Source organism: Gavia stellata, chromosome 24 (assembly GCF_030936135.1).
Source record: "Gavia stellata isolate bGavSte3 chromosome 24, bGavSte3.hap2, whole genome shotgun sequence".
Classification (NCBI taxonomy): Eukaryota; Metazoa; Chordata; class Aves; order Gaviiformes; family Gaviidae; genus Gavia; species Gavia stellata.
This window is the reverse complement of record NC_082617.1, coordinates 7352174-7474069: the sequence shown is the minus strand read 5'-3', so window position 1 is coordinate 7474069 and position 121896 is coordinate 7352174. Positions and strand designations below refer to the sequence as shown.

Here is a 121896-nt window from a genome sequence, read left to right as displayed (position 1 = left end):
GATGCGAGCTTCCCTTGGGCCTTTGAAACAAGGCGTCGGTTGCTATATAGCACTGCTTCCTCTCTCAAAAAACACATCCAATACCATAGCAGTGCCCTTACTGTCCCCCAAATCCTTCCACTTAGCACTTCCATGCCTTCTACCCTTTTTGAAGACGAATGAGTAGTTTTTCCTTTGTTTTTCTTCTTCTAGCGCAAACATAAAAAACACCACCACAGCTGAAGAGGCCAAGGCCAAGGTGCTGGCAGAGGAGCAGAACAGAAAGAAAGACAGCAAAACTTCCTTTGCTATCACCAACACGGCTGTTAACTATGTCCAGCCCAACAGATGTAAGTCTCGCGGAGCTCTCCTCACCCAGGTGTGACCCTCTCCTCTGCTGAAGAAAAGCAGTCAGTTGGGACAGAGTCTGATGTGGGACAAATTAGTTCATCTATCAGCACAAGCAGCTGTCCGATTCCTTTTTCTGGCATCCTCATATAATATAGACCCTGTCTGACTTGGTCTTTTTCTTCCGTCCATCAGCAAGGAGAGGGACATAACGACTCACGGCTTGCCTGTCTACTCTTGAACTGCCAGCTGACACTGCCTCCTAGATTTCAAGACTTTTTCTTTTCAGTTGCGTCTTGAGCGTGGGCTGGAAAGGCCCGCCTCGTCTGCGATGGTAAATGATGGTTTATAATCAGGCGGATCCATTTTGTAGGCTGCCAAAGCAGACAGGTGGTCGAGCAAACATAGACCTTACTAGGCAGGAGATGGGAATGCATTTCCAGGAGAGCCTCTCCTACTGCAGTCATCGGGAGGAAAGGCAGCCTTCTGCTGTGTCTCACCATGCTTTCAGGGGTGATTTGGAGGCAGATTGGTGTGTCTTTAGAGATGCCCAAGGGCGGAGTAGCAACGGTCTCAACTGAAACGTGGTGCCAAAGCTGGCTGACCACGGTTTGATGAAAGCTGGAAGAGCAAGGGGTGCAAGGTTGGGAGCACTGACAGCTCAAGCAGTAACCTTTCACACAGCACGGGGCTGTAGAAGGGCAGTGGTGGAGATAAGGAAGTGTCTCCTGTGAAAGGACAGGGAAATAATAGTTCCTTCTCTTTTTTTGAAGGGTCTCCTCCAAATCGCAAGCGACCAGCCAATGAAAGAGCAGCAGATGATTATTATTATTATAAGAAAGTCAAGAAGATGAAGGGACAGGAAATAATGCTGCCTCCTCTTCCTTTAGAACGGTCACCAGCAAATCGCAAACGCCCGCTCAGCGAAAAAACAGCAGATGATTATGACAAACTGAAGAAGATTTGTAGACAATACTGATGAATGTGAACTGTAGTCTTAGTAATTGTTCTTATTTTTCACTAATAAAGCATTTTTTTGTTGTTGACCTGAAACCGAGTTGGGGAGTCACTGCCTTCACATGCTGGTGTTGCCTACAAAGCGTTTCTTGTGATCGTGGAGTGAATCAGTTTGCAGGTGATTGCGAACTCTTTGGTCGGTAAGATCTTGTATATAACTTATTTTGAGCGATAAAGGAAGTTTTATAAGGACATGAGCTTTCATGATTGGCATTTTTTAGTGATAAAACAAACTTGCTTTCACAGCTTCTTTCACCCTCCTAAAAAGACGGAAAAAAGAGCGCCTTTAACAGCAGCAGTGCTGTTTGCCTTGTCAATGTAAAGGGAAGGTTTAAAGCCGGTTTGCTTGCATGTAACTTTGTGAGAGACTTCTTGTTTGTTCCCAAGGGCCTTTGCTGTGCCGAGTGTGAAGGCTGAGATGCTGCAGCCGTGTGTTCAGTGCCGCTGCTCCTCAGCCTGGCTTGCAAGTGCTGCGGGAGAAATGACAGCGTTGGCTGTGCCTGGCGCTGCCTCGCTGGGTCTGTCGTTGGCACAAGAAACGAGGGCAGATACAGAGCGCCGGGGATTTTATATTTATGTAAGCTGTGGTTGTTGGTATGTTTTTCTCCCTGCAGGGTTATTTCTCTATAGCTCACACTGTGCATGAGGTACGCTGTGGTCAGCAAAGGACTCCCCACAACCAACGTAAGGACAACCAATGTAGTGAGAGAAAAGCGCAAAAGTACAACGGGCACCACAAATTAGGGCCTTCAGAAAATAGCCTGCAACTCCAGTCCCACCAGCAGCTGCAACTTCCAAATGCATCTTGCCAGTTTTCTAACCTGCTCTTTATTCAGGGCCCAGAATAAGATGGAAAATTGGAATTCCTTGACTTAACAAGGAAAACCTGGAACCAGGTTTGCACCCACGTCAAGGCTCCCTTCCAAGGCAATTGCTCCAATGGGCAGCTCACCTGAGCAGTCCACAACGCCTGGGCATTCCAGTGTAAAAATAAACTGGCCCTGCCCACCCGCATGCCCCTTGTCATTCCTTTCTGCCTCGCTGCCCTGAGCAACGTCTTCTGAGGTCTCATGCTTGCAGCCTCCCTTCCCAGTTGCCTCCCAGTTGCCGGCAGAGGCAGGACCCAGCCAACAGTCAGGGCTGGGCATTTTATTCATTCCTCTCGGGACTGCCAGGGGGCAATCGCCTATGAGGAGCAAACTGTTACATCTTGGCATATTCTGACAGCGTTAGCCTTCAATCTCGGGAGTCTTTTCCTTGGAACCCATCAAAAAATGGTGCATAGTTCTACTGTGAACCCCCTCTTTACTTCCCGCTCTTCTTGGGTTTTTTCAGTACAATCCTTCCTTTCTTTTTTCCAGAGGCTGTTAAGGAGAAGTCCCACCATATCATGCGCACAAATAGCAAGCCATTTTTACCTGAAGACAAGCCCAGAGATTTGGTCCCACAGCTCCACAAGACTGGCAAGTTCCCTGCATATTCATGACAAAAGAAGGTTGGTTTGCTTGGTTGGTTTTTAAGTAACCTAGTCCTTCAGGAGCGGCGAACTTCTCTGTAAGACAGGCCTCGCCAACCTGCAGCTCACAGTATTTCGTTTCTTAGTATCACACGCCCAATTAAATCTACGCTTTGCAGCATTTTAGCTAAGTGGCACATTTGAGCAGGATAAAATGACAGTGAGAAACAGATCAGATGGGGTCGACAAAGGCTTACTTTATGGGACCTGTGCAGGGTACGTCAGCGTTGGAATAAGAGTTGCTGCCGCTCCTCTACGGAGATAGGCAGCGTTTTCTCCAAAAAGCAAACATGCAAACCCCCGCACGATAGCTAAAAGGGAAAGGACTGACAATCTGAACACCCTGTACCTTGGATTTGAGCAGCACATCACCCCTGGTCACCTCTCCTATGGAATCCAGGTGAGGACAGATGTCTCTTGTATCCGTCATTTTCACCAACGCTCACCTGCGGGGCCGTGATTTCCTAAGACAAGAAAGGATAGTTCCTTTCAGCTACATGGCAGATTTGCTCTCACAGATTGTAAGAAGATAAATTAGCATGTCTTGCATCTTAGAGATTATGATACCCATCCTTGAGGTTCAGAGATCAAAGCAAATCTCAATCTGGAGTCAGCCATATTAGCTAGCACAGTTCTGACCCGTTGTTGAGTGGCTGCATTGTGGTCTTGTAGGGAAGTGAGCAAGGCAACGGGGAGGAGAAGGAAACACAGGACTAAATTCCACGGTAACTGCAACCTACTTTCTGTTGCTGAAATTTCTGCCAAACACAGGGTCTCTGCCTTCTACCCTAACACATTTCTTGCGATAGGTTGGGTTTTTTCTTAAAACAACTGTGCGGTTTTGTGCCAAAGCTACAGCCAGCTGCCGAGAATTTCAGATACATGCAGATTCACGGTCTGCGGAGTAACTGTTTGTACGAATCAAAGAAGTCCTAGCACTGTTCCTCCGCAAAACAAGTACCAGGTCCTCTCGCTCATCTTGCATAACCTCCCAAGAGAAAGGAGTATCTGCAGCTCTTCTTAGCGACATTTTATTCTTGCCATACTGAAGAAAGACATATTTACTGAACTGCCCTACTGACAAGGAAGAACCAGAAACCAGGCGCTTCTGACTCTTAGCTGGACGTTTGCACCGCGCGCCGTGTGGGAAAGACAGGGTTTTATGTAGAACAGGCACAGGAGACCAGGTTTTAACACAGATTTATTCCTGGAGGTTACGACACAATGGCGCACCTACAAATTTAGCTTTTAAGACAAAAACACCTTCAGGAACTCCCCCCTCACCCCATTACGTTGATCCTCAAGCGCAGCAGACCCCCAAAATACAAGTCCGGCCCTGCTGGAGCGCAGCAGCTGGCGCCATGCGGACAAGAAGTCCTTCCACCGGTAGAGGAAGGACTCCGAGGGAGGAGGAGGAGGACGAGCAGCTTGCTGAGGAGGTCAGGTGGGTCAGGAGATGGCAGAGAGCCCAGCTGGGCAAACTGCTCCCGGGGCGTAGGGGTGCACCCAGCCCTGCGGCCGTTGGGGATGGGGACAGGACCCCGGGTCTGCATTAGTCCAGTGACACTGTGTCCGGTCATGTCACGCCGTCGTGTCATGTCGTCGGACCATCACGTACCTCTGTTGTGATACAGCGTTGCGTTACGTCACAGCGTCGTGTTACATACACCGCTGTATAATGGCTTCGTTGTGTCACGCCATTATTTCATCACGTTGCTGCGCGACGTTCTCTCCCACTGCAACATTCCACTGCCAGAGCCTTCGCCGCCGTGCCACTGTCACGTCGTGCCGTCGTGTCCGGACGCAGGCTCACACAGGACTGTGGCACAGCTGCCTGAGCGGAGCCCTCTCCTGTGGCCATGGGTGGGACGCCACACGGGTAAGGGCTCGGGCAGGGGGCAGAGGGACGCTGGCTCGTCCCTGCGGGTGTAGCGGGGGTGTCTGAACCTGCCGGAGCTCCGGCCATTCTGGGACGTGGGTGGTCTACTCCACAGAGACTTCTCATCTGCCTCCCCCCTTCCTCCGGGCTGTGCCGGCCCGGGGAGGAGAGCATTTGTAGCGGGACAGCCCTGGAGCCGTCCTGGGACAGAGCGGGGGCCACCCAGAGCAGCCCTCGGTCACAGTGGGCCGACACAGACCCTCTCTTTCTGCTTGGCACCTGCCCTCTCGCTGGCACTGCGCGTGATTTCTAACAGTGACTTCTCTTCTGCTTCTGCCTTGTGGAAATTGGCACCCACAGGTGGTCCCTTTATTTTTCAGATCCTTGCAGTCCAAGCAAGGCCTTTCGTGTTGGTATTTTCTCTCTGAACAATATTTTATGATGCATAGTTCATGGCAGATACCGGAAGACATGCATAATTAGGAAAAGTCCAAGTATCTGAAGACGTTCAGAATGCCTGCCAGTCTATAGAGAGAGACTTGTGATTTAGATTTACCATAAACCACCTTCTGAGTCACTCATGCACTGCTGTATCTTGACAACCACTCAGCTGCATCATATTCACTTGAGAGCTGCTGCTAATTTTGCCACAAATTGAGTGCTTCCTTAGTGTTCCCCCTTCTCCTGAGAAGTGGCTCTCTTCTTTTGTTAGCTAGGGCCATTGTTGAAGAGGTAAAGGTGCCCCGCATTAATTCATCTCACTTAGTGGCCCTCCGTTTTACTGTGAGGCGAATATTGTCTGGAGATCTTAATGGACTAAGACCAGTGATCCTCAGCTTGGTCTTCCCATTTTGGTTCTTCTTAAAGCCTTTCCACCTCTGGGTGCTTCTTTCCTCAGCTGAGGGAAGACATCTGGAAGGGACACGTCCAGCAGTTGCCATGTGGTTTTTTTCTCATTGCTTAAAGAAATGGAATTGCTTAACTCAAGTAAAAGAGAACGTATCTCTCTAAGCTGTAACCAGAGAAGTGGACGCTGATAGGCAGAAGTTTAAGGCCAAGCCTGCCTAGAAGGTTCAGGGTTGACTGCAGAAAACCAGATTGAGTTAATTAATTAAAACCAAAGCATCAAGTGCTAAATCAAATGATTTTTCTTCAGGTTAAGTGTTGGGGAAGCCAACGAAGTTCAGAGCCTCACAATGGAACTGAGTGGGCTGAGGTAAGGGATGTGAAGTTGTGTTTTGTCTGACGGTGTAATGCAACAGTAAATTCCTCTCTTGTCGTGTGCCTCCTTTCGGTAGAAACCATTACATGTTGGATAGTGCCCAAACCATCTTCTTGAGAGAGGAGTTTCTACATTAAAGCCTGAGGATGGAAAAGAGGGGGACTTTGGGACAGGTGCACAGTGTCAGATTACACTCAGCAAAGGCTCTTCTGTATCCCAGCCATGAAGAAACAGATTAACCAGATGTTGTGTTGCTTTGAAGAGCTTAACATAATGCAGTTTAGCCAGTCACTGTTACCCTAACTCGTCAAATTAGTTAAAAAAACCCCACAAACAAATGCAAACCTGTAAACATTGTGGTTTCCACTTAGCATTAATGAAGAGGACAATCTAAACCTGGGACCTTCCATCTCAGCTGAAACCAACAGGCGGGATGAAGGTGCTAACATGTAAGTTGTGCTGCGTTGTGCCTGGGGTGTTGAATTCGGGGTTGGGTGTCCCCTCACAATTTCTTTTTTTCTCTCTTGGATCCTGAGTCGCCCCAGAACATCTTCCCAGTTCTCGCTGAAACTTCCACTTGCCCTTTCACCTTCTGGCTGCCAGACTTGAGAAGGCTTTTTCAGGGACAAAGATGGGCGGTGCCAACCAGCCAGCCTGGCATTCGATACCAGTGGGAGCCTTCCCTCCTGGTTGTGAAAGGGCTTGGAGGATCTGATCATTTCTTGGACAGTTGCTCTTGCAGTTGATCTTAGCAGAGCTGTTTTGGAGGGATTATTCTTTCCTCTCTCCTAGCTATCGGGACAGTGGTTCACAGATCTGGTGGTGATGTCCTGCACTGGCAGGACGGGCAACCGTTGATTGGCAGAGCAGCGGTAGGGCTGGATTACACAGCCCCAGTTTGGCTCTGTGATGGGCTTGAGCCTTGCTCTGGATTAGCGCGGTGTCTAGCACAGCATGTTCTGCACAGTGATAGGGCTCCAGTGCAGCTCCACCGCAGGACTTCTGGGAGAAGGCTCTTCATTTTTGTGACTTGAATCTAGCTGCTTTCTGGAGCATCAGTTTATGCCCTGCACTGAAAGAGGATGCACTAATGATGCGAGCTTCCCTTGGGCCTTTGAAACAAGGCGTCGGTTGCTATACAGCACTGCTTCCTCTCTCAAAAAACACATCCAATACCATAGCAGTGCCCTTACTGTCCCCCAAATCCTTCCACTTAGCACTTCCATGCCTTCTACCCTTTTTGAAGACGAATGAGTAGTTTTTCCTTTGTTTTTCTTCTTCTAGCGCAAACATAAAAAACACCACCACAGCTGAAGAGGCCAAGGCCAAGGTGCTGGCAGAGGAGCAGAACAGAAAGACAGACAGCAAAACTTCCTTTGCTATCACCAACACGGCTGTTAACTCTGTCCAGCCCAACAGATGTAAGTCTTGCGGAGCTCTCCTCACCCAGGTGTGACCCTCTCCTCTGCTGAAGAAAAGCAGTCAGTCGGGACAGAGTCTGATGTGGGACAAATTAGTTCATCTATCAGCACAAGCAGCTGTCCGATTCCTTTTTCTGGCGTGCTCATATAGACCCCATCTGGCTTGGTAGTATGTCCCTCTCCTTGCTGAGGGACATAACGACTCACGGCTTGCCTGTCTACTCTTGAACTGCCAGCTGACACTGCCTCCTAGATTTCAAGACTTTTTCTTTTCAGTTGCGTCTTGAGCGTGGGCCGGAAAGGCCCGCCTCGTCTGCGATGATAAATGATGGTTTATAATCAGGCGGATCCATTTTGTAGGCTGCCAAAGCAGACAGGTGGTCGAGCAAACATAGACCTTACTAGGCAGGAGATGGGAATGCATTTCCAGGAGAGCCTCTCCTACTGCAGTCATCGGGAGGAAAGGCAGCCTTCTGCTGTGTCTCACCATGCTTTCAGGGGTGATTTGGAGGCAGATTGGTGTGTCTTTAGAGATGCCCAAGGGCGGAGTAGCAACGGTCTCAACTGAAACGTGGTGCCAAAGCTGGCTGACCACGGTTTGATGAAAGCTGGAAGAGCAAGGGGTGCAAGGTTGGGAGCACTGACAGCTCAAGCAGTAACCTTTCACACAGCACGGGGCTGTAGAAGGGAAGTGGTGGAGATAAGGAAGTGTCTCCTGTGAAAGGACAGGGAAATAATAGTTCCTTCTCTTTCTTTTGAAGGGTCTCCTCCAAATCGCAAGCGACCAGCCAATGAAAGAGCAGGAGATGATTATTATTACAAGAAATTCAAGAAGATGAAGGCACTGGAAATAAGACGGCCTCCTCTTCCTTTAGAACGGTCTGCTGCAAATCGCAAACGCCCGCTCAGCGAAAAAACAGAAGATGATTATGACAAACTCAAGAAGATTTGTAGACAATACTGATGAATGTGAACTGTAGTCTTAGTAATTGTTCTTATTTTTCACTAATAAAGGATTTTTTTGTTGTTGACCTGAAACCGAGTTGGGGAGTCACTACCTTCACATGCTGGTGTTACCTACAAAGCATTTCTTGTGATCTTGGAGTGAATCAGTTTGCAGGTGATTGCGAACTCTTTGGTGGCTAAGATCTTGTATATAACTTATTTTCAGCGATAAAGGAAGTTTTATAAGGACATGAGCTTTCATGGTTGGCATTTTTTAGTGACAAAACAAACTTGCTTTCACAGCTTCTTTCACCCTCTTAAAAAGACGGAAAAAAGAGCGCCTTTAACAGCAGCAGTGCTGTTTGCCTTGTCAATGTAAAGGGAAGGTTTAAAGCCGGTTTGCTTGCATGTAACTTTGTGAGAGACTTCTTGTTTGTTCCCAAGGGCCTTTGCTGTGCCGAGTGTGAAGGCTGAGATGCTGTAGCCGTGTGTATTATGGCTTCGATGCATCACGCCATTATTTCATCACGTTGCTGCGCGACGTTCTCTCCCACTGTAACATTCCACTGCCAGAACCTTCGCCGCCGTGCCACTGTCACGTCGTGCCGTCGTGTCCGGACGCAGGCTCACACAGGACTGTGGCACAGCTGCCTGAGCGGAGCCCTCTCCTGTGGCCATGGGTGGGACGCCACACGGGTAAGGGCTCGGGCGGGGGGCAGAGGGACGCTGGCTCGTCCCTGCGGGTGTAGCGGGGGTGTCTGAACCTGCCGGAGCTCCGGCCATTCTGGGACGTGGGTGGTCTACTCCACAGAGACTTCTCTTCTGCCTCCCCCCTTCCTCCGGGCTGTGCCGGCCCGGGGTGGAGAGCATTTGTAGCGGGACAGCCCTGGAGCCGTCCTGGGACAGAGCGGGGGCCACCCAGAGCAGCCCTCGGTCACAGTGGGCCGACACAGACCCTCTCTTTCTGCTTGGCACCTGCCCTCTCGCTGGCGCTGCGCGTGATTTCTAACAGTGACTTCTCTTCTGCTTCTGCCTTGTGGAAATTGGCACCCACAGGTGGTCCCTTTATTTTTCAGATCCTTGCAGTCCAAGCAAGGCCTTTCGTGTTGGTATTTTCTCTCTGAACAATATTTTATGATGCATAGTTCATGGCAGATACCGAAAGACATGCATAATTAGGAAAAGTCCAAGTATCTGAAGACGTTCAGAATGCCTGTCAGTCTATAGAGAGAGACTTGTGATTTAGATTTACCATAAACCACCTTCTGACTCACTCATGCACTGCTGTATCTTGACAACCACTCAGCTGCATCATATTCACTTGAGAGCTGCTGCTAATTTTGCCACAAATTGAGTGCTTCCTTAGTGTTCCCCCTTCTCCTGAGAAGTGGCTCTCTTCTTTTGTTAGCTAGGGCCATTGTTGAAGGAGTAAAGGTGCCCCGCATTAATTCATCTCACTTAGTGGCCCTCCATTTTACTGTGAGGCGAATATTGTCTGGAGATCTTAATGGACTAAGACCAGTGATCCTCAGCTTGGTCTTCCCATATTGGTTCTTCTTAAAGCCTTTCCACCTCTGGGTGCTTCTTTCCTCAGCTGAGGGAAGACATCTGGACGGGACACGTCCAGCAGTTGCCATGTGGTTTTTTTCTCATTGCTTAAAGAAATGGAATTGCTTAACTCAAGTAAAAGAGAACGTATCTCTCTAAGCTGTAACCAGAGAAGTGGACGCTGATAGGCAGAAGTTTAAGGCCAAGCCTGCCTAGAAGGTTCGGGGTTGACTGCAGAAAACCTGATTGAGTTAATTAATTAAAACCAAAGCATCAAGTGCTAAATCAAATGATTCTTCTTCAGGTTAAGTGTTGGGGAAGCCAACGAAGTTCAGAGCCTCACAATGGAACTGAGTGGGCTGAGGTAAGGGATGTGAAGTTGTGTTTTGTCTGATGGTGTAATGCAACAGTAAATTCCTCTCTTGTCGTGTGCCTCCTTTCGGTAGAAACCATTACATGTTGGATAGTGCCCAAACCATCTTCTTGAGAGAGGAGTTTCTACATTAAAGCCTGAGGATGGAAAAGAGGGGGACTTTGGGACAGGTGCACAGTGTCACATTACACTCAGCAAAGGCTCTTCTGTATCCCAGCCATGAAGAAACAGATTAACCAGATGTTGTGTTGCTTTGAAGAGCTTAACATAATGCAGTTTAGCCAGTCACTGTTACCCTAACTCGTCAAATTAGTTAAAAAAAAAACCACAAACAAATGCAAACCTGTAAACATTGTGGTTTCCACTTAGCATTAATGAAGAGGACCATCTAAACCTGGGACCTTCCATCTCAGCTGAAACCAACAGGCGGGATGAAGGTGCTGACATGTAAGTTGTGCTGCGTTGTGCCTGGGGTGTTGAATTCGGGGTTGGGTGTCCCCTCACAATTTCTCTTTTTCTCACTTGGATCCTGAGTCGCCCCAGAACATCTTCCCAGTTCTCGCTGAAACTTCCACTTGCCCTTTCACCTTCTGGCTGCCAGACTTGAGAAGGCTTTTTCATGGACAAAGATGGGCGGTGCCAACCAGCCAGCCTGGCATTAGATACCAGTGGGAGCCTTCCCTCCTGGTTGTGAAAGGGCTTGGAGGATCTGATCATTTCTTGGACAGTTGCTCTTGCAGTTGATCTTAGCAGAGTTGTTTTGGAGGGATTATTCTTTCCTCTCTCCTAGCTATCGGGACAGTGGTTCACAGATCTGGTGGCGATGGCCTGCACTGGCAGGACGGGCAACCGTTGATTGGCAGAGCAGCGGTAGGGCTGGATTACACAGCCCCAGTTTGGCTCTGTGATGGGCTTGAGCCTTGCTCTGGATTAGCGCGGTATCTAGCACAGCATGTTCTGCACAGTGATAGGGCTCCAGTGCAGCTCCACCGCAGGACTTCTGGGAGAAGGCTCTTCATTTTTGTGACTTGAATCTAGCCGCTTTCTGGAGCATCAGTTTATGCCCTGCACTGAAAGAGGATGCACTAATGATGCGAGCTTCCCTTGGGCCTTTGAAACAAGGCGTCGGTTGCTATATAGCACTGCCTCCTCTCTCAAAAAACACATCCAATACCATAGCAGTGCTCTTACTATCCCCCAAATCCTTCCACTTAGCACTTCCATGCCTTCTACCCTTTTTGAAGATGAATGAGTAGTTTTTCCTTTGTTTTTTTTCTTCTAGCGCAAACATAAAAAACACCACCACAGCTGAAGAGGCCAAGGCCAAGGTGCTGGCAGAGGAGGAGAACAAAAAGAAAGACAGGAAAACTTCCTTTGTTATCACCAACACGGCTGTTAACTATGTCCAGCCCAACAGATGTAAGTCTCGCGGAGCTCTCCTCACCCAGGTGTGACCCTCTCCTCTGCTGAAGAAAAGCAGTCAGTTGGGACAGAGTCTGATGTGGGACAAATTAGTTCATCTATCAGCACAAGCAGCTGTCCGATTCCTTTTTCTGGCGTCCTCATATAATATAGACCCTGTCTGACTTGGTCTTTTTCTTCCGTCCATCAGCAAGGAGAGGGACATAACGACTCACGGCTTGCCTGTCTACTCTTGAACTGCCAGCTGACACTGCCTCCTAGATTTCAAGACTTTTTCTTTTCAGTTGCGTCTTGAGCGTGGGCTGGAAATGCCCGCCTCGTCTGCGATGATAAATGATGGTTTATAATCAGGCGGATCCATTTTGTAGGCTGCCAAAGCAGACAGGTGGTCGAGCAAACATAGACCTTACTAGGCAGGAGATGGGAATGCATTTCCAGGAGAGCCTCTCCTACTGCAGTCATCGGGAGGAAAGGCAGCCTTCTGCTGTGTCTCACCATGCTTTCAGGGGTGATTTGGAGGCAGATTGGTGTGTCTTTAGAGATGCCCAAGGGCGGAGTAGCAATGGTCACAACTGAAACGTGGTGCCAAAGCTGGCTGACCACGGTTTGATGAAAGCTGGAAGAGCAAGGGGTGCAAGGTTGGGAGCACTGACAGCTCAAGCAGTAACCTTTCACACAGCACGGGGCTGTAGAAGGGCAGTGGTGGATATAAGGAAGTGTCTCCTGTGAAAGGAAAGGGAAATAACAGTTCCTTCTCTTTCTTTTGAAGGGTCTCCTCCAAATCGCAAACGTCCAGCCAATGAAAGAGCAGCAGATGATTATTATTACAAGAAATTTAAGAACATGAACGGACAGGAAACAAGACGGCCTCCTCTTCCTTTAGAACAATCTGCTGCAAATCGCAAACGCCCGCTCAGCGAAAAAACAACAGATGATTATGACAAATTCAAGAAGATCTGTAGACGATAGTGATGAATGTGAACTGAGTTCTTAGTATGTGTTCTTATTTTCCACTAATAAAGGAGTTTTTTTGTTTTTGACCTGGAACCGAGTTGGGGAGAGTCACTGCCTTCACACGCTGGTGTTACCTACAAAGCGTTTCTTGTGATCTTGGAGTGAATCAGTTTGCAGGTGATTGCAAACTCTTTGGTCGGTAAATTCTTGTATATAACATTTTCAGCGATAAAAGAAGTTTTATAAGGACATGAGCTTTCATGATTGGCATTTTTTAGTGATAAAACAAACTTGCTTTCACAGCTTCTTTCACCCTCTTAAAAAGACGGAAAAAAGAGCGCCTTTAACAGCAGCAGTGCTGTTTGCCTTGTCAATGTAAAGGGAAGGTTTAAAGCCGGTTTGCTTGCATGTAACTTTGTGAGAGACTTCTTGTTTGTTCCCAAGGGCCTTTGCTGTGCCGAGTGTGAAGGCTGAGATGCTGCAGCCGTGTGTATTATGGCTTCGATGCGTCACGCCATTATTTCATCACGTTGCTGCGCGACGTTCTCTCCCACTGCAACATTCCACTGCCAGAGCCTGCGCCGCCGTGCCACTGTCACGTCGTGCTGTCGTGTCCGGACGCAGGCTCACACAGGACTGTGGCACAGCTGCCTGAGCGGAGCCCTCTCCTGTGGCCATGGGTGGGACGCCACACGGGTAAGGGCTCGGGCGGGGGGCAGAGGGACGCTGGCTCGTCCCTGCGGGTGTAGCGGGGGTGTCTGAACCTGCCGGAGCTCCGGCCGCTCTGGGACGTGGGTGGTCTACTCCACAGAGACTTCTCATCTGCCTCCCCCCTTCCTCCGGGCTGTGCCGGCCCGGGGAGGAGAGCATTTGGACAGCCCTGGAGCCGTCCTGGGACAGAGCGGGGGCCACCCAGAGCAGCCCTCGGTCATAGTGGGCCGACACAGACCCTCTCTTTCTGCTTGGCACCTGCCCTCTCGCTGGCGCTGCGCATGATTTCTAACAGTGACTTCTCTTCTGCTTCTGCCTTGTGGAAATTGGCACCCACAGGTGGTCCCTTTATTTTTCAGATCCTTGCAGTCCAAGCAAGGCCTTTCGTGTTGGTATTTTCTCTCTGAACAATATTTTATGATGCATAGTTCATGGCAGATACCGAAAGACATGCATAATTAGGAAAAGTCCAAGTATCTGAAGACGTTCAGAATGCCTGTCAGTCTATAGAGAGAGACTTGTGATTTAGATTTACCATAAACCACCTTCTGACTCACTCATGCACTGCTGTATCTTGACAACCACTCAGCTGCATCATATTCACTTGAGAGCTGCTGCTAATTTTGCCACAAATTGAGTGCTTCCTTAGTGTTCCCCCTTCTCCTGAGAAGTGGCTCTCTTCTTTTGTTAGCTAGGGCCATTGTTGAAGGAGTAAAGGTGCCCCGCATTAATTCATCTCACTTAGTGGCCCTCCGTTTTACTGTGAGGCGAATATTGTCTGGAGATCTTAATGGACTAAGACCAGTGATCCTCAGCTTGGTCTTCCCATTTTGGTTCTTCTTAAAGCCTTTCCACCTCTGGGTGCTTCTTTCCTCAGCTGAGGGAAGACATCTGGACGGGACACGTCCAGCAGTTGCCATGTGGTTTTTTTCTCATTGCTTAAAGAAATGGAATTGCTTAACTCAAGTAAAAGAGAACGTATCTCTCTAAGCTGTAACCAGAGAAGTGGACGCTGATAGGCAGAAGTTTAAGGCCAAGCCTGTCTAGAAGGTTCGGGGTTGACTGCAGAAAACCAGATTGAGTTAATTAATTAAAACCAAAGCATCAAGTGCTAAATCAAATGATTCTTCTTCAGGTTAAGTGTTCGGGAAGCCAACGTAGTTCAGAGCCTGACAATGGAACTGAGTGGGCTGAGGTAAGGGATGTGAAGTTGTGTTTTGTCTGACAGTGTAATGCAACAGTAAATTCCTCTCTTGTCGTGTGCCTCCTTTCGGTAGAAACCATTACATGTTGGATAGTGCCCAAACCATCTTCTTGAGAGAGGAGTTTCTACATTAAAGCCTGAGGATGGAAAAGAGGGGGACTTTGGGACAGGTGCACAGTGTCAGATTACACTCAGCAAAGGCTCTTCTGTATCCCAGCCATGAAGAAAAAGATTAACCAGATGTTGTGTTGCTTTGAAGAGCTTAACATAATGCAGTTTAGCCAGTCACTGTTACCCTAACTCGTCAAATTAGTTAAAAAAAAAACCACAAACAAATGCAAACCTGTAAACATTGTGGTTTCCACTTAGCATTAATGAAGAGGACCATCTAAACCTGGGACCTTCCATCTCAGCTGAAACCAACAGGCGGGATGAAGGTGCTGACATGTAAGTTGTGCTGCGTTGTGCCTGGGGTGTTGAATTCGGGGTTGGGTGTCCCCTCACAATTTCTCTTTTTCTCTCTTGGATCCTGAGTCGCCCCAGAACATCTTCCCAGTTCTTGCTGAAACTTCCACTTGCCCTTTCACCTTCTGGCTGCCAGACTTGAGAAGGCTTTTTCAGGGACAAAGATGGGCGGTGCCAACCAGCCAGCCTGGCATTCGATACCAGTGGGAGCCTTCCCTCCTGGTTGTGAAAGGGCTTGGAGGATCTGATCATTTCTTGGACAGTTGCTCTTGCAGTTGATCTTAGCAGAGCTGTTTTGGAGGGATTATTCTTTCCTCTCTCCTAGCTATCGGGACAGTGGTTCACAGATCTGGTGGCGATGGCCTGCACTGGCAGGACGGGCAACCGTTGATTGGCAGAGCAGCGGTAGGGCTGGATTACACAGCCCCAGTTTGGCTCTGTGATGGGCTTGAGCCTTGCTCTGGATTAGCGCGGTGTCTAGCACAGCATGTTCTGCACAGTGATAGGGCTCCAGTGCAGCTCCACCGCAGGACTTCTGGGAGAAGGCTCTTCATTTTTGTGACTTGAATCTAGCCGCTTTCTGGAGCATCAGTTTATGCCCTGCACTGAAAGAGGATGCACTAATGATGCGAGCTTCCCTTGGGCCTTTGAAACAAGGCGTCGGTTGCTATATAGCACTGCCTCCTCTCTCAAAAAACACATCCAATACCATAGCAGTGCTCTTACTATCCCCCAAATCCTTCCACTTAGCACTTCCATGCCTTCTACCCTTTTTGAAGATGAATGAGTAGTTTTTCCTTTGTTTTTTTTCTTCTAGCGCAAACATAAAAAACACCACCTCAACTGAAGAGGCCAAGGCCAAGGTGCTGGCAGAGGAGGAGAACAAAAAGAAAGACAGGAAAACTTCCTTTGTTCACACCAATATGGCTGTTAACTATGTCCAGCCCAACAGATGTAAGTCTCGCGGAGCTCTCCTCACCCAGGTGTGACCCTCTCCTCTGCTGAAGAAAAGCAGTCAGTTGGGACAGAGTCTGATGTGGGACAAATTAGTTCATCTATCAGCACAAGCAGCTGTCCGATTCCTTTTTCTGGCGTCCTCATATAAAATAGACCCTGTCTGACTTGGTCTTTTTCTTCCGTCCATCAGCAAGGAGAGGGACATAACGACTCACGGCTTGCCTGTCTACTCTTGAACTGCCAGCTGACACTGCCTCCTAGATTTCAACACTTTTTCTTTTCAGTTGCGTCTTGAGCGTGGGCTGGAAAGGCCCGCCTCGTCTGCGATGATAAATGATGGTTTATAATCAGGCGGATCCATTTTGTAGGCTGCCAAAGCAGACAGGTGGTCGAGCAAACATAGACCTTACTAGGCAGGAGATGGGAATGCATTTCCAGGAGAGCCTCTCCTACTGCAGTCATCGGGAGGAAAGGCAGCCTTCTGCTGTGTCTCACCATGCTTTCAGGGGTGATTTGGAGGCAGATTGGTGTGTCTTTAGAGATGCCCAAGGGCGGAGTAGCAACGGTCTCAACTGAAACGTGGTGCCAAAGCTGGCTGACCACGGTTTGATGAAAGCTGGAAGAGCAAGGGGTGCAAGGTTGGGAGCACTGACAGCTCAAGCAGTAACCTTTCACACAGCACGGGGCTGTAGAAGGGAAGTGGTGGAGATAAGGAAGTGTCTCCTGTGAAAGGACAGGGAAATAATAGTTCCTTCTCTTTCTTTTGAAGGGTCTCCTCCAAATCGCAAGCGACCAGCCAATGAAAGAGCAGGAGATGATTATTATTACAAGAAATTCAAGAAGATGAAGGCACTGGAAATAAGACGGCCTCCTCTTCCTTTAGAACGGTCTGCTGCAAATCGCAAACGCCCGCTCAGCGAAAAAACAGAAGATGATTATGACAAACTCAAGAAGATTTGTAGACAATACTGATGAATGTGAACTGTAGTCTTAGTAATTGTTCTTATTTTTCACTAATAAAGGATTTTTTTGTTGTTGACCTGAAACCGAGTTGGGGAGTCACTACCTTCACATGCTGGTGTTACCTACAAAGCATTTCTTGTGATCTTGGAGTGAATCAGTTTGCAGGTGATTGCGAACTCTTTGGTGGCTAAGATCTTGTATATAACTTATTTTCAGCGATAAAAGAAGTTTTATAAGAACATGAGCTTTCATGGTTGGCATTTTTTAGTGACAAAACAAACTTGCTTTCACAGCTTCTTTCACCCTCTTAAAAAGACGGAAAAAAGAGCGCCTTTAACAGCAGCAGTGCTGTTTGCCTTGTCAATGTAAAGGGAAGGTTTAAAGCCGGTTTGCTTGCATGTAACTTTGTGAGAGACTTCTTGTTTGTTCCCAAGGGCCTTTGCTGTGCCGAGTGTGAAGGCTGAGATGCTGTAGCCGTGTGTATTATGGCTTCGATGCATCACGCCATTATTTCATCACGTTGCTGCGCGACGTTCTCTCCCACTGTAACATTCCACTGCCAGAACCTTCGCCGCCGTGCCACTGTCACGTCGTGCCGTCGTGTCCGGACGCAGGCTCACACAGGACTGTGGCACAGCTGCCTGAGCGGAGCCCTCTCCTGTGGCCATGGGTGGGACGCCACACGGGTAAGGGCTCGGGCAGGGGGCAGAGGGACGCTGGCTCGTCCCTGCGGGTGTAGCGGGGGTGTCTGAACCTGCCGGAGCTCCGGCCGCTCTGGGACGTGGGTGGTCTACTCCACAGAGACTTCTCTTCTGCCTCCCCCCTTCCTCCGGGCTGTGCCGGCCCGGGGAGGAGAGCATTTGTAGCGGGACAGCCCTGGAGCCGTCCTGGGACAGAGCGGGGGCCACCCAGAGCAGCCCTCGGTCACAGTGGGCCGACACAGACCCTCTCTTTCTGCTTGGCACCTGCCCTCTCGCTGGCGCTGCGCGTGATTTCTAACAGTGACTTCTCTTCTGCTTCTGCCTTGTGGAAATTGGCACCCACAGGTGGTCCCTTTATTTTTCAGATCCTTGCAGTCCAAGCAAGGCCTTTCGTGTTGGTATTTTCTCTCTGAACAATATTTTATGATGCATAGTTCATGGCAGATACCGAAAGACATGCATAATTAGGAAAAGTCCAAGTATCTGAAGACGTTCAGAATGCCTGTCAGTCTATAGAGAGAGACTTGTGATTTAGATTTACCATAAACCACCTTCTGACTCACTCATGCACTGCTGTATCTTGACAACCACTCAGCTGCATCATATTCACTTGAGAGCTGCTGCTAATTTTGCCACAAATTGAGTGCTTCCTTAGTGTTCCCCCTTCTCCTGAGAAGTGGCTCTCTTCTTTTGTTAGCTAGGGCCATTGTTGAAGGAGTAAAGGTGCCCCGCATTAATTCATCTCACTTAGTGGCCCTCCGTTTTACTGTGAGGCGAATATTGTCTGGAGATCTTAATGGACTAAGACCAGTGATCCTCAGCTTGGTCTTCCCATTTTGGTTCTTCTTAAAGCCTTTCCACCTCTGGGTGCTTCTTTCCTCAGCTGAGGGAAGACATCTGGACGGGACACGTCCAGCAGTTGCCATGTGGTTTTTTTCTCATTGCTTAAAGAAATGGAATTGCTTAACTCAAGTAAAAGAGAACGTATCTCTCTAAGCTGTAACCAGAGAAGTGGACGCTGATAGGCAGAAGTTTAAGGCCAAGCCTGTCTAGAAGGTTCGGGGTTGACTGCAGAAAACCTGATTGAGTTAATTAATTAAAACCAAAGCATCAAGTGCTAAATCAAATGATTCTTCTTCAGGTTAAGTGTTCGGGAAGCCAACGTAGTTCAGAGCCTCACAATGGAACTGAGTGGGCTGAGGTAAGGGATGTGAAGTTGTGTTTTGTCTGACGGTGTAATGCAACAGTAAATTCCTCTCTTGTCGTGTGCCTCCTTTCGGTAGAAACCATTACATGTTGGATAGTGCCCAAACCATCTTCTTGAGAGAGGAGTTTCTACATTAAAGCCTGAGGATGGAAAAGAGGGGGACTTTGGGACAGGTGCACAGTGTCACATTACACTCAGCAAAGGCTCTTCTGTATCCCAGCCATGAAGAAAAAGATTAACCAGATGTTGTGTTGCTTTGAAGAGCTTAACATAATGCAGTTTAGCCAGTCACTGTTACCCTAACTCGTCAAATTAGTTAAAAAAAAAACCACAAACAAATGCAAACCTGTAAACATTGTGGTTTCCACTTAGCATTAATGAAGAGGACCATCTAAACCTGGGACCTTCCATCTCAGCTGAAACCAACAGGCGGGATGAAGGTGCTGACATGTAAGTTGTGCTGCGTTGTGCCTGGGGTGTTGAATTCGGGGTTGGGTGTCCCCTCACAATTTCTCTTTTTCTCTCTTGGATCCTGAGTCGCCCCAGAACATCTTCCCAGTTCTTGCTGAAACTTCCACTTGCCCTTTCACCTTCTGGCTGCCAGACTTGAGAAGGCTTTTTCAGGGACAAAGATGGGCGGTGCCAACCAGCCAGCCTGGCATTAGATACCAGTGGGAGCCTTCCCTCCTGGTTGTGAAAGGGCTTGGAGGATCTGATCATTTCTTGGACAGTTGCTCTTGCAGTTGATCTTAGCAGAGTTGTTTTGGAGGGATTATTCTTTCCTCTCTCCTAGCTATCGGGACAGTGGTTCACAGATCTGGTGGCGATGGCCTGCACTGGCAGGACGGGCAACCGTTGATTGGCAGAGCAGCGGTAGGGCTGGATTACACAGCCCCAGTTTGGCTCTGTGATGGGCTTGAGCCTTGCTCTGGATTAGTGCGGTGTCTAGCACAGCATGTTCTGCACAGTGATAGGGCTCCAGTGCAGCTCCACCGCAGGACTTCTGGGAGAAGGCTCTTCATTTTTGTGACTTGAATCTAGCCGCTTTCTGGAGCATCAGTTTATGCCCTGCACTGAAAGAGGATGCACTAATGATGCGAGCTTCCCTTGGGCCTTTGAAACAAGGCGTCGGTTGCTATATAGCACTGCCTCCTCTCTCAAAAAACACATCCAATACCATAGCAGTGCTCTTACTGTCCCCCAAATCCTTCCACTTAGCACTTCCATGCCTTCTACCCTTTTTGAAGATGAATGAGTAGTTTTTCCTTTGTTTTTTTTCTTCTAGCGCAAACATAAAAAACACCACCTCAACTGAAGAGGCCAAGGCCAAGGTGCTGGCAGAGGAGGAGAACAAAAAGAAAGACAGGAAAACTTCCTTTGTTCACACCAATATGGCTGTTAACTATGTCCAGCCCAACAGATGTAAGTCTCGCGGAGCTCTCCTCACCCAGGTGTGACCCTCTCCTCTGCTGAAGAAAAGCAGTCAGTTGGGACAGAGTCTGATGTGGGACAAATTAGTTCATCTATCAGCACAAGCAGCTGTCCGATTCCTTTTTCTGGCGTCCTCATATAAAATAGACCCTGTCTGACTTGGTCTTTTTCTTCCGTCCATCAGCAAGGAGAGGGACATAACGACTCACGGCTTGCCTGTCTACTCTTGAACTGCCAGCTGACACTGCCTCCTAGATTTCAACACTTTTTCTTTTCAGTTGCGTCTTGAGCGTGGGCTGGAAAGGCCCGCCTCGTCTGCGATGATAAATGATGGTTTATAATCAGGCGGATCCATTTTGTAGGCTGCCAAAGCAGACAGGTGGTCGAGCAAACATAGACCTTACTAGGCAGGAGATGGGAATGCATTTCCAGGAGAGCCTCTCCTACTGCAGTCATCGGGAGGAAAGGCAGCCTTCTGCTGTGTCTCACCATGCTTTCAGGGGTGATTTGGAGGCAGATTGGTGTGTCTTTAGAGATGCCCAAGGGCGGAGTAGCAACGGTCTCAACTGAAACGTGGTGCCAAAGCTGGCTGACCACGGTTTGATGAAAGCTGGAAGAGCAAGGGGTGCAAGGTTGGGAGCACTGACAGCTCAAGCAGTAACCTTTCACACAGCACGGGGCTGTAGAAGGGAAGTGGTGGAGATAAGGAAGTGTCTCCTGTGAAAGGACAGGGAAATAATAGTTCCTTCTCTTTCTTTTGAAGGGTCTCCTCCAAATCGCAAGCGACCAGCCAATGAAAGAGCAGGAGATGATTATTATTACAAGAAATTCAAGAAGATGAAGGCACTGGAAATAAGACGGCCTCCTCTTCCTTTAGAACGGTCTGCTGCAAATCGCAAACGCCCGCTCAGCGAAAAAACAGAAGATGATTATGACAAACTCAAGAAGATTTGTAGACAATACTGATGAATGTGAACTGTAGTCTTAGTAATTGTTCTTATTTTTCACTAATAAAGGATTTTTTTGTTGTTGACCTGAAACCGAGTTGGGGAGTCACTACCTTCACATGCTGGTGTTACCTACAAAGCATTTCTTGTGATCTTGGAGTGAATCAGTTTGCAGGTGATTGCGAACTCTTTGGTGGCTAAGATCTTGTATATAACTTATTTTCAGCGATAAAAGAAGTTTTATAAGAACATGAGCTTTCATGGTTGGCATTTTTTAGTGACAAAACAAACTTGCTTTCACAGCTTCTTTCACCCTCTTAAAAAGACGGAAAAAAGAGCGCCTTTAACAGCAGCAGTGCTGTTTGCCTTGTCAATGTAAAGGGAAGGTTTAAAGCCGGTTTGCTTGCATGTAACTTTGTGAGAGACTTCTTGTTTGTTCCCAAGGGCCTTTGCTGTGCCGAGTGTGAAGGCTGAGATGCTGTAGCCGTGTGTATTATGGCTTCGATGCATCACGCCATTATTTCATCACGTTGCTGCGCGACGTTCTCTCCCACTGTAACATTCCACTGCCAGAACCTTCGCCGCCGTGCCACTGTCACGTCGTGCCGTCGTGTCCGGACGCAGGCTCACACAGGACTGTGGCACAGCTGCCTGAGCGGAGCCCTCTCCTGTGGCCATGGGTGGGACGCCACACGGGTAAGGGCTCGGGCAGGGGGCAGAGGGACGCTGGCTCGTCCCTGCGGGTGTAGCGGGGGTGTCTGAACCTGCCGGAGCTCCGGCCGCTCTGGGACGTGGGTGGTCTACTCCACAGAGACTTCTCTTCTGCCTCCCCCCTTCCTCCGGGCTGTGCCGGCCCGGGGTGGAGAGCATTTGTAGCGGGACAGCCCTGGAGCCGTCCTGGGACAGAGCGGGGGCCACCCAGAGCAGCCCTCGGTCACAGTGGGCCGACACAGACCCTCTCTTTCTGCTTGGCACCTGCCCTCTCGCTGGCGCTGCGCGTGATTTCTAACAGTGACTTCTCTTCTGCTTCTGCCTTGTGGAAATTGGCACCCACAGGTGGTCCCTTTATTTTTCAGATCCTTGCAGTCCAAGCAAGGCCTTTCGTGTTGGTATTTTCTCTCTGAACAATATTTTATGATGCATAGTTCATGGCAGATACCGAAAGACATGCATAATTAGGAAAAGTCCAAGTATCTGAAGACGTTCAGAATGCCTGTCAGTCTATAGAGAGAGACTTGTGATTTAGATTTACCATAAACCACCTTCTGACTCACTCATGCACTGCTGTATCTTGACAACCACTCAGCTGCATCATATTCACTTGAGAGCTGCTGCTAATTTTGCCACAAATTGAGTGCTTCCTTAGTGTTCCCCCTTCTCCTGAGAAGTGGCTCTCTTCTTTTGTTAGCTAGGGCCATTGTTGAAGGAGTAAAGGTGCCCCGCATTAATTCATCTCACTTAGTGGCCCTCCATTTTACTGTGAGGCGAATATTGTCTGGAGATCTTAATGGACTAAGACCAGTGATCCTCAGCTTGGTCTTCCCATATTGGTTCTTCTTAAAGCCTTTCCACCTCTGGGTGCTTCTTTCCTCAGCTGAGGGAAGACATCTGGACGGGACACGTCCAGCAGTTGCCATGTGGTTTTTTTCTCATTGCTTAAAGAAATGGAATTGCTTAACTCAAGTAAAAGAGAACGTATCTCTCTAAGCTGTAACCAGAGAAGTGGACGCTGATAGGCAGAAGTTTAAGGCCAAGCCTGTCTAGAAGGTTCGGGGTTGACTGCAGAAAACCTGATTGAGTTAATTAATTAAAACCAAAGCATCAAGTGCTAAATCAAATGATTCTTCTTCAGGTTAAGTGTTGGGGAAGCCAACGAAGTTCAGAGCCTCACAATGGAACTGAGTGGGCTGAGGTAAGGGATGTGAAGTTGTGTTTTGTCTGACGGTGTAATGCAACAGTAAATTTCTCTCTTGTCGTGTGCCTCCTTTCGGTAGAAACCATTACATGTTGGATAGTGCCCAAACCATCTTCTTGAGAGAGGAGTTTCTACATTAAAGCCTGAGGATGGAAAAGAGGGGGACTTTGGGACAGGTGCACAGTGTCACATTACACTCAGCAAAGGCTCTTCTGTATCCCAGCCATGAAGAAAAAGATTAACCAGATGTTGTGTTGCTTTGAAGAGCTTAACATAATGCAGTTTAGCCAGTCACTGTTACCCTAACTCGTCAAATTAGTTAAAAAAAAAACCACAAACAAATGCAAACCTGTAAACATTGTGGTTTCCACTTAGCATTAATGAAGAGGACCATCTAAACCTGGGACCTTCCATCTCAGCTGAAACCAACAGGCGGGATGAAGGTGCTGACATGTAAGTTGTGCTGCGTTGTGCCTGGGGTGTTGAATTCGGGGTTGGGTGTCCCCTCACAATTTCTTTTTTTCTCTCTTGGATCCTGAGTCGCCCCAGTACATCTTCCCAGTTCTTGCTGAAACTTCCACTTGCCCTTTCACCTTCTGGCTGCCAGACTTGAGAAGGCTTTTTCAGGGACAAAGATGGGCGGTGCCAACCAGCCAGCCTGGCATTAGATACCAGTGGGAGCCTTCCCTCCTGGTTGTGAAAGGGCTTGGAGGATCTGATCATTTCTTGGACAGTTGCTCTTGCAGTTGATCTTAGCAGAGTTGTTTTGGAGGGATTATTCTTTCCTCTCTCCTAGCTATCGGGACAGTGATGCAGCTGTGCCCAGCAGTGCTGTGACAGAGTACACAAAACAGAATTAAATACTGTGTGTCTCTCGTGTGCTGCTGTTCAGGATGAAGAACATGGAGACTGACCCGAAGAAGAGAAAGGGAACTGTGGAGAGTGAGGAACAGCAGATGAAACTGGAGAATGACAAGGAGAGTCTGTATGAGTTGCCAGAGAGCGTCCGTGCCTCCTCTGCCAACAAGACCCAGGAGATGCTCTCCATCCAGATGCTGAGCGGCATTCCTGAAGCGGACCTCGGAACTGAGTATGTGGTTCACAGATCTGGTGGCGATGGCCTGCACTGGCAGGATGATCAACCGTTGATTGGCAGAGCAGCGGTAGGGCTGGATTACACAGCCCCAGTTTGGCTCTGTGATGGGCTTGAGCCTTGCTCTGGATTAGCGCGGTATCTAGCACAGCATGTTCTGCACAGTGATAGGGCTCCAGTGCAGCTCCACCGCAGGACTTCTGGGAGAAGGCTCTTCATTTTTGTGACTTGAATCTAGCCACTTTCTGGAGCATCAGTTTATGCCCTGCACTGAAAGAGGATGCACTAATGATGCGAGCTTCCCTTGGGCCTTTGAAACAAGGCGTCGGTTGCTATATAGCACTGCCTCCTCTCTCAAAAAACACATCCAATACCATAGCAGTGCTCTTACTATCCCCCAAATCCTTCCACTTAGCACTTCCATGCCTTCTACCCTTTTTGAAGATGAATGAGTAGTTTCTCCTTTGTTTTTTTTCTTCTAGCGCAAACATAAAAAACACCACCTCAACTGAAGAGGCCAAGGCCAAGGTGCTGGCAGAGGAGGAGAACAAAAAGAAAGACAGCGAAACTTCCTTTGTTCCCACCAACATGGCTGTTAACTATGTCCAGCCCAACAGATGTAAGTCTCGCGGAGCTCTCCTCACCCAGGTGTGACCCTCTCCTCTGCTGAAGAAAAGCAGTCAGTTGGGACAGAGTCTGATGTGGGACAAATTAGTTCATCTATCAGCACAAGCAGCTGTCCGATTCCTTTTTCTGGCGTGCTCATATAGACCCCATCTGGCTTGGTAGTATGTCCCTCTCCTTGCTGAGGGACATAACGACTCACGGCTTGCCTGTCTACTCTTGAACTGCCAGCTGACACTGCCTCCTAGATTTCAACACTTTTTCTTTTCAGTTGCGTCTTGAGCGTGGGCTGGAAAGGCCCGCCTCGTCTGCGATGGTAAATGATGGTTTATAATCAGGCGGATCCATTTTGTAGGCTGCCAAAGCAGACAGGTGGTCGAGCAAACATAGACCTTACTAGGCAGGAGATGGGAATGCATTTCCAGGAGAGCCTCTCCTACTGCAGTCATCGGGAGGAAAGGCAGCCTTCTGCTGTGTCTCACCATGCTTTCAGGGGTGATTTGGAGGCAGATTTGTGTGTCTTTAGAGATGCCCAAGGGCGGAGTAGCAACGGTCTCAACTGAAACGTGGTGCCAAAGCTGGCTGACCACGGTTTGATGAAAGCTGGAAGAGCAAGGGGTGCAAGGTTGGGAGCACTGACAGCTCAAGCAGTAACCTTTCACACAGCACGGGGCTGTAGAAGGGCAGTGGTGGAGATAAGGAAGTGTCTCCTGTGAAAGGACAGGGAAATAACAGTTCCTGCTCTTTCTTTTGAAGGGTCTCCTCCAAATCGCAAGCGACCAGCCAATGAAAGAGCAGGAGATGATTATTATTATGACAAGAAAGTCAAGAAGATGAAGGGACAGGAAATAATGCTGCCTCCTCTTCCTTTAGAACGGTCACCAGCAAATCACAAACGCCCACTCAATGAAGAAACAGCAGATGATTATAACAAACTCAAGAAGATATGTAGGCTATACTGATGAATGTGAACTGTAGTCTTAGTAATTGTTCTTATTTTTCACTAATAAAGGATTTTTTTATGGTTGACCTGAAACTGAGTTGGGGAGTCACTGCCTTCACACGCTGGTGTTGCCTACAAAGCGTTTCTTGTGATCTTGGAGTGAATCAGTTTGCAGGTGATTGCGAACTCTTTGGTCGCTAAGATCTTGTATATAACTTATTTTCAGCGATAAAGGAAGTTTTATAAGGACATGAGCTTTCATGGTTGGCATTTTTTAGTGACAAAACAAACTTGCTTTCACAGCTTCTTTCACCCTCTTAAAAAGACGGAAAAAAGAGCGCCTTTAACAGCAGCAGTGCTGTTTGCCTTGTCAATGTAAAGGGAAGGTTTAAAGCCGGTTTGCTTGCATGTAACTTTGTGAGAGACTTCTTGTTTGTTCCCAAGGGCCTTTGCTGTGCCGAGTGTGAAGGCTGAGATGCTGTAGCCGTGTGTATTATGGCTTCGATGCGTCACGCCATTATTTCATCACGTTGCTGCGCGACGTTCTCTCCCACTGCAACATTCCACTGCCAGAGCCTTCGCCGCCGTGCCACTGTCACGTCGTGCTGTCGTGTCCGGACGCAGGCTCACACAGGACTGTGGCACAGCTGCCTGAGCGGAGCCCTCTCCTGTGGCCATGGGTGGGACGCCACACGGGTAAGGGCTCGGGCAGGGGGCAGAGGGACGCTGGCTCGTCCCTGCGGGTGTAGCGGGGGTGTCTGAACCTGCCGGAGCTCCGGCCGCTCTGGGACGTGGGTGGTCTACTCCACAGAGACTTCTCATCTGCCTCCCCCCTTCCTCCGGGCTGTGCCGGCCCGGGGAGGAGAGCATTTGTAGCGGGACAGCCCTGGAGCCGTCCTGGGACAGAGCGGGGGCCACCCAGAGCAGCCCTCGGTCACAGTGGGCCGACACAGACCCTCTCTTTCTGCTTGGCACCTGCCCTCTCGCTGGCGCTGCGCGTGATTTCTAACAGTGACTTCTCTTCTGCTTCTGCCTTGTGGAAATTGGCACCCACAGGTGGTCCCTTTATTTTTCAGATCCTTGCAGTCCAAGCAAGGTCTTTCGTGTTAGTATTTTCTCTCTGAACAATATTTCACGATGCATAGTTCATGGCAGATACTGAAAGACATGCATAATTAGGAAAAGTCCAAGTATCTGAAGACGTTCAGAATGCCTGCCAGTCTATAGAGAGAGACTTGTGATTTAGATTTACCATAAACCACCTTCTGAGTCACTCATGCACTGCTGTATCTTGACAACCACTCAGCTGCATCATATTCACTTGAGAGCTGCTGCTAATTTTGCCACAAATTGAGTGCTTCCTTAGTGTTCCCCCTTCTCCTGAGAAGTGGCTCTCTTCTTTTGTTAGCTAGGGCCATTGTTGAAGGAGTAAAGGTGCCCCGCATTAATTCATCTCACTTAGTGGCCCTCCGTTTTACTGTGAGGCGAATATTGTCTGGAGATCTTAATGGACTAAGACCAGTGATCCTCAGCTTGGTCTTCCCATTTTGGTTCTTCTTAAAGCCTTTCCACCTCTGGGTGCTTCTTTCCTCAGCTGAGGGAAGACATCTGGACGGGACACGTCCAGCAGTTGCCATGTGGTTTTTTTCTCATTGCTTAAAGAAATGGAATTGCTTAACTCAAGTAAAAGAGAACGTATCTCTCTAAGCTGTAACCAGAGAAGTGGACGCTGATAGGCAGAAGTTTAAGGCCAAGCCTGTCTAGAAGGTTCGGGGTTGACTGCAGAAAACCAGATTGAGTTAATTAATTAAAACCAAAGCATCAAGTCCTAAATCAAATGATTCTTCTTCAGGTTAAGTGTTCGGGAAGCCAACGAAGTTCAGAGCCTCACAATGGAACTGAGTGGGCTGAGGTAAGGGATGTGAAGTTGTGTTTTGTCTGACGGTGTAATGCAACAGTAAATTTCTCTCTTGTCGTGTGCCTCCTTTCGGTAGAAACCATTACATGTTGGATAGTGCCCAAACCATCTTCTTGAGAGAGGAGTTTCTACATTAAAGCCTGAGGATGGAAAAGAGGGGGACTTTGGGACAGGTGCACAGTGTCACATTACACTCAGCAAAGGCTCTTCTGTATCCCAGCCATGAAGAAAAAGATTAACCAGATGTTGTGTTGCTTTGAAGAGCTTAACATAATGCAGTTTAGCCAGTCACTGTTACCCTAACTCGTCAAATTAGTTAAAAAAAAAACCACAAACAAATGCAAACCTGTAAACATTGTGGTTTCCACTTAGCATTAATGAAGAGGACCATCTAAACCTGGGACCTTCCATCTCAGCTGAAACCAACAGGCGGGATGAAGGTGCTGACATGTAAGTTGTGCTGCGTTGTGCCTGGGGTGTTGAATTCGGGGTTGGGTGTCCCCTCACAATTTCTTTTTTTCTCTCTTGGATCCTGAGTCGCCCCAGTACATCTTCCCAGTTCTTGCTGAAACTTCCACTTGCCCTTTCACCTTCTGGCTGCCAGACTTGAGAAGGCTTTTTCAGGGACAAAGATGGGCGGTGCCAACCAGCCAGCCTGGCATTAGATACCAGTGGGAGCCTTCCCTCCTGGTTGTGAAAGGGCTTGGAGGATCTGATCATTTCTTGGACAGTTGCTCTTGCAGTTGATCTTAGCAGAGTTGTTTTGGAGGGATTATTCTTTCCTCTCTCCTAGCTATCGGGACAGTGATGCAGCTGTGCCCAGCAGTGCTGTGACAGAGTACACAAAACAGAATTAAATACTGTGTGTCTCTCGTGTGCTGCTGTTCAGGATGAAGAACATGGAGACTGACCCGAAGAAGAGAAAGGGAACTGTGGAGAGTGAGGAACAGCAGATGAAACTGGAGAATGACAAGGAGAGTCTGTATGAGTTGCCAGAGAGCGTCCGTGCCTCCTCTGCCAACAAGACCCAGGAGATGCTCTCCATCCAGATGCTGAGCGGCATTCCTGAAGCGGACCTCGGAACTGAGTATGTGGTTCACAGATCTGGTGGCGATGGCCTGCACTGGCAGGATGATCAACCGTTGATTGGCAGAGCAGCGGTAGGGCTGGATTACACAGCCCCAGTTTGGCTCTGTGATGGGCTTGAGCCTTGCTCTGGATTAGCGCGGTATCTAGCACAGCATGTTCTGCACAGTGATAGGGCTCCAGTGCAGCTCCACCGCAGGACTTCTGGGAGAAGGCTCTTCATTTTTGTGACTTGAATCTAGCCACTTTCTGGAGCATCAGTTTATGCCCTGCACTGAAAGAGGATGCACTAATGATGCGAGCTTCCCTTGGGCCTTTGAAACAAGGCATCAGTTGCTATATAGCACTGCCTCCTCTCTCAAAAAACACATCCAATACAATAGCAGTGCCCTTACTATCCCCCAAATCCTTCCACTTAGCACTTCCATGCCTTCTACCCTTTTTGAAGACGAATGAGTAGTTTCTCCTTTGTTTTTCTTCTTCTAGCGCAAACATAAAAAACACCACCACAGCTGAAGAGGCCAAGGCCAAGGTGCTGGCAGAGGAGGAGAACAAAAAGAAAGACAGCAAAACTTCCTTTGTTATCACCAACACGGCTGTTAACTATGTCCAGCCCAACAGATGTAAGTCTCGCGGAGCTCTCCTCACCCAGGTGTGACCCTCTCCTCTGCTGAAGAAAAGCAGTCAGTTGGGACAGAGTCTGATGTGGGACAAATTAGTTCATCTATCAGCACAAGCAGCTGTCCGATTCCTTTTTCTGGCGTGCTCATATAGACCCCATCTGGCTTGGTAGTATGTCCCTCTCCTTGCTGAGGGACATAACGACTCACGGCTTGCCTGTCTACTCTTGAACTGCCAGCTGACACTGCCTCCTAGATTTCAAGACTTTTTCTTTTCAGTTGCGTCTTGAGCGTGGGCTGGAAAGGCCCGCCTCGTCTGCGATGGTAAATGATGGTTTATAATCAGGCGGATCCATTTTGTAGGCTGCCAAAGCAGACAGGTGGTCGAGCAAACATAGACCTTACTAGGCAGGAGATGGGAATGCATTTCCAGGAGAGCCTCTCCTACTGCAGTCATCGGGAGGAAAGGCAGCCTTCTGCTGTGTCTCACCATGCTTTCAGGGGTGATTTGGAGGCAGATTTGTGTGTCTTTAGAGATGCCCAAGGGCGGAGTAGCAACGGTCTCAACTGAAACGTGGTGCCAAAGCTGGCTGACCACGGTTTGATGAAAGCTGGAAGAGCAAGGGGTGCAAGGTTGGGAGCACTGACAGCTCAAGCAGTAACCTTTCACACAGCACGGGGCTGTAGAAGGGCAGTGGTGGAGATAAGGAAGTGTCTCCTGTGAAAGGACAGGGAAATAACAGTTCCTGCTCTTTCTTTTGAAGGGTCTCCTCCAAATCGCAAGCGACCAGCCAATGAAAGAGCAGGAGATGATTATTATTATGACAAGAAAGTCAAGAAGATGAAGGGACAGGAAATAATGCTGCCTCCTCTTCCTTTAGAACGGTCACCAGCAAATCACAAACGCCCACTCAATGAAGAAACAGCAGATGATTATAACAAACTCAAGAAGATATGTAGGCTATACTGATGAATGTGAACTGTAGTCTTAGTAATTGTTCTTATTTTTCACTAATAAAGGATTTTTTTATGGTTGACCTGAAACTGAGTTGGGGAGTCACTGCCTTCACACGCCGGTGTTGCCTACAAAGCGTTTCTTGTGATCTTGGAGTGAATCAGTTTGCAGGTGATTGCGAACTCTTTGGTCGCTAAGATCTTGTATATAACTTATTTTCAGCGATAAAGGAAGTTTTATAAGAACATGAGCTTTCATGGTTGGCATTTTTTAGTGACAAAACAAACTTGCTTTCACAGCTTCTTTCACCCTCTTAAAAAGACGGAAAAAAGAGCGCCTTTAACAGCAGCAGTGCTGTTTGCCTTGTCAATGTAAAGGGAAGGTTTAAAGCCGGTTTGCTTGCATGTAACTTTGTGAGAGACTTCTTGTTTGTTCCCAAGGGCCTTTGCTGTGCCGAGTGTGAAGGCTGAGATGCTGTAGCCGTGTGTATTATGGCTTCGATGCGTCACGCCATTATTTCATCACGTTGCTGCGCGACGTTCTCTCCCACTGCAACATTCCACTGCCAGAGCCTTCGCCGCCGTGCCACTGTCACGTCGTGCTGTCGTGTCCGGACGCAGGCTCACACAGGACTGTGGCACAGCTGCCTGAGCGGAGCCCTCTCCTGTGGCCATGGGTGGGACGCCACACGGGTAAGGGCTCGGGCAGGGGGCAGAGGGACGCTGGCTCGTCCCTGCGGGTGTAGCGGGGGTGTCTGAACCTGCCGGAGCTCCGGCCGCTCTGGGACGTGGGTGGTCTACTCCACAGAGACTTCTCATCTGCCTCCCCCCTTCCTCCGGGCTGTGCCGGCCCGGGGAGGAGAGCATTTGTAGCGGGACAGCCCTGGAGCCGTCCTGGGACAGAGCGGGGGCCACCCAGAGCAGCCCTCGGTCACAGTGGGCCGACACAGACCCTCTCTTTCTGCTTGGCACCTGCCCTCTCGCTGGCGCTGCGCGTGATTTCTAACAGTGACTTCTCTTCTGCTTCTGCCTTGTGGAAATTGGCACCCACAGGTGGTCCCTTTATTTTTCAGATCCTTGCAGTCCAAGCAAGGTCTTTCGTCTTACTATTTTCTCTCTGAACAATATTTTACGATGCATAGTTCATGGCAGATACCGAAAGACATGCATAATTAGGAAAAGTCCAAGTATCTGAAGATGTTCAGAATGCCTGCCAGTCTATAGAGAGAGACTTGTGATTTAGATTTACCATAAACCACCTTCTGACTCACTCATGCACTGCTGTATCTTGACAACCACTCAGCTGCATCATATTCACTTGAGAGCTGCTGCTAATTTTGCCACAAATTGAGTGCTTCCTTAGTGTTCCCCCTTCTCCTGAGAAGTGGCTCTCTTCTTTTGTTAGCTAGGGCCATTGTTGAAGAGGTAAAGGTGCCCCGCATTAATTCATCTCACTTAGTGGCCCTCCGTTTTACTGTGAGGCGAATATTGTCTGGAGATCTTAATGGACTAAGACCAGTGATCCTCAGCTTGGTCTTCCCATTTTGGTTCTTCTTAAAGCCTTTCCACCTCTGGGTGCTTCTTTCCTCAGCTGAGGGAAGACATCTGGACGGGACACGTCCAGCAGTTGCCATGTGGTTTTTTTCTCATTGCTTAAAGAAATGGAATTGCTTAACTCAAGTAAAAGAGAACGTATCTCTCTAAGCTGTAACCAGAGAAGTGGACGCTGATAGGCAGAAGTTTAAGGCCAAGCCTGCCTAGAAGGTTCGGGGTTGACTGCAGAAAACCTGATTGAGTTAATTAATTAAAACCAAAGCATCAAGTGCTAAATCAAATGATTCTTCTTCAGGTTAAGTGTTCGGGAAGCCAACGTAGTTCAGAGCCTCACAATGGAACTGAGTGGGCTGAGGTAAGGGATGTGAAGTTGTGTTTTGTCTGACGGTGTAATGCAACAGTAAATTCCTCTCTTGTCGTGTGCCTCCTTTCGGTAGAAACCATTACATGTTGGATAGTGCCCAAACCATCTTCTTGAGAGAGGAGTTTCTACATTAAAGCCTGAGGATGGAAAAGAGGGGGACTTTGGGACAGGTGCACAGTGTCACATTACACTCAGCAAAGGCTCTTCTGTATCCCAGCCATGAAGAAAAAGATTAACCAGATGTTGTGTTGCTTTGAAGAGCTTAACATAATGCAGTTTAGCCAGTCACTGTTACCCTAACTCGTCAAATTAGTTAAAAAAACCCCCACAAACAAATGCAAACCTGTAAACATTGTGGTTTCCACTTAGCATTAATGAAGAGGACCATCTAAACCTGGGACCTTCCATCTCAGCTGAAACCAACAGGCGGGATGAAGGTGCTGACATGTAAGTTGTGCTGCGTTGTGCCTGGGGTGTTGAATTCGGGGTTGGGTGTCCCCTCACAATTTCTCTTTTTCTCACTTGGATCCTGAGTCGCCCCAGAACATCTTCCCAGTTCTTGCTGAAACTTCCACTTGCCCTTTCACCTTCTGGCTGCCAGACTTGAGAAGGCTTTTTCAGGGACAAAGATGGGCGGTGCCAACCAGCCAGCCTGGCATTAGATACCAGTGGGAGCCTTCCCTCCTGGTTGTGAAAGGGCTTGGAGGATCTGATCATTTCTTGGACAGTTGCTCTTGCAGTTGATCTTAGCAGAGTTGTTTTGGAGGGATTATTCTTTCCTCTCTCCTAGCTATCGGGACAGTGGTTCACAGATCTGGTGGCGATGGCCTGCACTGGCAGGACGGGCAACCGTTGATTGGCAGAGCAGCAGTAGGGCTGGATTACACAGCCCCAGTTTGGCTCTGTGACGGGCTTGAGCCTTGCTCTGGATTAGCGCGGTATCTAGCACAGCATGTTCTGCACAGTGATAGGGCTCCAGTGCAGCTCCACCGCAGGACTTCTGGGAGAAGGCTCTTCATTTTTGTGACTTGAATCTAGCCGCTTTCTGGAGCATCAGTTTATGCCCTGCACTGAAAGAGGATGCACTAATGATGCGAGCTTCCCTTGGGCCTTTGAAACAAGGCGTCGGTTGCTATATAGCACTGCCTCCTCTCTCAAAAAACACATCCAATACCATAGCAGTGCTCTTACTATCCCCCAAATCCTTCCACTTAGCACTTCCATGCCTTCTACCCTTTTTGAAGATGAATGAGTAGTTTCTCCTTTGTTTTTTTTCTTCTAGCGCAAACATAAAAAACACCACCTCAACTGAAGAGGCCAAGGCCAAGGTGCTGGCAGAGGACGAGAACAAAAAGAAAGACAGCGAAACTTCCTTTGTTCCCACCAACATGGCTGTTAACTATGTCCAGCCCAACAGATGTAAGTCTCGCGGAGCTCTCCTCACCCAGGTGTGACCCTCTCCTCTGCTGAAGAAAAGCAGTCAGTTGGGACAGAGTCTGATGTGGGACAAATTAGTTCATCTATCAGCACAAGCAGCTGTCCGATTCCTTTTTCTGGCGTGCTCATATAGACCCCATCTGGCTTGGTAGTATGTCCCTCTCCTTGCTGAGGGACATAACGACTCACGGCTTGCCTGTCTACTCTTGAACTGCCAGCTGACACTGCCTCCTAGATTTCAAGACTTTCTTTTCAGTTGCGTCTTGAGCGTGGGCTGGAAATGCCCGCCTCGTCTGCGATGATAAATGATGGTTTATAATCAGGCGGATCCATTTTGTAGGCTGCCAAAGCAGACAGGTGGTCGAGCAAACATAGACCTTACTAGGCAGGAGATGGGAATGCATTTCCAGGAGAGCCTCTCCTACTGCAGTCATCGGGAGGAAAGGCAGCCTTCTGCTGTGTCTCACCATGCTTTCAGGGGTGATTTGGAGGCAGATTGGTGTGTCTTTAGAGATACCCAAGGGCGGAGTAGCAACGGTCTCAACTGAAACGTGGTGCCAAAGCTGGCTGACCACGGTTTGATGAAAGCTGGAAGAGCAAGGGGTGCAAGGTTGGGAGCACTGACAGCTCAAGCAGTAACCTTTCACACAGCACGGGGCTGTAGAAGGGCAGTGGTGGATATAAGGAAGTGTCTCCTGTGAAAGGACAGGGAAATAATAGTTCCTTCTCTTTCTTTTGAAGGGTCTCCTCCAAATCGCAAACGTCCAGCCAATGAAAGAGCAGGAGATGATTATTATTACAAGAAATTCAAGAAGATGAAGGCACTGGAAATAAGACGGCCTCCTCTTCCTTTAGAAGGGTCACCAGCAAATCGCAAACGCACGCTCAGCGAAAAAACAGAAGATGATTATGACAAACTCAAGAAGATTTGTAGGCAATACTGATGAATGTGAACTGTAGTCTTAGTAATTGTTCTTATTTTTCACTAATAAAGGATTTTTTTGTTGTTGACCTGAAACCGAGTTGGGGAGTCACTGCCTTCACACGCTGGTGTTACCTACAAAGCATTTCTTGTGATCTTGGAGTGAATCAGTTTGCAGGTGATTGCGAACTCTTTGGTCGCTAAGATCTTGTATATAACTTATTTTCAGCGATAAAGGAAGTTTTATAAGAACATGAGCTTTCATGGTTGGCATTTTTTAGTGACAAAACAAACTTGCTTTCACAGCTTCTTTCACCCTCCTAAAAAGACGGAAAAAAGAGCGCCTTTAACAGCAGCAGTGCTGTTTGCCTTGTCAATGTAAAGGGAAGGTTTAAAGCCGGTTTGCTTGCATGTAACTTTGTGAGAGACTTCTTGTTTGTTCCCAAGGGCCTTTGCTGTGCCGAGTGTGAAGGCTGAGATGCTGTAGCCGTGTGTATTATGGCTTCGATGCGTCACGCCATTATTTCATCACGTTGCTGCGCGACGTTCTCTCCCACTGCAACATTCCACTGCCAGAGCCTTCGCCGCCGTGCCACTGTCACGTCGTGCCGTCGTGTCCGGACGCAGGCTCACACAGGACTGTGGCACAGCTGCCTGAGCGGAGCCCTCTCCTGTGGCCATGGGTGGGACGCCACACGGGTAAGGGCTCGGGCAGGGGGCAGAGGGACGCTGGCTCGTCCCTGCGGGTGTAGCGGGGGTGTCTGAACCTGCCGGAGCTCCGGCCATTCTGGGACGTGGGTGGTCTACTCCACAGAGACTTCTCATCTGCCTCCCCCCTTCCTCCGGGCTGTGCCGGCCCGGGGAGGAGAGCATTTGTAGCGGGACAGCCCTGGAGCCGTCCTGGGACAGAGCGGGGGCCACCCAGAGCAGCCCTCGGTCACAGTGGGCCGACACAGACCCTCTCTTTCTGCTTGGCACCTGCCCTCTCGCTGGCACTGCGCGTGATTTCTAACAGTGACTTCTCTTCTGCTTCTGCCTTGTGGAAATTGGCACCCACAGGTGGTCCCTTTATTTTTCAGATCCTTGCAGTCCAAGCAAGGTCTTTCGTGTTAGTATTTTCTCTCTGAACAATATTTCACGATGCATAGTTCATGGCAGATACCGAAAGACATGCATAATTAGGAAAAGTCCAAGTATCTGAAGACGTTCAGAATGCCTGTCAGTCTATAGAGAGAGACTTGTGATTTAGATTTACCATAAACCACCTTCTGACTCACTCATGCACTGCTGTATCTTGACAATCACTCAGCTGCATCATATTCACTTGAGAGCTGCTGCTAATTTTGCCACAAATTGAGTGCTTCCTTAGTGTTCCCCCTTCTCCTGAGAAGTGGCTCTCTTCTTTTGTTAGCTAGGGCCATTGTTGAAGGAGTAAAGGTGCCCCGCATTAATTCATCTCACTTAGTGGCCCTCCGTTTTACTGTGAGGCGAATATTGTCTGGAGATCTTAATGGACTAAGACCAGTGATCCTCAGCTTGGTCTTCCCATATTGGTTCTTCTTAAAGCCTTTCCACCTCTGGGTGCTTCTTTCCTCAGCTGAGGGAAGACATCTGGACGGGACACGTCCAGCAGTTGCCATGTGGTTTTTTTCTCATTGCTTAAAGAAATGGAATTGCTTAACTCAAGTAAAAGAGAACGTATCTCTCTAAGCTGTAACCAGAGAAGTGGACGCTGATAGGCAGAAGTTTAAGGCCAAGCCTGCCTAGAAGGTTCGGGGTTGACTGCAGAAAACCAGATTGAGTTAATTAATTAAAACCAAAGCATCAAGTCCTAAATCAAATGATTCTTCTTCAGGTTAAGTGTTGGGGAAGCCAACGAAGTTCAGAGCCTCACAATGGAACTGAGTGGGCTGAGGTAAGGGATGTGAAGTTGTGTTTTGTCTGACAGTGTAATGCAACAGTAAATTTCTCTCTTGTCGTGTGCCTCCTTTCGGTAGAAACCATTACATGTTGGATAGTGCCCAAACCATCTTCTTGAGAGAGGAGTTTCTACATTAAAGCCTGAGGATGGAAAAGAGGGGGACTTTGGGACAGGTGCACAGTGTCACATTACACTCAGCAAAGGCTCTTCTGTATCCCAGCCATGAAGAAAAAGATTAACCAGATGTTGTGTTGCTTTGAAGAGCTTAACATAATGCAGTTTAGCCAGTCACTGTTACCCTAACTCGTCAAATTAGTTAAAAAAACCCCCACAAACAAATGCAAACCTGTAAACATTGTGGTTTCCACTTAGCATTAATGAAGAGGACAATCTAAACCTGGGACCTTCCATCTCAGCTAAAACCAACAGGCGGGATGAAGGTGCTGACATGTAAGTTGTGCTGCGTTGTGCCTGGGGTGTTGAATTCGGGGTTGGGTGTCCCCTCACAATTTCTTTTTTTCTCTCTTGGATCCTGAGTCGCCCCAGAACATCTTCCCAGTTCTTGCTGAAATTTCCACTTGCCCTTTCACCTTCTGGCTGCCAGACTTGAGAAGGCTTTTTCATGGACAAAGATGGGCGGTGCCAACCAGCCAGCCTGGCATTCGATACCAGTGGGAGCCTTCCCTCCTGGTTGTGAAAGGGCTTGGAGGATCTGATCATTTCTTGGACAGTTGCTCTTGCAGTTGATCTTAGCAGAGCTGTTTTGGAGGGATTATTCTTTCCTCTCTCCTAGCTATCGGGACAGTGGTTCACAGATCTGGTGGCGATGGCCTGCACTGGCAGGACGAGCAACCGTTGATTGGCAGAGCAGCGGTAGGGCTGGATTACACAGCCCCAGTTTGGCTCTGTGATGGGCTTGAGCCTTGCTCTGGATTAGCGCGGTGTCTAGCACAGCATGTTCTGCACAGTGATAGGGCTCCAGTGCAGCTCCACCGCAGGACTTCTGGGAGAAGGCTCTTCATTTTTGTGACTTGAATCTAGCCGCTTTCTGGAGCATCAGTTTATGCCCTGCACTGAAAGAGGATGCACTAATGATGCGAGCTTCCCTTGGGCCTTTGAAACAAGGCGTCGGTTGCTATACAGCACTGCCTCCTCTCTCAAAAAACACATCCAATACCATAGCAGTGCCCTTACTGTCCCCCAAATCCTTCCACTTAGCACTTCCATGCCCTCTACCCTTTTTGAAGACGAATGAGTAGTTTTTCCTTTGTTTTTCTTCTTCTAGCGCAAAAATAAAAAACACCACCACAGCTGAAGAGGCCAAGGCCAAGGTGCTGGCAGAGGAGCAGAACAGAAAGAAAGACAGCAAAACTTCCTTTGCTATCACCAACACGGCTGTTAACTATGTCCAGCCCAACAGATGTAAGTCTTGCGGAGCTCTCCTCACCCAGGTGTGACCCTCTCCTCTGCTGAAGAAAAGCAGTCAGTTGGGACAGAGTCTGATGTGGGACAAATTAGTTCATCTATCAGCACAAGCAGCTGTCCGATTCCTTTTTCTGGCGTCCTCATATAAAATAGACCCTGTCTGACTTGGTCTTTTTCTTCCGTCCATCAGCAAGGAGAGGGACATAACGACTCACGGCTTGCCTGTCTACTCTTGAACTGCCAGCTGACACTGCCTCCTAGATTTCAACACTTTTTCTTTTCAGTTGCGTCTTGAGCGTGGGCTGGAAAGGCCCGCCTCGTCTGCGATGGTAAATGATGGTTTATAATCAGGCGGATCCATTTTGTAGGCTGCCAAAGCAGACAGGTGGTCGAGCAAACATAGACCTTACTAGGCAGGAGATGGGAATGCATTTCCAGGAGAGCCTCTCCTACTGCAGTCATCGGGAGGAAAGGCAGCCTTCTGCTGTGTCTCACCATGCTTTCAGGGGTGATTTGGAGGCAGATTGGTGTGTCTTTAGAGATGCCCAAGGGCGGAGTAGCAACGGTCACAACTGAAACGTGGTGCCAAAGCTGGCTGACCACGGTTTGATGAAAGCTGGAAGAGCAAGGGGTGCAAGGTTGGGAGCACTGACAGCTCAAGCAGTAACCTTTCACACAGCACGGGGCTGTAGAAGGGAAGTGGTGGAGATAAGGAAGTGTCTCCTGTGAAAGGACAGGGAAATAATAGTTCCTTCTCTTTCTTTTGAAGGGTCTCCTCCAAATCGCAAGCGACCAGCCAATGAAAGAGCAGGAGATGATTATTATTACAAGAAATTCAAGAAGATGAAGGCACTGGAAATAAGACGGCCTCCTCTTCCTTTAGAACGGTCTGCTGCAAATCGCAAACGCCCGCTCAGCGAAAAAACAGAAGATGATTATGACAAACTCAAGAAGATTTGTAGACAATACTGATGAATGTGAACTGTAGTCTTAGTAATTGTTCTTATTTTTCACTAATAAAGGATTTTTTTGTTGTTGACCTGAAACCGAGTTGGGGAGTCACTACCTTCACATGCTGGTGTTACCTACAAAGCGTTTCTTGTGATCTTGGAGTGAATCAGTTTGCAGGTGATTGCGAACTCTTTGGTCGGTAAATTCTTGTATATAACTTATTTTCAGCGATAAAGCAAGTTTTATAAGAACATGAGCTTTCATGATTGGCATTTTTTAGTGATAAAACAAACTTGCTTTCACAGATTCTTTCACCCTCCTAAAAAGACGGAAAAAAGAGCGCCTTTAACAGCAGCAGTGCTGTTTGCCTTGTCAATGTAAAGGGAAGGTTTAAAGCCAGTTTGCTTGCATGTAACTTTGTGAGAGACTTCTTGTTTGTTCCCAAGGGCCTTTGCTGTGCCGAGTGTGAAGGCTGAGATGCTGTAGCCGTGTGTATTATGGCTTCGATGCATCACGCCATTATTTCATCACGTTGCTGCGCGACGTTCTCTCCCACTGCAACATTCCACTGCCAGAGCCTGCGCCGCCGTGCCACTGTCACGTCGTGCCGTCGTGTCCGGACGCAGGCTCACACAGGACTGTGGCACAGCTGCCTGAGCGGAGCCCTCTCCTGTGGCCATGGGTGGGACGCCACACGGGTAAGGGCTCGGGCAGGGGGCAGAGGGACGCTGGCTCGTCCCTGCGGGTGTAGCGGGGGTGTCTGAACCTGCCGGAGCTCCGGCCGCTCTGGGACGTGGGTGGTCTACTCCACAGAGACTTCTCTTCTGCCTCCCCCCTTCCTCCGGGCTGTGCCGGCCCGGGGTGGAGAGCATTTGTAGCGGGACAGCCCTGGAGCCGTCCTGGGACAGAGCGGGGGCCACCCAGAGCAGCCCTCGGTCACAGTGGGCCGACACAGACCCTCTCTTTCTGCTTGGCACCTGCCCTCTCGCTGGCGCTGCGCGTGATTTCTAACAGTGACTTCTCTTCTGCTTCTGCCTTGTGGAAATTGGCACCCACAGGTGGTCCCTTTATTTTTCAGATCCTTGCAGTCCAAGCAAGGCCTTTCGTGTTGGTATTTTCTCTCTGAACAATATTTCACGATGCATAGTTCATGGCAGATACCGAAAGACATGCATAATTAGGAAAAGTCCAAGTATCTGAAGACGTTCAGAATGCCTGTCAGTCTATAGAGAGAGACTTGTGATTTAGATTTACCATAAACCACCTTCTGACTCACTCATGCACTGCTGTATCTTGACAACCACTCAGCTGCATCATATTCACTTGAGAGCTGCTGCTAATTTTGCCACAAATTGAGTGCTTCCTTAGTGTTCCCCCTTCTCCTGAGAAGTGGCTCTCTTCTTTTGTTAGCTAGGGCCATTGTTGAAGGAGTAAAGGTGCCCCGCATTAATTCATCTCACTTAGTGGCCCTCCATTTTACTGTGAGGCGAATATTGTCTGGAGATCTTAATGGACTAAGACCAGTGATCCTCAGCTTGGTCTTCCCATATTGGTTCTTCTTAAAGCCTTTCCACCTCTGGGTGCTTCTTTCCTCAGCTGAGGGAAGACATCTGGACGGGACACGTCCAGCAGTTGCCATGTGGTTTTTTTCTCATTGCTTAAAGAAATGGAATTGCTTAACTCAAGTAAAAGAGAACGTATCTCTCTAAGCTGTAACCAGAGAAGTGGACGCTGATAGGCAGAAGTTTAAGGCCAAGCCTGCCTAGAAGGTTCGGGGTTGACTGCAGAAAACCAGATTGAGTTAATTAATTAAAACCAAAGCATCAAGTCCTAAATCAAATGATTCTTCTTCAGGTTAAGTGTTCGGGAAGCCAACGAAGTTCAGAGCCTCACAATGGAACTGAGTGGGCTGAGGTAAGGGATGTGAAGTTGTGTTTTGTCTGACGGTGTAATGCAACAGTAAATTTCTCTCTTGTCGTGTGCCTCCTTTCGGTAGAAACCATTACATGTTGGATAGTGCCCAAACCATCTTCTTGAGAGAGGAGTTTCTACATTAAAGCCTGAGGATGGAAAAGAGGGGGACTTTGGGACAGGTGCACAGTGTCACATTACACTCAGCAAAGGCTCTTCTGTATCCCAGCCATGAAGAAAAAGATTAACCAGATGTTGTGTTGCTTTGAAGAGCTTAACATAATGCAGTTTAGCCAGTCACTGTTACCCTAACTCGTCAAATTAGTTAAAAAAAAAACCACAAACAAATGCAAACCTGTAAACATTGTGGTTTCCACTTAGCATTAATGAAGAGGACCATCTAAACCTGGGACCTTCCATCTCAGCTGAAACCAACAGGCGGGATGAAGGTGCTGACATGTAAGTTGTGCTGCGTTGTGCCTGGGGTGTTGAATTCGGGGTTGGGTGTCCCCTCACAATTTCTTTTTTTCTCTCTTGGATCCTGAGTCGCCCCAGTACATCTTCCCAGTTCTTGCTGAAACTTCCACTTGCCCTTTCACCTTCTGGCTGCCAGACTTGAGAAGGCTTTTTCAGGGACAAAGATGGGCGGTGCCAACCAGCCAGCCTGGCATTAGATACCAGTGGGAGCCTTCCCTCCTGGTTGTGAAAGGGCTTGGAGGATCTGATCATTTCTTGGACAGTTGCTCTTGCAGTTGATCTTAGCAGAGTTGTTTTGGAGGGATTATTCTTTCCTCTCTCCTAGCTATCGGGACAGTGATGCAGCTGTGCCCAGCAGTGCTGTGACAGAGTACACAAAACAGAATTAAATACTGTGTGTCTCTCGTGTGCTGCTGTTCAGGATGAAGAACATGGAGACTGACCCGAAGAAGAGAAAGGGAACTGTGGAGAGTGAGGAACAGCAGATGAAACTGGAGAATGACAAGGAGAGTCTGTATGAGTTGCCAGAGAGCGTCCGTGCCTCCTCTGCCAACAAGACCCAGGAGATGCTCTCCATCCAGATGCTGAGCGGCATTCCTGAAGCGGACCTCGGAACTGAGTATGTGGTTCACAGATCTGGTGGCGATGGCCTGCACTGGCAGGATGATCAACCGTTGATTGGCAGAGCAGCGGTAGGGCTGGATTACACAGCCCCAGTTTGGCTCTGTGATGGGCTTGAGCCTTGCTCTGGATTAGCGCGGTATCTAGCACAGCATGTTCTGCACAGTGATAGGGCTCCAGTGCAGCTCCACCGCAGGACTTCTGGGAGAAGGCTCTTCATTTTTGTGACTTGAATCTAGCCACTTTCTGGAGCATCAGTTTATGCCCTGCACTGAAAGAGGATGCACTAATGATGCGAGCTTCCCTTGGGCCTTTGAAACAAGGCATCAGTTGCTATATAGCACTGCCTCCTCTCTCAAAAAACACATCCAATACCATAGCAGTGCCCTTACTATCCCCCAAATCCTTCCACTTAGCACTTCCATGCCTACTACCCTTTTTGAAGACGAATGAGTAGTTTCTCCTTTGTTTTTCTTCTTCTAGCGCAAACATAAAAAACACCACCACAGCTGAAGAGGCCAAGGCCAAGGTGCTGGCAGAGGAGGAGAACAAAAAGAAAGACAGCAAAACTTCCTTTGTTATCACCAACACGGCTGTTAACTATGTCCAGCCCAACAGATGTAAGTCTCGCGGAGCTCTCCTCACCCAGGTGTGACCCTCTCCTCTGCTGAAGAAAAGCAGTCAGTTGGGACAGAGTCTGATGTGGGACAAATTAGTTCATCTATCAGCACAAGCAGCTGTCCGATTCCTTTTTCTGGCGTGCTCATATAGACCCCATCTGGCTTGGTAGTATGTCCCTCTCCTTGCTGAGGGACATAACGACTCACGGCTTGCCTGTCTACTCTTGAACTGCCAGCTGACACTGCCTCCTAGATTTCAAGACTTTTTCTTTTCAGTTGCGTCTTGAGCGTGGGCTGGAAAGGCCCGCCTCGTCTGCGATGGTAAATGATGGTTTATAATCAGGCGGATCCATTTTGTAGGCTGCCAAAGCAGACAGGTGGTCGAGCAAACATAGACCTTACTAGGCAGGAGATGGGAATGCATTTCCAGGAGAGCCTCTCCTACTGCAGTCATCGGGAGGAAAGGCAGCCTTCTGCTGTGTCTCACCATGCTTTCAGGGGTGATTTGGAGGCAGATTTGTGTGTCTTTAGAGATGCCCAAGGGCGGAGTAGCAACGGTCTCAACTGAAACGTGGTGCCAAAGCTGGCTGACCACGGTTTGATGAAAGCTGGAAGAGCAAGGGGTGCAAGGTTGGGAGCACTGACAGCTCAAGCAGTAACCTTTCACACAGCACGGGGCTGTAGAAGGGAAGTGGTGGAGATAAGGAAGTGTCTCCTGTGAAAGGACAGGGAAATAACAGTTCCTGCTCTTTCTTTTGAAGGGTCTCCTCCAAATCGCAAGCGACCAGCCAATGAAAGAGCAGGAGATGATTATTATTATGACAAGAAAGTCAAGAAGATGAAGGGACAGGAAATAATGCTGCCTCCTCTTCCTTTAGAACGGTCACCAGCAAATCGCAAACGCCCACTCAATGAAGAAACAGCAGATGATTATAACAAACTCAAGAAGATATGTAGGCTATACTGATGAATGTGAACTGTAGTCTTAGTAATTGTTCTTATTTTTCACTAATAAAGGATTTTTTTATGGTTGACCTGAAACCGAGTTGGGGAGAGTCACTGCCTTCACACGCCGGTGTTGCCTACAAAGCGTTTCTTGTGATCTTGGAGTGAATCAGTTTGCAGGTGATTGCGAACTCTTTGGTCGCTAAGATCTTGTATATAACTTATTTTCAGCGATAAAAGAAGTTTTATAAGAACATGAGCTTTCATGGTTGGCATTTTTTAGTGACAAAACAAACTTGCTTTCACAGCTTCTTTCACCCTCTTAAAAAGACGGAAAAAAGAGCGCCTTTAACAGCAGCAGTGCTGTTTGCCTTGTCAATGTAAAGGGAAGGTTTAAAGCCGGTTTGCTTGCATGTAACTTTGTGAGAGACTTCTTGTTTGTTCCCAAGGGCCTTTGCTGTGCCGAGTGTGAAGGCTGAGATGCTGTAGCCGTGTGTATTATGGCTTCGATGCGTCACGCCATTATTTCATCACGTTGCTGCGCGACGTTCTCTCCCACTGCAACATTCCACTGCCAGAGCCTTCGCCGCCGTGCCACTGTCACGTCGTGCTGTCGTGTCCGGACGCAGGCTCACACAGGACTGTGGCACAGCTGCCTGAGCGGAGCCCTCTCCTGTGGCCATGGGTGGGACGCCACACGGGTAAGGGCTTGGGCAGGGGGCAGAGGGACGCTGGCTCGTCCCTGCGGGTGTAGCGGGGGTGTCTGAACCTGCCGGAGCTCCGGCCGCTCTGGGACGTGGGTGGTCTACTCCACAGAGACTTCTCATCTGCCTCCCCCCTTCCTCCGGGCTGTGCCGGCCCGGGGAGGAGAGCATTTGTAGCGGGACAGCCCTGGAGCCGTCCTGGGACAGAGCGGGGGCCACCCAGAGCAGCCCTCGGTCACAGCGGGCCGACACAGACCCTCTCTTTCTGCTTGGCACCTGCCCTCTCGCTGGCGCTGCGCGTGATTTCTAACAGTGACTTCTCTTCTGCTTCTGCCTTGTGGAAATTGGCACCCACAGGTGGTCCCTTTATTTTTCAGATCCTTGCAGTCCAAGCAAGGTCTTTCGTGTTAGTATTTTCTCTCTGAACAATATTTCACGATGCATAGTTCATGGCAGATACTGAAAGACATGCATAATTAGGAAAAGTCCAAGTATCTGAAGACGTTCAGAATGCCTGCCAGTCTATAGAGAGAGACTTGTGATTTAGATTTACCATAAACCACCTTCTGAGTCACTCATGCACTGCTGTATCTTGACAACCACTCAGCTGCATCATATTCACTTGAGAGCTGCTGCTAATTTTGCCACAAATTGAGTGCTTCCTTAGTGTTCCCCCTTCTCCTGAGAAGTGGCTCTCTTCTTTTGTTAGCTAGGGCCATTGTTGAAGGAGTAAAGGTGCCCCGCATTAATTCATCTCACTTAGTGGCCCTCCGTTTTACTGTGAGGCGAATATTGTCTGGAGATCTTAATGGACTAAGACCAGTGATCCTCAGCTTGGTCTTCCCATTTTGGTTCTTCTTAAAGCCTTTCCACCTCTGGGTGCTTCTTTCCTCAGCTGAGGGAAGACATCTGGACGGGACACGTCCAGCAGTTGCCATGTGGTTTTTTTCTCATTGCTTAAAGAAATGGAATTGCTTAACTCAAGTAAAAGAGAACGTATCTCTCTAAGCTGTAACCAGAGAAGTGGACGCTGATAGGCAGAAGTTTAAGGCCAAGCCTGTCTAGAAGGTTCGGGGTTGACTGCAGAAAACCAGATTGAGTTAATTAATTAAAACCAAAGCATCAAGTCCTAAATCAAATGATTCTTCTTCAGGTTAAGTGTTCGGGAAGCCAACGAAGTTCAGAGCCTCACAATGGAACTGAGTGGGCTGAGGTAAGGGATGTGAAGTTGTGTTTTGTCTGACGGTGTAATGCAACAGTAAATTTCTCTCTTGTCGTGTGCCTCCTTTCGGTAGAAACCATTACATGTTGGATAGTGCCCAAACCATCTTCTTGAGAGAGGAGTTTCTACATTAAAGCCTGAGGATGGAAAAGAGGGGGACTTTGGGACAGGTGCACAGTGTCACATTACACTCAGCAAAGGCTCTTCTGTATCCCAGCCATGAAGAAAAAGATTAACCAGATGTTGTGTTGCTTTGAAGAGCTTAACATAATGCAGTTTAGCCAGTCACTGTTACCCTAACTCGTCAAATTAGTTAAAAAAAAAACCACAAACAAATGCAAACCTGTAAACATTGTGGTTTCCACTTAGCATTAATGAAGAGGACCATCTAAACCTGGGACCTTCCATCTCAGCTGAAACCAACAGGCGGGATGAAGGTGCTGACATGTAAGTTGTGCTGCGTTGTGCCTGGGGTGTTGAATTCGGGGTTGGGTGTCCCCTCACAATTTCTTTTTTTCTCTCTTGGATCCTGAGTCGCCCCAGTACATCTTCCCAGTTCTTGCTGAAACTTCCACTTGCCCTTTCACCTTCTGGCTGCCAGACTTGAGAAGGCTTTTTCAGGGACAAAGATGGGCGGTGCCAACCAGCCAGCCTGGCATTAGATACCAGTGGGAGCCTTCCCTCCTGGTTGTGAAAGGGCTTGGAGGATCTGATCATTTCTTGGACAGTTGCTCTTGCAGTTGATCTTAGCAGAGTTGTTTTGGAGGGATTATTCTTTCCTCTCTCCTAGCTATCGGGACAGTGATGCAGCTGTGCCCAGCAGTGCTGTGACAGAGTACACAAAACAGAATTAAATACTGTGTGTCTCTCGTGTGCTGCTGTTCAGGATGAAGAACATGGAGACTGACCCGAAGAAGAGAAAGGGAACTGTGGAGAGTGAGGAACAGCAGATGAAACTGGAGAATGACAAGGAGAGTCTGTATGAGTTGCCAGAGAGCGTCCGTGCCTCCTCTGCCAACAAGACCCAGGAGATGCTCTCCATCCAGATGCTGAGCGGCATTCCTGAAGCGGACCTCGGAACTGAGTATGTGGTTCACAGATCTGGTGGCGATGGCCTGCACTGGCAGGATGATCAACCGTTGATTGGCAGAGCAGCGGTAGGGCTGGATTACACAGCCCCAGTTTGGCTCTGTGATGGGCTTGAGCCTTGCTCTGGATTAGCGCGGTATCTAGCACAGCATGTTCTGCACAGTGATAGGGCTCCAGTGCAGCTCCACCGCAGGACTTCTGGGAGAAGGCTCTTCATTTTTGTGACTTGAATCTAGCCACTTTCTGGAGCATCAGTTTATGCCCTGCACTGAAAGAGGATGCACTAATGATGCGAGCTTCCCTTGGGCCTTTGAAACAAGGCATCAGTTGCTATATAGCACTGCCTCCTCTCTCAAAAAACACATCCAATACCATAGCAGTGCCCTTACTATCCCCCAAATCCTTCCACTTAGCACTTCCATGCCTTCTACCCTTTTTGAAGACGAATGAGTAGTTTCTCCTTTGTTTTTCTTCTTCTAGCGCAAACATAAAAAACACCACCACAGCTGAAGAGGCCAAGGCCAAGGTGCTGGCAGAGGAGGAGAACAAAAAGAAAGACAGCAAAACTTCCTTTGTTATCACCAACACGGCTGTTAACTATGTCCAGCCCAACAGATGTAAGTCTCGCGGAGCTCTCCTCACCCAGGTGTGACCCTCTCCTCTGCTGAAGAAAAGCAGTCAGTTGGGACAGAGTCTGATGTGGGACAAATTAGTTCATCTATCAGCACAAGCAGCTGTCCGATTCCTTTTTCTGGCGTGCTCATATAGACCCCATCTGGCTTGGTAGTATGTCCCTCTCCTTGCTGAGGGACATAACGACTCACGGCTTGCCTGTCTACTCTTGAACTGCCAGCTGACACTGCCTCCTAGATTTCAAGACTTTTTCTTTTCAGTTGCGTCTTGAGCGTGGGCTGGAAAGGCCCGCCTCGTCTGCGATGGTAAATGATGGTTTATAATCAGGCGGATCCATTTTGTAGGCTGCCAAAGCAGACAGGTGGTCGAGCAAACATAGACCTTACTAGGCAGGAGATGGGAATGCATTTCCAGGAGAGCCTCTCCTACTGCAGTCATCGGGAGGAAAGGCAGCCTTCTGCTGTGTCTCACCATGCTTTCAGGGGTGATTTGGAGGCAGATTTGTGTGTCTTTAGAGATGCCCAAGGGCGGAGTAGCAACGGTCTCAACTGAAACGTGGTGCCAAAGCTGGCTGACCACGGTTTGATGAAAGCTGGAAGAGCAAGGGGTGCAAGGTTGGGAGCACTGACAGCTCAAGCAGTAACCTTTCACACAGCACGGGGCTGTAGAAGGGAAGTGGTGGAGATAAGGAAGTGTCTCCTGTGAAAGGACAGGGAAATAACAGTTCCTGCTCTTTCTTTTGAAGGGTCTCCTCCAAATCGCAAGCGACCAGCCAATGAAAGAGCAGGAGATGATTATTATTATGACAAGAAAGTCAAGAAGATGAAGGGACAGGAAATAATGCTGCCTCCTCTTCCTTTAGAACGGTCACCAGCAAATCGCAAACGCCCACTCAATGAAGAAACAGCAGATGATTATAACAAACTCAAGAAGATATGTAGGCTATACTGATGAATGTGAACTGTAGTCTTAGTAATTGTTCTTATTTTTCACTAATAAAGGATTTTTTTATGGTTGACCTGAAACCGAGTTGGGGAGAGTCACTGCCTTCACACGCCGGTGTTGCCTACAAAGCGTTTCTTGTGATCTTGGAGTGAATCAGTTTGCAGGTGATTGCGAACTCTTTGGTCGCTAAGATCTTGTATATAACTTATTTTCAGCGATAAAGGAAGTTTTATAAGGACATGAGCTTTCATGGTTGGCATTTTTTAGTGACAAAACAAACTTGCTTTCACAGCTTCTTTCACCCTCTTAAAAAGACGGAAAAAAGAGCGCCTTTAACAGCAGCAGTGCTGTTTGCCTTGTCAATGTAAAGGGAAGGTTTAAAGCCGGTTTGCTTGCATGTAACTTTGTGAGAGACTTCTTGTTTGTTCCCAAGGGCCTTTGCTGTGCCGAGTGTGAAGGCTGAGATGCTGTAGCCGTGTGTATTATGGCTTCGATGCGTCACGCCATTATTTCATCACGTTGCTGCGCGACGTTCTCTCCCACTGCAACATTCCACTGCCAGAGCCTTCGCCGCCGTGCCACTGTCACGTCGTGCCGTCGTGTCCGGACGCAGGCTCACACAGGACTGTGGCACAGCTGCCTGAGCGGAGCCCTCTCCTGTGGCCATGGGTGGGACGCCACACGGGTAAGGGCTCGGGCAGGGGGCAGAGGGACGCTGGCTCGTCCCTGCGGGTGTAGCGGGGGTGTCTGAACCTGCCGGAGCTCCGGCCGCTCTGGGACGTGGGTGGTCTACTCCACAGAGCCTTCGCATCTGCCTCCCCCCTTCCTCCGGGCTGTGCCGGCCCGGGGAGGAGAGCATTTGTAGCGGGACAGCCCTGGAGCCGTCCTGGGACAGAGCGGGGGCCACCCAGAGCAGCCCTCGGTCACAGCGGGCCGACACAGACCCTCTCTTTCTGCTTGGCACCTGCCCTCTCGCTGGCGCTGCGCGTGATTTCTAACAGTGACTTCTCTTCTGCTTCTGCCTTGTGGAAATTGGCACCCACAGGTGGTCCCTTTATTTTTCAGATCCTTGCAGTCCAAGCAAGGTCTTTCGTCTTACTATTTTCTCTCTGAACAATATTTTACGATGCATAGTTCATGGCAGATACCGAAAGACATGCATAATTAGGAAAAGTCCAAGTATCTGAAGATGTTCAGAATGCCTGCCAGTCTATAGAGAGAGACTTGTGATTTAGATTTACCATAAACCACCTTCTGACTCACTCATGCACTGCTGTATCTTGACAACCACTCAGCTGCATCATATTCACTTGAGAGCTGCTGCTAATTTTGCCACAAATTGAGTGCTTCCTTAGTGTTCCCCCTTCTCCTGAGAAGTGGCTCTCTTCTTTTGTTAGCTAGGGCCATTGTTGAAGAGGTAAAGGTGCCCCGCATTAATTCATCTCACTTAGTGGCCCTCCGTTTTACTGTGAGGCGAATATTGTCTGGAGATCTTAATGGACTAAGACCAGTGATCCTCAGCTTGGTCTTCCCATTTTGGTTCTTCTTAAAGCCTTTCCACCTCTGGGTGCTTCTTTCCTCAGCTGAGGGAAGACATCTGGACGGGACACGTCCAGCAGTTGCCATGTGGTTTTTTTCTCATTGCTTAAAGAAATGGAATTGCTTAACTCAAGTAAAAGAGAACGTATCTCTCTAAGCTGTAACCAGAGAAGTGGACGCTGATAGGCAGAAGTTTAAGGCCAAGCCTGCCTAGAAGGTTCGGGGTTGACTGCAGAAAACCAGATTGAGTTAATTAATTAAAACCAAAGCATCAAGTGCTAAATCAAATGATTCTTCTTCAGGTTAAGTGTTCGGGAAGCCAACGTAGTTCAGAGCCTCACAATGGAACTGAGTGGGCTGAGGTAAGGGATGTGAAGTTGTGTTTTGTCTGACAGTGTAATGCAACAGTAAATTCCTCTCTTGTCGTGTGCCTCCTTTCGGTAGAAACCATTACATGTTGGATAGTGCCCAAACCATCTTCTTGAGAGAGGAGTTTCTACATTAAAGCCTGAGGATGGAAAAGAGGGGGACTTTGGGACAGGTGCACAGTGTCACATTACACTCAGCAAAGGCTCTTCTGTATCCCAGCCATGAAGAAAAAGATTAACCAGATGTTGTGTTGCTTTGAAGAGCTTAACATAATGCAGTTTAGCCAGTCACTGTTACCCTAACTCGTCAAATTAGTTAAAAAAACCCCCACAAACAAATGCAAACCTGTAAACATTGTGGTTTCCACTTAGCATTAATGAAGAGGACCATCTAAACCTGGGACCTTCCATCTCAGCTGAAACCAACAGGCGGGATGAAGGTGCTGACATGTAAGTTGTGCTGCGTTGTGCCTGGGGTGTTGAATTCGGGGTTGGGTGTCCCCTCACAATTTCTCTTTTTCTCACTTGGATCCTGAGTCGCCCCAGAACATCTTCCCAGTTCTTGCTGAAACTTCCACTTGCCCTTTCACCTTCTGGCTGCCAGACTTGAGAAGGCTTTTTCAGGGACAAAGATGGGCGGTGCCAACCAGCCAGCCTGGCATTCGATACCAGTGGGAGCCTTCCCTCCTGGTTGTGAAAGGGCTTGGAGGATCTGATCATTTCTTGGACAGTTGCTCTTGCAGTTGATCTTAGCAGAGTTGTTTTGGAGGGATTATTCTTTCCTCTCTCCTAGCTATCGGGACAGTGGTTCACAGATCTGGTGGCGATGGCCTGCACTGGCAGGATGATCAACCGTTGATTGGCAGAGCAGCGGTAGGGCTGGATTACACAGCCCCAGTTTGGCTCTGTGATGGGCTTGAGCCTTGCTCTGGATTAGCGCGGTATCTAGCACAGCATGTTCTGCACAGTGATAGGGCTCCAGTGCAGCTCCACCGCAGGACTTCTGGGAGAAGGCTCTTCATTTTTGTGACTTGAATCTAGCCGCTTTCTGGAGCATCAGTTTATGCCCTGCACTGAAAGAGGATGCACTAATGATGCGAGCTTCCCTTGGGCCTTTGAAACAAGGCGTCGGTTGCTATATAGCACTGCCTCCTCTCTCAAAAAACACATCCAATACCATAGCAGTGCTCTTACTATCCCCCAAATCCTTCCACTTAGCACTTCCATGCCTTCTACCCTTTTTGAAGATGAATGAGTAGTTTCTCCTTTGTTTTTTTTCTTCTAGCGCAAACATAAAAAACACCACCTCAACTGAAGAGGCCAAGGCCAAGGTGCTGGCAGAGGACGAGAACAAAAAGAAAGACAGGAAAACTTCCTTTGTTCCCACCAACATGGCTGTTAACTATGTCCAGCCCAACAGATGTAAGTCTCGCGGAGCTCTCCTCACCCAGGTGTGACCCTCTCCTCTGCTGAAGAAAAGCAGTCAGTTGGGACAGAGTCTGATGTGGGACAAATTAGTTCATCTATCAGCACAAGCAGCTGTCCGATTCCTTTTTCTGGCGTGCTCATATAGACCCCATCTGGCTTGGTAGTATGTCCCTCTCCTTGCTGAGGGACATAACGACTCACGGCTTGCCTGTCTACTCTTGAACTGCCAGCTGACACTGCCTCCTAGATTTCAAGACTTTTTCTTTTCAGTTGCGTCTTGAGCGTGGGCTGGAAAGGCCCGCCTCGTCTGCGATGGTAAATGATGGTTTATAATCAGGCGGATCCATTTTGTAGGCTGCCAAAGCAGACAGGTGGTCGAGCAAACATAGACCTTACTAGGCAGGAGATGGGAATGCATTTCCAGGAGAGCCTCTCCTACTGCAGTCATCGGGAGGAAAGGCAGCCTTCTGCTGTGTCTCACCATGCTTTCAGGGGTGATTTGGAGGCAGATTGGTGTGTCTTTAGAGATACCCAAGGGCGGAGTAGCAACGGTCTCAACTGAAACGTGGTGCCAAAGCTGGCTGACCACGGTTTGATGAAAGCTGGAAGAGCAAGGGGTGCAAGGTTGGGAGCACTGACAGCTCAAGCAGAATCACAGAATCAGTACGGTTGGAAAAGACCTGTAAGATCATCGAGTCCAACCTGGGGGGGGGGAAAAAAAAAAAAAAAAAAAAAAAAAAAAAACAAAAAACCACACACACAACCACAAAACCCACGCCACACAACAACAATAACAAGCCACAACCCACCCAACACCACACAGCACCATGTCCATCAAGCTACATCCCACAATGCCACATCCACACGCTCCTTGAATACCTCCAGGGAGGGTGACTCTACCACCTCCCTGGGCAGCCTATTCCAGTGTTTCACCACTCTCTCAGTGAAGAACTTTTTCCTAATGTCTAGCCTGAACCTCCCCTGGCGCAACTTGAGGCCATTTCCTCTAGTCCTGTCACTAGTCACTTGGGAGAAGAGACCAACACCCACCTCTCTGCAACCCCCTTTCAGGTAGTTGTAGAGAGCGATAAGGTCTCCCCTCAGCCTCCTCTTCTCCAGGCTAAACAACCCCAGCTCCCTCAGCCGCTCCTCATAAGACTTGTGTTCCAGACCCCTCACCAGCTTCGTCGCCCTTCTCTGGACACGCTCCAGCACCTCAATGTCCTTCTTGTAGTGAGGGGCCCAAAACTGAACACAGTATTCGAGGTGCGGCCTCACCAGAGCCGAGTACAGAGGCATGATCACCTCCCTGCTCCTGCTGGCCACACCATTTCTGATGCAAGCCAGGATGCCGTTGGCCTTCTTGGCCACCTGGGCACACTGCTGGCTCATATTCAGCCGGGTGTCGATCAACACCCCCAGGTCCTTTTCTGCAGGGGAACTTTCCAGCCACTCATCCCCAAGCCTGTAGCGTTGCCTGGGGTTGTTGTGGCCGAAGTGTAGAACCCGGCACTTGGCCTTATTGAACTTCATCCGGTTGGCCTCAGCCCATCGATCCAGCCTGTCCAGATCCCTCTGCAGAGCCTTCCTACCCTCAAGCAGATCAACACTCCCTCCCAACTTGGTGTCATCTGCAAACTTGCTGAGGGAGCACTCTATCCCCTCATCCAGATCATCAATGAAGATATTAAACAAGACCGGTCCCAAAACCGAGCCCTGGGGGACTCCGCTTGTGACCGGCCGCCAGCTGGATTTCACCCCATTCACCACAACCCTCTGGGCTCGGCCATCCAGCCAGTTTTTTACCCAGCGAAGAGTGTACCTGTCTAAACCACAGGTCGCCAGCTTCTCTAGGAGAATACTGTGGGGAACAGTGTCAAAGGCTTTGCTGAAGTCCAGGTAGACAACATCAACAGCCTTCCCCTCGTCCACTAGGCGGGTCACCTGGTCATAGAAGGAGATCAGGTTGGTCAAGCAGGACCTGCCTTTCATGAACCCGTGCTGGCTTGGCCTGATCCCTTGGGTAACCTGCACGTGTCCCGTGAGCGCCCTCAAGATGAGCCTCTCCATAACCTTCCCCGGCACCGAGGTCAGGCTGACAGGCCTGTAGTTCCCCGGATCCTCCTTCCGACCCTTCTTGTAGATGGGCGTCACGTTGGCAAGCCTCCAGTCATCTGGGACCTCCCCCGTTGACCAGGACTGTTGATAAATGATGGAGAGCGGCTTGGCAAGCTCTTCCGCCAGTTCCCTCAGCACCCTTGGGTGGATGCCATCAGGCCCCATAGACTTATGAGTGTCCAGGTGGCATAGCAGGTCGTTAACTGCTTCCTCCTGGATCACAGGGAGCCTATTTTGCCCTCCATCCCTGTCATCCAGCTCAGGGGGACGGATACCCTGAGGATACCTGGTGTGGCTGTTAAAGACTGAGGCAAAGAAGGCATTAAGTACCTCAGCCTTTTCCTCATCCTTCGCGACAAGGTTCCCCGCCGCATCCAGTAGAGGATGGAGATCCTCCTTGGCCCTCTTTTTGCTGTTAATGTATTTATAGAAGCTTTTTTTGTTGTCCCTCACGACCGTGGCCAGGTTGAGCTCTAGCTGGGCTTTCGCCTTCCTAATTCCCTCCCTGCATGACCTAACGAGGTCCTTGTACTCTTCTTCACTTGCCTGCCCCTTTTTCCAGAGGTGGTAAGTTCTCTTTTTTTCCCCAAGCCTCAGCATAAACTCCTTGTTGAGCCAGGCCGGCCGTCTTCCCCGCCGGCTCTTCTTACGGCACACGGGCACTGCCTGCTCCTGCGCCTTCAAGATTTCCTTCTTGAAGAACATCCATCCTTCCTGGGCCCCTTTGCCCTTCAGGACCGTCTCCCAAGGGACCCTCCCGACCAGTGTCCTGAACAGGGCAAAGTCTGCCCTCCGGAAGTCCATGGTAACGGTGTTGCTCACCCGCCTCCTTACTTGGCTAAATATTGAAAACTCTATCATATCATGGTCGCTAAGCCCAAGACGGCCTCCGACCTTCACTTCACCCACCAGACCCTCTCTGTTCGTAAACAGCAGGTCAAGCAGGGCACCTTCCCTTGTAGGCTCGCTTACCAGCTGCGTCAGGAAGTTATCTTCGACACACTCGAGGAACCTCCGGGACTGTTTCCTCTTAGCTGTGTTGTACTTCCAGCAGACATCCGGTAAGTTGAAGTCCCCCACAAGAACAAGGGCTTGCGACTGCGAGACTTCTGCCAGTCGCTTGAAGAACGCTTCATCAGCTTCTACGCCCTGGTCGGGTGGTCTATAACAGACCCCCAGCAGGATATCCGGCTTGTTGGCCTTCCCCCTCATCCTTGCCCATAAGCATTCAACCCCGTCGTGACAATCATCCAGCTCTATACAATCAAAGCACTCCTTGACGTACAGAGCCACCCCACCGCCTCTCCTTCCTTGCCTGTCCCTCCTGAAGAGCTTATAGCCTTCCATTGCAGCACTCCAGCCATGCGAGTCGTCCCACCATGTTTCTGTGATGGCGACCACGTCATAGCTGCCCTGCCGCACGATGGCTTCCAGCTCCTCCTGTTTGCCGCCCATGCTGCGTGCATTGGAGTAGATGCACTTGAGCTGGGCTCAAAGCAGTAACCTTTCACACAGCACGGGGCTGTAGAAGGGCAGTGGTGGATATAAGGAAGTGTCTCCTGTGAAAGGACAGGGAAATAATAGTTCCTTCTCTTTCTTTTGAAGGGTCTCCTCCAAATCGCAAACGTCCAGCCAATGAAAGAGCAGGAGATGATTATTATTACAAGAAATTCAAGAAGATGAAGGCACTGGAAATAAGACGGCCTCCTCTTCCTTTAGAAGGGTCACCAGCAAATCGCAAACGCCCGCTCAGCGAAAAAACAGAAGATGATTATGACAAACTCAAGAAGATTTGTAGGCAATACTGATGAATGTGAACTGTAGTCTTAGTAATTGTTCTTATTTTTCACTAATAAAGGATTTTTTTGTTGTTGACCTGAAACCGAGTTGGGGAGTCACTGCCTTCACACGCTGGTGTTACCTACAAAGCATTTCTTGTGATCTTGGAGTGAATCAGTTTGCAGGTGATTGCGAACTCTTTGGTCGCTAAGATCTTGTATATAACTTATTTTCAGCGATAAAAGAAGTTTTATAAGAACATGAGCTTTCATGGTTGGCATTTTTTAGTGACAAAACAAACTTGCTTTCACAGCTTCTTTCACCCTCCTAAAAAGACGGAAAAAAGAGCGCCTTTAACAGCAGCAGTGCTGTTTGCCTTGTCAATGTAAAGGGAAGGTTTAAAGCCGGTTTGCTTGCATGTAACTTTGTGAGAGACTTCTTGTTTGTTCCCAAGGGCCTTTGCTGTGCCGAGTGTGAAGGCTGAGATGCTGTAGCCGTGTGTATTATGGCTTCGATGCGTCACGCCATTATTTCATCACGTTGCTGCGCGACGTTCTCTCCCACTGCAACATTCCACTGCCAGAGCCTTCGCCGCCGTGCCACTGTCACGTCGTGCCGTCGTGTCCGGACGCAGGCTCACACAGGACTGTGGCACAGCTGCCTGAGCGGAGCCCTCTCCTGTGGCCATGGGTGGGACGCCACACGGGTAAGGGCTCGGGCGGGGGGCAGAGGGACGCTGGCTCGTCCCTGCGGGTGTAGCGGGGGTGTCTGAACCTGCCGGAGCTCCGGCCATTCTGGGACGTGGGTGGTCTACTCCACAGAGACTTCTCATCTGCCTCCCCCCTTCCTCCGGGCTGTGCCGGCCCGGGGAGGAGAGCATTTGTAGCGGGACAGCCCTGGAGCCGTCCTGGGACAGAGCGGGGGCCACCCAGAGCAGCCCTCGGTCACAGTGGGCCGACACAGACCCTCTCTTTCTGCTTGGCACCTGCCCTCTCGCTGGCGCTGCGCGTGATTTCTAACAGTGACTTCTCTTCTGCTTCTGCCTTGTGGAAATTGGCACCCACAGGTGGTCCCTTTATTTTTCAGATCCTTGCAGTCCAAGCAAGGTCTTTCGTGTTAGTATTTTCTCTCTGAACAATATTTCACGATGCATAGTTCATGGCAGATACCGAAAGACATGCATAATTAGGAAAAGTCCAAGTATCTGAAGACGTTCAGAATGCCTGTCAGTCTATAGAGAGAGACTTGTGATTTAGATTTACCATAAACCACCTTCTGACTCACTCATGCACTGCTGTATCTTGACAACCACTCAGCTGCATCATATTCACTTGAGAGCTGCTGCTAATTTTGCCACAAATTGAGTGCTTCCTTAGTGTTCCCCCTTCTCCTGAGAAGTGGCTCTCTTCTTTTGTTAGCTAGGGCCATTGTTGAAGGAGTAAAGGTGCCCCGCATTAATTCATCTCACTTAGTGGCCCTCCGTTTTACTGTGAGGCGAATATTGTCTGGAGATCTTAATGGACTAAGACCAGTGATCCTCAGCTTGGTCTTCCCATATTGGTTCTTCTTAAAGCCTTTCCACCTCTGGGTGCTTCTTTCCTCAGCTGAGGGAAGACATCTGGACGGGACACGTCCAGCAGTTGCCATGTGGTTTTTTTCTCATTGCTTAAAGAAATGGAATTGCTTAACTCAAGTAAAAGAGAACGTATCTCTCTAAGCTGTAACCAGAGAAGTGGACGGTGATAGGCAGAAGTTTAAGGCCAAGCCTGCCTAGAAGGTTCGGGGTTGACTGCAGAAAACCAGATTGAGTTAATTAATTAAAACCAAAGCATCAAGTCCTAAATCAAATGATTCTTCTTCAGGTTAAGTGTTGGGGAAGCCAACGAAGTTCAGAGCCTCACAATGGAACTGAGTGGGCTGAGGTAAGGGATGTGAAGTTGTGTTTTGTCTGACGGTGTAATGCAACAGTAAATTTCTCTCTTGTCGTGTGCCTCCTTTCGGTAGAAACCATTACATGTTGGATAGTGCCCAAACCATCTTCTTGAGAGAGGAGTTTCTACATTAAAGCCTGAGGATGGAAAAGAGGGGGACTTTGGGACAGGTGCACAGTGTCACATTACACTCAGCAAAGGCTCTTCTGTATCCCAGCCATGAAGAAAAAGATTAACCAGATGTTGTGTTGCTTTGAAGAGCTTAACATAATGCAGTTTAGCCAGTCACTGTTACCCTAACTCGTCAAATTAGTTAAAAAAACCCCCACAAACAAATGCAAACCTGTAAACATTGTGGTTTCCACTTAGCATTAATGAAGAGGACAATCTAAACCTGGGACCTTCCATCTCAGCTAAAACCAACAGGCGGGATGAAGGTGCTGACATGTAAGTTGTGCTGCGTTGTGCCTGGGGTGTTGAATTCGGGGTTGGGTGTCCCCTCACAATTTCTTTTTTTCTCTCTTGGATCCTGAGTCGCCCCAGAACATCTTCCCAGTTCTTGCTGAAATTTCCACTTGCCCTTTCACCTTCTGGCTGCCAGACTTGAGAAGGCTTTTTCATGGACAAAGATGGGCGGTGCCAACCAGCCAGCCTGGCATTCGATACCAGTGGGAGCCTTCCCTCCTGGTTGTGAAAGGGCTTGGAGGATCTGATCATTTCTTGGACAGTTGCTCTTGCAGTTGATCTTAGCAGAGTTGTTTTGGAGGGATTATTCTTTCCTCTCTCCTAGCTATCGGGACAGTGGTTCACAGATCTGGTGGCGATGGCCTGCACTGGCAGGATGATCAACCGTTGATTGGCAGAGCAGCGGTAGGGCTGGATTACACAGCCCCAGTTTGGCTCTGTGATGGGCTTGAGCCTTGCTCTGGATTAGCGCGGTATCTAGCACAGCATGTTCTGCACAGTGATAGGGCTCCAGTGCAGCTCCACCGCAGGACTTCTGGGAGAAGGCTCTTCATTTTTGTGACTTGAATCTAGCCGCTTTCTGGAGCATCAGTTTATGCCCTGCACTGAAAGAGGATGCACTAATGATGCGAGCTTCCCTTGGGCCTTTGAAACAAGGCGTCGGTTGCTATATAGCACTGCCTCCTCTCTCAAAAAACACATCCAATACCATAGCAGTGCTCTTACTATCCCCCAAATCCTTCCACTTAGCACTTCCATGCCTTCTACCCTTTTTGAAGATGAATGAGTAGTTTCTCCTTTGTTTTTTTTCTTCTAGCGCAAACATAAAAAACACCACCTCAACTGAAGAGGCCAAGGCCAAGGTGCTGGCAGAGGACGAGAACAAAAAGAAAGACAGGAAAACTTCCTTTGTTCCCACCAACATGGCTGTTAACTATGTCCAGCCCAACAGATGTAAGTCTCGCGGAGCTCTCCTCACCCAGGTGTGACCCTCTCCTCTGCTGAAGAAAAGCAGTCAGTTGGGACAGAGTCTGATGTGGGACAAATTAGTTCATCTATCAGCACAAGCAGCTGTCCGATTCCTTTTTCTGGCGTGCTCATATAGACCCCATCTGGCTTGGTAGTATGTCCCTCTCCTTGCTGAGGGACATAACGACTCACAGCTTGCCTGTCTACTCTTGAACTGCCAGCTGACACTGCCTCCTAGATTTCAAGACTTTTTCTTTTCAGTTGCGTCTTGAGCGTGGGCTGGAAAGGCCCGCCTCGTCTGCGATGGTAAATGATGGTTTATAATCAGGCGGATCCATTTTGTAGGCTGCCAAAGCAGACAGGTGGTCGAGCAAACATAGACCTTACTAGGCAGGAGATGGGAATGCATTTCCAGGAGAGCCTCTCCTACTGCAGTCATCGGGAGGAAAGGCAGCCTTCTGCTGTGTCTCACCATGCTTTCAGGGGTGATTTGGAGGCAGATTGGTGTGTCTTTAGAGATACCCAAGGGCGGAGTAGCAACGGTCTCAACTGAAACGTGGTGCCAAAGCTGGCTGACCACGGTTTGATGAAAGCTGGAAGAGCAAGGGGTGCAAGGTTGGGAGCACTGACAGCTCAAGCAGTAACCTTTCACACAGCACGGGGCTGTAGAAGGGCAGTGGTGGAGATAAGGAAGTGTCTCCTGTGAAAGGACAGGGAAATAACAGTTCCTTCTCTTTCTTTTGAAGGGTCTCCTCCAAATCGCAAACGTCCAGCCAATGAAAGAGCAGCAGATGATTATTATTACAAGAAATTTAAGAACATGAAGGGACAGGAAATAAGACGGCCTCCTCTTCCCTTAGAACGGTCTGCTGCAAATCGCAAACGCCCGCTCAGTGAAAAAACAACAGATGATTATGACAAATTCAAGAAGATCTGTAGACGATAGTGATGAATGTGAACTGAGTTCTTAGTATGTGTTCTTATTTTCCACTAATAAAGGAGTTTTTTTGTTTTTGACCTGAAACCGAGTTGGGGAGTCACTGCCTTCACATGCTGGTGTTACCTACAAAGCATTTCTTGTGATCTTGGAGTGAATCAGTTTGCAGGTGATTGCGAACTCTTTGGTCGCTAAGATCTTGTATATAACTTATTTTCAGCGATAAAAGAAGTTTTATAAGAACATGAGCTTTCATGGTTGGCATTTTTTAGTGACAAAACAAACTTGCTTTCACAGCTTCTTTCACCCTCTTAAAAAGACGGAAAAAAGAGCGCCTTTAACAGCAGCAGTGCTGTTTGCCTTGTCAATGTAAAGGGAAGGTTTAAAGCCGGTTTGCTTGCATGTAACTTTGTGAGAGACTTCTTGTTTGTTCCCAAGGGCCTTTGCTGTGCCGAGTGTGAAGGCTGAGATGCTGTAGCCGTGTGTATTATGGCTTCGATGCATCACGCCATTATTTCATCACGTTGCTGCGCGACGTTCTCTCCCACTGTAACATTCCACTGCCAGAGCCTGCGCCGCCGTGCCACTGTCACGTCGTGCCGTCGTGTCCGGACGCAGGCTCACACAGGACTGTGGCACAGCTGCCTGAGCGGAGCCCTCTCCTGTGGCCATGGGTGGGACGCCACACGGGTAAGGGCTCGGGCAGGGGGCAGAGGGACGCTGGCTCGTCCCTGCGGGTGTAGCGGGGGTGTCTGAACCTGCCGGAGCTCCGGCCGCTCTGGGACGTGGGTGGTCTACTCCACAGAGACTTCTCATCTGCCTCCCCCCTTCCTCCGGGCTGTGCCGGCCCGGGGAGGAGAGCATTTGTAGCGGGACAGCCCTGGAGCCGTCCTGGGACAGAGCGGGGGCCACCCAGAGCAGCCCTCGGTCACAGTGGGCCGACACAGACCCTCTCTTTCTGCTTGGCACCTGCCCTCTCGCTGGCACTGCACGTGATTTCTAACAGTGACTTCTCTTCTGCTTCTGCCTTGTGGAAATTGGCACCCACAGGTGGTCCCTTTATTTTTCAGATCCTTGCAGTCCAAGCAAGGCCTTTCGTGTTGGTATTTTCTCTCTGAACAATATTTTACGATGCATAGTTCATGGCAGATACCGAAAGACATGCATAATTAGGAAAAGTCCAAGTATCTGAAGACGTTCAGAATGCCTGCCAGTCTATAGAGAGAGACTTGTGATTTAGATTTACCATAAACCACCTTCTGACTCACTCATGCACTGCTGTATCTTGACAACCACTCAGCTGCATCATATTCACTTGAGAGCTGCTGCTAATTTTGCCACAAATTGAGTGCTTCCTTAGTGTTCCCCCTTCTCCTGAGAAGTGGCTCTCTTCTTTTGTTAGCTAGGGCCATTGTTGAAGGAGTAAAGGTGCCCCGCATTAATTCATCTCACTTAGTGGCCCTCCGTTTTACTGTGAGGCGAATATTGTCTGGAGATCTTAATGGACTAAGACCAGTGATCCTCAGCTTGGTCTTCCCATATTGGTTCTTCTTAAAGCCTTTCCACCTCTGGGTGCTTCTTTCCTCAGCTGAGGGAAGACATCTGGACAGGACACGTCCAGCAGTTGCCATGTGGTTTTTTTCTCATTGCTTAAAGAAATGGAATTGCTTAACTCAAGTAAAAGAGAACGTATCTCTCTAAGCTGTAACCAGAGAAGTGGACGCTGATAGGCAGAAGTTTAAGGCCAAGCCTGTCTAGAAGGTTCGGGGTTGACTGCAGAAAACCAGATTGAGTTAATTAATTAAAACCAAAGCATCAAGTGCTAAATCAAATGATTCTTCTTCAGGTTAAGTGTTGGGGAAGCCAACGAAGTTCAGAGCCTCACAATGGAACTGAGTGGGCTGAGGTAAGGGATGTGAAGTTGTGTTTTGTCTGACGGTGTAATGCAACAGTAAATTCCTCTCTTGTCGTGTGCCTCCTTTCGGTAGAAACCATTACATGTTGGATAGTGCCCAAACCATCTTCTTGAGAGAGGAGTTTCTACATTAAAGCCTGAGGATGGAAAAGAGGGGGACTTTGGGACAGGTGCACAGTGTCAGATTACACTCAGCAAAGGCTCTTCTGTATCCCAGCCATGAAGAAACAGATTAACCAGATGTTGTGTTGCTTTGAAGAGCTTAACATAATGCAGTTTAGCCAGTCACTGTTACCCTAACTCGTCAAATTAGTTAAAAAAACCCCACAAACAAATGCAAACCTGTAAACATTGTGGTTTCCACTTAGCATTAATGAAGAGGACCATCTAAACCTGGGACCTTCCATCTCAGCTGAAATCAACAGGCGGGATGAAGGTGCTGACATGTAAGTTGTGCTGCGTTGTGCCTGGGGTGTTGAATTCGGGGTTGGGTGTCCCCTCACAATTTCTCTTTTTCTCTCTTGGATCCTGAGTTGCCCCAGAACATCTTCCCAGTTCTCGCTGAAACTTCCACTTGCCCTTTCACCTTCTGGCTGCCAGACTTGAGAAGGCTTTTTCAGGGACAAAGATGGGCGGTGCCAACCAGCCAGCCTGGCATTAGATACCAGTGGGAGCCTTCCCTCCTGGTTGTGAAAGGGCTTGGAGGATCTGATCATTTCTTGGACAGTTGCTCTTGCAGTTGATCTTAGCAGAGTTGTTTTGGAGGGATTATTCTTTCCTCTCTCCTAGCTATCGGGACAGTGATGCAGCTGTGCCCAGCAGTGCTGTGACAGAGTACACAAAACAGAATTAAATACTGTGTGTCTCTCGTGTGCTGCTGTTCAGGATGAAGAACATGGAGACTGACCCGAAGAAGAGAAAGGGAACTGTGGAGAGTGAGGAACAGCAGATGAAACTGGAGAATGACAAGGAGAGTCTGTATGAGTTGCCAGAGAGCGTCCGTGCCTCCTCTGCCAACAAGACCCAGGAGATGCTCTCCATCCAGATGCTGAGCGGCATTCCTGAAGTGGACCTCGGAACTGAGTATGTGGTTCACAGATCTGGTGGCGATGGCCTGCACTGGCAGGATGATCAACCGTTGATTGGCAGAGCAGCGGTAGGGCTGGATTACACAGCCCCAGTTTGGCTCTGTGATGGGCTTGAGCCTTGCTCTGGATTAGCGCGGTATCTAGCACAGCATGTTCTGCACAGTGATAGGGCTCCAGTGCAGCTCCACCGCAGGACTTCTGGGAGAAGGCTCTTCATTTTTGTGACTTGAATCTAGCCACTTTCTGGAGCATCAGTTTATGCCCTGCACTGAAAGAGGATGCACTAATGATGCGAGCTTCCCTTGGGCCTTTGAAACAAGGCATCAGTTGCTATATAGCACTGCCTCCTCTCTCAAAAAACACATCCAATACCATAGCAGTGCCCTTACTATCCCCCAAATCCTTCCACTTAGCACTTCCATGCCTACTACCCTTTTTGAAGACGAATGAGTAGTTTCTCCTTTGTTTTTTTTCTTCTAGCGCAAACATAAAAAACACCACCTCAACTGAAGAGGCCAAGGCCAAGGTGCTGGCAGAGGAGGAGAACAAAAAGAAAGACAGCAAAACTTCCTTTGTTATCACCAACACGGCTGTTAACTATGTCCAGCCCAACAGATGTAAGTCTCGCGGAGCTCTCCTCACCCAGGTGTGACCCTCTCCACTGCTGAAGAAAAGCAGTCAGTTGGGACAGAGTGATGTGGGACAAATTAGTTCATCTATCAGCACAAGCAGCTGTCCGATTCCTTTTTCTGGCGTGCTCATATAGACCCCATCTGGCTTGGTAGTATGTCCCTCTCCTTGCTGAGGGACATAACGACTCACGGCTTGCCTGTCTACTCTTGAACTGCCAGCTGACACTGCCTCCTAGATTTCAACACTTTTTCTTTTCAGTTGCGTCTTGAGCGTGGGCTGGAAAGGCCCGCCTCGTCTGCGATGGTAAATGATGGTTTATAATCAGGCGGATCCATTTTGTAGGCTGCCAAAGCAGACAGGTGGTCGAGCAAACATAGACCTTACTAGGCAGGAGATGGGAATGCATTTCCAGGAGAGCCTCTCCTACTGCAGTCATCGGGAGGAAAGGCAGCCTTCTGCTGTGTCTCACCATGCTTTCAGGGGTGATTTGGAGGCAGATTGGTGTGTCTTTAGAGATGCCCAAGGGCGGAGTAGCAACGGTCTCAACTGAAACGTGGTGCCAAAGCTGGCTGACCACGGTTTGATGAAAGCTGGAAGAGCAAGGGGTGCAAGGTTGGGAGCACTGACAGCTCAAGCAGTAACCTTTCACACAGCACGGGGCTGTAGAAGGGAAGTGGTGGAGATAAGGAAGTGTCTCCTGTGAAAGGACAGGGAAATAACAGTTCCTGCTCTTTCTTTTGAAGGGTCTCCTCCAAATCGCAAGCGACCAGCCAATGAAAGAGCAGGAGATGATTATTATTATGACAAGAAAGTCAAGAAGATGAAGGGACAGGAAATAATGCTGCCTCCTCTTCCTTTAGAACGGTCACCAGCAAATCGCAAACGCCCACTCAATGAAGAAACAGCAGATGATTATAACAAACTCAAGAAGATTTGTAGGCTATACTGATGAATGTGAACTGTAGTCTTAGTAATTGTTCTTATTTTTCACTAATAAAGGATTTTTTTATGGTTGACCTGAAACTGAGTTGGGGAGTCACTACCTTCACACGCTGATGTTGCCTACAAAGCGTTTCTTGTGATCTTGGAGTGAATCAGTTTGCAGGTGATTGCGAACTCTTTGGTCGCTAAGATCTTGTATATAACTTATTTTCAGCGATAAAGGAAGTTTTATAAGGACATGAGCTTTCATGGTTGGCATTTTTTAGTGACAAAACAAACTTGCTTTCACAGCTTCTTTCACCCTCCTAAAAAGACGGAAAAAAGAGCGCCTTTAACAGCAGCAGTGCTGTTTGCCTTGTCAATGTAAAGGGAAGGTTTAAAGCCGGTTTGCTTGCATGTAACTTTGTGAGAGACTTCTTGTTTGTTCCCAAGGGCCTTTGCTGTGCCGAGTGTGAAGGCTGAGATGCTGTAGCCGTGTGTATTATGGCTTCGATGCGTCACGCCATTATTTCATCACGTTGCTGCGCGACGTTCTCTCCCACTGCAACATTCCACTGCCAGAGCCTTCGCCGCCGTGCCACTGTCACGTCGTGCCGTCGTGTCCGGACGCAGGCTCACACAGGACTGTGGCACAGCTGCCTGAGCGGAGCCCTCTCCTGTGGCCATGGGTGGGACGCCACACGGGTAAGGGCTCGGGCAGGGGGCAGAGGGACGCTGGCTCGTCCCTGCGGGTGTAGCGGGGGTGTCTGAACCTGCCGGAGCTCCGGCCATTCTGGGACGTGGGTGGTCTACTCCACAGAGACTTCTCATCTGCCTCCCCCCTTCCTCCGGGCTGTGCCGGCCCGGGGAGGAGAGCATTTGTAGCGGGACAGCCCTGGAGCCGTCCTGGGACAGAGCGGGGGCCACCCAGAGCAGCCCTCGGTCACAGTGGGCCGACACAGACCCTCTCTTTCTGCTTGGCACCTGCCCTCTCGCTGGCACTGCGCGTGATTTCTAACAGTGACTTCTCTTCTGCTTCTGCCTTGTGGAAATTGGCACCCACAGGTGGTCCCTTTATTTTTCAGATCCTTGCAGTCCAAGCAAGGTCTTTCGTCTTACTATTTTCTCTCTGAACAATATTTTACGATGCATAGTTCATGGCAGATACCGAAAGACATGCATAATTAGGAAAAGTCCAAGTATCTGAAGATGTTCAGAATGCCTGCCAGTCTATAGAGAGAGACTTGTGATTTAGATTTACCATAAACCACCTTCTGACTCACTCATGCACTGCTGTATCTTGACAACCACTCAGCTGCATCATATTCACTTGAGAGCTGCTGCTAATTTTGCCACAAATTGAGTGCTTCCTTAGTGTTCCCCCTTCTCCTGAGAAGTGGCTCTCTTCTTTTGTTAGCTAGGGCCATTGTTGAAGAGGTAAAGGTGCCCCGCATTAATTCATCTCACTTAGTGGCCCTCCGTTTTACTGTGAGGCGAATATTGTCTGGAGATCTTAATGGACTAAGACCAGTGATCCTCAGCTTGGTCTTCCCATTTTGGTTCTTCTTAAAGCCTTTCCACCTCTGGGTGCTTCTTTCCTCAGCTGAGGGAAGACATCTGGACGGGACACGTCCAGCAGTTGCCATGTGGTTTTTTTCTCATTGCTTAAAGAAATGGAATTGCTTAACTCAAGTAAAAGAGAACGTATCTCTCTAAGCTGTAACCAGAGAAGTGGACGCTGATAGGCAGAAGTTTAAGGCCAAGCCTGCCTAGAAGGTTCGGGGTTGACTGCAGAAAACCAGATTGAGTTAATTAATTAAAACCAAAGCATCAAGTGCTAAATCAAATGATTCTTCTTCAGGTTAAGTGTTGGGGAAGCCAACGAAGTTCAGAGCCTCACAATGGAACTGAGTGGGCTGAGGTAAGGGATGTGAAGTTGTGTTTTGTCTGACGGTGTAATGCAACAGTAAATTCCTCTCTTGTCGTGTGCCTCCTTTCGGTAGAAACCATTACATGTTGGATAGTGCCCAAACCATCTTCTTGAGAGAGGAGTTTCTACATTAAAGCCTGAGGATGGAAAAGAGGGGGACTTTGGGACAGGTGCACAGTGTCAGATTACACTCAGCAAAGGCTCTTCTGTATCCCAGCCATGAAGAAACAGATTAACCAGATGTTGTGTTGCTTTGAAGAGCTTAACATAATGCAGTTTAGCCAGTCACTGTTACCCTAACTCGTCAAATTAGTTATAAAAAAAACCACAAACAAATGCAAACCTGTAAACATTGTGGTTTCCACTTAGCATTAATGAAGAGGACCATCTAAACCTGGGACCTTCCATCTCAGCTAAAACCAACAGGCGGGATGAAGGTGCTGACATGTAAGTTGTGCTGCGTTGTGCCTGGGGTGTTGAATTCGGGGTTGGGTGTCCCCTCACAATTTCTTTTTTTCTCTCTTGGATCCTGAGTCGCCCCAGAACATCTTCCCAGTTCTCGCTGAAACTTCCACTTGCCCTTTCACCTTCTGGCTGCCAGACTTGAGAAGGCTTTTTCAGGGACAAAGATGGGCGGTGCCAACCAGCCAGCCTGGCATTCGATACCAGTGGGAGCCTTCCCTCCTGGTTGTGAAAGGGCTTGGAGGATCTGATCATTTCTTGGACAGTTGCTCTTGCAGTTGATCTTAGCAGAGTTGTTTTGGAGGGATTATTCTTTCCTCTCTCCTAGCTATCGGGACAGTGGTTCACAGATCTGGTGGCGATGGCCTGCACTGGCAGGACGGGCAACCGTTGATTGGCAGAGCAGCGGTAGGGCTGGATTACACAGCCCCAGTTTGGCTCTGTGACGGGCTTGAGCCTTGCTCTGGATTAGCGCGGTATCTAGCACAGCATGTTCTGCACAGTGATAGGGCTCCAGTGCAGCTCCACCGCAGGACTTCTGGGAGAAGGCTTTTCATTTTTGTGACTTGAATCTAGCCGCTTTCTGGAGCATCAGTTTATGCCCTGCACTGAAAGAGGATGCACTAATGATGCGAGCTTCCCTTGGGCCTTTGAAACAAGGCATCGGTTGCTATATAGCACTGCCTCCTCTCTCAAAAAACACATCCAATACCATAGCAGTGCTCTCACTGTCCCCCAAATCCTTCCACTTAGCACTTCCATGCCTTCTACCCTTTTTGAAGATGAATGAGTAGTTTTTCCTTTGTTTTTTTTCTTCTAGCGCAAACATAAAAAACACCACCTCAACTGAAGAGGCCAAGGCCAAGGTGCTGGCAGAGGAGCAGAACAAAAAGAAAGACAGGAAAACTTCCTTTGTTATCACCAACACGGCTGTTAACTATGTCCAGCCCAACAGATGTAAGTCTCGCGGAGCTCTCCTCACCCAGGTGTGACCCTCTCCTCTGCTGAAGAAAAGCAGTCAGTTGGGACAGAGTCTGATGTGGGACAAATTAGTTCATCTATCAGCACAAGCAGCTGTCCGATTCCTTTTTCTGGCGTCCTCATATAATATAGACCCTGTCTGACTTGGTCTTTTTCTTCCGTCCATCAGCAAGGAGAGGGACATAACGACTCACGGCTTGCCTGTCTACTCTTGAACTGCCAGCTGACACTGCCTCCTAGATTTCAACACTTTTTCTTTTCAGTTGCGTCTTGAGCGTGGGCTGGAAATGCCTGCCTCGTCTGCGATGATAAATGATGGTTTATAATCAGGCGGATCCATTCTGTAGGCTGCCAAAGCAGACAGGTGGTCGAGCAAACATAGACCTTACTAGGCAGGAGATGGGAATGCATTTCCAGGAGAGCCTCTCCTACTGCAGTCATCGGGAGGAAAGGCAGCCTTCTGCTGTGTCTCACCATGCTTTCAGGGGTGATTTGGAGGCAGATTGGTGTGTCTTTAGAGATGCCCAAGGGCGGAGTAGCAACGGTCTCAACTGAAACGTGGTGCCAAAGCTGGCTGACCACGGTTTGATGAAAGCTGGAAGAGCAAGGGGTGCAAGGTTGGGAGCACTGACAGCTCAAGCAGTAACCTTTCACACAGCACGGGGCTGTAGAAGGGAAGTGGTGGAGATAAGGAAGTGTCTCCTGTGAAAGGACAGGGAAATAACAGTTCCTGCTCTTTCTTTTGAAGGGTCTCCTCCAAATCGCAAACGTCCAGCCAATGAAAGAGCAGGAGATGATTATTATTACAAGAAATTCAAGAAGATGAAGGCACTGGAAATAAGACGGCCTCCTCTTCCTTTAGAAGGGTCACCAGCAAATCGCAAACGCCCGCTCAGCGAAAAAACAGAAGATGATTATGACAAACTCAAGAAGATTTGTAGGCAATACTGATGAATGTGAACTGTAGTCTTAGTAATTGTTCTTATTTTTCACTAATAAAGGATTTTTTTGTTGTTGACCTGAAACCGAGTTGGGGAGTCACTGCCTTCACACGCTGGTGTTACCTACAAAGCATTTCTTGTGATCTTGGAGTGAATCAGTTTGCAGGTGATTGCGAACTCTTTGGTCGCTAAGATCTTGTATATAACTTATTTTCAGCGATAAAAGAAGTTTTATAAGAACATGAGCTTTCATGGTTGGCATTTTTTAGTGACAAAACAAACTTGCTTTCACAGCTTCTTTCACCCTCCTAAAAAGACGGAAAAAAGAGCGCCTTTAACAGCAGCAGTGCTGTTTGCCTTGTCAATGTAAAGGGAAGGTTTAAAGCCGGTTTGCTTGCATGTAACTTTGTGAGAGACTTCTTGTTTGTTCCCAAGGGCCTTTGCTGTGCCGAGTGTGAAGGCTGAGATGCTGTAGCCGTGTGTATTATGGCTTCGATGCGTCACGCCATTATTTCATCACGTTGCTGCGCGACGTTCTCTCCCACTGCAACATTCCACTGCCAGAGCCTTCGCCGCCGTGCCACTGTCACGTCGTGCCGTCGTGTCCGGACACAGGCTCACACAGGACTGTGGCACAGCTGCCTGAGCGGAGCCCTCTCCTGTGGCCATGGGTGGGACGCCACACGGGTAAGGGCTCGGGCAGGGGGCAGAGGGACGCTGGCTCGTCCCTGCGGGTGTAGCGGGGGTGTCTGAACCTGCCGGAGCTCCGGCCATTCTGGGACGTGGGTGGTCTACTCCACAGAGACTTCTCATCTGCCTCCCCCCTTCCTCCGGGCTGTGCCGGCCCGGGGAGGAGAGCATTTGTAGCGGGACAGCCCTGGAGCCGTCCTGGGACAGAGCGGGGGCCACCCAGAGCAGCCCTCGGTCACAGTGGGCCGACACAGACCCTCTCTTTCTGCTTGGCACCTGCCCTCTCGCTGGCACTGCGCGTGATTTCTAACAGTGACTTCTCTTCTGCTTCTGCCTTGTGGAAATTGGCACCCACAGGTGGTCCCTTTATTTTTCAGATCCTTGCAGTCCAAGCAAGGCCTTTCGTGTTGGTATTTTCTCTCTGAACAATATTTCACGATGCATAGTTCATGGCAGATACCGAAAGACATGCATAATTAGGAAAAGTCCAAGTATCTGAAGATGTTCAGAATGCCTGCCAGTCTATAGAGAGAGACTTGTGATTTAGATTTACCATAAACCACCTTCTGACTCACTCATGCACTGCTGTATCTTGACAACCACTCAGCTGCATCATATTCACTTGAGAGCTGCTGCTAATTTTGCCACAAATTGAGTGCTTCCTTAGTGTTCCCCCTTCTCCTGAGAAGTGGCTCTCTTCTTTTGTTAGCTAGGGCCATTGTTGAAGAGGTAAAGGTGCCCCGCATTAATTCATCTCACTTAGTGGCCCTCCGTTTTACTGTGAGGCGAATATTGTCTGGAGATCTTAATGGACTAAGACCAGTGATCCTCAGCTTGGTCTTCCCATTTTGGTTCTTCTTAAAGCCTTTCCACCTCTGGGTGCTTCTTTCCTCAGCTGAGGGAAGACATCTGGACGGGACACGTCCAGCAGTTGCCATGTGGTTTTTTTCTCATTGCTTAAAGAAATGGAATTGCTTAACTCAAGTAAAAGAGAACGTATCTCTCTAAGCTGTAACCAGAGAAGTGGACGCTGATAGGCAGAAGTTTAAGGCCAAGCCTGCCTAGAAGGTTCGGGGTTGACTGCAGAAAACCTGATTGAGTTAATTAATTAAAACCAAAGCATCAAGTGCTAAATCAAATGATTCTTCTTCAGGTTAAGTGTTCGGGAAGCCAACGAAGTTCAGAGCCTCACAATGGAACTGAGTGGGCTGAGGTAAGGGATGTGAAGTTGTGTTTTGTCTGACGGTGTAATGCAACAGTAAATTTCTCTCTTGTCGTGTGCCTCCTTTCGGTAGAAACCATTACATGTTGGATAGTGCCCAAACCATCTTCTTGAGAGAGGAGTTTCTACATTAAAGCCTGAGGATGGAAAAGAGGGGGACTTTGGGACAGGTGCACAGTGTCACATTACACTCAGCAAAGGCTCTTCTGTATCCCAGCCATGAAGAAAAAGATTAACCAGATGTTGTGTTGCTTTGAAGAGCTTAACATAATGCAGTTTAGCCAGTCACTGTTACCCTAACTCGTCAAATTAGTTAAAAAAACCCCCACAAACAAATGCAAACCTGTAAACATTGTGGTTTCCACTTAGCATTAATGAAGAGGACAATCTAAACCTGGGACCTTCCATCTCAGCTAAAACCAACAGGCGGGATGAAGGTGCTGACATGTAAGTTGTGCTGCGTTGTGCCTGGGGTGTTGAATTCGGGGTTGGGTGTCCCCTCACAATTTCTTTTTTTCTCTCTTGGATCCTGAGTCGCCCCAGAACATCTTCCCAGTTCTTGCTGAAATTTCCACTTGCCCTTTCACCTTCTGGCTGCCAGACTTGAGAAGGCTTTTTCAGGGACAAAGATGGGCGGTGCCAACCAGCCAGCCTGGCATTCGATACCAGTGGGAGCCTTCCCTCCTGGTTGTGAAAGGGCTTGGAGGATCTGATCATTTCTTGGACAGTTGCTCTTGCAGTTGATCTTAGCAGAGTTGTTTTGGAGGGATTATTCTTTCCTCTCTCCTAACTATCGGGACAGTGGTTCACAGATCTGGTGGCGATGGCCTGCACTGGCAGGACGGGCAACCGTTGATTGGCAGAGCAGCGGTAGGGCTGGATTACACAGCCCCAGTTTGGCTCTGTGACGGGCTTGAGCCTTGCTCTGGATTAGCGCGGTATCTAGCACAGCATGTTCTGCACAGTGATAGGGCTCCAGTGCAGCTCCACCGCAGGACTTCTGGGAGAAGGCTCTTCATTTTTGTGACTTGAATCTAGCCGCTTTCTGGAGCATCAGTTTATGCCCTGCACTGAAAGAGGATGCACTAATGATGCGAGCTTCCCTTGGGCCTTTGAAACAAGGCGTCGGTTGCTATATAGCACTGCCTCCTCTCTCAAAAAACACATCCAATACCATAGCAGTGCCCTTACTATCCCCCAAATCCTTCCACTTAGCACTTCCATGCCTTCTACCCTTTTTGAAGATGAATGAGTAGTTTTTCCTTTGTTTTTTTTCTTCTAGTGCAAACATAAAAAACACCACCTCAACTGAAGAGGCCAAGGCCAAGGTGCTGGCAGAGGAGCAGAACAAAAAGAAAGACAGGAAAACTTCCTTTGTTATCACCAACACGGCTGTTAACTATGTCCAGCCCAACAGATGTAAGTCTCGCGGAGCTCTCCTCACCCAGGTGTGACCCTCTCCTCTGCTGAAGAAAAGCAGTCAGTTGGGACAGAGTCTGATGTGGGACAAATTAGTTCATCTATCAGCACAAGCAGCTGTCCGATTCCTTTTTCTGGCGTCCTCATATAATATAGACCCTGTCTGACTTGGTCTTTTTCTTCCGTCCATCAGCAAGGAGAGGGACATAACGACTCATGGCTTGCCTGTCTACTCTTGAACTGCCAGCTGACACTGCCTCCTAGATTTCAACACTTTTTCTTTTCAGTTGCGTCTTGAGCGTGGGCTGGAAAGGCCCGCCTCGTCTGCGATGGTAAATGATGGTTTATAATCAGGCGGATCCATTTTGTAGGCTGCCAAAGCAGACAGGTGGTCGAGCAAACATAGACCTTACTAGGCAGGAGATGGGAATGCATTTCCAGGAGAGCCTCTCCTACTGCAGTCATCGGGAGGAAAGGCAGCCTTCTGCTGTGTCTCACCATGCTTTCAGGGGTGATTTGGAGGCAGATTGGTGTGTCTTTAGAGATGCCCAAGGGCGGAGTAGCAACGGTCTCAACTGAAACGTGGTGCCAAAGCTGGCTGACCACGGTTTGATGAAAGCTGGAAGAGCAAGGGGTGCAAGGTTGGGAGCACTGACAGCTCAAGCAGTAACCTTTCACACAGCACGGGGCTGTAGAAGGGCAGTGGTGGAGATAAGGAAGTGTCTCCTGTGAAAGGACAGGGAAATAACAGTTCCTTCTCTTTCTTTTGAAGGGTCTCCTCCAAATCGCAAACGTCCAGCCAATGAAAGAGCAGCAGATGATTATTATTACAAGAAATTTAAGAACATGAAGGGACAGGAAATAAGACGGCCTCCTCTTCCTTTAGAACGGTCTGCTGCAAATCGCAAACGCCCGCTCAGTGAAAAAACAACAGATGATTATGACAAATTCAAGAAGATCTGTAGACGATAGTGATGAATGTGAACTGAGTTCTTAGTATGTGTTCTTATTTTCCACTAATAAAGGAGTTTTTTTGTTTTTGACCTGGAACCAAGTTGGGGAGAGTCACTGCCTTCACACGCTGGTGTTACCTACAAAGCGTTTCTTGTGATCTTGGAGTGAATCAGTTTGCAGGTGATTGCGAACTCTTTGGTCGGTAAGATCTTGTATATAACTTATTTTCAGCGATAAAGGAAGTTTTATAAGAACATGAGCTTTCATGATTGGCATTTTTTAGTGATAAAACAAACTTGCTTTCACAGCTTCTTTCACCCTCCTAAAAAGACGGAAAAAAGAGCGCCTTTAACAGCAGCAGTGCTGTTTGCCTTGTCAATGTAAAGGGAAGGTTTAAAGCCGGTTTGCTTGCATGTAACTTTGTGAGAGACTTCTTGTTTGTTCCCAAGGGCCTTTGCTGTGCCGAGTGTGAAGGCTGAGATGCTGCAGCCGTGTGTTCAGTGCCGCTGCTCCTCAGCCTGGCTTGCAAGTGCTGCGGGAGAAATGACAGCGTTGGCTGTGCCTGGCGCTGCCTCGCTGGGTCTGTCGTTGGCAGAAGAAATGAGGGCAGATACAGAGCGCCGGGGATTTTTTATTTATGTAAGTTGTGTTTGTTGGTATGTTTTTCTCCCTGTAGAGTTATTTCTCTATAGCTCACGCTGTGCATGAGGTACGCTGTGGCCAGCAAAGGACTCCCCACAACCAACGTAAGGACAACCAATGTAGTGAGAGAAAAGCGCAAAAGTACAACAGGCACCACAAATTAGGGCCTTCACAAAATAGCCTGCAACTCCAGTCCCACCAGCAGCTGCAACTTCTGAATGCATCTTGCCAGTTTTCTAACCTGTGCTACAGGTGCACTGTGTCAGTTTACAGTCAGCAAAGGCTCTTCTGTATCCCAGCCATGAAGAAAATATTAGGATTGGGATTTACCATGAAATGTGTTTTCATGGTAATTACTTTTGTACTGCACGCACGGCTTAAATTGGACACTTTTCACCTCCTCCTCCACCCTAATTCCTCTCTCATCTAGTGCCATTTATTAGGTGATGAGCTCGTTGACATGTGCACCCACAATAAGCTTTGTTCCTTATTTTGATGACTTGCTGTAAGGCACTAAAATCTGCCTTCACTTCTCATCTCCCCAAAGCAGCAACAGTTCCTCTATCCATGTGGAGGGATTAATAAGATTGACCATCTAGCAGCTTTCTGGAGCATCAGTTTATGCCCTGCACTGAAAGAGGATGCACTAATGATGCGAGCCTCCCTTGGGCCTTTGAAACAAATCGTCTGTTGCTATATAGCACTGCCTCCTCTCTCAAAAAACACATCCAATACCATAGCAGTGCGCTTACTGTCACCCAAATCCTTCCACTTAGCACTTCCATGCCTACTACCCTTTTTGAAGATGAATGAGTAGTTTTTCCTTTGTTTTTCTTCTTCTAGCGCAAACATAAACAACACCATCTCAGCTGAAGAGGCCAAGGCCAAGCTGCTGGCAGAGGAGCAGAACAAAAAGTCAGGCAGCAAAACTTCCTTTGCTATCACCAACACGGCTGTTAACTCTGTCCAGCCCAACAGATGTAAGTCTCGCGGAGCTCTCCTCACCCAGGTGTGACCCTCTCCTCTGCTGAAGAAAAGCAGTCAGTTGGGACAGAGTCTGATGTGGGACAAATTAGTTCATCTATCAGCACAAGCAGCTGTCCGATTCCTTTTTCTGGCGTGCTCATATAGACCCCATCTGGCTTGGTCTGTGTGTCAGCAAGGAGAGGGAGCACGGCGCGGTGGCGGGGACACGCTGCCTCGCGGGGGTCTGGCACCAGCTCGGCGTGGTGCAGCCGCGCGTGGGGGAGCCACGTCCCGCTTGGAAGGACGGGTTCTAAAACAGGAGTGCGTGACAAGCGGTTCCGAAGGCGACTTTTCTCGTTGGCACCTCTGACAGACACCCGCGCACGGCGGAGGTTGCTCTGCCGGGACTGCCATCAACAAACCACCCTCGTGACTTTCACGGGATCTCTTCGGCAGAGAGAATTCGCGGAGAGTTTCCCCGTTTCTTCCAAGCAGCTCCCCAGGTCCGTGTCCCGCCGTGCCCAGCGGAGGCTGGCGGCGTGTGGGACGTGACAGGTCCACGCTCGGTCTCTCTGAGAAACTCCGGCGTTTAGCAACAACCGCATTGCTCGGCACAGCCCACCGCACTGCCCCGCCGCAGGGCTGGCGGGAGGCAGGCAGCTTCGGAAATAAACCCCGCTGTGCGTTTGGGGCCCTCCAGGGCGAGATTAACGGCAGAGAAAGCCCGGGAGGGCACCGAGGGGGTTCAGCCCAACCGGCGGACCGACGGACGCGCTGCGGGAGCCAGGACAGGCTGGGGCGGGGACTCGCGGCTCCTGCCCGGCCGCGGTGCTGGCGGACACGCGGCACCGCCCGGCTTCGTCGCGGCGCTCTGGCGTCATCGCCGCGCGACGCGCCCGGTGCGGAGTTGTTGAGGGGGGCCGGTTGCCGGGCGGCGGCGGCGCAGCAGCCGGTGCCATGCCGGCCAAGAAGTCCTTCCGACGGCGGAGGGAGGACTCCGAGGAGGAGGAGGACGACGAGCAGGTCGCTGAGGAGGTCAGGTAGGTCGGGAGGCCGTAGAGAGCCCGGCTGGGCCTAACCGCTGCCGGGGTGTACGGGCGCGCCCAGCGCTGCGGCGGTCCGGGACGGGAGCCCGGGTCTGCGTTAGTCCAGCGGCACCGTGGCCGGTCATGTCACGCCGTCTGGTCGTGTCGTCGTACCATCACGTACCGCTGTCGTGTTACAGCATTGCGTTACATCACGGCGTTGTGATACACCGCTGTATTATGGCTTCCTCACGTCACACCACTGTATCACAGCATCGTGTGACACCGTTATTTCATAACCTTCTCTTCTCTTTTAAAAACCTCCAGGGATGGTGACTCAACCACCTCCCTGGGCAGCCTCTTCCAGTGTCTGACAACCCTTTCAGCGAAGACATTTTCCCTAATCTCCAATCTAAACTTTACATGACACAACTTGTGGCGATTTCCTCTTGTCCTGTCACTAGTCACTTGGGAGAAGAGACCAACACCCACCTCCCCACAACCCCCTTTCAGGCAGTTGTAGAGAGCGATAAGGTCTCCCCTCAGCCTCCTCTTCTCCAGACTGAACACCCCCAGCTCCCTCAGCCGCTCCTCATCAGACTTGTGCTCCAGACCCCTCACCAGCTCCGTCGCCCTTCTTATGGCCAAGCCTGTCTGGAACGTTCAGTGTTCAGTTTTGGGCCCCTCACTCCAAGAAGGACATGGAGGTGCTGGAGCGTGTCCAGAGAAGGGCGACGAACCTGGTGAGGGGTCTGGAGCACAGGTCTGATGAGGAGCGGCTGAGGGAGCTGGGGGTGTTCAGTCTGGAGAAGAGGAGGCTGAGGGGAGACCTCATCACTCTCTACAACTCCCTGAAAGGGGGTTGTGGGGAGGTGGGTGCTGGTCTCTTCTCCCAAGTGACGAGTGACAGGACTAGAGGAAATGGCCTCAAGTTGCACCAGGGGAGGTTCAGGCTGGATATTAGGAAAAAGTTCTTTACTGAGAGAGTGGTGAAACATTGGAACAGGCTGCCCAGGGAGGTGGTAGAGTCACGCTCCCTGGAGGTATTCAAGGAGTGTGTGGATGTGGCATTGTGGGATGTAGCTTGATGGGCATGGAGCTGTGTGGTGTTGGGTGGGTTGGTTTTTGGTGTGTTGTGGTTTGTTGTTGTTGTGTGGGGTGGGTTTTTTTGTTTTTTGTTTTTTTTTTTTTTTTGGTTGGACTTGATGATCTTACAGGTCTTTTCCAACCTTAGTGATTCTGTGATTCTGTGATTCTGTGTTGACTGCAGAAAACCAAATTAAGTTAATTAATTAAGACCAAAGCATCAAGTAATAAGTGAAATGTTTTTTCTTCAGGTTAAAAGTTGAGGAAGCCAAGGAAGTTCAGAGCCTCAGAAAGCGACCCAATGGGGTGAGGTAAGGGATGTAGCACCAAGGATGTGAAGTGTGCACCCGCAACAAACTTTGTTCCTTGTTTTTGTGACTTGCTGTGAGGCACTAAAATCTGCCTGCACTTCTCATCTCCCCAAAGCAGCAACAGTTCCTCTATCTGTGTGGAGGGATTAGGAAGATTGGCCATTTTGTGTTAATACAGTGTGGGAGACCATCTCCTAGATGTGGAGAAGGATGGAGAAGAAATGTGGTACTGTTGGTAATGTGTTTCCTTTCACTGAATTTCACTTACTTTCTTTATCTGCTTGACTAGTGCTGTAGCTCTGCTTGTGGGAGAGAAGTTGCAAGAAGAAGCAACGCTTGTGGTAAGTGCTAGACACTTTCATCACCTCGGCGCGAAGATGTCATGATATGAAAACATCAGTGTGGGCCAGCTGATTGCTGCGGGAGTCTGGCCTGGGGTAGGACTGATGTCACAGCTCAATACTTATATGTTCTCTGTGGTTTTATCCAGATTTTGAAGACTAGCATTAAACTAGAGGGAAGCTTCAGGGTTTCTCACTATTTCTTATTTTACAGGATGACCCATTTAAGATAAAATCTGGGGGCATGGTGGACATGAAGAAGCTGAAAGAAAGAGGCAAGGACAGGTGGGTGCATATGAGCTCTGAAGATCTCCGCCTGGACTAGTGGTGCTTGACAGCTAGTAATGAACTAACCAGATCTTGTGTTGCTTTGAAGAGCTTGTTACCATAACTTGTCAAATTAGTTAAAAAAACCCCCACAAACAAACGCAAACCTGTAAACATTGTGGTTTCCACTTAGGATTAATGAAGAGGATGATCTAAACTTGGGAACTTCCTTCTCAGCTGAAACCAACAGGCGGGATGAAGATGCTGACATGTAAGTTGTGCTGCGTTGTGCCTGGGGTGTTGAATGCGGGGTTGGGTGTCCCCTCACAATTTCTTTTTTTTTCTCTTGGATCCTGAGTCGCCCCAGAACATCTTCCCAGTTCTCGCTGAAACTTCCACTTGCCCTTTCACCTTCTGGCTGCCAGACTTGAGAAGGCTTTTTCATGGACAAAGATGGGTGATGCCAACCAGCCAGCCTGGCATTAAATACCAGTGGGAGCCTTCCCTCCTGGTTGTGAAAGAGCTTGGAGGATCTGATAATTTCTTGGACAATTGCTTCTTGCAGTTGATCTTAGCAGAATTGTTTTGGAGGGATTATTCTTTCCTCTCTCGTAGCTATCGGGACAGTGATGCAGCTGTGCCCAGCAGTGCTGCGACAGAGTACACAAAACAGAATTAAATACTGTGTGTCTCTCGTGTGCTTCTGTTTAGGATGAAGTATATTGAGACTGAGCTGAAGAAGAGAAAGGGAATTGTGGAGAACGAGGAACAGAAGGTGAAGCTCAAGAATGCCGAGGACTCTCTGTACGAGCTGCCTGAGAACATCCGTGTCTCCTCTGCCAAGAAGACCGAGGAGATGCTCTCCAACCAGATGCTGAGTGGCATTCCTGAAGTGGATCTGGGAATTGAGTATGTGTTTCACAGATCTGGTGGTGACGTCCTGCATTGGCAGGATGATCAACCGTTGATTGGCAGAGCAGCGGTAGGGCTGGATTACACAGCCCCAGTTTGGCTCTGTGATGGGCTTGAGCCTTGCTCTGGATTAGCGCGGTATCTAGCACAGCATGTTCTGCACAGTGATAGGGCTCCAGTGCAGCTCCACCGCAGGACTTCTGGGAGAAGGCTCTTCATTTTTGAATCTAGCCACTTTCTGGAGCACCAGTTTATGCCCTGCACTGAAAGAGGATGCACTAATGATGCGAGCTTCCCTTGGGCCTTTGAAACAGAGTGTCTTGTTTCTATGTAGCATGCCTCCTCTCTCAAAAAACACATCCAATACCATAGCAGTGCTCTTACTGTCCCCCAGATCCTTCCACTTAGCACTTCCATGCCTTCTACCCTTTTTGAAGGTGAATGAGTAGTTTTTCCTTTGTTTTTCTTCTTCTAGCGCAAAAATAAAAAACATCATCTCAACTGAAGAGGCCAAGGCCAAGCTGCTGGCAGAGCAGCAGAACAAAAAGAAAGACAGCGAAACTTCCTTTGTTCCCACCAACATGGCTGTTAACTATGTCCAGCACAACAGATGTAAGTCTCACCCAGGTGTGACCCTCTCCTCTGCTGAAGAAAAAGCAGTCAGTTGGGACAGAGTCTGATGTGGGACAAATTAGTTCATCTATCAGCACAAGCAACTGTCCAATTCCTTTTTCTGGCGTGCTCATATAGACCCCATCTGGCTTGGTCTTTTTCTTCCCATGCGTCAGCAAGGAGAGGGACATAATTACTCACAGCTTGCCTGTCTACTCTTGAACTGCCAGCTGACACTGCCTCCTAGATTTCAACACTTTTTCTTTTCAGTTGCGTCTTGAGCGTGGGCTGGAAATGCCCGCCTCGTCTGTGATGATAAATGATGGTTTATAATCAAGTGGATCCATTTTGTAGGCTGCCAAAGCAGACAGGTGGTCGAGCAAACATAGACCTTACTAGGCAGGAGATGGGAATGCATTTCCAGGAGAGCCTCTCCTACTGCAGTCATCGGGAGGAAAGGCAGCCTTCTGCTGTGTCTCACCATGCTTTCAGGGGTGATTTGGAGGCAGATTTGTGTGTTCTGAAGGAAATGAAGAGTCTTGGGCCACCTCTGATGAAACGGTGCTACTGAAATTTTCTGTCTCCCACCTTATGTATATAGCCGGTGTATATCCATAGAAACCAATTACAAGAATTCTTGTTCTGAGGGTCTGTTGTTTCTGCTCAAGATCAGTTGTAACAAATGCCATAGAAATATGTCCATCTGAGTAACACTGCTCCAGGTAACACTCCTCATCTGATGTTTTCCTTCTTTCAGTTTATCATGAGGAGCTAAATGCACCAGTGCGAAGGAACAAAGAAGAGCCAAAGCCCCGTCCACTGAGAGTGGGGGATACGGAGAGGCCAGAACCTGAGCGTAAGTTCCTAATCTGAAATGTCAGAATGACAGACACTGAAACTCTTCTGGGGTCTTGCACAGAGAAATGATCTAGTTCTTCTTACCTCCTCTTCTCCGGGTGCCCTGAGATAGTGGTGAAACAGAGCAATCTAAGTCCATGAGAGGCTTCTGCACTTTATGTACCCATACTAGGTCACACCTGAATCCCTCTGGATGGAGGATGTCTTTAGAGATGCCCAAGGGCGGAGTAGCAACGGTCACAACTGAAACGTGGTGCCAAAGCTGGCTGACCACGGTTTGATGAAAGCTGGAAGAGCAAGGGGTGCAAGGCTGGGAGCACTGACAGCTCAAGCCATAACCATTCACACAGCACGGGGCTGTAGAAGGGAAGTGGTGGAGATAAGGAAGTGTCTCCTGTGAAAGGACAGGGTAATAATAGTTCCTTCTCTTTCTTTTGAAGGGTCTCCTCCAAATCGCAAACGTCCAGCCAATGAAAAAGCAACAGATGATTATCACTATGAGAAGTTCAAGAAAATGAATAGGCGATACTAATGAAGATGGACTGAAGTCTTTGCAGTTGTTCTTATTTTTCACTAATAAAGGATTTTGTGTCGATGACCTGAAACCGAGTTTGGGAGAGTCACTGCCTTCACACGCTGGTGTTGCTTACAAAGCGTTTCTTGTGATCTTGGAGTGAATCAGTTGCAGGTGATTGCGAACTCTTTGGCCGGTAAGATCTTGTATATAACTTATTTTCAGCGATAAAGGAAGTTTTATAAGAACATGAGCTTTCATGGTTGGCATTTTTTAGTGACAAAACAAACTTGCTTTCACAGCTTCTTTCACCCTCCTAAAAAGACGGAAAAAAGAGCACCTTTAACAGCAGCAGTGCTGTTTGCCTTGTCAATGTAAAGGGAAGGTTTAAAGCCGGTTTGCTTGCATGTAACTTTGTGAGAGACTTCTTGTTTGTTCCCAAGGGCCTTTGCTGTGCCGAGTGTGAAGGCTGAGATGCTGCAGCCGTGTGTTCAGTGCCGCTGCTCCTCAGCCTGGCTTGCAAGTGCTGCGGGAGAAATGACAGTGTTGGCTGTGCCTGGCGCTGCCTCGCTGGGTCTGTCGTTTCTTGGGCAGATACACAGCACTGGATATTTTGTATCATAAGCTGTGTTGTTTTGTATCTTTTTCTCCCTCTAGATTTATTTCTGTAGCAGCATTTTATTTTGGCTGCAAAGAATAATATTGGATCACGTTGTAAGTGTTGAATTGGAGGTAAATCTCACTTTCAGCTCCTAGGACAGGGTCAATATGGCAACTGGTGAAGAAGCCAGAGGCCCCGCAGCCGATGTCAGCCACGTCGCCCCAGAAGATGTGATGTGTGGACGCTTGGAGCCAAGATTTGGAATTTGAAAATAACTAAAAGGTGGTTTTAAGTGATTGTAAATTACATTCTTCCTTCTGGGGTACAGACCGATGTTTTCTGGCGTCTGGTGGTAATGATGGGCAGGGTGTCCCTTGGCTCTGCAGGTGTTCAGGTAACGATACTCAGGAGCGGAGCCTCGGGGGAAGAGTGGCATAGCTCCAGATTGTGGGGTTTTTTTTGAAAACAGGAAAAGTCTCTGGGCCATGTAAATGTGTGAGTTTGCCTCTGAGCCTGTGCAGGTCTAGGGTAGCATCCCCCCCGCATACCTGCAGATACAGCACTGCTAATGTAACTTCCGAGTGTGAGCGCGGTATTTAATCGAATGTACCACACGAGGCCGCCATTTAGCTAATTGCAGCCGCCGGCGGCCCCGCGGGTGCCCATCCAACATGGCGTCTGCCCTCAGCTTCAGCCCCGCCTCTGCCCGTACCCAAGATGGCGGCGGCGGAAGCGGCCTGGCGGAGCGGAAGCGGCGGCGGAGCGGAGGGGGTGGCGGCGGGGCCGGGCGGGCCATGAAGCTGCGGCGGGGCGCCCTGCGGGCGGCCCTGGGCCTGGCGCTGCTGCCGCTCCTTAGGCCAGCGAGCGCCGTGGAGCCTATCAGCCTGGGGCTGGCCATCGCGGGCGCCGCCGCCTCGGCCCTTACCGGCTTCATCTCCTACCCACGGCTCTACTGCTACTTCAGGGAGTGCTGCCTCCAGCGCCACGACCGGCGCGCTGCCGCCGGTGCGGAGCCGGGGCGGGCTGAGGGGGTGCTGGGGGCCGCGGAGGGCTGAGGGGACGTTGCGGGCGTGGCGGGAGGCTGTTGGAGGGCGCAGGGGTCCCCGCTAACAGGGCAGGGCCTGTGGCGTTTCCCCGTGGGGCCTGCGTGGGCCGCAGGGCGCTGCTCCAGCTCGGCCGGGCCTTTGCCCCCTGGCCTGGGGCCGGCAGCCTGCACGCTGGGGTGGGTGCTGGACCCTCCTTGAAGGAGGCAGAAGCCGGCGGGGCCCGGTGCTCGTCTCCCTCCTCGCTGCTGACAGAGTGGTCTCTCCGTCCAGCTCTGCAGGAGGATTTGGACAGGAAACTGTTCGGGCAGCACCTGGTGAACAAGGTGGTTGTAAAGGCGGTGAAGGGCTTCTTGAACAACACCAACACCAAAAAACCTCTTGCCCTTTCCTTGCACGGATGGACTGGAACAGGCAAAAACTTTGTCAGTAAGATAGTTGCCGAAAGCATTTATAAAAGAGGTCTGCAGAGTAAATATGTCCATCAGTTCGTGGCAACTTTACACTTTCCTCACGCTCACAGCATCGATGTCTATAAGGTAAGAGCGTGCTGTGGAACCCATGGCAGTGGGGCACAGCTCTGCTGCAGTGACTGCTGTATTGATTCATAAATGTTATGGCACGATCAGTACTAGAAACCTGAATGTTGTTTTATTCAGTAAAATGTAGCCTGTGCCAGTTCTGCAGTCTTCTGTACAGAAGTGGGCAAATCCTAACATCCATCAGGACTGGTTTTCCCATGAATGTGAAGTTTTTTGGATGTATTTTGAGTCTCTCTTTAGGGAGGAATGATATGGTTAATTTTTGCTCTACACTTTGCTTAGAGATGTGACTGACTTAAGGATCAGCATGATACAGCAGGTTTCTGTGGTTAGGTGATATGCTGGTGGGCACTGCAAAAAATTAATAGTTTATGACTCTGGGGGACCACCCAGTGACCAAGTGTGTTAGGGACCATGGCAAGCTGAAGCTTGCTTTTTGAGGTGTGGGTGTGCTTTTCAGTACTGCTCAGTACTGCACACTGAGGAGGTTATTTAGTTTTTCTATGCATCCATTTTCCAGCTGTAAAACAAAGTCACAAAATACTCCGTTGTCAGAAGGGTACAGATAAATGTATTTGGAATTGTTCTGCCAGTTTGGTGTCAGCGCAGTTCTGTAGGCGGGTGGATATCATGTGGAGCAGTAGTTCAGATGCATGTTTTCTGGGTTTTTGTTGTTCTAACTAACTTTGTTAACAGCAGAGTTTGAATGGGTACCACTGTCTTTTGTAGTACTGAATGTTTATAGTCTGTTTGTATGCATTAAAAATGGGAATGGGATGGTCTACAAACCTGATTTCTAAATGGAGGAAATATGTTTCCTCTTTTACAGCTTACTTTTTTTCTTCTTGCAACTGAGCTGTTTTAAAATAAAATTGATCCTTTTCTGCTTTTGTTTCGAGGTGGTTACACTTGGGAAACTTGCTGCCCAAGGCAGTAGAAGAAACTATCACTTCTTATCCACAATACACCCAATGCCACCTTCCTGTGCTGCCTCTGCAGTTCAGAGACTGAGTAAATAGTGAATATAAAAAAAAAAAAAAAAAAAAAAAAAATTGAAAATGGTTAGAACAATTACTTCTCATTCATCTGCCAGCAGATACAATTTTTCCCCGATTACTTCATTATTGGTCTTAAATGTAACACTTAAGTGAGAGAATCTTTAAATGCAATAAACCTTTAGCCCTTCTGAACAATATTGTGTTTTAAGAAGGGCTTGTAATTGTCTTCATTTAACTTCTGAATGATTAAAACATAGGGCTGATGACTGAATTCTGTTTCTACTTCTGCCAGTGCCTGCAGGTGCTTTTTCTCTCTGGTGCTGATCAGGTAGTAAATTTAGTATTGTTCGTAGCTTTGACACCTAAGGATGTTTAGACCAAAGTCCTGCCAAAAGTAATCATTTTACTTGTCAGGGCTTTGCTTTGTGTTGCTGTTACTTGGTGGTACCCATCCTTTATCCTACTGTGCACTTCAATTTTTGCTGTGTTTACAGGAATATCTTTCTCAAAAGGAGATTTCCTGCTTGTCCCATCCTGTCTCTTGGTGTCTTAAATTTTTTTTTTCAGAAACAGCACGAGGTTCTGTTAGTTTTATTTACAGCTTTTAACCATGTTTTAGTCAAGAAGCCAAAGGTGTTAAAATAACATAATTGAAATTACTCTTTCAGGACAAAGGTCACTAAGCAGAAGTGCTATTTTCTGTCTTTTCAACATGAACTGTTTCAATAGCCTTTATTTTTATGCCACTCAGGACCAGTTGCAGTCGTGGATTCGGGGAAATGTGAGCATATGTCCCAGATCACTCTTCATATTTGATGAAATGGATAAAATGCATGCCGGACTTATTGACTCCATCAAGCCATTCCTGGACTACTATGAGCTTCTGGATGGAGTGTCTTACCGACAAGCCATCTTCATATTCCTCAGGTAAGAAGCAGCTTCTCAGGCTTGCTGTTCTGTACACTCGATGCCTTTTAAAACTACCTCCAGCTACAATCTTTGTTTTCTCTTTACTTAGCAATGCAGGAGCTGAAAAGATAACAGAGGTGGCGCTAGATTTCTGGAGAAACGGGAGGACAAGGGAAGATATACAGCTCACAGATATGCAAAATGCACTGTCTGTGTCCGTCTTTAATAACAAAAATAGTAAGTAAAACTGTGATTGCTTTTGAGGTGGTAAAAGTTCCACAAAAGGGGTGGGCTGCTTTTAATATACAAAGTGCATTTTTATAGCTATGGTTTCCACTTGATGTGGCCTCCAGTTTTCAGCTAGTGAGGAGCCATGATGCAGTTCTGGGGACTACAGACGGCTCTTGAGATGAAATGAAGGTTAAGGAGCTCTGTGTGCACCTTGGCTATCAGCATGTTAGCTGTTGGTTGGATTCCATATGTTGGGGAGAGTCTACGCTGTGCATTTATTGACATGCTAATGAGCTAAAGGGAATGTAAACAGAAATCCTGACAGTAAGGCTAGATATTGCAGTAGCTGAAAAATCTTCAACCAGTAAAATGTTTTATTATGGGGAAGCCACTTCCGTGGCCCCCAACCCACTTAGTCTGTCTTGCTCAGTCTTTTAAAAGCTTTCAGGCAGTTACTAGGGAGCAACAAGCTGACATGCCAGGCCTGCTGTGGGCAGTCAGGTTTCCTTGCATGTGCCTTCTGGTGAAAAGGGGTTTTAATGTAATTATGCTCTAAAATTAACTTTGGAAGCAAACTTACTGTGCTTTTTAAAAAGGTTAGATGCAAGCTCCAAAAAAAAGGAGCAAGAAAGCTGGTCTGGGAGAGCTGATAAGAGACAGAACATCTGTTCTTTTCTAGGTGAGAGAGGGGAAGGTATGAGATTAGCATCTGGGGAGCAAGGCTTAAATGTATTCACTTAGAATTCATGCATTCAGCTCCAGTGGACCACATTTATGTGTCTGTCCAAAACTTTATGCACAAAGTACCATGAGAGGGGGCTTGTATTTGGGCTTACTTTGCATTATAGGGCCCTAAAAACACAGGTGGATTCTTACTGGTATGCAGCAGAGGGCTATGATATCCCTCTTGCTCCTGTTCAACCTATGGTAGTGTTTAAGTAGAGGAGTAGTAAACAAACCCCTTCTTTTTCCCTTTGTAGGTGGATTTTGGCATAGCACCTTGATTGATAGAAATCTCATTGACTACTTCGTTCCTTTCCTGCCTCTGGAATACAAACATGTGAAAATGTGCGTCAGGGTTGAGATTGAATCACGTGGCTATGCTGTGGATGAAGACATTTTAACCAGAATAGCTGACGAAATGACCTACTTCCCCAGAGAGGAGAGAATTTATTCAGATAAAGGATGTAAAACTGTGGATGCAAAGTTGGATTATTACTATGACTTCTAACGCTTTATTGCTACAACCTGCAAAGAAGCAAATTTAACTTAATCACCAAGTGGAGAACCTGGGACATTTCATTTTTAAGCACTTTTAAAGAAAGGAACATTATTTTTTAACTGGTGTGTAAATAAGCGGCAGTGCCACTGCATTTTTATTCTGTCACTAGTCATGGCTCCCAAGTACTGCGGCCTTGTGTTGTCAAGGTAAGGACAAACTGTGTTGTGAATGCGGGGGTCTGTGTCTGACAGTGCCGAAGACTCCTCTTGGATTGTGTGTCAATCGTCAGAACCATTTGGCAGACTGTTGGCACATACAGAAGGACTGAGACTATGAGCTAATTTTAATTGGACTTTGGTTTGATGTGGATGATCTCTAGACAATATTGAGAATTTTAATCAAAGTTCTTATGTCTTTGAAAGCCTTCATTGGGCTTGTGTGGGAATATTCTTATAACTGCGTTAAAAGTAGGATATGTGTCTTTTCTCCTTGAACAGCTTGGTTCCAGTAAAGATAAGGGGGGATTCTGTAATTAAAAAAATATCCAGAGTCTTCTATGCAACATCATGCAGTACCGTTGTCTTTCTCAAAACAGTAGTATCATTTGGTCTCCTGCATGTCAGACCAAGAATATGAAACTCTTTGGTGTGAATAGTGTTCAGAGAGCAGACTTAATATTACAAGGAAGTGAGTTAAAATCCTTGACTGCCACATCAGTGTAGTTGGTTCCTATTTTTGGTTATTTTTTTATGTGTAAAGTTGCCTGCAGCATGCTGTCCCAGGTGTGATCTCAGGAGGGAGAAAAGTGTGTTTTCTGGCTGGTGAGTCAGCTTCATGGAAAGGGTGTAACTTAATGGGAAACATGTACAGGTTAAATTTTACACCAAGGAAATGGAAAAGAGGTTTCTCCTCTTCACCTACATGTAGAATTCAGGGGCCACCTTGCAGGGTTTTCCCTTTTTCATCTTCTTGCAATACTGCATGCATTTGAGACAGGGGTGAAGACAGATCCAAAGTAATTTGAAAAAAATGTGAAATGTGTCAACTGAAGTTACTGTGAAGAGTGTCAGACTTGTTTCTGAATGTGAGCACTGCAGAGGCTTTTTTTCACTCCAGTTTCTATTCAAAATAAACTTTTCTCATTGGAAATGTATTTCTTAGCTACCTTCTGGTGTTCTTTGCATTGAGTGATTTGATGTTAATTTTGCATAAACTTACTACTTGTTGAGGAAGAGCATACTGCATTTCTGGCTGAAGTGTTTAGCTGTGCTTGAATACAGGTATCTCCCTTCTTGAGTTCAAAGAGAATAGATATGAGGAGGAGATGTGACTCTCTGTTACCTGGAGAAAGGGAAACAACGTTTGGAGTGGAAACTGCACTTCTAGACCATCAGTACTAATTACACTCGCATAGTTTTTGTATAGGTAGACTTTCTAGATGTATATGTGTTCAACAGTATCATAAGGATGAACTTGTCTTCTAGAGACTAGTTAAAACCCTGCTTCTCGTCTCCTCCTCCCACCATGGTACCACTGACTGAACACTCTGCAGGCTCTGATTGAAGCTGCATGTGTTTTCAGTGGCAGCATCCTGAAGTTTTCTCTACAAGGGGAAAAAAAGGGCCAGTAAGACTTCAGCTGTCCAGTTCTGCTCTGAAGTTGTGTAATACACAAATTATCAGTCCTAGTATTTGTCAGCAAATGAGTGCTTTGAACTCTGGTATTTATCTGTTTCTTTGACCTCCTGATGATAGCAAATGACTGGCTAGTGGAAAAAAGCAGATGTGAAAATGATAAACTTTTAGTACTGTCTGATACCTTCTCATCAAAAGAAACAGTTCAACCGAGCAGTACTCTGGCTTTTCCAGCATAAATACACTCTTAGCTTTGCTTTGTGTGCCATTGCAGCATCAATACTAGCATTTGACATATGTTGGCAGCAAGTATTTCATTATAGCCCTAGATGGCTTAGGGTGGATGGAAGCTTCCTCGAGAGGATGTAGAAATTATGTTCAAAGGGTAGAGACTGCCTCTGTTTAATCTCTTCTGTTCTTGAAAACAGGAGACCTGGCTAGGGGCATCTCCTGCACCTGGGTGAAAGAAACATGTGTGCCTGAAATCACTGCCAGATTTGATGCTTCTGATCTTGTCATTATTCCCCTCCTTTACACTGCATGGTTTCAAAGCTGAGATCCTCACTCTGTCTTTCTTGCTGTGACTGGGTAACTTTGGCCATTATTCTTTTTAATAGGCCACTTGAAACTGGATCGGACAACTTAAAAATGTCAAATGGGGGGAAAGGTCTGTTTCCCCAGAGAAACAGTCTATTGGCCAGGTGACAGTAGCTGAGCAGTCGCTCAGACTGAATTTTTTTTGTTCTTACCAAAGTCCAGTACAAGCAACTGCTACTTTAATTCAGCCGCCTTCTGCAGGGCACGTTCCAAGATCTCATGCTGTGTTCATAAAATTACAGGCTATGTTTAAAATTCAGCGATGTATTAAGTGCTGCTTTTGATAGAAAGAGGCAGCCAGGCTCTAGAGATTCATCTGCCCGACGCCCTGGGCCAAACAGCCAAGCTGTCGTGTGTGCAGAGCGGCACAGGCATGGTGCAAAGTCCTGATGAACAAGACAGCTTACGCTTCCCATGTATGCTCCGTAATGAGCTTCCTTGTGCATCGTTACAGCACAACACATGGTTCACAACAGTGTGAACAACTGACTGTTCAGTGAGGCATGAGTTGTTGCCAACAGCTGTACCTCACTTGAATTATGCCGTTATTTACGCACTGGCTTTTTTTCAGTGCTAGAAAAGCTGCAGATGCTCTGGCCCACGGAGATAACCATGAAAGCCTGTAGTCCTATCATGCCTTTGCCAGCTAGAGGAGAGGTGAAGAGCTGCCTTGAATGACAGCTTCCCAGACACAGTGCAGAGAGGAGGCCTAGTTAAACAAGCTACTGAGGCTTATTTGTTCTGCGGTGCTTGGCAGTATGGTAGGAGATACCTGTTAATAACTATGAAGCAGAGCAGGCAGAGACTTTAAGGCTTTTTCATAGGTGTTTGTTTCTACTAAGCTGTATTTAACTGCTGAATGCCCTAATGTGCTGTTGGATAACTCAACATGCTTTAATATCAACAGGCTACTTAATCTGCTTATCTATTTTTTTAAGAATAAAGGAAGTTTAACAGAAAGCTGCAGCGCAGCTGGTTGAAAACTGCATAAACTAGTACTTTCCTATAGCTGAAAATGATTACACCAAGAGAGAAAAGTCACTTAAGATTTATTCCAACTGCAGTACAGTAGTAATATTTAGTGTTTTGAAATTGCGCAAGTATTTTGTATTTGGAGTACCTGAAACTGGATGCAGCACTTACTTACACCTATGAACGTCAGTTAATAGGCAAAACATTATACATGAAAAGCAACAGTCCAATGTCCCAAGGTTAATGGCTAGCTAGCATTTGGCTCTGGAGGTTGCATCAGTGTGAACAATTTGCCAACATTTGACAAATTCCATGTGGGGTTGTAAAAGGCAATTGACACTTTTAGTTTAGAGCTTAACATAAATGCTAAGCTCTCTGTTGTAATTTGAATTAACGTAATAGTCTTGAGACCTGTAAGTTTTGCATCGCATCTTAAAGCAAGTTTAAGTACAAGTGAGGGAGTAGATGCTCCAGCACAAAAATAGCCCAATCCCTCATACCAGTTTAAAAAACACACTACAATCAACCAAGTGATAGGCACTTCCGTCTTGCACTACAATATTTGATCCACAAGTGATAGATGATGAAGTAGTTAAAGCTTGCAACAGAGTTTTAAACCCCAGCCTTACCAAGTGGGTGAAGGTTAAATCAAACTTTCCCAGCTTACTAACTCATCGCTCGCCCTTCCACACAAACATTCTTTAATGTTAAAAGCTACTCTAAACCATACTTACCTAGTGAGGTATGGGATTGTTGTTGATGGCTCCCGTTTCCCATACTCCCTTCTCGGTAGCTGTCTAGGAAAGAGCTTTGTATTGCTGTTGCTTACACTTCAGTATAAAAATACACTATTAAAAATAACTTCTGCCACGAAAGTGTCTTCCAAGCAAGGTAAGAGTAGTATTACCCACTCATTCCTACACTATTGGTGCAGCTGGGAGGGACTACTAAAGGTCTTGCAGACTTCAGACAGACTAACCGGACAAGCTGTAACAGTCAAATCCTCATGAGAGATTTTTCTGATTAAAGAACAGTAGACTGGTCTAGTATGTTTTAACAGTCAGATCCCTCAGATGGGTCCCTCCGCTGAGGAAGACAAACACCCTGGGGTTACCACACAAACTCACTTGGCCCCCTTAGAATATAAAGCTGCTTTTACAATTTCTTTTTCCCCAAAGCAGCACAGGGACAAACAGTTACTTCCTCCCCACCCCTTCTCTACTACATAGTAACAGATTTCCCTGAGCTCGTCATGACTTTCCATATTACTGTAGCTGATGTGATACGATGCCACAGCTCAGGCATAAATTATAATCATGCCCTTCTGTGTCTGAATAGCTGATGCTTGTCTGTAGAAGCCACAACAGCATCAATCTGCTGTGAAGGACAAGAAGCTTTCCACCATACCATCTTCTTACTGCAACGTATTTACCCTTGCAGACACTATCGTAGTCCTGAAGACACCACACATCCCTTAATTTCACTAGCCCATGAATGAGACCATGTACAAAGAAGGGAATATGACTGCCTGGAAGAACTCCTCTGTACTCCTTTGCTCTAGTTTAGTTTTTGAGGAAAGAGGAATTAAATACTTAATAATCCCAGCACTTGGAAGAATAAAGCAGGAGATGCTGTATCCAGTGCTATGTATGTGTCATGCTCAGAAATTCACTATAGGTAAAAAGAAAGGGGGCAACACTTGGATACCAGCCAGTTCAGAGACGAACAGTGGGATGTTAAGTTAAAAAAAAAAAAAATTAAAAAGCCCACACAGCTCACTTGTATTTTCACCATACTCCCTGCAACAGTAAAAAAGCTTAAGTGCAAATACACAGATTTCTAAAGGCTTGAAAGTGCTCTGGAGACCTGAAGGGTAATCAACCCTTGGCTTTTGTATCTCCCATCGCAATGTCTTCATGAATATCCAGCTTGGCCTGTACAGTCTTGCAGCCTTTATCAGAGTAGATTTTCTGCTCTTTTGGGAAGAACGTCATCTCATCAGCCACTGCTTGAACAACCTTCTCATCGACAGCATAGCCACGGGCTATCATTTCAGCCCTGACACACATCTTCACGTGCTTGTGCTCCAGGGGCAGAAAGGGGACAAAGTAGTCAATGAGGTTCTTGTCGATGAGGCTGCTGTGCCACAGTCCACCTGGAGGAGTTGGGGGAAAGGGAAAAGCAGGGCAGGGTCAAGAGATGAACCCTGTGTTATGAAGTAAAATGAATTTCCAATTTTCTGGGGAAAGTGGCTTACTATTCTTGTTATTGAAGACTCCTACAGATAGCATGGGCTCCAGGTCTTTCAGCTGAATCTCCTCCCTGCGCTTTCCACTTGTCCAGAAGTCAAGAGCTGCTTTATTAATTAAGTCACCACCTGCATTGCTATTCATAAAAGAAAAATGTATAGTGGTGAATACAGACACAACTGAACCAGAATTTCTTTTTTAGCTAATTGCTAATCTTCTAGATGTCAAACAAATCACCAAAACAGAAACCTGTAAGCCAAAATTTAGGGAGTCTCCAGTTCTTTAAATAGCCATCGGTGTGTGGTGGGTTGACCCCGACCAGCAGCCAAGCACCTACACAACCGCTTGCTTATTCCCTCCTGCCTCAGTGTGATGGAAGGAGAAAATAGGAAGAACAAAAGTGAGAAGACTTGTGGGTCAAGATAAATACAGTTTAATAGGTAATAAAAAGAGGAGAAAAAAAACCCCAAGGAAGGCTAAGGAAATCACTCGCCACCCCTCAGCCAGACCAATGCTCAGACAGTCTCTGAAGCACCATCACCTTGGAAGCTGAAACCCCCCCTTGTTTCTCTACCCCGGTTTTCATTGCTGAGCATGACATTACATGGTATTGAATATTGCTCTGGCCAGTTTGGGTCAGCTGTCCCAGCTGTGTCACCTCCCATCCTCTTGCCCACCCCACCCTACTCACTGGGGTCTGCATGGGAAAAAGAAAGCCTTGAGGCTTTGCAAGCACCATCCAGAAACAGCCGAAACATTGGTGTGTTATCAACACTGTTTTAGCCACAAATCCAAAACACAGCACCAAACCAGCTGCTGCGAAGACAGTTAAGTCCATCCCAGCCAGACCCAGTACATGGTGCACCCATCCCAGAGAACTTCCCCAAAATGTGAACTCTCATACGATCCGTGCTCTGGGCCAGGCTCATGAGCTCAGCACGCTGCAGTGATCTGCTGCATGGCATCAGACCTGCTCCGCTACAGCCACAGGCCACGCAAGAGCTCACAGTGCTCCCCTCTGTCTTTACAGAGTAGGTTTTCACTCCAGAGCAGTTCTTTTGCTGTTCCTTGTATGAGATCCCATAAGAACATCATTATCATCATAAACACAGATTTATCTCAGCATCTCAAAATGACTGAAATAGGTGTTACAGACCTGAGGAAGATGAAGATGGCTTTTCTGTAGGACACCCCATCAACCTGCTCGTAATAGTCTAAGAACGGCTTGATGGCATCAATGAGACCTGGATGCATTTTGTCCATCTCATCAAAAATGAAGACAGAGTGGGGACAGGCACTGACGTTGCCCCGAATCCAGTTCTGCAGTTGTTCCTGGAACAAGAGTTTGAAAAACACTGAAAAACTAGGTCTCTTCCAGATGTACTGCAAGATGCTTGTATGTGACAGACTCCAGGGACACCCTTTCAAATGTCAGCATCCCACACTCACTGGTTATACTTTTTCCTGAAGGGAGAACCATAAACACTGTGAGTGATCCCTTTGACATGTGACACTGAATTTAAATGTGAATTATTTTTCTGCTCACAGAGGAAAGACTTCTCTTTCTGCTTAGTGCATGGATAAGACACGAAAACTAGGCTGAGATGGGAAGTCTTGGAGAAGAGAAAGCTTCTTTGTTTTAAAAAAAAACAGTGTTTTGTCTTTCATACAGAAACCACATCTATCAGTACATCACTTTTGGGTAACTTCAGACATTAAAATATGAAGATCAGAATTCTCCAATGTCGAGCAATGAAGTCACTTGAAAAATCTCTCACGTGGGCTACACTTTCTCATCGCACAGTGCATGGTGGGATGACCCAGCCGGCAGCCAAGCACCCCAGCAGGATGGGGGAGAGAGGACAAAGAATAAAACTGAGAAAATTAATGGGTCAAGATAAAGACAGTTTGACAGATGATGGAAAGAGGAAAAAAACAAGCAAAGGGAATCACTCACCCCCCCGACACAGACAGACCAATGCCCAGCCAATGTTAGAGCAATGACCACCTTGGAAGCCAAAGCCCCCCACTTTTCCCTTCTTCTACCCCAGTTTTTATTGCTGAGCATGACAGCATATGGTACGGAATATCCCTTTGGCTGACTGGGGTCAGCTGCCCTGGCTGTCCCAATCTCTTGCCCACCCCAGCCCGCTTGCTATGTGTGGGGAAAAAAAAGCAAGCTTTGAGGCTGTGCAAGCATTATTCCATAACAGCCAAAACACTGGTGCGTTATCAACATTGTTTTAGCCACAAACACAAAACACGGCACCGCAGGAGCTGCTTTGGAGAAAGTTACCTCCATCCCCGCCAACCAGTATGCACAGTTTTAATGACGGGATTCTTTCCTCACTGCAAGCCCGCAGAAATCAGCAGATGGCATCAGTGAGAGGACAGCACTAGGAAATTACTCTCGCTTTGGATTTCTCGGCATTTTGGTGCCTTTCTCTTTCACTTTCTGAATGCATTTCTCCCTCCATCTCTCCTGAGCACCAACTTTGGAAATACCCAGCTGTACACCTCCAGTTGTCAGGCGTCCAGGGGACACGTGCAGCACAAACAGCCAAACCCCCGTACTAAGGGGTTTAGGGACTCGAGGTAACTGGATTACCTTGTAGAGCTTGAGTTCGTCGTGGTGGGGGAAGTGCAGGGTGGCCAGGAAGAGATGGACGAACTTGCTGCGCAGGCCGGCGGGGTGGACGTGCTCCGCCAGGATCTGGCTGAGGAAGTTCTTGCCGGTGCCGGCCCAGCCGTGGAGCGAAAGAGTCAGTGGCTTCTTGCGGCTGGGGTTGTTGCTGAAGCCCATCACCGCCTTCAGCACCACGTCCTTGGCCACATGCTGCCCAAAGAGCTTGGTGTCCAGCTGCACCTTCAGCGCTGCGGGGAGGAGAGCTCTGCATCACATGGCCACCAATGGGTGCCAGTCACCGGCCACGCACCAGGCAAGCTTGGCATGGCCACCGATGGGTGTCGGTCACCAGCCATGTACTGGGCAGGATTGGCATGGCCACCGATGGGTGTCGGTCACCAGCCATGCACCGGGCAGGCTTGGCATGGCCACCGATGGGTGTCGGTCACCAGCCATGCACCGGGCAGGCTTGGCATGGCCACCGATGGGTGTCGGTCACCAGCCATGCACCGGGCAGGCTTGGCATGGCCACCGATGGGTGTCGGTCACCAGCCATGCACCGGGCAGCCGTGGCACGGCCACCGATGGGTGTCGGTCACCAGCCATGCACCGGGCAGGCGTGGCATGGCCACCGATGGGTGTCGGTCACCAGCCATGTACTGGGCAGGATTGGCATGGCCACCGATGGGTGTCGGTCACCAGCCATGCACCGGGCAGGGCTGGCACGGCCACCGATGGGTGTCGGTCACCAGCCATGCACCGGGCAGCCGTGGCATGGCCACTGATGGGTGTCGGTCACCAGCCATGCACCGGGCAGCCGTGGCATGGCCACCGATGGGTGTCGGTCACCAGCCATGCACCGGGCAGCCGTGGCATGGCCACCGATGGGTGTCGGTCACCAGCCATGCACCGGGCAGCCGTGGCATGGCCACCGATGGGTGTCGGTCACCAGCCATGCACCGGGCAGCCGTGGCATGGCCACCGATGGGTGTCGGTCACCAGCCATGCACCGGGCAGGCGTGGCATGGCCACCGATGGGTGTCAGTCACCAGCCATGCACCGGGCAGCCGTGGCATGGCCACCGATGGGTGTCGGTCACCAGCCATGCACCGGGCAGCCGTGGCATGGCCACCGATGGGTGTCGGTCACCAGCCATGCACCGGGCAGCCGTGGCATGGCCACCGATGGGTGTCGGTCACCAGCCATGCACCGGGCAGCCGTGGCATGGCCACCGATGGGTGTCGGTCACCAGCCATGCACCGGGCAGCCGTGGCACGGCCACCGATGAGTGCCGATTATTGGCCACACACCGGGCGAGCTCAGCATGGCCGCTGCTGGGTGCCAGTCACCAGCCACGTACTGGGCGAGCTCGGCACGGCCACTGCTGGGCATGACTCTCAGCGTGGCCACTGGCAAGCCCAGCAGTGGCCGGTTACCGGCCGAGCGCCGGGGCAGGGTTGGGGAGTCCAGCGCGGCCCGGCCCCCCCCGCCCCCGCCGTACCGGTGGCGTTGAGGCGTTGCCCGGCGCTGGGGCAGCACTCCACGTAGCTGCAGTAGAAGCTGGGGTGGGACAGGTAGCCGGTGAGGGCCGAGGCGACGCCGATGGCCAGGCCCACGCTGAGCGGCTCCAGCGCCGCCAGCCCCGGCAGCAGCAGCCAGAGCAGCGCGGCCGCCCGCGGCATGGCGGTTGCGCACCCGGCCCCGCTTCCGCCCGCCTCCGGCTGCGCGCGGGCAAATCCCCGCCCCGCCCCTAGCCGCCGCCGCCATCTTTGTGAAGGGCACGGGCGGCGTTCGCTGCCCTGCTGATGACGTCGGCGGGCCGTGAGGTGCCGGTGGGGGCGGTGACGCCAGGGGCGCTGCGTGGCGGCATTGGCAGCCTCGGGCCGCGAGGGGGAGAGGCGCGGGGGGGGCTCGCGGCGTCCTCACCGCCTCTGGCGCCGCGGGGCGAGCTGGGCGGCCTCGCTCCCCGCCGCCTGAGCCGGGCCCGTCCCTGCCGGCACCCCTCGGAACGGCCCAGGCCCCATCTTCTCTCCCCGTCCCTCCCCTCCGCCCCGCCAGCTCTTCCTGCACGACACGAACGCGGATCACAGAATCACTACGGTTGGAAAAGACCTCTACGATCATCAAGTCCAACCACCACCCCAACCCCACCATGCCCACTAAACCATGTCCCGCAGTGCCACGGCCACACGGTTTTTGAAGATCTCCAGTGATGGTGACTCCCCCACCTCCCTGGGCAGCCTCTGCCAGTGCTTCACCGCTCTCTCAGGAAAGACATTTTTCCTAATATCCAGCCTGAACCTCCCCTGGCGCAACTTGAGGCCATTTCCTCTTGTCCTATCCCTTGTCACTTGGGAGAAGAGACCAACACCCACCTCCCCACAACCCCCTTTCAGGCAGTTGTAGAAGCGATGAGGTCTCCCCTCCCGTGCCACAAGCACGATCCTCCTCTCCTTCTTTCCCCACCGGCAGCTGGGGTCGACACGCCAGCGCGGCGGTCGGGAGCACAGCTCCAGGCACGGGTGGTCGCACTGGACCGAGCAAACCACGGAGGAGCTGCCCGCAGCCTGCAAGAGGAACGGTGTGGGGACACGGTGTGGAGATTAGGAGAGCTTTTCTGCATCCTTTTCGTTTACCTATCAGCGGCACTGGTGCACAGCGTTCCCCAACACAAACAGTTCGGCCAGGATGGGGTAACCACATCGGCATCAGGCGGCGGTGCCACGCGGATGGGCTGCGGAACCAGGACACTGCCACTGCCGGGGGCTTGGCACAACCTGGAAAACTCATTCTTCATGCTTGGGTTTCCACACCTGTAAAGCAGAAACAGTGGTGCTGTGTGTGTGATTTCCATGAGATACGTAGGTGCCAGCCAGTATGAAACAGACTGATACTATTACTGAGAATGTAATTTATTAATAGATCTTATTAATTAGGGCAACACTAGGACTTAAGGTGCAAACACTCTTGCAGTGAAAGTGGGAGATTTTCCTCTTCAGAATACTTTTGTTGGGAGTGTTTCTGTAGCAAGGAGAGCAAACCTCATCACCCATGTATGTCCCTCTTCTGCGTACTCTATATCACGATTGTTGCTGTGTCCTGTGTGTTTATTCAGGGTCTCTACAGAAGGTGCCTCTGGTATGGGACAGCTTGAATCCCTTCAAGGAAGAGTGTGTAGACTGAGCTGCAAGGAGAGGTCTTGTAAACAGAAGACGAGGCATTCAGCCTGGTAATGCCTAGATGCTCAGAGTCACTCTGGAGGCTACAGTCTTGCAGCCTTTGCTGGAGTAGAGTCTTTCTTCGCTGGGGTAGTCGGTCATTGCCAAGGAAATCTCTGTGATGAGGTCTTCGTTCTCGGGATGCCCTTGCACGAGCAGCTCCTCCCGGACACACTCTTTTACATGTTTATATTCAAGAGGAAGGAAAGGGATGAAATAGTCGATCAGGTTCTTCTGGATCAGTTGACTGTGAAAGAAACCGCCTGGAAGAGGGAATGGGGAGCTTTACCATTGGAGTGCTGCGGAGGCCAGTGTATTGCTGTGCACTTCATGAATCAGTTTGCAGAAGACACAGCACATCAGCAGTCCTGGGACTGAGCCCTGAGCCCAAAGGTACTCACTGTTTCTGTTCCTGAAAATTTCCTCTGAGAGCAGAGACTGGAGCTTCTTCACAGGAATGTCTTCTCTTCTCTTCAGCCTTCTCCAGTAATCGAGGGCAATCTCTGTTATCTTATCTCCGCCTGCATTGCTGCTAGGAAAGAGGTTCACTGCTTCATTAGAGCTGTATCTTTGCCATATTTATTGCTCAGATCTAGGCAGTGGTTTAAGTCACTCTGTGTGAATCTGCACTGGAGTGCAGGTGACATGTCCCTACACGTGAGTGTTGCCCAGAGATGGGAAGTGACAAGGACCACACTATCTCCCAAATGATAGCAGTATCTGATGGGATGAGCTCTCCTCTGGCACAGTGGCTTGAACTACTGCGTTTGTCATTGCAGCAGAGCAGGGGGATTGGTCGTACTGCCAGGTGTTACTGAGAGGCTCTCTAACAAGCTGCTACTCACTGTGGTAATTGCTGCCTCAAGCTGAAATAGGTAGTTAGCCATGTGTTTGAATGTAAAGGCCGGCTGAGAGGTATGCCAGCTTCAGTCATGTGATGTGAACAGAGCTGGTGTGACGCTCAGCAAAAGGATTTCCCAGGAAAAATACCCAGAGGAATTGTGCTGCCTTGATCTGTGTATGCAAGTGGCCTTCAATAGGTAAGATTTCCCCTCTCTCCATCTAAAGAGCTCCCTAGGGGAGTCCCATCCATCCTACAAAGACCTTTCTGCCTAACGGCGGTGTTATGCAGCTGGAGAAAACATATTTACTGACCATGGTGGAAGTGGCATCTCCAGTACTTTTGGAAGCCACCATAGATACTTGTCCGTTTCCCATTCACTTTGAGGAATGGGAGCCTTTTCAGCCCTGGGACAGCTCACTTCTCTTTATAGTGTTGAATAGCTCAGATCTGGCTGACATGATGTCTGGGCATGTTCATTGACAACATGCTGCAAAGACAGACAGCAAGGGACCTTGAGCTGCTAAGCCACTCTGCAGTAAGCTACAAACCTATCAGCAGCTGTTACTCCCTTTGTCCCTGCTGATTCTGTGGGACTGTAATTCCCTGTTGGCCTTTGGCTTTCCTTACTTGAGAAAGATGAAGATCGCCTTGCCATAATAAACACCATCAATCTCTTCATGGTAGCCAAGGAATGGCATGATAGAGTCTATCAGGCCATGTGGCATCTGATCCATCTCAGAGAAGATAAAAAGGGACCTTGGACAGGCACTGACATTGCCTCGAATCCAATTCTGCAGCTGCTCCTGTGAGAAGAGGCAAAATTACCTGGGATTTGCACTCACAATGGCAGACAAATTGAAGAAAGTGAGATAAAGCTGGAAGTACCTTATAGAGATGGACATGTGAAAGGTGTGGGAAATGCAGTACTGTGCTGAAGTGGTGCACAAACCTCCTTCGTGGTATATTAAGCTGATAGAGGTTCTCTGCAATGATACTGCTGACAAATGATTTGCCTGTTCCAGTCCAGCCGTGGAAGGACATCACCAGGGGCTTCCTGGGCCGTTTGGAGTACATATTTGCACTCAGAGCTTTCAGGACTATCTGGATAGCAAGATGCTGGCCAAAGACTTTTCGCTCCAAATCACTTTTTATAACTGAAGGAATGAGGGGAGAGAAGAGTCAGAAAATGCCATATTATTCCTCCCTTTTTTTTTTGTTGCAGCTGAATAACCATCAGGGAGAACAAATGTTCGCTGCCCTCTGGCCATGACAAGATTGTGAATCAGCAGAAAATCCAGCCGAGGAACAGAACTCACGAATCAGACTCTTGATGCATTTATGGGAACCAAGCAGTTTGTATGAGATAGGCAGGAGTCCCAACAGTATTGTGGGTACCGCCTTCTATAAAGTCCTGGGATGGGATCTAATGTATTTGCAGAGACTTGTTCACTGCATGTGCTAAATTCTTGTTATCTGGTTTTGTGGCATCTAGCATACCTTGCCTTTATAGAAAAATGTGCTTCTGTTGCTCTATCAAGTTCTCTTAAAAAAGTACCACAACTGGTGTTTCAGTGGCTAAAGTACTAGAAAACCGCCTGTTTGTAAGCAGCCGAATCCAGAGCTGGTAGGAAGTGACATATTGAAGCACCTGGAGGCACACAGGTCTCCAGCAGTTGAGGATTTGTTTTGAAATCTGCGTCCCAGCCCTGAAATGAAGCAATATTTGTAATCCCATGACAAAGGGAAGGGGGATTTTCAGGTGGCAGGATCAGGAGTTTATGGTTAAAAGGTTGCATAAACTCTTTTTCAGACCATGCACTAGTTCCCCACAGGGAGGGTGAAACAACCCTTTCTTCCCTTTTCACTGAGGACTGACAGCCTGCTTGTCTCAGGGAAGCGAAGCAGCATGTTTTGAATCTAGACCTACCACTAACTGCCGCTCATTTGACATGTGTTACAGGCAACCACCAACTGGGGTGTGGGATACCACTAGGGTGTCCTTCTCCAGAAGATGTGGGATTATTTCATTAGCTCTTAGCCTTGAATTCACCTCCAGAATTTTGCCTGCTTCTGCCAATATAAACCAAGACACCAGCAAGGAAAATGCTCCAGTACTTCCATGACAAGCAGGGTACGTGACCACTTGTGGGATAAGCAATTTTAGATTAGTACAGCCTTTGCCTTCTAGAGCCACTGTGGGCGGTGTGGCCACTCTTACCTTTCTACAACCACCCCAAAGGAGGCTGGCATTAAAAAAGAAGCCCTCAACACCCTGGGAAGGACCATCAGGTGGTCCCACTGACAACTTGGCTCAAGGTGCCCTTGCCACTGCCTTACCTGATAAGTTCAGCGTGTCCTTCATATTGCAGCACTCCAGGAGACTGCACTTGAGCCAGGAGTGGGGGGAGAGGAGCTGCCAAGTGACAGCAGCACCGCCCATGAGGACTGAAGTGCTGAGAGGGTCCAAAGCTGGCGTCAGAGTGGGCACAAGAATGAAGAATACAGCTGCATTCATAAGCTTCATGGTAGGAACTGAAAGCCAGCCTGGCTCAGCAGGAAAGGAAAGCAAAACAGAAGTTGCAGAATAACTTCCTGGAGCGTCAGGCCTGAGGCTGTTCAAAAGGATGGAAGCCAAGTCTCCTGTAAGCTGGAGGTGTTAATGAGTTAACAGGCTTATCGCACTACTCCTTGAGAACGTAAAGTGTTGTGAACAGGATATCGCAGCATGGGTGGAGTGAGAGTTTCATCAGAACAATCCCAGCTCTGAGGGGAGCAGGACTGGAACCTCACTGCATCTTAACCAAGGTGCTAATTGGTCTGGTGATTAACCAGGAACATAGTGATGCTTGTTTTGGGCTTAGTGCAGAGTGGGTTGTGCACCTAGCATCGCAAAGCCCAAAGATTTCCGTAGCAGTGGCTGGAGCTCTGCAACTCACAGGACGGAACACATCAGAAAGCTGCTTTATTAAAACCAAGTTCTCAGAGCAGGTATTTTGTCCCGATAACTTCATGATCCCACTCACCGCCAAAGAAGTGTGTTTGCAAAGAGGAAGAACAGACACTGGAACAGCTTTCATTTTCTCAGCAAACACTGTATTTTTAATGAAAAAAATGTGAAAAGCACTTCTAAGTAATTCCCATTTTATTTTTTAAAGCTCATTGGAAAAACACTGAGCAGCATTATTTAGTATTCAAAATACATGCTCAAGATTTGAGCTCTTGAAACGAGTGCCCTGTGCTGCCGACTGCGGAGCACCCGGGAAGCCCCGTTGTTCCCTGTTTTGAGAGAGTCCCCGCTGTCAGCTGCCATCGAGTCTTGAGGTGGGCACAGCTTAGGCTCTTGGCTCGTTATTCCAAGGTGTTTTGCCCAGATGACTCACCTACAGAGGGGTGCCCTCAAAGCCCCAGAGTTTGGGCTGCTGAGGAGCTAACACCTGAGGAGTGAGGCTTGCGGGGCTTTCCGGCTGCAATCTCTCTGTTAGGAGACCCGGAGGCTGTGTAGAGGCCAGAGGAAGGAATTGGCAGTGACCTGTGCAGGTTTCCATGTTGCCTGGACTCTGTCAGAGCTCTCTTGGAGACAACTCAAATGCTAGTTTTACAAAGGTGGTTTAATACCGCTGAAAAAATCCTGGGAATTTTCCAGTCAACTCCGTTTCCTTGATGGACCGGTCCTCTGCATTTGTCTGTGCTGAACACTAGATGGGGTGTCAGACAAAGGTTTTACTCCAGGATTTACAGGGTAGAACGACTTTTGCCGAAAATTGAGTCACGCCTGAGAAAAACAGAAGAGGGAGGAGCACACATCTGCAGAGCTGACCACTTGTATTATGAAACGTGATTTCTTGGGATACCACACAACCCGGCCCTCGTGGCTGCTGAGGGTTCACAGAGAGCAAGAGCCTCACAGGCAGTTTCAGCAGGGGATGGAGAACAGCCAAAGTCATCCTACAAAGGAAGATGGAGAGTTTGAATAAAGAAATGTCGCTGTTTAGCTGGGATCTGCAGATTCTCTTGTCTGTACATCTCAGTTAAAGGTTCAAGCTCACCTCACAGGCTTCAGCAGATATTTCACCGTTCCTCTGTAGAAATGGACTGTGGTCCCATGAACATGAAATGGACTGTCACCCCTGAATGTCTCTGGGATAAAATATATGCCAAGTTGTGTCTTGCAAAGGATGAATCAGTTACATGGTTTATGGCCCACCCTTTCAAACCTGGATGGTGTGGAGCTGCTTCTGACTGATGTGTGAAGGGGGTGATGAGATGCCCCTAGTAAATTTTTCATTGTGGTCTTGGTCCTTTCACAAGGTCTCACCATCCTAGAAGGGATTGCATCTCCCAAAACAGATAGGAAATGCAAAGTGATGTGCTAGAAACAACGCAGAGAAGCAGAATTACCTCATCTATGCAAAAAGAAGGGGTAGCATGGGACACATCTATAGATCTTCTCCTTTCCATGTGGGAGGGAGGTGGCATATATTTCCTATACAACAATAGGATGTATGCTGCGTAACAGGTACCAGATGGGTGTTTAAATAACCTTCAGCTGCAACATGTCATGCTGTTATCTCATTATCCCTTACAAGTTAAATGGGTTCAAGCTGGTCCCGGACATGGATGAGATGTCTAATAACAGTGGTGAGGCTGACATTGATGGCAATTTCCTTGAACAGCTGTCTGGAAGCTCCAAGTGGAACACAGACCCTGCAACACACAGTCCACAGTGCAATGTCTTGTTGCCTGTTGTGTTGTGCTGATGAGCATGTTGTTCTTCCATCTCGCCGCCCTCCTGTGCCCTGGGCACAGAATTGGCATCCTGTCATGTATTCGGACTGCCCTCCTGACCAGCATAGGGGGTGGTGGTGGTCAGCCCACAGTGGGTCATCTTGAATCAGCTGCCACAAGCTGAATGTACTGAAAATTTGTAGCTGAGAAGAACTTTCAAAAAGCATTCAGTGTGCGATAGTTGGTTTAGGGTAGCCATGATTTGCGGTATTGATCAGCAGTGGAAGTGGTGTGGTGGGAAGGTGAGGGTGTGGGAGAGGTAAGGACATGGGGGGATTATAGGAAGAGGGAAGGTAGGGATTTGGGGTATGAGCTGGAGGATATGGGGTGTTTGCAGTAAGTAGGTCAGAGTGATAAAACTATTGTGATAGAGGAGGTAGTGGAGATGGGGTGGGTATGTTGCAAAGGGAGAGATAAGTGGAAGATGTCCTTCCTCATTGCAGGGGGGTTGGACTAGATGACCTTTAAAGGTGGCTTTCGGATCATGAGGCAGCATACCTTACAGTTGGCTGAAGAGCCAAGAAACATAATATCTCCAGCAAGGGGACAGGGTGCTAGGAATCAGTGTTGCAGCCCTGCCTTGAGTTCATGGAATGCAAGAGGTTTCCAGATAAGAATTGTAGGGTCAATGAATCAATGCTTTTCCCAGAAAAAGTCTGTACTGGAGAATGTATAAGGTCCTCAATGTTTCCAAGTGCTTTAGAAAAAGTGGTTTGGTAATATGACTGCTGTTTTACACGAGGTGCTGGGCTGGCAAGAGGTTGTCCTGAAGGTTTCTAATTGGAGAAGAAGAAGTGGGAGACTCTTTTTCCCCTATGTTCAGTTTAATTTCTACCTAAACATGTCTCTGTCCACGTCTCTTTTCTCCTTGCCTTCTGACTCTGGCTAGATGTTCTATAATGCTCATAGTTTTTCTGAGAGGGGTTTGGTTTATTTTTGGCTTTTTTTTTTTTTTCCCCCCTGTATGTGTGGTTTGGGTTTTTTTTCTTTCCCTGCTTCAATTTCAGCATCATATTCCAAGTGCTCCTTATCCTAAACATAGAGACGAGGCAATGACAGGAAAGGGCTGCCACTCTGACGTACATTGGGATCTTTTAGGGGTGGGATTGTGGTGGGCTTTATCCAAATACAGAGCCTGGCTAAGCTCTGAGGACAACGCTAACGCTGCGGGAAGGCTCTGACTCACTGGAATATGTTCGTTGACCATTTTATAATGTGTCAGTAGCAATAACACAAGACACCAAAATCTACATTAATGTTGAGCAAACATTGTCTAGTCCTAGCAACACCCAGGGAGCCAAGACACTGTCATCCTTCTCTTGCAGGTAGGAAAACTGAGGTTTGCAGATGATGAAAGTTCTTCTCAACATGGTAGTTCATAGCAAAGGGTTTAGCAATTGTGTTCTGTCTTTGAAATCTTTACTCAAGAGCTTGAGCCATGATTTGCCTTGGGCAGGCTTAAAAATCCTTGTCTGGGGTACAAAATCAGACTCCCTTGTGTCAGTATGTGCTGCTGTGCTGTGTGAAGAAGGACAGTTCAACAAGGAAGGGTATGGATTAGCTTGGGATTTGGGTGAAGTGGAACATCATACACATGTCCAAATAAATCTGCCTATGTGAAATAATTCCTTTGATCCTTGTAAAATTCTGATGTACCAGTAGGGTTTTTTTTGGTCTGGATGCTGTCTCTAGAAAAAGCAATTGAGAGGTTCTTCCCTACAACAAGAGAAAAGGATTTCCCATCTGGATGCCCAACCGTAAAGCCCTTTTGCCTGAGCCTGTATTGCAGTCAGATAACAGAGTCTCACTGTGCTGTACAAGCAGAATGAATAACCAGCCCTAGGGACCTGACAGTGTTTGGATTCAGTTGTGGTCCAGACCAGAGCTTTACCTGGTCTACACTGGTACGGCACCTACCCAGAGCAACGTACAACAGCTGAGGATCAGGCAAAGTTTATCAGTGCTGCTGATGCATTTTGGCCATGGTGAATGCTGACAGTCCCTGCAGAGGAAGACAAATGTGATTTTTAATCTGGTACCAAGTGATTTTCAGCAGGTGGAGCTACACAGATGATGTTACCTGGTAGGATAGGAGTGAAAGGTAGGGGAGAGGAGGTGTTTAAAGCCATGCTTGATCTACAGCATTGGTGTGGGTGAGGCAAGCTGCCATCTCACATTTCTTGCCTCCCGTGGGAACTTCCTTGAAAGGTAATGTTTTATAGATAAGTGTAAGGTGACAAGCTGGCAGGGCACTTCTCTGCTCTTTATAGGGTGAGACCTGGTGCTGAAACCTATTTGGTCTTTCAGTCATACCAACTCCATCAAGCAACAATGATGGAGAAGGTCTTTCTCAGAACAAGCACAGGGAGTTATTTAAGTGCCTGGCAGCTAAACAGGCTCTGCTCCTCCACAGACTGCTGTGTGCTCCAGAGGGAAAAGGGATTGGAGGGAGGCAGCCCTTTGGCTTTGGGAAAAAGGAGAGCTTCCTGTTCATATGAACAGATGTCAGGACTGCCATAGTGACAGGCTTTGAGGAGAACAGAGGTTTTTAATCTGCTGCTGGGTGATCTTAATAGGTGTCTGTTTCTAAAATGGACTTTCATGGCATAGACACACTCCAAGCTCATGTAGCTTTTGGTACCAGGAGTGAAGAGATTAAGGTATAGCTTGGAGAAAATTTCTGTTTAGAGTTTAAATACCAGTGCTGCAAGGACACTGGGGCTCAGGTGGGTGTTTTATGTGCTGGCTTGGGTGTCTGCTGTTGCAGGGCAGAGGATACAGCAGCTCTGGGTCTAATGGTACCACCCAAAGCCAGGTGCAAATAAGCAGCAGCCACCTATGGACCATGCACATCCACCTGGGCTGGCAGCTGAGAGAGGCACCCTCGGGGCAGGAACTGAGGAAAGCAAAGCAGGGCGCGGGACCATGTTTCACCCCTCTTGCTGCAGAGCTGGCTCTGCTCCTGCCTAATTGCATCTGGGTTCTGATTTCAAGGTCTGTGTTGTGCAAGATCGAGATGAATAATGTATTAAGTGGTAGCAATAGAGCCAGTGGATGGGCTATCGGGTTGCACTTGCATACTAGCAGTTAGACTCTGTTTTGACTTGTAAACTAAACACTCCTGGTACAGACATCCTCTGTGGTTTAGTGATTAGATCTGGGGACTGCATTTGGACTCCAGGGGTCAAGCCAAGGTGCTGTCACCCAGCTCCAAGCAACAGTGGGTAAATCACATCATCTGTTCTTCCTAATCCCCCACATGTCTCTCCATGACATGGACAAGAGGGGAAGGAGATCCCATAAAATGATTATTATTATCATCTTAGTTTAATTTGTGTTTCATTATGGAACTTATTGTCCCAGGAAGTAATTTAATTTTAACAGTTTGGACAGTGGACTTGATGCGTGTAATTATGAAGCATTAACATCACGTGTGACAACAAGTTTGCAAGAAAGAGAATTAAACCTTGTGCTGTAGGTTCCTCATTGGTAAGATGGGGATGCTGTGAGAGTTGGATTTCACTCACCTCAATCCCGCCTTTGTTTTTTTCCCTTCTTTTTAAAATTGAGCCCAGAATCTGAAACTGGAGACTGTTCCTGTTTGGCTTTGACTGGGCTCCAGTCTGGGTCTGGGACCTGCTTTCTGGTTTTGTTCTCCAGGTTGGCTTGGAAGCAGGCTCTTGCATGAGCCTGTCTGCTGTGTGTAGCAATAGCTCTCAGTGAGGGAACAAGAAATAATAGAAAAACTTTAGCCCATATTCTATCTTAAAACTTGAATTCTGTTGCAAATAATAATTTAGGGATAAAAACTGTGTGAAAGGGATGAAACTTGAACTTGGTGAAATAAGAAAACGCTATGCTTACATGGCGGGGGAAGATTGCTACAGGAAGAGGATTATAGGGCATGAGTTACGCTGTGCCCTTGCTCCAGTCATGGGCTCTGATGTGGTGAGTGGCTTGTATTTCATCCAAAGTATATAAGGTGGCGGTGTTATTAAGCAGACATCCCCATCCAATGCTTTGGGACCCTTAGGTGAAAGAGGATTTAAAAGTGCTCAATAGGTTTTGGGTTGGACTAGAATCAGAGACTGTGTTTGGCTTGGGGTTTGCAAAACTAAACACCCTGCTCTTTCACCCATCTTCTGTGGAAGAGCCATAAATACAGGTCGCTAAAATTAGTCTTGCAAAGCAGCTATTCTGACTGGCGCCTCTGTTATTCCTGGTCCTCTGCCTCCAGCTCATGCTTGAATAAAGACCTCTGCCTGGTTTTAATCAGCTTTAGCAGTTGGTGTTGAGGAACAAATAGGTTCACCAGGAGAAAGCAACTATTTGCTGCTGTAATAGTTTCCCCATTTGTTCAGACAGGCCAGGTCTGGCTGCCCTTGGAGGGTTGTGGTGGTTATGGAGCTGGGCTCAGTACTTACCAGCTGGTTGCAAGGCAAGAGAAGAGCACCAGGCAGTTTGCCAGTGAAGGCGAAAGGACAGCAACGCCTCTTCAGGATCCTAGTTTCTCAGAGAGCCTCAGAGGGGATCTGTAACCAGAGAACAACAGGCATCAGCAGCCAGCAAACCTTGGGACCAGCGGTGAGGTCTCCTGAGCAAGGGGGGATGTGGTGATTTCTCTGGAGACCGCAGTGAGGAGGCTTCCTGGAAATTGCACCAGATCTGTCCATCTCTGTGGTTTGGACATCAGCCTGTCGTTGTCGAACAGCCAAAGTGTCTCTCCTGTTTGGTGACTCACCATCGGGAGCTTTCCAGTCCACCTCTGACCTGTGTGCCATCTCTTCTGCCTCTGGTGCTGAGAACAACTGTAAAGAAATCACCCAGGGTAGCATCTCTTCAGACCAGGTCTGCAATGCAGAGTGAAACCCTGAGATGACAAGCTATTGTGTGGCTGTTGCCGCTAAACAATAGTGGACCTAAGCAGCCAGCTGGAGAAAAACAGCTTTGTAGGGCCTGAGGTGGTCCTGTTGCATGTGGCCTTTTGGAGTTGACAGTCTCAAGCCCATTTTCCAGGGAGGACTGTTCTCTACAGCCTGCCTGTGTTTGTCCTTTATGCCCAGGGTAGAGCTCTGCCCTACCCATCCTGTACTGCAGGTGTAACTTTGATTCCACACTGGCTTAATGCAAAATAATTCACTCAACCACTCAGTTCAGCTGATTGATAGAAAAAAATGTCATCTTGGGATTTTCTAGGTTCTTTCTGGATTGGTTGGTTTGTGTTACTGAAAGAAAAGGAAAAAAAAAAAAAGGACAAAAATCCAGGACCAAATTAAAAAATTATCTTCATGTACTGAGAGTTTGGGGAGGATCTTGCAGCTTAGGAGCATGAACTTGAGTGACTGCAAATAGACACTTACTGAGGTCCACTTACTAAACTGACTTGAGCGCTGCAATGCAAGGGGGAAAAGCGTCACACCGTACAGGAGCTCCTTTTGGTGATTCTGTAGGTTGGACATGAAAGAGCTCTTGGGCGGGTAAATCTCACAGAAAGGCTGTAGCTACCAGCTCTGCTCTCATCCCTTCACGGTGAGCACCATCAAGTACGCTGGGTGTCTTTCCCGGTCCCCTCGCTCCAGGTCCCAGGCTTGTCCAGCCACATGCAAGTTGTTCCTCCTGTGTGCTGGAGGAGGCATGGCTGTATTTGTTCCTGCGGAGGGGCAAGTGACACACTTACTGAAAACAGATCAATGAGCAGTTGTCACTAGGTCTCAGTGTTGAGAAATGTGTCCTTCTGTTTAAGCAGGACTATCTGAGAGGTATTTAATTCTTTCATTTCTGCAATGTCCAGGTGAAGTGCTCTGTGAGGACCTGTTAATTTATGCCTTGCATCTTGCTCTGAACGACCTGGAAAGTATCACTCCCATACAGATTTGTGAATATTAAATAAGGATGGAGGGTCAGGAAGGGATCTGAAAATGTTAGTTTCTTTTTCCAGGAGATAAGTTATCTAACAGGGAGAAAAATGGACTCTGCTAAAACAAAAGATTGCGTGCCGGACTTTAGTTTCCAGCTATTGTTAAAATGTGTGTTTGAAAGCTGGGAACCCTGTGACCAACAGTGAGCTGGAAGGAGTTGAAAACAGGAGAATGGACGTGCTCTACAAAGAACAATGTTGAGCCCATGCTAATAGCATAGCGAGAGAGGAGACCGCGCTGGAGGATACAGAAAGCCCCAAAGGAACAGAGATGAGCAAGCCAGATCTATTGCGGGATGGCTGCAGAGTGTCCCAGGGCTGTCTTCTGTAAGAACATAGCTGGAATTCCTTCAGTTTGGGAGTAGCCCCTCCAGAGTACTAAACAACTCGGTGTGGAGTCATCCTAGACCCCTCAGTGAGGACTCATGGTGTTTAAAAGAAAAATGAGCTATTAGGAGGCTGAAGGATGGTTGGAGTGCAAGGGGTGAAAGGAGTTGGCAGTCATGTGCTGGTCATCTGCTTGCTTCAGCGTTGGAGGGAAATAAGAAAGTATGACTGGGATAATCAAAAGCATGGTGGAATCTCCTTTGAAGAGAGATGAAAGCGAATGGGATTGTGGTGAAGCTGAGTAAGAGGTGATTTCACAGATATGCATAGAAGGAGTACGCTAGACAAAGCTGAGTAAGAACTGCTGTTCTTCCTAACCCCCCGCGTGTTTCCTGTGACATGAACAAGAGGGAAAGGAGATCCCATAAGAAGATTATTATTATCATCATCTTAATTTAAATTGTGTTTCATCATGGAACTTATTATCGCAGAAAGTAGTTTAACAGTTTGGACAGTGACTTGACACATGTAATTATCAAGCATTACCGTCAAGTATGACAACAAATTTGCAAGAAAGAGAATTAAACCTTGTGATTCAGAGCTTAAGTTAATCTCTGACTTCTGAAGACTGGATGAACCAGGGCGTATGGGGCCAGAGAGCCTCAGTCCATTGCTGGCTACCACAGGGGCTTGTACTACCTCGAAACCACGGTGTGTCCCACGGCTGGTGCAGCCTGGCAGGCTCCCGGCTCCTCCTGAGGAGCAGCAGCTCCCTTCCACCAGCGAACATGCACAAAAACTTCCCCCAGTGTGGTATGGTGCCCTGCAGCTCCCTACCCCAAGCTCTCCTTGTGGGACAGCTCTAGCCCTGCTAATGTGGCCATAGCATCCCGTAGCCTTCTGTCCTTACACCCATTTCACAGCTGCCTTCCCACCGGGATACAGCTTCTTTCCTGCTAATGGGGAAAGCACTTCTTGTTTAGTTTTGGCTGAGTTGGTGGCACTGTCCACAGAAATGTGCTGTGCTAGACAGATGCATTCTGCTGTTTTGTAAATATTTGTAACAAGCACATATCTTCTTGTGGAGAGCTGCGTAGAGCAGTCAGGGTTGGATAAACACAGGGTGAAGCAGATTTCTGGGTACACATCATGGATGCAAGGACATAGCCTGCAAATCGGGAGAGTAATCAAAGCATGAGACCCAGACAGGTTCCTGAGGAGTCCTGTTAATGGATCATTCAGGAAGGGAAGAAATATTAGGACAGTTAGTCCAAGCATCACTGCCTGTGGAGTAGCGTGGAGAGATTTGTCTGCTTCCTTGCATCATTCAGGCCAAATTCTGGTCTTGATAAAGTCGGGTAATCACTCTGGGAGGTTCTATGGTCCTACATCCCTTTCCCTTTCCTCACTGTGGGTTTGGGAAATATGCACTGACTGTTTTTAACTTTAAAGTCCAGTGAATGCTGTACTGCACAGGGTATGTAATCCCTGCTCTGACGTCCAGGCAGGGGCCTGTGAGCTTCATTCCCTTCTCCTTATCTCCTGCTCTGCCGTCTCAGGATGTGACTCTAGCCTGGGTCATGCTCTGTGAGTGCTCCCACCACTGTGAGCAAGAGGGCAGCTGAGACAACAACCCAGTAAAAAGCTTCCAGGCAATGGGCGCTGTAAATAACACAGCTAAATTGCTCCCTCCTTCCCAGTCCTTTCCAGGCTGATCAGGGCGGTGGGGTGGGGGGTGTAGCATTGAATGTGGGGGTGTTCATGAATAACATCAGAGTTGAGACCTGGACCACCTTTCTCCTGGCTGCTGAGATGCTGAAGCAAGCCTGAAAGACGCGTTGTGCATCACCCAGTGCAGGGAAAAGAAAGGGAAAGTTTTAACATGCATCTGGAGCGTAGCTATGGGCTGACAAGTGACTCAAAAAACCCCTCAAACTGCCGAGAAGCTCTGACTTCTGCTTGAGTCAGGTCTCGTGAGAAGGAGGTCCCGGTCCGCTGCTCTCGGAAGCCCAGCCACCCTCCTGTGGCTGAGGACTGTGCTCTGAGCAGTGAGAGCATTTAGGAGATCAGCATGTGTGATAAAGAGATTTAGAAAACATGACCTATAAGGAAGGGTGGGAGGAATTGCTGCTGTTTAGTCTAGGGGTGATGGAAGGGATGCAGAGAACTTGGGGGTTTAAAAAATAAGCTCTGTGTTTTGGAAAGCTTTGTGGTGAGTGAAGCTCTACGGCAAGACCGTGAAGGAAGGCTCTCCTTAGAGTCAGTCTCACCAGGATGGTGTAACCACTCTCAGCTGGTGTCAAGGACAGGTAATGAAGCACTGACCTTCCCATTCCCTCTTGTCCTACATTTCCATGTCTCTGTGACAACTTGAAAATGCCTTTCTGTTGAAAACAGGACTTAAAAGGCTTTAAAATGGTGAGCTCTGAAGGCTGCTGTTCTTCCTGGGTTTCAGGGCAGGGCACCCCATTGCACTTCTGAGGGTGAGCAGAGCTCTGCGGATCAACACAGCAGATCTCAGTCCTTGGTCAGACACTGAAGAAGAGAAAGGCTGTCTTGGTTTGTTTTCTGCTTTTCTCCTTGAAGCTGCTCATCTGCTGTTGAACGTCAGGTATCCATAAGGCTGAAATCTGGGACCACATCTGCTTTCTCTCCCAGCCCTGTTAGTGAGCCAGTGTTTTTAATGCTGTAAAACATGCCCTGATTCCCATTTCTCCATAATACAGCATGTGGAGGCAGGACCATGCAGCATCCTTTACCTTTGCTCTTGCTCAAGAGCATCCCACCAGGGAATCTGTATTTACTTTGTAGTTTTGTAAGTGCTTGAAGCCTAGGAAATGTTTCCCAATTCTGAAATTTTTGGCAGCAGGATTTGTTTCTCTTCTCTCCCAGCCTGGTGGGGAAACTCCCTCTTTTTGGGCAATAACATAAGTGGGTTTTGCCTGTTGTTTACAGCTGATGGGATCTGGTTCTTGGGAAGAGAAACACATCACGAGCTGCTGCCGTGTGGCTAAGTGAGAGAGATGCCGGCTTCCTGCACACCCCAAGCCCTGACCCTTGTCTCCCACCTTTCCCCATGGCAGCAGTGGCAGATGCAGCTCTGCCTAAAGCCAGCTTTTAAACCAGCTGGGTCAAAGGGAGAAAGCAAGGGGAGAGGAGAAATAACTTCCCTCAGCCCCTCTCCCAGCTGGGTTGCATCCCTGAAGGCACAGAGCAGCGTAGCCAAGGAATTCTTTCCTGTAAGAGAAAGCCCAGGCGTGAATCCATGTGAGGCTAAGAATAAGAGAAAATAATCTGCTTCCCACATGCTCACAGCCTGATGGCCTCTCTTCCAGTGTCTCCTTGCTGTCACAGCAGCAGGGGACACACTGACTCCCCTGAGCCAGGGTGGGTATGACAGCTTGGGGCAGGAGAGGGGTTGAGAGCAGGGCAGCAGCCTGGGGGCCGGCAGGAAGGGATAGTGGATGGAGCTGGAAGGAGAAGGCAGGAGGATGTGCCGCTGCCTCTCACTTGGCCCTGGGCAGCTTCCTCTGCTCCTCTTTGCCTGAGACCTGGAGCTGCCGCACCCCTGCCCCTTCCCCGGCCCTCTCCTGCTGGCTTTCTCCTGCTGCAGGCATCTGGTCTTCTGAGCGTGAAGGACTATTTGGGAGAGTCTGATCCTACATTCATGCCTGTGGCCTCTCAGATAGCTCCAGCCAGTACAGTCACTTTAAAATGAAAAACAGACCAAATCTGCCTGAGTTTTCCAAAGGCTGAAGCATCTCGTTTGTTTCAGGAGATGCTAATACTGGTGGTTTTGCTGCTGAGTGACTTCTTTGCAGCATCTTCTGCCGTCCTGCACGCTGCAAAGAGCAGTGAGGAACCCAGGAGCTGGGGGACGGGGAGCTGCAGGTGAAGCAATGGGATTTCATTCATCTGGGGGAGAAGGTGTGTCACAGGGATGTGACTTTTCGTGCAGGCTAAGGGGTGAACGCAGGTGGAGTGCCTTTCTCTTTAATAAATACCTAAACTGCTCATGCCTTTACTTGAAAATGTAGCTGTGTTTGATGAGCCAGAGCAACCTCCCGTGGGCAGCCGGGTTTCCCAGGGCTGGGTGCAGCCAAGGGCAAGTGATCACTGGGGCAGGGCATGTCTGCAGGCTCCGCGGGTTTGTGCTGGGAGAAGCAGAAAGAAATGGCAAGGAAGGAGGGCACTGGCACCCACAGCAGCATCAGAACAAGCCAGGAATGTGGCTCAGCACTGCTTGGAGCTGTGGGCTGAGCTGCTGGGCCCTGGGCAGCCAACATCCCAGCTGCGTTCTGCACCTTCTCCACCAGCACGTGGGAGCACGCTGGAGAAGTGCCACTCACCTGCCTGTCTCCTCCAAACTGGAGCAGTCCCCTCGAGCAATTTGCCTGGCCAAACTGTGGGATGTAATTGCTCATTGGGGAAAATTTTGGGGAATCTGAGCTGTAATTGCCCAAAGCATTTGCTGCCCTTTGAGATCAGGTGGGAGCCCAGGCTGTGCCTCCCGGGCTGTGCCACCCTGGCATACGTGCCTGTGCTCCATTGACAAGGTTTTATTACACAATCAACCATCTCATGTCGCTGCCACCAGGAAATTCCCCAGCATAGCAATAGTGGAAAAACATGTAGTTATAATACTGTAGTGTAATTCAGCTGGTCAAATAAATAGCAACCCTTGTGGGAACTGAGGGTGATTTTTATTCCATAATCTTTCCAATGCAGAATCGTTATTAGAGGCTTCTATTTTTAAGTACTTTTCTCAAGCATCTCCCATGAATTTTTCATTCCTTCTGCCTGCTGTTCAGTCCCTCCTCCAGCAAAACCCTCCATCTTTTCCCCACAGCTCCTGGGGTCAGCCTAACCTGATGACTAAATCTTTCAAAGCCTGACCCTGATTCTTATTAATCATTTATCAAAAAAATAGAGTATTTTTTCTAGCATTGTTGGGTTTGGGTAGGTCTTGTCCTGGGCTGAGACCTCTTGTGCCAAAGGCTTTAAGGCACAGCTTGTAGTTTAAAGACATACTGCTCTTACGACCTGGTCCCATTCAAGCAACAGCTCTGTCCTAGCAGGATGTGATCTGTGGAGGAGGATCAAACCATTAATATTGATAGCCTGCTTCCGCCCGGATTAATGGGGTGGTTGAACGTACTCCTGGCAGCTGTATTGCCTTGGGTCAGGAAAGCCAGGAAGGTGTGACTGTGCAGTGGATGTGTCCTGCACGGCATGAGACCCCTAAATTGGAGAGGTCAAGTGGGAGCTGGGATCCCAGGAGCATTACACCTGCGTTTACAGGCAGCTTCTGCCCCTCATCCCCATCCACGTAGGTGCTGTGCTGACAGACACCAGCCCTCCCCACCGGGTTTCAGCTCTGTGTAACAGTGAAAGGGTCTGAAATGCATAAACACGTGGAAAAAACAACTTTCTTTGCCCACATGGTTTTTATACACCATGGAGCCAGCCCAGCGCATACAACATCTACGCCTGAGTCTGCCCCAGGGCCTTACGCCTAAACAAACTGTGCTTCTTGATCTCTCCATTCAATTTAAATTTGTGCCAATTGCTGGTGCAAATCGTCCAGGGCTTCCTGCCAGTGTTTGAATAACGCTGAGGAGGAGAAAGTCTGTCTGGCTAGCAGGAGAAGTCCTGGCTTGTCTGCAGGTGGTACCAAGCTTGCGCGTATTCCTGCTGCTCAGTGAGGTGTGCTGGCTGCTTCAGGAGGGGAAGAAGGTGTGTGAAGGAAAAAGGTCTCGCTGCTGAAGAGCCTGGGGGCTGGATCCTTAGCTGGTAAAAACTGGAGTGGCTCCATGGAGGGTGTGATATGTTGGTGAAGGGTCTGGCTGCCTACCCTAGCCCCAGACCCCTGGGAGAGCTGGGGAAGGGGCTGCTGGAGAAAGTCTCACCCCTGCTGCAGGGCTGTTCTGGCCCTTGCATCATCCCGGTCCTTGGGCACCAAGGTCTTCTCCGCTACAGGTTTGCTTACTATCAGCTATGGAGAGGGAGGATGGAAGGGAGCAGTGTGTGGGATGTGGCTTTGCCATCAACTGCTTATGCTTGGCATTATGGTGTTTATAATACTCTGCCGAGCTCCAGGGAGACGTGAATGGGGTTGGATGCAGTTTGGTGGCAAGCACAGGGCTGGAGTCCAGGGTGAACACGCCAGCCCTTACCGCAGTGTTTGAATCCACATGGCTGCTTCATGTCCTGGTGTCCCCATTCCCACCCCCGGGAAGCAGCCCATTGGAGGCATTCACTGCTGGGCTGCAGAGCTCCACGCTGGGCTGTGCCGGGACTTGTTCTGCAGCCGCCCTGACGCCAGGGTGGTGGTGACCAGCTGCAAGTACCTCTCCCTTGAAACCAAGTGTTTGGGGTTTTCAAAGGCTCTCTGCACACCTGGATGTCACGGGGCTGAGCCAGTGCATCATATTGAGCAGTGCGGCATCTTTGGGTTTGCAGCATCTTTGGGTTTGCAGCATCAGGACAGAACAGCCGTGGCAAAGGATATTCAGAGGTAAAAGCAAAGAATTTGCAGATCTCCGTGCCAAGAGGGAGATGGTGTGCTTGAAGGGTCTTTCTGGCTCTAAGCCCTGCCCTGCCAGGCTGGGAGCAGCGCAGGGGTCTGGAGCTGGGCACACTGGGTGGAAGGAAGCATGTCTGCTCTGGACGGGCACACGAAGAGCTTAGCCCTTGGCTGGGATGGCTGGAGCACACAGTTCGCATCTGAGCTGAGCATGGCAGGAGCAAAACCTCTTCTGCAGCGCTGATCCTGGCAGGAAAGCTGCCCTGATGTGACTTTGCGCTGACCGTTTGCTGGGAATACAAGAAATGGTGTAACCTTCCCTTCTGCAGAAGCAGAGGTGGGGGCTGGCCTGTGGCATCCCTCGGCTGCTGGTCAGGAAAGGTGGGGTAACACTGCCCAGACAAGAGGTGACTGTTTTCCTTCTTGGCTTGCTCCCCGAGCAGGAGCCGGCCTTCCGTATCTGCCCATATAATCTGACTCATGCTCGCATTGACGGTACTTCTGTACCACCTGGGCCCAGGGCTGCTGTGCCCAGAGCATGAGGCTGCCTCAAATTCACACCAGCACCCCAGGAAAAAGGCTCCTGTAGCCCGTTCTCCCCAGGCAGTGGGGTGCCACCAGCATCCCATCGCTGGGGACAAACCTGTCCTTGTGCAAGAGGGTCTGTAGCGATGGGACCGGAGCCTGGTGCTGGGCTGAGTGCGGTGCTCCTCTTGGGCTACTCTGGACCCTCTGGGAAAGGACGGGATTAGTTTTGCTCAATGGCAGTTAAAAAGTTAAAAAGCCCTGAAGAGCAATACCAGTCAGTCCTAGAGGCACTAACACTTCGGTAGATGGTTTTATAAACGACAAACTGTCCTACTCCATTCATCGTTTTTTGAGGCTTTCTGTGGCTTTAAATACATTTTTTTTATTCCAACATGTCAGTTAATTAAAAAACTGCTTGCTTCCTCAAAGCGTTCATTTTCCACTCAATCTCTGAAAGTTTCCGTTTTCCTGAAATAGGTTGTAATTTTTTGTGTAAAGGAACAAAATGCCAAATCCAGCCCTTCAACACTAATAAACTTGGAGATCTCCTACCAGCCCCCACGCTGCTGGCTCACCCGAGGTTTGCTGCTGCCAGCGCTGGGGCCAGGGCTGGGGAAGAAGGAGTTAAAGGTTTGCATTGGAAGAGCAGCCCAGCTGCCTGCAGAAGCTTAGATCCCACTCTTTCTTCACCAGCGTTTGATGGCTGGGGAAAAGCCAGCTCTGAATTCAAATGCCACTTTCTAGACTGAGGACAAAATTACACCTGACTGCTCTGATTCGCCCTCTTGGAGAGAACCAGGACGAGCTGTCTTTGGGGCCAGGCAGGCTGGTGCTCATTTCTATCTGCAGGTTTGGGGCTTTGCGTTCCATGACCTGCCTGGTTGTGCTTCCAGGCGAGTCACTCGGGGAGCTCCGCTCCCAGCCGGGGGGTGCAGGGGCAACCCAGGCCCCCAGCTGATGGGCGCTGGTGGGGCAAGGGATGGCTCTGTCCCCTGTGCCCCATACCTCTGCAGGTGGCTCTGTAGGGGAGGACTGGCTGCCTCTGCCATGGGAGCACTCAGCCCGCACTGGGCGGGACTGGGGAGTACTGGGAGTGCTGCCACGGAGGGGTGGGCTGTGGGATCGGGACGGAGGGAACGCAGGAGCACAGGGTTGGATGTGGCTGAGGTAGGTGTCTACCTTCTTCCTAACTCCCCCTTCTTCCCAGGGCTGATCAGCTCGTGTCTGTGGGTGAGCAGTTCCCGGCTGGGCGAGGGATGCTCTGTGCAGCTCCGGGCACAGACGGGAGGGGACGTGGGGCAGGGGGATCGTGGTGGACTGTTTTAGGGAGGCAAGAGGTTGAGCTGTGGCCAGGCTGAGCCTTGCTGTGGCCCACACTGTCAAGGGGGCTGGATCCCAGCTTGGGGCATCACATCCCCGTGGAGCTGGCGGTAGCAGGGAGTGAGGAGCAGAAGCAGCTTGGGGCAGGGAGCGACGTGGGCAGCCTGCTCTGGGTCCCCGTCTGGGGTTTGCTCACCGCCAGCTCTGCCGCATCAGCCCAAAGGGGTCTATGGGGGCTGTGGGCTTTCGCCGAAGAAACAGCGGTGACTTCTGTTGTCTTTAAACGTAGCTGTTCCTGCCCCCTCTCCCACAGAGCCCTCTCGCAACCCAAGCAAGATCTCCGCTGGCTGTGAGTGCTGCAGGCGACCGAGCGGCACCTTCCCCCAAAATGATGGAAAACAAAGTGTTTATGTCATTCACATTCTACAGCACAATCTTGATTTTAAAAATGTATGTTGTTGCCATCATTACGGGACAAGTGAGACTCAGAAAGAAGGTAAGTTCCAGTTTCCTTTACCCTTTTCTCCCTTTCTGGCTTTTTCCTTGGGTTTCTGTGTTTTTTCCTTCTTTTTTTTATTCCTGTAAAGGCCGTCAAAGTGTTCCTGAAGCAAGTTGAGTTTTCTTTGACTGAAGTTAAAAGCAAAACATGTTTCATAGCTGCGGCAGATAAATATCTCACTTCTCTTTGGCTCTTTTTGTTTGTTTCTACCATCTGTAGCTTGATGTTTATAATTTCTGAATCTTAATCTAAATAGTAATTGCAGATCTAAAATGCCACGCAGGTGAGCTGCTTCTGGAAAAAGCCTGTTTACAGTTAATTTGCCACGTCTGGAAGAAAAGGAGGGAAAAAAAAAGGTTTAGGAGCAAATTATTGCAGTGGTCTTTTTTCTCACAGTGTAGCAGAAAGCTTTTGTGCTTTCAGAGGCTGAATTGCTGTGTGAACGCTCCAGGAGAGCAGAAAGTCATGGAGAATAAAAACAATAGCTGGAGGAAATGGTTCTTGGACATGGGGGAAAATACAGGGAGGACAAGGAGCTCTAGCTGCCATCAGGAGACAGGGTTAACCAGACCTTTTATCGCCTGCAACCCAAATTGAATTCATGGCAAAACTCAGCTGTCTGTAAAATCTGTTTTAAAGTATTTGAGGAGTTTCCAACTACATCAGCGGGGTGGGACGGAGAGATTTCTGCTCTCAGATAAAACACAAAGATAGATATTCCTGTGCTGTAGCATCATTGTAATGGATGATTTGGCTTCTCCCCCTGTGTTGCTAAGTGATGCTCCAGCCCTGGGACAGTCTGGGCTTGTAACATGATTATAGAAAGCACCAGGGTCCTCTCCAGGCTGCAAAGTGAAGCTGTGGCGTGAACCAGGTCCCTGAGGAACAGCTTCTGAGCATAGGTGGGGAGCTTGTATAAATCATTTTTATTTGTAAGTTTTTTTATTTGTAACTGTAGGATCCAATTCCCTCCGGGCTGTTTTCAGACACATGGTATCACTGCCAAAAAGCCAGCTGGGGAATATTCTTTCTTGGTGGGGTGAACTAAACTGTCAGTCCTAGTTAGTTTTTGGATGCCGCATTCAGTGTCTGCAAGCTCTGTGTCAGCAGTGATCTCATTTGGTGGTTGGCGACGTCGCCTTTCAATGGGTTTCATGGGGAGAAGTGGACTGGGATCAGGCCGGATCTCCCTTGAAGCCCCCGGTTTGGGACCTGCTCAGTGGGCAGAGTTGGGTTTTTCAGAGGATAAGGAAAAGCCTTTGGGAGGTGCAGGGTTTAATTCCCAGGACTGTGCGCAGGGAAGTGCAGTTGCTCTTGTGTTTGTGAAGGGTGGTGAGAAATTGGGGCTGAAAGGTCTCCTTGGGCAGGAAAAAAGTCCCCACCGGTCTTAAAGACTGGGAGCAAAGGTTCTACCTGTAAAGTTTCTGAAACCATTATGAGTACATATATTACGGGGACTCTCTCTTGCAGGCATTTGCAAACCCGGAGGATGCGCTGCGCAATGGGGGGCTGCAGTACTACCGTGAGGACCCCGATGTGGAGCGGTGCCGCAGGCAAGTACACGGTGGTGCTGGCATTCCCCCTGTGCCGCAGGGCGATCGCTGGCAGCTGCTGGCAAAGAAGCAGTGGGAAGCTAAAAGGCTCATTAATTAAGTAATTACCTAGATGGGTTGAATGCCTGGAGCTCGGTTGCAGGACCCTGTGGCAGCTTAATATTTAATGACAACATGGTGTTCACTGGAGCAAGGACACATGGAAGGACCCACGTTTGGGGTCTGACTTGCACAATTAAACTCCCTCCTAGATGCTCAAAGTCCTGCAAGCTCCTGAGGGCTTGTCCCGTACCCACACCCACAGGTTCCTCATGCCCTGCTCCGAAAGGACCCCAAACCCCCCCAGATCCCTGCACAGCTTGGACAGTAGAACCGGGCCATGACTGGGAACTGTGTGACTGGTCCCAGTGCTGTATGCTGCCCTGTTTGGGGATCTGGGAAGAGGCCCTAACTGGGCAAACCCTGTATCAAGTATTCAGCCCCGGGCTTGTTTTGCTGTCCCCCTTACGCAGGAGGTGCCCCGAGTGTTGGGCTGGATCACTGCGTGGGCTGGTGACATGCAGGAAAAGGGACTGTCGCTGAGCCCTTGGCTGCCAGCTCTGTGTGGGTGGGGGACCATGCCGCTCGCCTCTTGACGCCTGCAAGATTTGCTTTAAAAAACACCCGGTGCCACCGAATTCCTGGGTTTCCAGAGGGTGGAGGGGAAGCAAGCTGTTCCCTTGCTAGGAAAAAGAAATAATAGTAGTAGTAATAATAATAATAATCCTCTTTTGATTAGTCAGAAAAGACAGACTTCCATAAAAATAAATAACCAGAGCTGCAGCGAAGACCTGGAGAAGTCTGGGATCTGACTTGTGCAGTTAAAGCATTCAGGGTCAGTCCTTGCTGAGCTGTTCACAGCCCTGGGGAAGACAAATTAAACCCAAGGTGTCTCCCCTGAACAAGGGTGATGTCGGGTTTTCTTCTCAGGCGCTATTGGGATGGGAGCAGAGCCGCAGCCGGGCTGCTGGGGTCCGTGCAGGGCAGGAGCAGAGCAGGGGAGAGCAAGCGGCAGCCAGGAGGGAGGTTTCCCCCTCACCTCTTAGAGAGGCCCCTGGCTGCATCTCAGCTCTGGAACAACAATTTGCTTTTTCTTTCCATACTATTCCCTTTTCTTCCGTTTGTCCTTCTGGCCCTGCTGAACCTCCAAGTCCTCGGGGGCTTGTTCAGATGGGGCTGCCATGGGGCAAGGCACTGGGTATCTGGCAGCTGCCGTCTCCCGGTGTGGCCGACACCAAAGCAAACCGTGCTCATCACCACGGTTCTGGCTGGGCTGCCGGAGGCTTTTGTGGCGGTACCCCCAGAGGCAGTGCTGGCTTAGGAAGGCAAGCGGGGCTCTGAGCTGGGAAGGGAAGAGGCTGTGAGCAGGTGGGTGGCAGCCTGTCCTCGTGTCTGGGAAGAGGCTGGCTCTGGCCAGGAGGAGCAGAAGGCTTCCCACAGCTTCCCTCCACGCTCCTGGGTTTGGCAGGGAATGTCTGCTCCGTGTCCAGGCTCTGATCAGCTCATCCCCACCGAGTCCTCCTGGCATCGCTGCTGCAACAGCAGGACTCATTTTAGTGTCTTCTCCAGGCCGATTCCTCCATGCTGTCCCAAAATCACACTCAGAGAGCAGCTGGAATAGGGTTTCCAGCAGGCTCCTTGCCATGTTCATCCCCACTTTTGCTTGGGGACATGGCCCTTAAACTAGACCCTGCTACCCATGGAGGTGAAAGAGCAGGTAGGAGAAAGCCCCTCGCTCTGGTGCCTGTTATGGGGATAATGGGGTGCTGAAAGCCCTCAGGGTAGCTCTTTTCTGGGTATAACAGGCTATGCACCCCCCTCATGCTCCAGCAAAGCTGGGGCTGGAAACGGCTCAGGTGCAATATTTACCTGCAGGTGCCCTGGCCCTGCTGAGCTGGTGCCTGGCCCGAGCTCTGGTGTGGGGAGGGGGCAGCAAGGGACGCTGGCGGGGGCTGGCGTTCAGCGCACAGGTCATTTGCTATGATGTGGTGATGGGGACCAACTGCTGGACCCAGAGCCTCTGCTCACGTCCCTGTCCCCAGGCATCACAGCAAGGGAGAGGAGGTTGGGGCAAGCTGGGTGACCAGCTGGGATGGGAGCCCTTCCCTATGGCTCACGCTCTGTCCCCCTGCCCAGAGACCGATCCTGTCTGGGAGCAATCACAGTATCACAGAATCCTTAAGGTTGGAAAAGACCTATAAGATCATCAAGTCCAACCATCACCCCAACCCCACCATGCCCACTAAACCATGTTCTGCAGTGCCACGGCCACACGGTTTTTGAACACCTCCAGTGATGGTGACTCCACCACCTCCCTGGGCAGCCTCTGCCAGTGCTTCACCACTCTCTCAGGAAAGACATTTTTCTTAATATCCAGCCTAAACCTCC

At 48.9% G+C, this 121896-nt stretch overlaps 11 protein-coding genes across 11 annotated transcripts in view; 9 read left to right on the top strand and 2 right to left on the bottom strand.

Moving 5' to 3' along the window:
- The first annotated feature begins 4221 nt into the window (after positions 1–4221).
- LOC132319128 (splicing factor C9orf78 homolog) lies at positions 4222–16933 on the top strand. The gene is made up of 8 exons (XM_059829046.1): positions 4222–4304; positions 6333–6400; positions 7272–7382; positions 8144–8332; positions 11557–11667; positions 12440–12638; positions 15822–15958; positions 16731–16933. Exons 1-8 carry the CDS (start codon positions 4222–4224, stop codon positions 16931–16933), a joined length of 1101 nt encoding a protein of 366 aa, XP_059685029.1.
- Positions 16934–18797: 1864 nt separating this feature from the next.
- LOC132319127 (splicing factor C9orf78-like) lies at positions 18798–25804 on the top strand. Its single transcript, XM_059829045.1, has 5 exons — positions 18798–18826; positions 19205–19282; positions 24018–24215; positions 24701–24837; positions 25599–25804. Exons 1-5 carry the CDS (start codon positions 18807–18809, stop codon positions 25802–25804), a joined length of 639 nt encoding a protein of 212 aa, XP_059685028.1. The 5' UTR covers positions 18798–18806.
- Positions 25805–27677: 1873 nt separating this feature from the next.
- Positions 27678–38958, top strand: LOC132319126 (splicing factor C9orf78-like). The gene is made up of 7 exons (XM_059829044.1): positions 27678–27697; positions 28076–28153; positions 28593–28790; positions 33564–33700; positions 34460–34648; positions 37873–37983; positions 38756–38958. Exons 1-7 carry the CDS (start codon positions 27678–27680, stop codon positions 38956–38958), a joined length of 936 nt encoding a protein of 311 aa, XP_059685027.1.
- A 1873-nt stretch (positions 38959–40831) lies between these two features.
- On the top strand, positions 40832–43533 carry LOC132319125 (splicing factor C9orf78-like). The gene is made up of 5 exons (XM_059829043.1): positions 40832–40851; positions 41230–41307; positions 41747–41944; positions 42430–42566; positions 43328–43533. Exons 1-5 carry the CDS (start codon positions 40832–40834, stop codon positions 43531–43533), a joined length of 639 nt encoding a protein of 212 aa, XP_059685026.1.
- Positions 43534–45408: 1875 nt separating this feature from the next.
- On the top strand, positions 45409–55365 carry LOC132319124 (splicing factor C9orf78 homolog). Its single transcript, XM_059829042.1, has 8 exons — positions 45409–45428; positions 45807–45884; positions 46324–46521; positions 47007–47143; positions 47905–48096; positions 49506–49521; positions 51297–51433; positions 55163–55365. Exons 1-8 carry the CDS (start codon positions 45409–45411, stop codon positions 55363–55365), a joined length of 981 nt encoding a protein of 326 aa, XP_059685025.1.
- Positions 55366–57225: 1860 nt separating this feature from the next.
- On the top strand, positions 57226–68519 carry LOC132319123 (splicing factor C9orf78 homolog). The gene is made up of 7 exons (XM_059829041.1): positions 57226–57258; positions 57637–57714; positions 62439–62636; positions 63122–63258; positions 64018–64138; positions 67408–67544; positions 68317–68519. Exons 1-7 carry the CDS (start codon positions 57239–57241, stop codon positions 68517–68519), a joined length of 894 nt encoding a protein of 297 aa, XP_059685024.1. The 5' UTR covers positions 57226–57238.
- A 6798-nt stretch (positions 68520–75317) lies between these two features.
- Positions 75318–80405, top strand: CUNH9orf78 (chromosome unknown C9orf78 homolog). Its single transcript, XM_059828875.1, has 9 exons — positions 75318–75442; positions 76765–76824; positions 77114–77165; positions 77380–77450; positions 77626–77703; positions 78144–78341; positions 78820–78956; positions 79714–79812; positions 80255–80405. The coding sequence occupies exons 1-9, from the start codon at positions 75360–75362 to the stop codon at positions 80344–80346; spliced, it is 870 nt and encodes a 289-aa protein (XP_059684858.1). The 5' UTR covers positions 75318–75359; the 3' UTR covers positions 80347–80405.
- Positions 80406–81723: 1318 nt separating this feature from the next.
- TOR1A (torsin family 1 member A) lies at positions 81724–87016 on the top strand. Its single transcript, XM_059828786.1, has 5 exons — positions 81724–81934; positions 82246–82511; positions 84264–84439; positions 84531–84658; positions 85633–87016. The coding sequence occupies exons 1-5, from the start codon at positions 81724–81726 to the stop codon at positions 85881–85883; spliced, it is 1032 nt and encodes a 343-aa protein (XP_059684769.1). The 3' UTR covers positions 85884–87016.
- Positions 87017–89142: 2126 nt separating this feature from the next.
- Positions 89143–95634, bottom strand: TOR1B (torsin family 1 member B). Its single transcript, XM_059828740.1, has 5 exons — positions 95454–95634; positions 93935–94200; positions 92483–92658; positions 91335–91462; positions 89143–91232 (listed from the first exon to the last, which is right to left on the bottom strand). The coding sequence occupies exons 1-5, from the start codon at positions 95632–95634 to the stop codon at positions 90955–90957; spliced, it is 1029 nt and encodes a 342-aa protein (XP_059684723.1). The 3' UTR covers positions 89143–90954.
- A 1554-nt stretch (positions 95635–97188) lies between these two features.
- On the bottom strand, positions 97189–100538 carry LOC104253396 (torsin-1A). The gene is made up of 5 exons (XM_009806854.1): positions 100352–100538; positions 98900–99168; positions 98642–98817; positions 97572–97699; positions 97189–97433 (listed from the first exon to the last, which is right to left on the bottom strand). Exons 1-5 carry the CDS (start codon positions 100536–100538, stop codon positions 97189–97191), a joined length of 1005 nt encoding a protein of 334 aa, XP_009805156.1.
- A 16606-nt stretch (positions 100539–117144) lies between these two features.
- PTGES (prostaglandin E synthase) overlaps positions 117145–121896 on the top strand; it is a 6717-nt gene continuing 1965 nt past the window's right edge. Inside the window, 5 exon segments of the mRNA XM_059829040.1 lie at positions 117145–117183; positions 117185–117247; positions 117250–117264; positions 117731–117913; positions 119387–119469. Coding sequence (XP_059685023.1) covers positions 117145–117183; positions 117185–117247; positions 117250–117264; positions 117731–117913; positions 119387–119469 — 383 coding nt within the window.

Bases quoted from the DNA above. Each gene is read 5' to 3' on its own strand.
- LOC132319128 (XM_059829046.1), top strand. From the start codon at position 4,222: ATGCGGACAAGAAGTCCTTCCACCGGTAGAGGAAGGACTCCGAGGGAG. The intron at 7,383-8,143 runs GTAAGTCTTGCG...TTTCTTTTGAAG, and splicing joins CTCTGTCCAGCCCAACAGAT to GGTCTCCTCCAAATCGCAAG. The intron at 12,639-15,821 runs GTGATGAATGTG...TTTTTCTTCTAG, and splicing joins AAGAAGATCTGTAGACGATA to CGCAAACATAAAAAACACCA.
- LOC132319127 (XM_059829045.1), top strand. From the start codon at position 18,807: ATGGAACTGAGTGGGCTGAG. The intron at 19,283-24,017 runs GTAAGTTGTGCT...GCTGCTGTTCAG, and splicing joins CGGGATGAAGGTGCTGACAT to GATGAAGAACATGGAGACTG. The intron at 24,838-25,598 runs GTAAGTCTCGCG...TTTCTTTTGAAG, and splicing joins CTATGTCCAGCCCAACAGAT to GGTCTCCTCCAAATCGCAAG.
- LOC132319126 (XM_059829044.1), top strand. From the start codon at position 27,678: ATGGAACTGAGTGGGCTGAG. The intron at 28,791-33,563 runs GTATGTGGTTCA...TTTTTCTTCTAG, and splicing joins GAAGCGGACCTCGGAACTGA to CGCAAACATAAAAAACACCA. The intron at 37,984-38,755 runs GTAAGTCTTGCG...TTTCTTTTGAAG, and splicing joins CTATGTCCAGCCCAACAGAT to GGTCTCCTCCAAATCGCAAG.
- LOC132319125 (XM_059829043.1), top strand. From the start codon at position 40,832: ATGGAACTGAGTGGGCTGAG. The intron at 41,945-42,429 runs GTATGTGGTTCA...TTCTTCTTCTAG, and splicing joins GAAGCGGACCTCGGAACTGA to CGCAAACATAAAAAACACCA. The intron at 42,567-43,327 runs GTAAGTCTCGCG...TTTCTTTTGAAG, and splicing joins CTATGTCCAGCCCAACAGAT to GGTCTCCTCCAAATCGCAAG.
- LOC132319124 (XM_059829042.1), top strand. From the start codon at position 45,409: ATGGAACTGAGTGGGCTGAG. The intron at 45,885-46,323 runs GTAAGTTGTGCT...GCTGCTGTTCAG, and splicing joins CGGGATGAAGGTGCTGACAT to GATGAAGAACATGGAGACTG. The intron at 47,144-47,904 runs GTAAGTCTCGCG...TTTCTTTTGAAG, and splicing joins CTATGTCCAGCCCAACAGAT to GGTCTCCTCCAAATCGCAAG.
- LOC132319123 (XM_059829041.1), top strand. From the start codon at position 57,239: ATGGAACTGAGTGGGCTGAG. The intron at 62,637-63,121 runs GTATGTGGTTCA...TTTTTCTTCTAG, and splicing joins GAAGTGGACCTCGGAACTGA to CGCAAACATAAAAAACACCA. The intron at 63,259-64,017 runs GTAAGTCTCGCG...TTTCTTTTGAAG, and splicing joins CTATGTCCAGCCCAACAGAT to GGTCTCCTCCAAATCGCAAG.
- CUNH9orf78 (XM_059828875.1), top strand. From the start codon at position 75,360: ATGCCGGCCAAGAAGTCCTTCCGACGGCGGAGGGAGGACTCCGAGGAG. The intron at 77,451-77,625 runs GTGGGTGCATAT...GTTTCCACTTAG, and splicing joins AAAGAAAGAGGCAAGGACAG to GATTAATGAAGAGGATGATC. The intron at 78,957-79,713 runs GTAAGTCTCACC...TCCTTCTTTCAG, and splicing joins CTATGTCCAGCACAACAGAT to TTTATCATGAGGAGCTAAAT.
- TOR1A (XM_059828786.1), top strand. From the start codon at position 81,724: ATGAAGCTGCGGCGGGGCGCCCTGCGGGCGGCCCTGGGCCTGGCGCTG. The intron at 81,935-82,245 runs GTGCGGAGCCGG...CTCTCCGTCCAG, and splicing joins CGACCGGCGCGCTGCCGCCG to CTCTGCAGGAGGATTTGGAC. The intron at 82,512-84,263 runs GTAAGAGCGTGC...TATGCCACTCAG, and splicing joins ACAGCATCGATGTCTATAAG to GACCAGTTGCAGTCGTGGAT.
- TOR1B (XM_059828740.1), bottom strand. From the start codon at position 95,634: ATGCCGCGGGCGGCCGCGCTGCTCTGGCTGCTGCTGCCGGGGCTGGCG. The intron at 92,659-93,934 runs GTAATCCAGTTA...CTCTTGTTCCAG, and splicing joins ACGAACTCAAGCTCTACAAG to GAACAACTGCAGAACTGGAT. The intron at 91,463-92,482 runs GTCTGTAACACC...TTTTATGAATAG, and splicing joins GCCATCTTCATCTTCCTCAG to CAATGCAGGTGGTGACTTAA.
- LOC104253396 (XM_009806854.1), bottom strand. From the start codon at position 100,538: ATGAAGCTTATGAATGCAGCTGTATTCTTCATTCTTGTGCCCACTCTG. The intron at 98,818-98,899 runs GTACTTCCAGCT...CTCTTCTCACAG, and splicing joins CACATGTCCATCTCTATAAG to GAGCAGCTGCAGAATTGGAT. The intron at 97,434-97,571 runs GTGAGTACCTTT...TCCCTCTTCCAG, and splicing joins AATTTTCAGGAACAGAAACA to GCGGTTTCTTTCACAGTCAA.